Here is a 128,487-nt window from a genome sequence, read left to right on the forward strand (position 1 = left end):
CCAGTTTGGCCAGTGGCTGGAGCCACAGGGTTGTGTCGGCAGCACTGTGGTGGCGGTGGGGGCAGGGGCAGGATCAGGGTGGGGGCAGGACTGTGACGGTGACATGACCATGGCAGCAGGACCATGGCAGTGATGGCAGTGGCAGGACCATGGTGGCAGTGGCAGGACTGTGGTGGTGGTGGCAGTGGCAGGACTGTGGTGGTGGTGGCAGGACCGTGGTGGTGGTGGCAGGACCATGGTGGTGGTGGCAGGACCGTGGTGGCAGTGGCAGGACCCCACAGATATTTTGCAAGCAGAAAGTCTCCGAGCTGGAAATGGTGAAATCTCTCAACACCGGCAGCAGGGTGGTCAGGGGTTCCCACACCTTTGGGTGCCTCAGTCCCCCAAGGGCTCTGGGCATATCCATGGAAAAAGTGGGAATAAGGCTGGGGGGCAAATGGAAGCACAACCAGCACTTGGTGGGGATCCCAGCCTTGCTGGGCACCCCCAGCCCTCCCAGGACCCCGAGAACCCCCAGTACTGGCACTCCAGGATTCTCCAGCCCTACAGGGATCCCCCAGTTTCCAGCTGGGACCCCGGGGACCCCCAGCCCTCCCAGGGCTCCGGGGACCCCCCAGCCCTACCAGGACCCCGAGAACCCCCAGTACTGGCACCCCAGGATTCTCCAGCCCTACAGGGATCCCCCAGTTTCCTAGTGGGACCCCGGGGACCCCCAGCCCTCCCAGGGCTCCGGGGACCCCCCAGCCCCGCCGGGACCCCCCCGCCGCCCCCCTGCAGTGCCGGCGGGGCCCAGGGGAGGGCGCTGTGCCCGGTTCGGGCCGCGCCGGGCGGCGGGAGCTGCGCCGCGTCCGCACGGGCCACGCCTGGGGCTGGGAACGGGAACGGCACCGGGACCCGCGGGCCACGCCTGGGGCCGCGAACCGGGAACGGGACCCCCGGGCCACCCCTGGGGCTGGGAACCGGCACCGGGAACGGGACCTCCGAGCCACGCCTGGGGCCGCGAACCGGGAACGGGAACGGGACAGGGATCCCCGGGCCACGCCTGGGGCTTCGAGCGGGGCACCGGCACCGGGATCGGCACCGGGACCCCCGGGACCCCCGGGACACGCCCTGGGGCAGCTGCGAGCCGGACAGCGGGGCCGGGACAGGTAATGGGGCCGCCACCGGGACGGGACGGGGGTGCGACCCCGCGGAAGGGCCCCCGAAAGCGCCGTGGGAAGGCGGGGAGCGGCACCGGAACGGGAGGGGGGGCGGCAGGACCACCCCCCTTTGCAGCCCGCTGGTGGACCAGGGAGTCCTGCCGGGACCCCCAGGACCACCGAGACCCCAGCGCTGCCAGGATCCCCCAGCCCCACCAGGACCCCCCAGTACCACCAGGACACCGCGGTCCCAAGCCCCTGCCGGGACCCCCCCAGCTTTGCCGGGACCTCTGGGTCCCCAGACCCACCAGGACTCCGTGGGGTCTCAAGCCTTGCTGGGACTCCTGAACCCCATCAAGACCCCTCCAGCCCTATCAGGACCCCCCCAGCCCTACCAGGACCCCCCCAGCCCTACCAAGACCCCCGGGATCTCAGCCCTTCTAGGGCCGGGGTCGCAGCCACGACCATCCCACTCTAAGGAGGTTCACCCCCCCCTTTGCCGCCCCATCCCGGGGGTCCGAGCCCGCAGCCGGGGCACCCCAGGACTCTCACCCAGCGTGTCCCCCGTGTCCCTTCCGAGCTTCAGGACCCCCAGCAGGAGCACCCTTGGAGCGGGTGACCCCCAGTGCTGGGGGGCTCTCGCAGTGGCCCCCCCCCCTTCCCCAGACCCCGGCGGTGACGCAGAGCCCAGCGGTGGTTTCCCAACCGGGAAGTCATTTTGTGAGTGCCGGCACAGGCCGGGCCTGAGCCGCCCTCGCCGGGGCCACCCCGCGCCCAGCTGGGCTGAGGACCGGACACAGCTCATCGCAGGGGTGGGCTGAGGGCGTGGGGGGGGGCGTGGGACCCCCCCCAGAGCGGGGAATTGGGGCGGCCTGCAGCCCGTGGGACCCGCCGGCAGAACCGCCCGGAGCTGGGAGAGCGGCCGGAGCCGGGAGAGCGGCCGGAGCCAGTGGCCGGAGCCAGTGGCCGGAGCCAGTGGCCACCGTCGCCCTTCGCTGGGCACGAGGACGTGAGGCCCCGGTGGGTGCCGGGAGGGGGTCCGGGCTCACAGGGGTCCGAGCAGGGGGGTTGTGGCGATGGGAAACCCCTGGAGGGCTCCGCGGGGGATCTCTGGTGGCTCCTACGAGGCTGAGCCCACTCTCGGGGGTCCCCACGGAGCCTCCTTCCAGCGCCCCCAGGGCTGGTTGCGGTGGCGAATTTGGGGGGGACCCCCAGCCAGGCCTTTCCGCCGCGCTGCCGGATCCGGGGCTGTGGCGGGGCCGGCCCCGGCAGCCTTGTTTCCTAAGGAAATCAGGCTGGGAAGAAAAGGCAGCCCCCTCTTCCCCTGCCCCACAGCCGGGGGGAGAGGCCGGGGGGGTGCCGGGCCGCAGCCCCAGATGTGTCACAACCTGCCCGTTCTCAGCAGCAGCACTCGGGGATGGGGTGCTGGGAACGGGGCCCTGGGTGAGGGGCACCGGGAGCTCCTTCAGTCCTCCTGGCTGGGACACAGGGCCGGGCTGGCACCGGGGGGAGCGGGCACAGCGGGCACCCACCCCCCCCGAGTGCCCCAGGGCCACGGGGACGGGCCCGTGGGTGCTGTTCCGTGGGGTCCTTGGGGCCGGATCCTGCCCACTGGCCCTGGCCAGGCTGCGGGTGGGACAGTGCCGAGGCTGGGCTCGGAGCCCCCCCGTTCACCCCAGGGGGGTTAGCCCCATTTTGGTGGGTTAGCCCCCATTTTGGGGGGTCATCCCCCGTGCTGGGGGGCTGCCCCTGCTGCCACAGCCCCTCTCCTCCCTGCCAGGAGCAGGAAGCGCGGCCCGGCAGCCGCGGACTTTGGCCCATCCGGCGCCGCCGGCGCAGGGGCAGAGGAAGGAACTCTTCCTGTTTGCCCGTGCCTTGGGTCCGGCACCCACGGGCCCAGCTCTGGCCCAGCCGGGCCTCTCCCACTCCCACGGGGCTGTGCCCGGGCCCTTCCCGGGCGGGTGAGTTCCGGGTGCTTTCGCAGCACAGGAGCTGCGCTGCCTCCTTGGCATGAAGGGAACCCCCGTTCTGGGGCTGAACCCCCCTTCCCACACCCCCTGGCCTACCCCGGGCAGGGCTGTGGGGCTCTGGGGTAAAACCCCACCGGCCCCTGTTTGTTTTCCCCCCCGTCTGCTCTCGGAGCTGCAGCGGAAGAGCTCAACCTCCGGCCCCTTTTCGGAAGGGCCGGGATATTTATAGCTCCCGGCTCAGGGAGTTGGGATTTGCCACGGCCGCCTCCATCCCCCCCATCCTGCCGCAGCATCCTTCGCCTGTGTCCTGCCCTCAGCCAGCCCTGGCCATGGGGAGCCCTTCTGGGGGTCTCTGTGGGATGGCCAGAGTGCCTGGAGGGGGTCTCTGTGTGATCCCAGGGGTTTTTGGGGGGGTCTCTGTGTGATCCCTGGTGGTCTCTGTGTCATCCCAGGGGTCTCTATGTGATCCCTGATGGTCTCCATGTGATCCTGGGGGTCTCTGTGTGATCTCTGGTGGTCTCCGTGTGATTCCTGGGGGTCTCTGTGGAATGCTCAGTGTCCCCTGGGGGTCTGTTTGTGATGCTGGGGACCCCTGAGGGTCTCTTTGCAATGCCAGGTGTCCCTTGGGTGTCTGCATGTGATCACAGGGGTCTCCTGGGGGTCTCTATGTGGTCCCAGGGGTCCCCTGGGGGTCTCCATGCAGTGCCAGAGGTCTCCTGGGGGTCTCTGTGTGATCCCAGGGGTCTCTCAGGGGGTCTCCATGCAGTGCCAGGGGTCTCCTGGGGGTCTCTGTGTGATCCCAAGGTTCTCCTGGGGGTCTCTCTGTGATCCCAGGGGTCTCCTGGGGGTCTCCAGGCAGTGCCAGGGGTCTTGTAGGGGGTCTCTGTGTGATCCTGGGGTTCTCCTGGGGGGTCTCCATGCAGTGCCAGGGGTCTCCTGGGGGTCTCTGTGTGATCCCAAGGTTCTCCTGGGGGTCTCTCTGTGATCCCAGGGGTCCCCTGGGGGTCTCCAAGCAGTGCCAGGGGTCTCGTAGGGGGTCTCTGTGTGATCCTGGGGTTCTCCTGGGGGGTCTCTGTGTGATCCCAGGGGTCCCTTGGGGGTCTCCATGCAGTGCCAGGGGTTTCTTGGGGATCTCTGTGTGGTCCCAGGGGGTCTCTCGGGGGGTCTCCATCTCTGTTTGGTGGCTGGGAGGTCGGTTTGGCATCGCTTTGGGGGGTCAGGACCGCAGACATCCCCCCTCCCTTCCCAGTGCCCGCCGGCCGCTCCTGCCCACGCCGTGCCAGCCCCAGCGGGTGCCCCGAGGTGTCCCCATGGAGTGACCCCGCGGGGGTCTCGGCACCGGGGGGACCCTGGCTCCCACCACCAGCATGAGCGACTTCTGGCACAAGCTGGGCTGCTGCGTCGTGGAGAAGCCCCAGCCCGTGAGTACCACGGGCTCGGGGGGGTTTGGGGAGGGGTCTGGGGGGTCAGCGGGGGGCTCACGGCCTTCATCCCCCCCCGCAGAAGAAGAGGAGGAGGCGGATCGACCGCTCCATGATCGGGGAGCCCATGAACTTCGTGCACCTGACACACATCGGCTCCGGGGACATGGCTGCGGGAGAGGGGCTGCCCATGGTACCCCCGGGGCAGGGCCGGGGGGGGGGCAGTGATGGGGGGTGGGCGTTGCTTTTGGGGGGCTGGGTGTTGCTTTTGGGGGGCTGGGTCTCGTAGTCGGGCGGTGGGTGTCAGTGTTGGGGTGATGATTTTCATGGTTGGGTGGTGGGTCTTGCTTTTGGGGTGCTTGGTCTCAGCAGTTGGGTGGTGGGTGTCCCTTGCAGGGTGCTGGGTGTCCTGGTTGGGTCCTGGGTGTCCCTTGCAGGGTGCTGGGTGTCCTGGGTGGGTACAGGGTGTCCCTTTCGGGGTACTAGGTGTCCTGGGTGGGTGTCCCTTTTGGGAGCTGGGTGTCCTAGTTGGGTCCTGGGTGTCCCTTGCGGGGTGCTGGGTGTCCTCGGTGGGAGTCTCTTTCAGGGTGCTGGGTGTCCTGGGTGGGTGGTGGGTGTCCCTTTTGGGAACTGGGTGTCCTAGTTGGGTACTGGGTGTCCCTTGCGGGGTGCTGGGTGTCCTGGTTAGGTACTGGCTGTCCCTTTTGGGGTGCTGGGTGTCCTGGTTAGGTATTGGGCGTCCCTTTTGGGGTGCTGGGTGTCCTGGGTGGGTGGTGGGTGTCCCTTGCAGGGTGTTGAGTGTCCTGGTTGGGTCCTGGGTGTCCCTTTTGGGGTGCTGGGTGTCCTGGGTGGGTCCTGGGTGTCCCTTTCAGGGTGCTGGGTGTCCTGGGTGGGTCCTGGGTGTCCCTTTTGGGGTGCTGGGTGTCCTGGGTGGGTGACAGGGTGGCACAGGGGGTGACAGGCCCTCCCTGCAGACCGGAGCCGTGCAGGAGATGCGATCCAAGGGCGGCCGGGAGCGACAGTGGAGCAACTCCCGGGTGTTGTAGCGTGTGAGTCCACGGCCCCCCAGCACCCTCTGCCCCCTCGGAGGCACCAGCACCGAGTGGCACCCAAAGGAGCCCCCTCTCCTGCGCTCCCCTAACCCAACCTCTGGGATTTCACAGATTCCTGGCGTTTTCAGCCCAAACTTGAACTGCCCCCCCCCGCCGGAGGAGAGGCCGCCCTGGAGCGCTGGAGCCCCGCGGGGTTTATGCAGCACCAGCCTCGCCCAGCTCCCGCTGACTCCTGGTCCTCATCCCCCCGGAAAATCCCTCCTTCCCGGGGGCATCGGGCCGGTGACACGGGGAGGGGGCGGGGACAGCAGCCCCCTCCTCCTGCCCCCCTGGAAAGGACCGTGCCAGGAGCTGCCAGGAGCTGCCAGGAGCTGCCAGGCTGCCAGGCTGCCAGGAGCTGCCAGGCACTGCCAGGCGCAGCCCACGCCTGCCAAACCTCCCCGGCATTCCCTCTGTCCGCTCCGGCGTGGCCTGGGGGCTGCCTGGCGGTGCCTCAGTTTCCCCAGGGAGAGGGTGCAGAGGTGGCTTTGGTGCCTCCTGGAACGGCACAGAGGAGCAAAACCGGGATCAACCCACAACGTTCCGGTGCCAAAGCGGGGTCCACCCCGAGATGTTCTGGTGCAGACCCAGGATATGGCGTAAAACGGGGATCGAACCCCGGGGCTTCAGTGCAGAGCAGGGACTAAACCCCAGTGCTTTGGAGCAAAACCAGGATTAAACCCCGACGCTTTGGGATCAAACCCCGATGCTTTGGTGCCAAACCAGGATCAAACCCCGACGCTCCGGTGTCTCACCATCACCGAGCCCGCAGTGCCTCCCCCCGGCGTTCCCACCACTGCCAAACTCCCCCCTTTTTTTAGGATATGTTCTTTTTTTTAAGCTCCAAAACCCACCTGAGCAGCCTCTGGCGGGGCAGGGCCGTGGTGGGGTCCCCTCCACCCAGGACTGTCACCTGCAGAGGCAGGACAGGGCCCGACCCCAGGAGGCTCCCGAATTCAGGCGCGGGTGTACATAGTTTAATTAGCGCCATTTAATTAGGATTAAATGTTAAAACAGCCTGTGCTGGGTGGCAGAGCCTTTCCCCTTCCTGGGCTCCACTGGGATGCTCCAGGCAGAGCTGGGCTTGTCTAGTCCTGCTTCGTGTTTGCAGGGGGGGATTGCAGCCCAGGGGAAGAGGGGCTTCACCCCCTGGAGCGGGTGGGGGGCACCCCTGGCATGAGTGGGGCAGCACCAGACCCGGCCCAGAATAAAAGCCAAGAGCCCAAAGTGGAAGAAAAGGGAAATTTAATCCTTGGAAAACGTGGGTGACAATGCTGGGCTGGCTGCGTGTCCGGACCCGGCATCCAGGGCCCCCTCACAGCCCCCCAGGGGAGGGAAGGACATCAAGAACTCGTTAAAAACCAACCCCCCCCCAGTGCCCTCATTAAGTGTGTGCAACTGCTGCCCCCAAAAACCCACCCTGGGGGCCCGTGGGGAGCCCGCCGGGGGCACAACTCACACCGAGGACCAGGAGCTGAGCTCTAACCAAGGTGGCTGCAACCCCCCCCATGCCCGGGCACCCCCCAGGGCCCGCTCAGGGACCCCCAAGTTCTCCTCCAGCCCTCCGGAGCCGCGGGGTGCCCCGGTTATTTGGGGGAGCCGGGGGGCTGCCCCGTGGCGATGCGGCTGACCCGCTCCAGGACGTCCTGGGGGCACAGCGGGGGCACGGCCTGGGCCAGGGGACACTCCTCCACCAGGCTGTTCATGGGGGTGGGCGGGGGCACCACCTCCTCCTCGGGACCCCCGGCGGCCCCCGCGCCGCCCAGCGCTGCCCGCAGGATGGGCAGCACCTTCTTCCTGGAGGCCAAGGCGTTGCCCTGGGCGAAGGCGCCCACGCAGGGCCAGGGGCTGGGCAGGGGCTGCAAGTGCAGGGACGGCGTCGTCGCCTCCTCCAGCGCCCGGCACAGCTGCGGGGGAGCGCCAAAATCAGGAGGGTTTGGGGCAAACCAGGGCCGGGGGAGTGCCAAAATCAGGAGGGTTTGGGGCAAACCAGGGCTGGGGGAGCGCCAAAATCAGGAGGGTTTGGGGCAAACCAGGGCCGAGGGCACCCGGCCCCCCCAGCTCACCGTGCCGCGGAGGGTCTCGCACCGGCTGTACACGGCCAGCTTGCGGGTGGGCTCGTGGCGCTCGTTGAAGGAGACGGTCATGGCCACCAGCCCCGCGTAGCCACGGGCCTGGCAGAAGGCGTCCAGGTCCTGCAGCAAGCCGGGCCGGAGCAGGAAGGTCTGGAGACAAGGGAAGAGGCTCTTCGGTGTCACCGCCGCGTCCCCGGCGTGCCGCTCCCCGCCCCGGTTCCCTCCCCGCCGAGCCTCACCTCCAGGTCCACGTAGACGCCGCTGATGGCGAGGACCAGCTCGTCGCCGGAGATCACCTTGAGGTCCTTGCGCAGCATCTGCTCCGTCGTCAGCCCTGGGAGGGGACGGGGCGGGCGTGAGCCCCCGGCACGTGCTGCTGTCCCCGGGGAGATGGGATGGGGGGTCCACGGGGCATCACCGCACCTGAGACGTCAAACTTGGCCGCCTGCAGGGCCCCGAAGACGCTGTCGCGGGGCGGCAGCTCGGGGAACCTCTCCTCGAGCAGGGCCACGCACGCCACGTCCCGCGGCGTCACCTTGCCGGCGGCCGGGCTCAGGTTGATGCAGTCCAGGAGGATGGTGCCTGCGGGGGACACGGGAGGGATGCATTGGCACCGTCCCCTCGGCCGGGGCTGGGCCGGGTCCCCCCGTCCTCACCGTGCAGCAGCGCGGCCGTGGTTCTGTCCAGCAGCCCCGGGGGGCCCTGGGCGATGCGCTCGGTCACCAGCGTGGCACAGGAGCCCACCGGCTCCACCGTCACCCGGCACGGCGGGCCGCGCTCCCGCTCCAGCGGCCGGTGGTCCAGCACCTCCACCACGGCCTCCTCCAGGGCTGCGTCGGCACTGCCGGGCAACACGGGGAGGGTCACCCCCGGCAGAGCCCAGGAGCCCCCTGCGTTCCTCTCCTTCCCTAAAAACACCCCGCAAAGGGATAAATCCGAGCCGTGCCGTGCCAGGCGAGGAAAGCGCAGGGCTCCGGGTGGGTGGGCGTCCCCGTGTCACCCCCCGGCTCACCCGGGCAGGACGTGGTGATCCACCAGCGTCAGGGAGAGCAGCCCGGCGTGGTGCAGCCCCCCCAGGTCGATCTCGTCCCGAAAGATGAGGGAGGCGGCCGGGACGCCCCGGTCCCGCAGCAGGAACGTCGTCTCCGTCCGCAGCGCGAAGTCGGCGCGGGGGATGTTCAGCACCGGCACGAAGGCGGCTTTGGGAGCCGGGGAGCTCTGCGGCAGGGGGGGGTGACACCCCGTGAGGCGTCCCCCGGGCCACCCTGTCCCCGAGGCAGCGGGAGGGACCCACCTGGGCCAGGAAATAGGCCAGGGCCAGCGCCGAGACCGTGGAGTCCAGGTCACAGGCCTCGTTGCCCATCACCACGTGGACCTCCCGGTGATGCTGGATGTGATCCTGCCGGGATGGGACACGTCAGGCGTGGCAACAACACGTCTCCGTCCTCCAAAAACCCCCCAGACTCTCCCCTTCCCCTTCAGGGGGTCACCCCAGCGTCCCTGGAGCCACTCATCACCCATGTCACCCACAGATTCCACCCCCAGGCGGGCTCCTGGTGACCCTTGGACGGGCCTGGGATCCACTTCTGGCACTAAACCCTCAGGTTTTAGGGTATGTGTGTGAAATGGGGCTCCGGGGAGAACAGGAAAACCCACCTCAGCCCACCGTGGGGACAGGGACCATCCCAGCCCCGCAGCCTGGGAGCATTTAGTATTTTAACCCGTTTTTCCCAGAAACGGTGAGTTTGGGGTTGGTTGTCCCCCCCAAAACATGATGTTTCACCCCTTTTTTTCTTGTCTGCAGCAGCAAGAAAAACATGTCACTCCCCCCAGTGCCTGTCACGCTCCAGGGAGCCGCCCCAGCCCCAGGCTGTTTTTTGGGGACAATCTCTCCTGCCATGACCCAGATTCACTCGTTGCTTCCATGGGAGCCCAGGAAATAAAGCCCCGGGAGCAGCAGGTCGGGGGACCCACGCCCCGTGTGCTGCAGGGGGTGGGGAGGGGGTGCTGGGGAGCCCCCGGCCAGGAAAAGGGTTTGGGGTGTCCCTGGTGTGGCTGTGGAAGGAGCAGCTCCTTTCCCCAGGGGAGATGGGTGCACCCCTCTTGGGGGTATTGGTGCTCTGGGCACCCACACCCCCTGCACCCCACTCCCCTGGGCATGGAGACCCCCTGCACCCCTGGGCATACAGACCCCCTGTACCCCATCCCCCTGGACATGCACACCCCCTGTACCCCATTTCCCTGGTCATACAGATCCCCTGCACCCCACTCCCCTGGTCATACAGAGCCCCTGCACCCACTTTCCTGGTCATACAGACCCCCTGCACCCCACTCCCCTGGCACCCCTGGGCATGCAGACCCCCTGCACCCCATCCCCCTGGTCATACAGACCCCCTGCATCCCACTCCCCTGGGCATGCAGACCCCCTGCACCCCATCCCCCTGGTCATACAGATCCCCTGCACCCCACTCCCCTGGCACCCCTGGGCATGCAGACCCCCTGCATCCCACTCCCCGGCACCCCTGGTCATACAGACCCCCTGCACCCTTGGTCATGCAGACCCCCTGCACCCCACTCCCCTGGCACCCTTGGCCATGCAGACCTCCTGTACCCCACTTCCCTGGGCACCCCTGCCCCCCACGGCACCCCCTGCACCCCAATTCCCACTTTGCCCTGCCCCCCACTCCCCTGAAGCATCGCTCCCCCCAAAACCCCAGACCCCCGAACCCCCTGAGTGCTCAGACCCCCGAACCCCCAGACCCCCGAACCCCCTGAGCGCTCAGACCCCCGCACCCCCAGTCCCCCGAGACCCCCGAACCCCCAGACCCCCGAACCCCCTGAGCGCTCAGACCCCCGCACCCCCAGTCCCCCGAGCCCCCCGAACCCCCAGACCCCTCGTGCCCCCCTGATCCCCCCCGAGCCCCCCGTACCTGCAGAGCCGCCCGGTTGCCCCGCACGAACCGCTCCATCCCGGCGCCGGCCCGCGCGGCCCCTCCCAGTACAGCCCAGTACAGCCCAGTATTACCCACTATAGCCCAGTACAGCCCAGTATTACCCACTATAACCCAGTACAGCCCAGTATTACCCACTATAACCCAGTATAGCCCATTAGAGCCTAGTGTAACCCACTATAGCCCAGTAGAGCCCAACATAATACGCTATAGCCCAGTACAGCCCAGTATAACCCACTATAACCCAGTACAGCCCAGTCCAGCCCAGTATAACCCACTATAACCCAGTACAGCCCCGTATAACACACTACAGCCCGGTACAGCCCAGTACAACCCAATATGACCCACTATAGCCCAGTACAACCCCCTATAGCCCAGTCCAGCCCAGTATAGCCCAGTACAACCCACTACAGCCCAGTCCAGCCCAGTATAGCCCAGTACAACCCACTACAGCCCAGTCCAGCCCAGTATAGCCCAGTACAACCCACTACAGCCCAGTCCAGCCCAGTATAGCCCAGTACAACCCACTACAGCCCAGTCCAGCCCAGTATAGCCCAGTACAACCCACTACAGCCCAGTCCAGCCCAGTATAGCCCAGTACAACCCACTACAGCCCAGTCCAGCCCACCACAACCCGGCGCATCCAACCCCCCCCGCCCCGCGCCGCGGGGGCTGCCGGGAAGGGGCGTGGCCCGAAGGGGCGTGGCCCTTCCCGGCATCCCCCGCGCCTGGGGGGGCCTAGGGGGGACCCCCCAAAATCTTCCGGATACCCCCAAACTCTCCCGTAACCCCCCGACTCCCTTTACAGCCCCCAAATCCACCCCCGCCCAGACCCCTCGGACCCCCCAAAACTCTCTGGGACCCCCAAACCCTCCCCCCCCCTCCCCAACCCCTCCCTCCCAAGGACCTCCCCCCCCCCAAACCCCGCACAGGTGCGACCCCCCCAAAGTTTCTGACACCCCCAAAATTACACCTTTAATCCTCTTCCTCCTCCTCCTCCTTCTCCTCCCCCCGCCCTAAATCCGCCTTCCCAGGAAAAACCGGGGCGGGCGGCTGGAGGTGGAAAAACAGGCCCCTGTGGAGCCGGGAAAAGTGGGAAAAAGAAGAAAAAAGAGGGGGAAAAAAAAAGAGAAAGAGATAAGGAAAAAATAAGGGGGAACGGCAAAAAAAAGAAAAAAGGGAAAAGGAGGAAAAGAGAAGGAAACGAGGAGCGCAAAGGAGGATTAAAGAGGAAAAGAGAAGGGGAAACGGAAGGAAAAGCAGGAGAAAAAAAGAAGAAGGAAGAGAAAGAAGGAAAAAAGAATAAAGGAGGAGAAAGGAGGAGTAAAAGAGGAAAAAGGTAAAAAGGATTTAAAAAGGTGGAGTAAAGTGGGGGGGGAAAAACAAGGGGAAAAGGAGGGAAAAGGAGGGAAAAAAAGAAGGGAAAAGGAGGATAAACAAGGAATAAAGAAGAAAAAAGGGAAGAAAACCAAGGAATAAGGAAGGAAAAAGGAGTAAAAAGCAGGAAAAGAAGGTGGGAGCGGGATCGCGAGCGCCGGGAGGGGCTGGGGGGGTGGGAGGGGCTGGGAGGGGGCTGGGGGGTCCTGGGGTGACCCCGACCGGGGACTCTGAGGCGGGGCCACAGCCCGAGACCCCCCCCCGGCCACACTCCGAGACCCCCCGGCCACACCCCGAGACCCCCCCGGCCACACCCCGAGACCCCCCCGGCCACACCCCGAGACCCCCCGGACACGCCCCGAGACCCCCCGGACACGCCCCGAGACCCCCCGGACACACCCCGAGTCCCCCCGGCCACACCCCGAGACCCCCCGGTCACACCCCGAGCCCCCCCGGCCACGCCCCTGAGACCCCCCCGGCCACACCCCAGACCTCCGGCCACGCCCCGGCCACGCCCCGAGCCCCCCGGCCCGGCCGGTCCGTCCGGCCCCGGCCCGGGCGGGGCAGCGCCGGGAAACTCATCCCATGGAAATCCAACCCCACCGCCTTCCCTGGGGTTGGTTACATTCCATTCCATTTTATTATTTTATTTTATTTATTTTATTTTATTTTATTTTATTTTATTTTATTTTTTATTCTATTCCACTTTATTCTATTTTATTTTAGTCTATTTTATTTGATCCTATTTTATTCTATTTTACTTCATTTCATTTTACTTCGTTTCATTTTATTTTTCTTTATTTTATGTCACTTCGTCGTTACATATTTTAGTTTACATCATTTTATATTTTATTTAGCTGGTTTGTTTCTCATTTTAATTCCAGCGACTTACAAAGAACATTTCTACATGGCTATTTACTTAATTATTAACCCTCTTTATTTTATCCATTTGCTTACCCCTCAAAACATTTTCCTCTCATTTATTTGATTAATAATACTCTTTATTTATCAGCTCACCTCTCTATGTGTTCATCTGCCAGGACTATTTATTTACATATCTATAACATTTCATTTATATTATTGTATTTATTTGCTTGATATATTAATTATTCATATTATATTTTACATATATTCATATATGATATTATATATAAATAAAATAAATATTATACATTATATTATTATTACTTATTATTACTTATATTATTATTTATATTATTATTATTTATATTATTTATGTTATATTATTATTTATATTATCATTTAATCATGTTATGTATATTATATTATTATTTATATTATTACTTATTATTTATATCATATTATTATTCATATTATTTTTTATATTATTACTTATATTATTATTTATATTATTTTGCCATATAATATCTTATATTACTACATTAATTATATTGATTAATTATATTAATATGTATTTATTATATCTCTATTATATCTATATTTATTTTATTTTCCCGAAATCCCCAATTTTTCCTCTCTAAGGTTGACATTTGGGATGTGGCTGTTCCCAGGAGCCTGAGCCGGCCCCGCTCGAGGGGAGGGTCTCCCATGGAGCAGGACGGGACCCCCCCCGGCCCCTCCCGGCGGGGAGGGGACCCCCCAGGTCCCGGAGGAGGAAACGATTCCCGCCGCGGGCCGGGAGAGCCCGGCCCCGACCCGCGGAGATTCCCGGGATGCGGAGCCGGGAGACGCCCCCCCCGCAGCCCCCTGCCAGGAGGAGCCTCGGGGGGGGGCCCCGGAGGGAGGGGGGTCCCCCCCCAGTCCAGGAGATGCCCCCCCCGCAGCCCCCTGCCAGGAGGAGCCTCGGGGGGGGGGCCCCGGAGGGAGGGGGGTCCCCCCCCAGCCCGGGAGATGCCCCCCCCGCAGCCCCCTGCCAGGAGGAGCCTCGGGGGGGGGGCCCGGAGGGAGGGGGGTCCTCCCCCAGCCCGGGAGATGCCCCCCCCGCAGCCCCCTGCCAGGAGGAGCCTCGGGGGGGGGCCCCGGAGGGAGGGGGGTCCCCCCCCCAGCCCGGCCGAGTTTTACTGCGTCAAATGGATCCGCTGGAAGGGGGAGCGAACGCCCGTGGTCACCCAGAGCCAGAACGGGCCCTGCCCGCTCCTCGCCATCATCAACGTCCTCCTGCTCCGCTGGAAGGCAAGAGGGGGGGCCCGGGGGGGGCCCGGGGCGGGGGGGGCTCGGCCCCGGCGGGAAGGGGCTCATCCTGCCCCCGTTCCAGGTGAAGCTGCCCCCGCAGAAGGAGGTGATCACGGCCGAGGAGCTGATGGCACATCTGGGTGAGGGGGGGCTCCTGAACCACCACTGGGATGGGGATGGGGGGGCTCCCCTGGGACCCCACACTCCTGAACCACCACTGGGATGGGGATGGGTGAGGGGGGGCTCCCCTGAGACCCCACACTCCTGAACCACCCCTGGGATGGGGATGGGGGAGCAGGGGCTCTCCTGGGACCCCACACTCCTGAACCACCACTGGGATGGGGATGGGGCAGCAGGGGCTCTCCTGGGACCCCACATTCCTGCCCTGATGCTGGGAAAGGGTTGGGGGCTCTCTGGGACCCCCACATTCCTGCCCTCCTGATGCTGGGATGGGGATGGGGGAGCAGAGGCTTCCCCAGGACCCCCACATTCCTGCCCCAATCCTGGGATGGGGATGGAGGAGCGGGGGCTCCCCTTGGACCCCCCACCCCTGCCCTGCTGGGGGTGTGCCAGGGGTGACCCCACTGCCTTCCAGGGGATTGCATCCTGGCCACCCAACCCCGGGAGACATCGGAGGGGCTCCAGCTCAACTTCCAGCAGGTGAGGAGCAACACCCCAGGTGACCCAACCCCACCACTGACCCCCTCCCCGTCCTCTTGGGGGGCACGGTCAGCTCCAGGACCTGGGGGTTCCCCCTTCAGGAGCAAACCCCCCTGGTTCCTCCTCCCTCCCAGAACATCAGTGACACCATGACGGTCCTCCCGAAGCTCTCGACGGGGCTGGACGTCAACGTGAGGTTCACGGGGGTCTCGGATTTCGAGTACACCCCCGAGTGCATCGTCTTCGACCTCCTCAACATCCCCCTCTACCACGGCTGGCTGGTGGACCCCCAGGTGAGGACCCCCCCTGGGCTGGGGGCTTCCATGGGGCCAAGGGAACGATCCAAGGGCTGCAGCAGCTCTGCTCTGAGGGGTCGGGGTCAATCCTGGACAAGGCCACCAAGCTGGGGGTGGATTCCCCACCCCTGGAAGTGTCCAAGGCCAGGTCGGACAGGGCTTGGAGCAACCTGGGCTGTGGAAGGTGTCCCTGCCCATGGCAGGGGGGTTCTGGATGATCCTAGAAAGTCCTCTCCTGACCCAAACCCCTCTGTGATGTTTTGGACGGGGCTTTAAACCTGAGCTAACGGACGATTAATGGGAGGAAGTTGGACCAGGTGATCCCTCCCATCCCAAACCCTTCTGTGATGGTGGAAACCATCAGGAATGTCCCTGTGATGGGGAAACCATCAGGAATGTCCCTGTGATGGGGAAACCAAACTGAGCCACCCCTGGGCTGCCACAGGTCGGAAGCCAGGAGCTCACCCCCCTCCCCTGCCCTCCCTGCAGAGCCCGGAGATGGTCCAGGCCGTGGGCAAGCTCAGCTACAACCAACTGGTGGAGAAGATCATCACCTGCAAACAGGCCACCGACTCCAGCCTGGTGAGCGAAGGTAACGGCCCCTCCCCGGGGTCCCTGGGGGCAGAGCTGGACCCCCCCAGCCCCGCTGCCCTGCCCTCGATGTCCCCCACAGGGCTGGTGGCCGAGCAGTTCCTGGAGGCCACGGCGTCGCAGCTGAGCTACCACGGGCTGTGCGAGCTCACGGCCGCGGCCCCCGAGGGCGAGCTGGGCGTCTTCTTCCGCAACAACCACTTCAGCACCATGACCAAGCACAAGGTGGGCCCCTGCACAACCCCCCGTGCCCCCCGAACCACGGACCCACGCTGACCGTGCCCTGTCCCCCTGCCCAGGGCCACCTCTACCTGCTGGTGACGGACCAGGGCTTCCTGCGGGAGGAGGGGGTGGTGTGGGAGAGCCTGCACACGGTGGACGGGGACAGCTGCTTCTGTGACACCGACTTCCACCTCAGCCACGCCCCGGGCAAGGGGGGGGACCCCCGCGGCCCCCCCGGACCACCAGCTGCAGCAGAGACAAGTGGACCAGGTAGGGGACAAGCGGTGGTGGGGTTGGGGACACACACAGACACCCCTGAGTCTGGTCCCAGCCCAGCTGCAGGGTCTGGGCTCGCCGTGCTGACCCCCCCTCTGTTTGTGTTCCTGTCCCCCCCCCCAGGATTACATGGTGGCCCTGTCCCTGCAGCAGGGGCAGGACCCCCCCTCGGTGCTCAGTGACCTGGAGCTGGCGCGGCAGCTGCAGCACGAGGAGTATCAGCAGCACCATCCTCCTCCTCCTCCTCCTCAGCAGCAGCAGCAGCTTCCAGGGCAGGTAATCAGGGCCCCCTCACCCCTCCTCTGCCCCTCTGGGGGGCGTGGGGGGGTCTCTGCAGGTCCCTTCAATCCCCAGCACCCCCCCTGACCCTGCTGGCTGGTGGTGGTGGTGGCCCTGAGGGGGTCCCTGCAGGTGGGTGGTGGCCCTGGGGGAGTCCCTGCAGGTCCCCCCACACCCCCATGTCCCTGTAGGTGGGTGGTGGCCCTGGGGGGGGTCCCTGCAGGTCCCCCCACACCCCCATGTCCCTGTAGGTGGGCGGTGGCCCTGGGGGGGTCCCTGCAGGTGGGTGGTGGCCCTGGGGGGGTCCCTGCAGGTGGGTGGTGGCCCTGGGGGGTCCCTGCAGGTCCCCTCACACCCCCCCTTGTCCCTGTAGGTGGGTGGTGGCCCTGGGGGGGGTCCCTGCAGGTCCCCCCACACCCCCCATGTCCCTGTAAGTGGGTGGTGGCCCTGGGGGGGTCCCTGCAGGTCCCCCCACACCCCCTTGTCCCCACAGGCGGGTGGTGGCCCTGGGGGGGTCCCTGCAGGTCCCCCCCACACCCCTTGTCCCCACAGGCGGGGTCACGTCCGGCCGGAGAGCGGAGGCAGCGGCAGAGGCCGGATTTGGACTGTACCCTCCTGTAGCCCCCCCCGGGGGGGTCCCCCACACCCAGAGCCCCCCGACTCCCACTCTGTGTCCTCCAGGGAGATCCCACGGGGGTCTCTGGGGGGCTGCAGAGGAGACACAGACACAGGAGGGGTGAGGGTCCGAGCCCAGCGCTGGGACCACCCCGATCCTTCCAGTGGCCTTATGAACACGGGGGTCCCACTCAGAGGGTCCCACTCAGGGGGTCCCATCAGGGGGGTCCCACTCAGGGAGTCCCATCGGGGGATCCCATACCTCAGTCCATGCTCCTGGACACGTTTCTAGGGGGAAAACCCTGCACCCCCCTGTTCCAAACGTTGCCTTAGCCCTTGGCAAGTAAAGGACTTGTCCCCCTGCACACGGGTCTGGCTCTGACACCCCCGGGCACCCACGGGGGGCTTTGGGGTGATGGGACCCTCCACGCCCCTCGGACACGGGGGTCGGGGGTCGGGTCTGGGGGGGTCTGGGGGCCCATCCGGGGGGTGCAGTGACGCGGCACGGCCCGCAGGGGGCGATAGGGGGGAGTGGGGTCTATGGGGGGGACATATAGGGCGGGTATGGGGGGCCCTGTGTGTATGGGGGGGATTGGGGTGAGCGAAGGGTACTCGGGGGTCTGTATAGGGCCATGTGGGGGGGATATAGGAGGGCATAGGGTCTGCACAGGGGTGTGTATAGGGGACATATGGGGGGGCATATAGGGGGGCACAGGGCACACACAGGGCTGTAGATATGGGGTGTATATGGGGCACACACTGATGTATACGAAGTATATAGGGGGTGTATATGGGGTGTGTAGGGCACACATAGGGGATGTCTGTAGGGTCTGTCCATGGGGTGTATTGGGGTGTCTATAGCGTCTGTCCATGGGGTGTATTGGGGTGTCTGTAGGGTCTGTCTATGGGGTGTATCTGGGGTGTCCATAGGGGCTGTCCATGGGGTGTATATGGGGTGTGTAGTGCACAGAGGGGGGTGTCTATGGGGTGTTTATAGGGTCTGTCCATGGGGTGTATCTGGGGTGTCTATAGGGTCTGTCCATGGGGTGTATCTGAGGTGTCTACAGGGTCTGTCCATGAGGTGTATCTGAGGTGTCTATAGGGGTTGTCTATGGGGTATCTATAGGGTCTGTCCATGGGGTGTATCTGAGGTGTCTATGGGCTGTACAGGGCATGTCTAAGGGGTGTCTGTAGGGTCTGTCCATGGGGTGTATCTGAGGTGTCTATAGGGGTTGTCTATGGGGTGTCTATAGGGTCTGTCCATGGGGTGTATCTGGGGTGTCTGTAGGGACTGTCCATGGGGTGTATCTGAGGTGTCTGTAGGGACTGTCCATGGGGTGTATCTGAGGTGTCTATAGGGGTTGTCTATGGGGTATCTATAGGGTCTGTCCATGGGGTGTATCTGAGGTGTCTACAGGGTCTGTCCCTGGGGTGCACACGGGGTGTTCTCAGCCCCCCCCCGCTCCGCTCCCCATCTCGGCGGTCGATTGCTCAGGCCTGGCCCCGCCCCCGCGGCGGGGGCCGCGCTCCCCGCGGCGTAGCGGTGACGTCACTCGCGGCGTAGCGGTGACGTCACGGCCGCCGCTGCCTGGCGCGGGACGGGGGGGGCGAGCGGCGGCTCCGGGCGGCGGCTCTGCGGGACCGGGCGGGTGAGCGCGGGGGCGACACGGCCGGGGGGACACACGGGGGGCGGGGGGGACACGGGCCGGTCCCGCCGCCCCCCCGGCACGGCCGGGCCGGGCCCTGGGCGGGCGTTGGGCGCGCACCGAACCCCCCCGCGGGGCCCCCCCCGGGGCGGCGGGGCCGCGATCGGGGCCCGGCGGGGCCGCTCGGGCGGGGCCGGGCCCTCGGCGGGGCCTCCCCGGGGCCGCTGGAACGGCCTCGCACCCCCCCGGCCCGGGGGGGACACACGCAGCGCTCGGTGCCGGGTCCCACCCGCGTCCCTTTCCCAGCGCTGCTCCCAGCCCCGGGTTTATCTCCCAGGCCTGGGAATTCCGGGCTGTTCCCCCTTTCCAGCTCCTGAAAGCCCCCCGGGGGGGAGGGTCCGGCCTGGCCGTGCCCCCCTCCCGCGGGTGAACCCCCCCCGCCGCCGCCCGGGGCCTCTCCCCGCCCGCCCCCGCCGCTCCCGTTACCTGCCCGGGAGCGCCGGGAATTGCGGGGATCGGGAATTGCGGCACCTCCCGGCCCGCCCCGCCTTGCGAAACCGCCCGCAGGGGTTCCTCTTCCTCCCCACGGGGAGCCGAACCGCCCCGTCCCGCTCCCAAATCCCTGCTCCGCCTTGGGGCGTTCGGGGTTGACCCCGTCCCGACCCCTCGGAGCGCCCCAAAAAGGGCCGGGATGTGCCAACCCCCCCCCCCCCGGCCCGGGGGAGCTCCCCCAGCGCCCCTCCCGGGGCCCGTCCGAGCCTTCCCCAGACACAAAGGTGCTCATTGTGCCGCCGGCAAATCCCTAATCCCGCGCTGGGCCCGCGCCTGGCCTCGCTGTCCCACCGGGAATTGCGTTGGGATCGGCCGCGGGATGCGGACACGGCGCTCGGGAGGGGAACGGTGCGGAGGGGCTTCTCCCCGCGCCCCCCGGGGCTGTGCCCGTCCCGGGGCGGGGGGTCCGGGGCCTGGAGCCCGGAGCTCTCTCGGGCTGTCCCAGGAATCCGGGCTGGTCATCGGGATCGGGAGCAGGGCCTGAGTTAATGTTCACCCACTGACCTCTGACTGCAGGAGCAAAGTCCGGAGCTCGGCAGCTCCGGGGGGATTTCAGCGGCCCGGGGGGCTCGGCCGGGGGCTCCCTGGGAGCTGAGGTGGAAATCGGGGGGCCGGGGGTGTTGGTGGGATCCCCCCGGGGTGGGATCAGGACCCCGCGGGGGTGCCGGTGCCCCCCTCACCTCCCCCTTTCTCTCCCTCCCCCCAGCATGTTTCAGACCTTGTACAGCTATTTCTGGTGGGAACGGCTCTGGCTCCCGGCAAACCTCACCTGGGCCGACCTGGAGGACCGGGATGGGCGAGTCTACGCCAAAGCCTCCGACCTGTACATCACCCTCCCCCTGGCCTTCCTCTTCCTCATCGTCCGGCACCTCTTTGAGACGTGAGTCCCTGCCCCGAGCCCCTGTGCCCCCGAGCCCCTGGCTGTGTCACCTGGCCCTCAGCCTGGCTGGGGGGTGCCCGTGGCACCCCGGGGGTCCCATCGACCCCCTCCCCAAACCACGTGCCCCCCACACAGACGGGGCTTTGTGCAGCCCCCGCCGCCCTTATCGGGCCCAGGCGGCGTTTAAGGAGCGATTTGTTGGGCAAACAATGGGAACAGACCCGGCTTTGTTGGGATGGTGGGAGAAGGGAGAAGGGGGGGCCCTTCAGCGGGGCAGGGACGGCCCTGTCCCCCACCCTGGGGTGACACAGGGACCTGGGGTGGAGGGTCCCCTGTGGCAAAACCCACCTCGCAGAGGGCACGGTGGGACGGGGAAACTGAGGCACTGAGGGGTTGTGAGTCACCCTGGGGTGGCTTTGGGGGGGGCCAAACCCCGCAGGTGACAGAGGTGGGGACAAATGTCCCCCTGCTCCTTCCCCAGGTACGTGGCCACCCCCCTGGCCGGGCTCCTGAACGTCAAGGAGAAGATCAGGTTAAAAGCCACCCCCAACGCTGTGCTGGAGAAGTTCTACGCCTCCACCTCCAAACACCCCAAGCAGGTGAGGGGCGGGGGGTGGCCGGGGGTGGGGAGGGGGAGGTGAGCAGCAGGGCCAGGGCCCCGTGGTGACGTGGAGCTGTCCCCAGGCCGATGTGGAGCTGCTGTCCAAGAGGAGCGGCTGCTCCGTGCGGCAGGTCGAGCGCTGGTTCCGCCGCCGCCGCAACCAGGACCGGCCCAGCCTGCTCAAGAAGTTCCGGGAGGCCAGGTGAGACCCCTGCCCGGTGTCACCGTCCCCCCCACGGCGGGGAGGGGGCTGGGGGGGCACCCTTTTGGCCGGGAGCCACGGCGGGAGGGTGGGCCGGGTGGGATATGGGGCCGGTGGGTCCGTCCTCCTCCCTCCCTGCCCCCCGTGCCCATCTGAGGACCGTCTGCTTCCTTTTTCCAGTTGGAGATTCACCTTTTACCTTATTGCTTTCATTGCTGGCATGGCTGTCATAGTGGATGTAAGTATTGCCCCCCCACCCCAGCAGTGCCTCGCCCCCCTGGGCCCCCTCCCCTCTAACACCCCTGTGTGTCTCCCCCTCCCCATCCCACAGAAACCCTGGTTCTACGACCTCCGGGAGGTGTGGAAGGGATACCCCATCCAGGTGAGCTCCCGATCCCACCCCCGGGATCAGGGTCACATTTGGGAACTGGGGGTGCAGGGGGGTCTCTCTGGGGGCACTCAGTGTCCCTGGCACCCGTGGGGGTTTGGGTGGGGCAGGTTTGCTGAGGGGGGCAGAGGGTCCCCAGGACTCTGTGCCCATGGAAGGGGATCAAACCCCTCTGGGGGACCCAGAGCATCCCCCCAAGCTGCCCCTTGCCCTCCAGAGCATGCTGCCCTCCCAGTACTGGTACTACATGATCGAGCTCTCCTTCTACTGGTCCCTGCTCTTCAGCATCGCCTCCGACGTCAAGCGCAAGGTGGGCTGGGGGTGGGGGGTCTGGGAGGGGGGTGCACACACTGGGACTGGGGGTGAGGGACCAGCTGGGAGGATCCGGGGACATGGAGGGGACGTGGGATGGCAGAGTGCTGTGGGTGGGATCCAGGCTGAAAGCCCCAACTCCCCCATCCCTGGGCTGCTGAGACCCCCAACTCCCACATCCCTGGGCTGCTGAGACCCCCAACTCCCCCATCCCTGGGCTCCTGTGACCCCCAACTCCCCCTTCTTTTGGGCACAGGACTTCAAAGAGCAGATCATCCACCACGTCGCCACCATCATCCTCATCAGCTTCTCCTGGTTCGCCAACTACATCCGTGCCGGGACGCTCATCATGGCCCTGCACGACTCCTCGGATTACCTGCTGGAGGTACGGCCCCCCCAGCCCCCCCAGCTCCCTCCCATGTCCCCTGTCCCCCCCAAACTCACCCCCCCTGTGCCCCTTTCCCCCCCCAGTCTGCCAAGATGTTCAACTACGCCGGGTGGAGAAACACCTGCAACAACATCTTCATCGTCTTCGCCGCCGTCTTCATCATCACCCGCCTGGTCATCCTGCCCTTCTGGTGAGCTCCGGTGGGAATGGGGGCAACTGAGGCACGAAGTGGGGGCCCACGGGGGGTCTGGGGCTGGTTTGTGCCCTTAACAGGAGTGGCTTTTCCCGGCAGGATCATGCACTGCACGGTGGTTTATCCGCTCGATCTCTACCCCGCCTTCTTCGGCTACTACTTCTTCAACTTCATGATGGTGGTGCTGCAGTCGCTGCACATCTTCTGGGCCTACCTCATCATCCGCATGGCCCAGAAGTTCATAACTGGAAAGGTGAGGGGGGGCTCAGGGACGCTGCCCTGGGGTGAAGGGCCCACTTGGGGTGGATGGAGACCCCCAGATCCCAAATCCCGGAGAGCCCTCGGTGGGGAGAACCCACCGTGGTTGTGCGGGGGAAACTGAGGCACGGCAGGAAAACGGGGGAGCTGCTGCCTGAAGCTCCTTCCCTGTCCCCGCAGGTGGTGGAGGACGAGAGGAGTGACCGCGAGGAGACGGACAACTCGGAGGAGGAGGAGGAGGCGGCGAAGAACGGGCCCCTGTCCAACGGCCACCCCGTCCTCAACAACAACCACCGCAAGACCGACTGAGCGCCCCCGACCCAGAGCTGCCACCTCCCGCCGGGACCCCGGAGCGCCCGCCTGGGCCCCGATTCCCCCCGGAGCAGATTCCCCCGGAGCGGGGCCGCGGCGCCGGGGCGGCCGTTTGTCCAGCTCACGCTCACCGGCGGTGCCCTTCCTGCCTCTCACCTGCTGCCTTAATCCACTGTGGTCCCCGGGACAGGCGGGGATCCCACCGGGAGGGCTCCATCCCACCGGGAGGGCTCCATCCCACCGGGAGGGCTCCTTCCCTCCCACAGCCCCTGGGATCGATGGGCTCTGCACGAAGAGCTCGGCCCCGGCCCCTCGCTGGGCTGCAGCCTTGTGTTATTCCCCCTTTCCCAAGCATTCCTTCACCGGGGAGGGGGAAAAGCCCTTTCCCTGCCCCAAGCCGGGCTCACTCCCTGCTCCACCGCACCGGGAGGGAGGAGCAGGGGATTCCTGGGTGTTTTAGTGCCTAAATGATGGGATGACACTTGGGGGAAGGAAGCTGCGGGCTTGAGTCACTCTTGGTGTCTCACGGAGTTTAATCCCCTCATTTCTCTTCTGTAAATGGATTTGGAGTCTCTCCCTCTCCGTGGCCTCTCCCAGTCCCTTCCCCAGCTGTAACAGGACAAACTTCCAAGTGATTTTCCTTATTTTTTTTTTTCCTTTCTTTTTTTTTTTCTATTTATTTGGAAGACAGAAGGAGCCGGGCTTGGCTCCGTCTCCCGCATCCGCCCGGGATGCTGCGAGAGCCCAGCGTGGAGGGGTGGGGGGGGAACAAGGACCATTAACCAATGTCAGACCAAAACGTGTTTTGTTGTTCTCTCGTTTTTTAAAAAAAAAAAAGGAATAAATAAAAGGTTAAATATATTAAAAGTTAAAAAAAAAAAAAACTAATAAACTTGGGTAAAAAAAAAACATAAAAAAGCCGCCCAGGACTGGGGCACGTTCTGTGGGTGGCACCACGGGGCAGAGAGGTTATTTTGGCACAGAGCTAAAAACGGGCAGCATTGAGGGGTTTGGTGGTTTTGATGTTGTTTTTTTTCCCCTCCTCAAAGCTCTCCAAGTGTCCAGGCCAGGCTGGAGCGTGGGTTTGGGTTCCCGAGGAGCCGCCGGGATGACAAAGCCTCCATTCAGGTGGACGCTCGGGATGGAACTGGAGCTCCAGGAGGCCCCAGAAAGGTTTTATTTTACAAAAAAAAAAAGGGTTATTTTGCAGGAAAACAACAAACCTCCCTTGTGCAGAGCTGTGTGAGCTGGGGCTGCTGTTGGGATGGGGGTGGGGGCGGGATGGAATCTGCTCCAGGACCCCCCAGATGGGGGTTTTCCGTGTCAATAATGGGAGGTTTGATCCCAGTTTGCTAAAATTTGCCTCTTTTAACCAGTTTTCAAGGTGGTTTATCGAACTTTTTGGAGCTGCCCTGGTGTCCTACCACACCCCCCCCAAAACAAAAAAAACCCAAACCCTTGGAATTGTGTGTTGTTGCCAAATCCAGTGATTTTCCGTGTGGATTCGTGTCCAGCAGCCAGACTGGGCTGGGCTGCCCCACCCACCCTCCCCAGGTGCCTAAATCGAGTTTAAGGCTGTCCCAGTGGCCTCTTCAGTGCAGGACTTTAAGCTCAACTCAGTGTTTCCAGCCTACAGGGACATTCTGGGAAGACTGGAGATGGGAAGCAGCCTTGGATCTGCCTCCTTGAGAAAATTCCAGCCAGTTTCTGTTTAATTTTTCCAAGTGAAGGGTTTAAGGAGTGTTTGTTTTGAGGAAAGGTGAGGGAAAGGTGAGAATGTGGGAGCTCCTTATCCCTGTTCCCGGGGCCTCTGGCGTTTTTCCTGCAAACCCCATGGAAAAGAGGATGGTGGGAAGTGGTTCAGTGCTGCTCTTCCAGGGCTCTTCACTGTGTCTGAAGGCCACAGCAGATGATTTTTAGTAGAAAAAACATTTAAGTTTATTGCTTTTTTTTAAACAACCAAAAGTACAAAAGATTCTTTACATCATCATCTCACAGATGATTCTCGTCACAGAAATCCAGATTGGTCCCATCTTGCTGGGATTTCACCATCCTCTTTCCCTCCCACTTCCCAGGCCTCAATCCCAACCATGAAGTTGGGACTCTTGGGGAAGTGCTTCCTGCTGGAAAAGAAGGGGCTTGTGCCTCAAGTTTGGCGGAGAGCTGGAAGGGAACAGGAAAAACTCCCTTTCCTGAGGGAGGTCGTCGTGGTAACTGGAGCCTCTGGAAGGTGGGAGAAGCCCAGGGCTTGGGAATCCCCCGGATTCCCTTCCTGCCCTGCGTCCATCCGTGACTTTCCAAGCGAACAGGAGAACACAGAAGCTCTTGAGAACCTTTTCCCTCCCCGAGGGAAGCACCAGGAGCGTGGGGAGCGGGGCGGGCTCAGAGCAGGCGGCCCCTGCAGTCGATGGCCCCGCAGCAGCACAGCAGCTCTTTGCCCTCCACACTCCCCACCTCGTAGTTGTAATCCCAGGTCAGCTCCGTGCCCGCCCGGATCCTCCTGGGAAGTGGAAACACACGGGATGGGTGAAGAGGCAACGCCAGGAAAGAGGAAAAGTGGATGATGGAAGGGAGCCACGCTCCCTGTGACCTCTCTGGACAGTCCAGCTGCCCCTGGGACAAGGGTGGAGCAGCTGGAGAGCAAAGGGACAAAGTTCCTGATGAATCATTCCCGTAGGGATTCACGGAGGAGCCGAGAGGAGCGTGGCAGGGATTCACCACAGCTCAACCAAGCCGGGAATTTGGCTGCTCTGTGCTTCCCTCTGCCCTTTGGGGAGGTCTAAAACTGAGGGAAATCACAGCAGGATCTCCAGCACAGGAGAGGGGATCTCATCTGCCCTCCCCTCCAAGGTTTTCTCTGCTCAGGATGGGGTGAAACTGGGAATGGGGTAACCAGGAGTAGGGAACACCCAGCCCTGGCCACGGAGCCGGGTCCCAGCAAGCCCCAGGAAGCCTCAGCCCTCCCCAGGGCTCCAGGACTCACTTGCTGGCGAAGAAGGCGACCCAGGGGAAGCGAAGGTCGTGGGTGTCCACGAAGACGTTCTGCACGAAGAGGTTCGGGGAGCAGCTGTGCTGTAAGGGCAACAGGGACGGGCTGAGCCGCTGCCAGGGAGGGAGGCAGAGCAGCCAGCCCTGCACAGCCTTCCCAAACAAGCAGCATTCCTGCTGTGCCCGCCGCGTCCAGCGGGATCCTGCTGGAACAGGCCGAGTCACACGACCCACCCTCACAGGTAAGGGGGCTGGAGCAGCTCTGCTCTGCTCAGGGGGGTGGATCAGCCTCCTCCCCCTGCCCTTTCCCTGTTCTTTGCTGCTCCGGGGCGGGCACAGCCCCGCTGAGGCCCCTGTCCCCCCTTGCCCGTGCCCAGCTCACGTTGAGGTAGCGGCCCAGGTTGCCCTCGAGCTTGGCATCGATGATGTAGCAGTTCTCCTCGCCGTCGTAGAACTGCCGGGTGCTCCTGCGCACGGGCCCCGCGCTCTCGCCCTTGTCCCCCGCGGCCAGCGGGGTGGATTTGATGGCGATGCCGTGGGTGGATTTCAGGGCGAAGCCTCGGGTGGATTTCACAGCCACCTGCCTCTTCACGGGACCTGCCACCACACGGCAGCTGCCAGAGGAGGAACCCCCAGCCCTGCTCATCCCCCCCTTCCCTCACATCCCAAACACCCCCCCGGGACGGCTCCTGGAATCCGCCCAGCCCAGCCTCACACCCACCAGGAGCCTCACAGTTGCTTTTTCTCACTATCCCCCAAAAATACCTGGGTTTGAGGGGGAGATTTTGCAGGTTTGTCTCTAAAACCCCGTGGGGAAGGTCCAGCCCTGGCCCGGCAGGTGCGGCAGGAGCAGACGCGCCGCGCTCGGCGCTGCCGTGGCCTCACGAGCCCTTCCTGGTGCTCTCCAGCCAAAACCCCCCATCCTCAGCCCTCATCTTCCCCCTCACCTGACCCAGAGGAAAGGTTTTTCTTGTCCTCGCCCTCCTCCTCCTCGGAGCCCGAGGAGATGGTCTGGATGTCGTCGCTGTCGTTGGCAGCGCCCGGGACCTGCCCCGCTGGGACCTGCCCGTTCTCAACGTCACTGTCGGTGCTGCTCGACAGTGTCAGCACGTCCTGGGGGCAGGAACAGCTCCTGAGCCACATCCAAGCCTCCCTTTTCCCCAGGAACACTGAGCTCTCTACCCAGCACACACCCCCTGTGCTCCAGGACACCCTTTGGAAGGGGATCCCGCCCGTGGACACCGCGATGGGAATACAGCGGGACAGACACCCCATCCCACAGAGGGACAGACACCCCATCCCACAGGTCAGTGTTTGGAACAGCTGTGGGATTTCGGGGGGCTGGGGAGTTCTGCAGCACCCAAAATGCCAGAGCTTGGGATTCTGGAGCATTCAGTGCTTTGGGATTTGAAAAAAAGGGAGAAGACCCCAGAAAACAAGGATTGTCCCCAGATGGCTCTGCCAGGTGTGCAAACCAAGGTGCGACATCCCACTGGAACACGGCCCAAATTCCACACTCTCCTGTTTTTTGGGGGCTTTTCAGATCCAAGAAACACTCCCCACAATCCAAAGGAAACCAACTGCCCCCCAGGAAATCACAGGGACAACCACAAAGCCAGGAACAGAAACAGCAGAAAACCACCCAAACTGAGGTTCGGGGTCGTCACGGAGCTGGTTCTGGGGGGAAGGGGCAGAGCCAGGACCCCCTCCCAGCCCGGGGGTCCCCCTCCCAGCCCGAGGGTTCCTCTCCCGGCCCGGGGGTCCCTCTCCCAGTCTGGGGGTCCCTCTCCCAGCCCGGGGGTCCCTCTCCCAGCCCAGGGGTCCCTCTCCCGGCCCGGGGGTCCCTCTCCCGGCCCGGGGGTCCCTCTCCCAGCCCAGGGGTCCCTCTCCCAGTCTGGGGGTCCCTCTGCCAGTCTGGGGGTCCCTCTCCCAGCCCGGGGGTCCCTCTCCCAGCCCGGGGGTCCCTCTCCCAGCCCAGGGGTCCCTCTGCCAGTCTGGGGGTCCCTCTGCCAGTCTGGGGGTCCCTCTCCCAGCCCGGGGGTCCCTCTCCCAGCCCGGGGGTCCCCCTTACCTCGCTGGAGGCCTGCAGGGAGAGGGAGCGGCGCCGGCTCTGCAGCAGCGCCGTGCGGCTCAGGGGCCGCCGGATCCCCTCCAGCTTTGGGGGGCAGGGGTTGTATCCGTACCTCCTGCCTGGGATGCTCAGCCTGCAGGGCCAGGACAACAGGGGTCACGCCTGGGCTTCCAGGGGGAGTGTCCACAGGCCAGGCAGGGACAGGAGAACACTGTTTCAGGAATCTTACCCCGTAATTTTGGTTGGCTCTTCAGGTTCCTGCAGGGGGGAGGAGCAGAGAAGATTAAAATCTCTCCCTTTTTGAGTTCTCTCCTGCCTTTCTATGGAACTGCTCCCCAAAATGCCAGCCTGGGAGTGAGACACCCCCTGTCTCCACGCTCACGGTGACTCCCAGGCAGGATCTCCCATTCCCACATCTCTGTCTCCTCATCCAGGCCTCCCAGGATCTCCCATTCCCACACCTCTGTTTCTCCTCATCCAGGTCTCCCAGGCAGGATCTCCCATTCCCACATCTCTGTCTCCTCATCCAGGCCTCCCAGGATCTCCCATTCCCACATCTCTCCCTTCCATCATTCCTCAGTGCCCTTTGACTCTCTCACTCCCACATCCCTCCCTCACCTCCTTCTTGGCTGCCTTCATCTCTCTGTTCATCTCTCCTGGGGTGGGAACACATCCCTTCTCCCTCTCCCCGGGGTTTTCCACTTTCACAGGCTTGGTGTCTCCCGCCTCGCCCAGGCGGAAGGAGGAGCTGCTGTCGCCGTCCTGGAAGCCCTCGGACATGCTGTTGGAGCTCAGCCACGAGGCCACCTTGTTCTTGGAGCTCTCCTCCGACACGGGCAGCTTGCAGGGGCCCGCCAGGGCCTCGTCGTGGCCGAGGGGCCGGGTGAGCCCCGAGTCCTTGGAGGCGGTTTCCGAGAGGCCGCCGTCCCTCTGGCCGCGCGTCTGCCGGCGCGTGGCGTAGCTGCGCAGCACCGAGCTCGCGTGGAAGTTCTCGTCCTTGCCGAAGTTGTCGTCGGAACTGTCCTCGTTGGACTCCTCGGGCTCCTCCGTGCCCGTGTTCTCGTCGTCGTCGTCGTCCCTCAGGTCCACGCCGCTGTTGTCCGAGGAGCACTTGGCGTCGCTCTCGTAGCCCTCCTTGAAGTTCTCCACGCTCTCGATGTGGTCCAGGTTGGCAAAGTACTCGTCGCCCATCTCCAGCCCCTCCTTGTCGGCGAAGTCGTCAGTGAGGATCTTCCCTAAGGGCAACAGGAAAGTCAGGGGGAGTTCTCCCGGGATGGCATTCCCTGGGAGTTTGTCTTATCCTCTCCAAAGCTCACTGAGGAGAGAACAGGAATGACGCCACCTCACTCCAAAGCTGGGTTAGGAAAGGACAATGTATCCCTGATACCCGACGGGACAAAAGCCTGAGGCATGTGGCTGACCTAAAATCAAGGTTTTCACCCCAGAAATCTCTACAGAGCAGCTACAGTGGAGGCTTGGAAGGGCTGGAGGGGCTGGTGGAGCAGAGAGGGAACTCCACAGCCATGGAATCAGGGCAGCAGCAGCTCCAGCCGTGCCCGTGGGCGGCTTCGTTTCAGAGCCAACACCAACCCTGTGCAACTTCTGCATTTCAGGGGCTCTGCTGGGAGGAGGAAGAAGGGCTGGGCCGGGGCTGGGTCACCCCAGGGACAGCTCAGGGGCCCAGCGTGTCTTGTGACACCGGCACTGCCACCCCGAGGGCTCTGCAGTGTCCTGTGCCAGCGCTGGGCAAGTTCACCTGCTCAGCTTTCACCTTCCTGCCCCTGAAACGGGCACAGCAAGAGCTTCACAGCCCTTCTGCTGGGCTTTGGAATCGTGCAGGTTGGAAAAGCCTCCAAGATCGAGCCAACCATCCCCCCAGCACTGCCAAGGCCACCAGTGAACCACGTCCCCACGTGCCACGTCCACACGGCTCTGACCACTTCCAGGGACAGGGACTCCACCACCTCACTGGGCAGCCTGGGCCAGGGCCTGCCCACCCTTTCCATGAAGAAACTTTCCTGAATATCCAACCTGACCCTCCCCTGGCACAACTTGAGACCGTTTTCTCTCATCTTGTCCCTTGTTCCCTGGGAGAAGATCTCGACCCCCTCCAGCTCCCCCCTCCTGGCAGGGAGGTGCAGAGAGCCAGAAGGGCACCCCGAGCCTCCTTTTCTGCAGGCTGAGCCCTCCCAACTCCCTCAGGAGTTCTCCAGCCCCCTCTCCCGCTGCTCCAGCCCCTTCCCCAGCTCTGACCACACCCTTTCCCAAGGGAAGAGGTTCCCACGTGCCAGGTGAGTTCCCACCTGCATAGATGCAGACGAAGGAGCCCTTGGCGATGTCATCGAGGCAGCGGATGCCCCACCCTTTGTTCTGGGTCTTGAAGAGCTGCAGCCGGACCTGGAGGCCGTGCTGGACCAGGCGGTTGGTGCACATGTTCACGTTGCACTTGCACCTCTTGTTGCACTCGTAAACGCTGGAAGAAAGGAGAAGGGTGACAAATTCCAGGGTAAAGGAACATCCCAGAGACTGGTGAGGTTGGCAGTGCTGGGGTCATGCACAGAGAGCCCAGAGGACCAGGCTTGGAGCAACCTGATCTAGTGGAAGGTGTCTCTGCTCATGGTCTCAATGATCTTTAAGGTCCCTTTCAACCCAAACCATTCCATGACCAGCACAAGAACCAAGACCAGAGGCAGGTTGTCACATCTGTGCTGATCTCTGGGATAAATTCCCTCTCTGATGGCATCTGGAGTTGGCACCTGGGCGGGCAGGAGGCCCCGGCTCTGCTCACCCCGTGGGCAGACACTCCTCCAGCCGCTTGTACTGGTAGCCCGAGTTGGGGTTGATCTGCCCCCCGGGGGTGCAGCCGCTCGCCTGGATCGTCAGCTGCTGACAGGCACACTTGGACCTGCAGGGAGACACGGCAGAAACCACAAGTCACAGCTTCCACATCACTTCTGGAGACAGGGAAAGAAATCCCATCTTTAGGTACAGATGAGCACGGCAGGGCTCGACCTGGAATCAAACCAAGACAAGCTGTGGATTCCTCATCCTGGGAAGTGGTCAAGGCCAGGTTGGATGGGGCTTGGAGCAACCCGGGGTAGTGGAAGGTGTCCCTGCCCGTGACAGGGGATGGGACTGGATGATCTTTAATGTTTCTCCCAACCCAAACCATTCCATGATTCCACGAAACCTGAGCTGCACGGATTTAACCCCCAGAGCAGATCCACCTCGGGGCGCTCCCGGGCAGGTCCCAGAGTCCCAGCACACCCCTCAGCCACGAGCAGTCACCTACTTGTCCCTGCAGCCGTCCCTGCAGTCGCAGCCCACGAGGAACTCCCAGCTGGTGTTGATGAAGACCCCCTTGCCGGGGATCCTCTCCTTGCTGTAGGCCACCTGCGGGGGCGGCGTGTTGTCGATCTCGTTGACGCAGGACAGCGGCACGTCCTCCCTGCCCTTGGTGATGTCGGCGATGTAGTAGTAGGGCTTGTAGGGCTGGAACTTGCGGTCCACCAGCACGTAGGGGTCGAGGCAGAACATCTCCAGGAACAGGAAGTCGCAGTCGGTCTCGAAGAGGTAGCGCTCGATCTCCTGCATGGAGCGCAGGCACAGCCCGCAGGGCGTCTTGTAGAGCACGTGGAAGCCCATCTTGCGGTTGACGCGGCGCCGCGCCGTCATGCGGCGGAAGTCGTAGAGCAGCGGGATGAGCAGCGGGTTGCGGCTGCGGTACTGGTCGGTGCGGATGGGCCGCACGCGGGACAGGCAGGCGTAGCTGCACACGTGGGGCAGGAAGAAGAGCTTCTCCAGAGGGGCCCGGTAGGATGGCTCGCTGGGGACGCGGTCCAGCATCCCGTGGAAGGGCTGCACGGCGCCGGCGGGGACGCTGAGCGGGGAAGGGGAGAGGGGTTAGGGGAGAGCGGGGTGGGGGGCACGAGTATGGTGTGCTCAGAAGGGATGGGGAGAGGGGTTAGGGGAGAGCAGGGTGGGGGACACGAGTACAGTGTGCTCAGAAGGGATGGACAGCAGGGTTAGGGGAGAGCGGGGTGGGGGACATGAGTATGGTGTGCTCAGAAGGGATGGGGAGAGGGGTTAGGGGAGAGCGGGGTGGGGGACATGAGTATGGTGTGCCCAGAAGGGATGAGAGCAGGGTGGGGGACACGAGTATGGTGTGCTCAGAAGAGATGGGGAGAGGGGTTAGGGGAGAGCAGGGTGGGGGACACGAGTATGGTGTGCCCAGAAGGGATGAGAGCAGGGTGGGGGACAGGAGCACAGTGTGCCCAGAAGGGATGGGGAGAGGGGTTAGGGGAGAGCAGGGTGGGGGACAGGAGCCCAGTGTGCCCAGCTGGACATCAGCACCTGGCTTGGACCAGCCACAGCATGACCAGGGAACTGCCCAGCCCTGTGCTGGCACTGCTGGGGCACCTCCAGGGGTGGTTTTGAGGCCCTCACAACAAGATGGACATTGAGGGGCTGGAGCATGTCCAGAGATGGGAATGGAAATGGAGAAGAGGCTGGAGAGCTCCTGAGGGAGCTGGGGGGGCTCAGCCTGCAGAAAAGGAGGCTCAGGGGGGACCTCTGTGCTCTCTGCACCTCCTTGACAGGAGGGGGGAGCCAGGTGGGGGTCGGTCTCTGCTCCCAGGGAACAAGGGACAGCACAAAAGGAAACAGCCTCAAGTTTCCAGAGGAAACCACAGGAGGTTCAAGCTGGATATTCAGGAAAGTTTCTTCATGGAAAGGGTGGTCAGGCCCTGGCACAGGCTGCCCAGGGCAGTGGTGGAGTCCCCATCCCTGCAAGTGTGGACGTGGCACTTGGGGACATGGGTCAGGGGTGGCCTTGGCAGTGCTGGACTCGAGGGGCTTTTCCCCCCTGCAGGATTCCATGACTCCGTGATTCCACCTGCCGAGCCCCAGCAGACACCCCCCAGCACACACAAGCCCCCGAATGTGTCCCAACATCCCAAACCCAGGAGCACCCATGGATTTGTCCCCCCCACCCCGAGCTCTGCTCACCGGTGCTGCGGGGCCGCGCTGGCCCTTCCCGGAGCCGGAGCGTCGCCGAGGACGGGGGAGGAAGGGGACGAGTGGCCGGAGCCCACCGAGCCAGGACGGAAGGAAGTGCTTTTCTTGGCCACCTGCTTCCTGGACTGGGCCAACTGGCTGTCAGAGCACCTGCAGGAGGCAAGGAGGAGGAGATTTGGAAGGTGGAAAAGCGACCGGTGGGAATCAAAGCAACGCTCCCCCCACGGAACTGAGAAATCCAGGAGAATCCCAGCAGGTGGGTTTTTTTCCTAGTAAGTGTGAAAATCAGCCCATCTCTGACTATTTCTGCCACAGCAATCCCACAACCACCCCAAATTCCAGGACTCAGCAACAGTTAACAGGAACTTGTGACTGGCAAGTAAGGCAAGGGTAACAACGATGCCCAAGGTCTTCATCCCACGCAGCTCGACAAACCAGGCCATGAAGAAATCCCTGGAATAGCAGAAACCAGAGTTTCCAGAGGCTCAACTAATCAGGAGTGGGAGGAACTAATCCAGAGGACCCTTTTGGCAAGACTGAGGAACAATCCATGGTTGTGCAAGGGAATGTAGTAACACCCCTGATGAAAGAGCTACATGGGGCTCCCAAAAAAGAGGTTTTCAACCTATTTCATGGATTTTCCATCAATTCCAGTAGGTTTTCAATCCATTCCAGAAGGTTTTCAACCCCTTTACACCAATTAAACAGAAAACCACCCCAAACCAGCCACTGAAATGGAAGAACACTGAAGTTATCAGGGAAAAAGGGAGGAGACATGGAAAGCAGGAAGAGGTGAGGGTTTCTGCTAAGAGCTGCCTGAAAGCAAAGTGTTCAAACACATCTCAAAGAGCAAGAGGAAAAATCGGCCGAGAACAGTCAGAACTGGTTTGACAGTGCCAAGAAGAACCTGAAAGTGAGACCAGAGGGGGAAGAGACCCAGGCCTTCCTCAGAGGAAACAAAACACCAGAGTGGAGAGACTGTTCTTGGTTTTAATGAGCTAAAATCCAAGGATCCCTGGGCACAGCAGGGACAGGGACACGGCCCCGGGGCACCGCTCACACCAGCTGGGTTTGAGGGCAGGGAAGCGGCTGCAGCGTCTGCCTGGATGGAAACCAGATCCTAAAGCCAAACCCTCCGTGGGGAGAGGGAAAGAACTCCTTGTAACCACTGCAAGGAGGAAGTGGGGAAGGATTTGGCACGATGGGGCTGCAGGTCCAACTTGGTGGTGTTCATGTCGTGACAGTGCCCACGGTCCCGACGCCCTCCCAGCCCGGAGTGTCCCGGTGTCAGGCACAGCCCGGCCCTTCCCTGCACACAGGGGGGTTTGGGACCTCCTCCAGCATCCAGCCTCTCTTCTGGGTTATGGAAAAGGTGAGGAACAACATTCTTGTGGCTTCAATCCCCAAATCCTGGTCAGAGCGGCACAGGGGGAGCGTTTCCAGGGGTAAATTGGGTCATAGTGCACTGCTTGGAGAGGAACCCCCACGAGACCCCACCCCAGCCGGGGTCTGAGCTGCTGCTACACCTGGAGAGCCTCGGGGGAGTAAAGATTGACTTCCTGCACAGGCTCCTCACAGCTGGGACACCTCCCTCCCCCCTCGTGCCCCACCAGCAGGGCACAGTCACAGCAGAAGACGTGCTGGCACGGGGCCAGGCGGCCGCAAATCCGGATGGGGAATCCACAGCGGGGACAGAACTGACCCGGGAGAGCAGCTCCCTCCCCTAAAGAGTCCCAGAGCACATTCCCGGGCTCCCTGGTGTCCTCCAACACGCTCCCTTCGTCACCGAGCCGAGCTCCTCCTCCATCCAGGCCTCCTCCAGCCTGCGGCTCCGGGGACGTCCCCCTCGGGCCCCGGGCAGCGGCTCGGCCGGGGTTTGCTCCGTGCCCACCGGGACCCACCACTGAGCCCGAATTCCCTCGGAAGCCAGCGAGGTCAGTCCAGGTGCAGGGACACGAGGCAGCCGGGGGCCAGCGCCTGGATCGTGACACGAGGGAGCAATTCAGGTTTGGGGAACACGAGGAGCAGAGGCCCCCTTTGGAAAGACAAGTGCAAAGCTTTAGCCCTGAGGAGGAATTTCTGGCTCGGGGGGAAGGTGTTGGCTCCCACCCCCAATTGTTCATCCTGCAGCTTTAGCCAAGAGTGTTCCCCCAAAATCACGACATAATCCAAGCCTAGCCACGGAGGGAACCTGCACCTGAGGATTCCTCTGCAGAGAGGAGGTGATGCCTGAGCGAGCTGAGTGCTGGAGAGGGAAAGGAAAGGAGGTGGAAGTGCTGGAGAGGGAAAGCAAAGGAAGTGGAAGTGTTGGAAGTGGCTCCCAGTACTTACTCCATCTCTGCAGGCTGAGGGGACACAGAGGAAGCAGCCGGGAGCTGCTCCGGGGGCTTGTACTGGGGACCAGCTCCCGCTAAATCCTGGGTGTACTGGACCACAGGGCCTTTGCTCCTCACAGCACCTGGGGGGGAAGGTGAAAAACCAGACAGTCAACAGGAAAAATCTCCAGCATTATCCCAGGTTGGCTGTACCAGCCCCAAAAAACTGACTTGGTGCCTGCAAGGAATGAAAACCGAGGGATTTGGGATTAACTGGGGCACGGCCAAGCTCTGGGGCACAGCAACTCCCCCCAAAAATTCTGGTCACTTCCCCCAAATGCAGTTCGGTTTGGTGGTGTAATTCCAGGAGAAAAACTCCACTGGAAATCTGACAGCTGTGCCAGGAGGACAAAGCACTGGAAACCCAAAATCTCCAGGAGTTCTGCTACAAAATTCCACTGGAAACCTGAAACCTCACAAGCCGGGGGGCAAAAATCCCAGAAAGCTGAAACCTCCAGAGCTCTGCTAAAAACCCAGCACACCCAACCCACCCCCCAGCTAAACCCCAGGATATGAATGAAAGCAGGAGGTGCCACCAACCAACATTGGGACGAGTCCTGGTTTGCCCACTTTGCTTCTTTTCCTGGGTGGAAGCCGTGGAGGTTTTCATGCTGAACATGGGCTCGAGGCGTGTGGAGCCACGGTAAATCCACTCACAGCGTTTGTCCTCCTGCAGGAGGGAGTAGGACACGCTCCCACTTCCATGGGAAGAGGTTCCTGGGGGGAAGACACAAGAGAGCACAGTGAGCCTTGACAAACAGCACAATCATGGGGGTTTTTTAGGTTGGAATCCTTGATTGGGTATTAGGGAAAATTTCTCCAGGTGTTCAGGCACAGGTTGCCCAGAGTGGAGTCCCCCACCCCTGGAATTGTCCAAAACCCCTGTGGATGTGGCACTTGGGCACAGGATTCAGTGGGGGCCTTGCACTCCAAAATCTCAGAGGTTCTTCCAGCCTTAATGATTTCATGATTAGTAACAAAAATGCAGCTGAGCCAGCCCCCCAGACTCAAATTTAATCCAATTTTCCTAACAGGAGAAGGGAAATTCCTACCAGGAAAAGGATTTTGACCAGACTTCCATCCACTTCTTCCACCCTGGATTTCCACCAGGTCCCTTCCCACTCGGTTTTGATGAGCTGCCCGTTCTTCAGCAGCACCATGGGCCGGTTGGGGTAGGCAGTGATGTATTCCTCGATGAAATCCCGACAGGAAACATCCTCAATGTCTTCCCAGCTTTTTTCCACTGCATGGAAAGAGATGGGTGAGAAAAAGGGAAGTGGATAAAACAGAGAGAACCTTTAATTCTTTTCTTTTAGGAGATCCCTGGTGGATTTTTACCCATGGTCAATCAAGGGGTGATGCCGAGGGGCTGGAATTTCGGTGGTGGGGCACATCCTGAACCCACCCTGGCAATAACTCAGGATTTCAGACGTCCCCAGGCACAGCACCGGAGGGGACACACCCTCTGTCCCCTGGTTTTTGAGCCCAAACCTCCCCAGGTGGGATGGGATCACTCACGTGGCCGACAGACGGGGTACAGCTCCCACTCCTTCACGTACGACGCGTAGCCGTCGTCGAAGAAGATCAGGAACCTGGAAAACAGGCGGGAATTAGGAAGGGAGCTGAACAGAAAACAGCTCCACGTCGCAGAAGGGAAGTGGAGAACCTCTCCTGTTCCTCCTGGACACATCCCAACCCTGGGGGAGCCCTGAACTCTGGGTAAGGCACCCACTTAGTGCCACGTGTCTCGGAGTAACGGCTCCAGGCGCTGGAGTTGTACAAAAGGGGCAGGGAGAGGCATCAGCACCACGACCAGGAGGAAATCTCCAAGGTGAGTAATAAATGCAGCTCATTTCCCGTTATTAAACGTGGATCAGGTGCAGCTCAGCACAGTTCATGGCAGATCCAGAGTCATTAAACCCTTCATCAGCCCCTTCAGGGAAACCACAAGCCGTGATTTTAACAGACCGGAGCAGCCCTGCCCCTTATTCCCATAAAAGCTGCTCCAAACCTGCTCCTTCTCCTCACAAAGTGCTTTGACAGCACTGCTGGCACTAAACCCTTCCAGGGCTCCCATTTCCTCCCACTGTTTCACACCTCAGGCAGCCCAGACTGCACATCTGGGTGATAATTTGAATAAATTAGCAGATCTCATTCCTGTCTCAGGGCCCCGAGCAAGAGACTGGAAGCTCCACCCTGAGGTTTCAGAGATAAGATTAAAGAAAGACTCAAAACTCCTTCCTGGGGAGGGCAGAATTCAGCACCCAAAGGATACTCAAATAAGCTTTTTTTGCCTCAAACAAAAAAACAACAAAAAAATAGAGCTGGAAGTTCATGACCCTGGGAAATAAGGAATACCTGTCTTTATTCTTGACGTTGGGGGTCTCAGCCACGATGCCAGCATAGAGCCACATCTGATTGCCATCCTTGTACCTGGCCACCACCCTGCTGCCCACGTGGTGCCTCTCAGGACACGGGTGGTAGTCGTGGGCAATGTGGTTGCCCGAGAGCAAACTCTTCCCTTTGTTATCAAATTTCACTTTGTATTTCTTGCCAGCACCTGGGAGGACGTTTTTGAAGAGAAACAGAAAACAAACGAAAGGGAAACTGAACAGAAGCCGAGCGGTTTCATCCCAGAGAGGCAACGCCCTGGGTCATTCTGAGCCTGTTTATTCACAATTAACTCAGAGTTTGTTTAAAATCTGCCCAGAATTCATCTGGAGGGTGAAACAGTGGAGCTGCGTCGCTCCCACTGTCCCTTCCAGGTTTGACACCAGGTGCTCTGACACCTTTTAATCCACGGCTCCCCCCAGATCCCAGGGAAAGCCCAGCACCCACCGACTGGTTTGATGGCAATCAAGGTCCCTTTGTGCCACGTTTTGGTTCTTTTCTTGCCCAAAATCCTCATTCCCACTTTGAGATCCCCGTCAGTGTTGAGATCATCCCCAGGGGCCGGGGGGACAACGGGCTGGGCAGTGCCAGGACATGCTGGGGGGGGCTGTGCCTCTGCCAAGGAACAACAATCAGTTATAAATCCCCCAGAGCTCCCTTTTCTGCTGGAATTACAGCTGGAATCACATCCCTTCGAGCTGCAGCAGGAGGAATTCCTCCTTTCCTTCCCCTCAGGCAGCCCAAGTGCCTCCGTTTTACTGCATGGAAAGGACTTAAAGAAAAACAGGAGTTTGGAATCAATATACCCCAAATTAAAGGAAAACAGGAATCTGGAGTCAATAAATCCTAACAGAGCTCCCCAGCAAGGAAAGTGGATCGTTGTTTGCCTTTTTGGGGAAGCAAAGGCCCAGGGCCAGGGCACACCAGGGGGTCTGTTGGCCCCTGGAAGGTCCCACACCTTTTTGTGCTTCCTGGGAGCTTGTTTTCCTGTTCACAGCATCCATGAATTTCGCAACATCCCGGGCTGATCTCCTCATGGCAGCCATTGCTTCCTGCAGCTGGAAGGGAAAAAAGACAGGGGAATTATGGAGAAACTCTTTTTTTTGCACCAAACACAAACACTGTGTCCCAGGAAAACCCCCACTTGAAGAATCATCTGTAGTCATGACCTTTTCACTCACCAGACTCTGATCTTTGGAGATTCTGGAGCTGCTGGTGCCTGTGAGTGAAGAGGAAAAAGTGGTTTAAAACATTTTTTGGGGAAAAAAAATCCATCCTCATTAAACCACAGGAAAAAGAGGGGACAGGAAAAAGCATCCACCCCAAACCTCTGTCAGGAAATCCACTGAAATAAGGCTTTTCCTCATTCATCTTTTTTAATGTGAGGCAGGGGACAACAGTCAGGGACGTTGGGAAAGGGTGAAATCCCAGTTTGGGGCTCCAGGAATCATGGAACGTTAACAGGACGTGGCAGCTGCTCCTCATGAGCAAAGAGCAGTCCCTTATCCCACTGCCCCTGCTGTCCTGGGCACACTGGGATTTACTGAACTGTGCTTCCAGCCCGAGTCCACGCTCATGACGTCGTCGTCCTCCTCGTCCGGGATCTCGATCACTTCCGTGGCCGCCGGGGCCTCGTCCTCGGAGCTGCTCTCCCGGTACTGGAGGCCCATCATGGAGTACAACTCCTTGGCCAACGTCTCGCACTTGTCAATGGCTCTGGAGGAGAGGGAGGGAACCCAGCTGTACATCCTGGAATACCACAGGGACAACCAGGAACGGGCAGCTGGGCAGCTCCCAGTTACACCTCCTGGAATACCACAGGGACGACCAGGAACGGGCAGCTGGGCACCTCCCAGTTACACCTGAGGGAAGCGTCCGCACCAAGGATTTAAAGCCTTGGGGGGCTGTCACTGTCCCTCATTAACCACACCCAAACTAAGTGACCTCGATCTGCTCTGAAGGGAATGAGATCACCCCCCACAGCCCCCTCCTCGGAATTCCGGCCCATTCCAGATCCACTCACCTCGTGGCGTTGTCAATGAGCTGGTCAACGTGAGCCGCCTCCTCCTCCTTGTGCCTCACACACTTCTCCAGCTCCTCCAGCTGCTGCTTTCGCTGCCTCACCCACTCGCAGTTCTCCACCTCCTTGTCGATGATCTCCTGCAGCTCCCGCAGGGAGATTCCCAGCTCCTCCACCACCTCCTGCTGCAGCTCTTCAATGTCCTGGGTGTCCATCTCTGCTGCCCTCAGAGCAGAACAGGTGAGGGAGATCAGGGGAGGGAGAGGGAGGGCAGGCACGACCCCCCCTCCATCCCAATGTCCCCCAACCGCCACCCCTGTCCCCTCACAGTCCCTCCGTACCCCACCTCCCTCCCCATCCCCTCAGAGCTCCCCCACTCCCCTCATGAGTCCCCGATCCCCCCCCGGTCCCCACAGTCCCCTCGATACCCTCATGAGCCTCCCGGTCCCCTCAGAGCCCTCCGATCCCCCCACGATCCCCCCCGACCACCTCAGAACCCCCCGTCCCTTCAGAGCCTCCCTGGTTCCCCGAGAGTCCCCCGCGTTCCTCAGTATCTCCCGATCCCTCGTGGTTCCCTCAGAGTTCCCTCATTCCCCCCGGTCCCCTCAGAGCCCCCCCGGTCCCCTCAGACTCTCCCGATCCCCCCCGGTCCCTTCAGAGCCCGCCGGTGCCGCCCCATCCCCTCAGAGCCCCCCGGTCCCCTCAGACTCTCCCGATCCCCTCCGGTCCCCTCAGAGCTCCCCAGTCTCCTCCAGTCCCCACAGAACCCCCCATTCCCCCGAGCCTTCCACCCCCCCCAATCGCCGCCGGTCCCCCCCTTTCCCCCCCGTCCCCCCCGAGCCCCGTTTCCCCCCAGAGCCCCCCGTTCCCCCCGTTCCCCCCTCACTCACCGCCGGTGCCGTTGAGCGGGCGAGTGCCGGCGGCGCTCCCGGCGGAACCCGCCTGTCGTCACCTCCGCCGCCCGCGGCCCGCGGTGCTGCCGCCTGGCGAGGGCGGCCGGGATAAGCCTGGGACAAACCGGGAATAAGGTGGGAATAAAGGGGGAATAAACCGGGGGTAAACCCCGGAACGCTCGGGATCGGGCCTTATCGCGGCCAGACCGCGGGGGGGGGGGGGGGGGGGTGCCCCTATTACTGGCCAAGACTTACAGATCCCCTCACAGGGTGGGACTTCAGGCGCCCGCGGAGATCCCGACTTGTTACTTTAGGTGGCCCCGGAGCCCCTAAACTGCGTTGGGCCCCCTTGACTCGCTACTTTAGGCGGCCCCAAAGCCCAACTTGTTACTTTGGGCGGCCCAAGAGCCCCTAAACTGGGTTGGGCCGCCTTAATGTGGTACTTGAGGCGGCCCCAGAGCCCCTGAGCTGGGCCGGGCCTCCCTGGCTTGTTACTGAGCCTTCAGCGTCCCACCGACTGTTCCAGAACCTTCCATGAACCGCCACCTCTGTGGGATTTGGGGTTTGCAACACGACGGGGGGCTCTGAGGGCCCAGAGGGGCCCCAGGAAGATGGGGGGGTGATGGGGGCACTGGTGGCTCTGGGGTGAGGGGTCTGGGGGTTCCTGGGGGGCTCTGAGGGTCCTGGGTGTGATGCCAATAAGTGCCCCCAAGAAGGCGCAGAGAACTGCTCAGAGACGAGATTTAGTCTTTAAGCGGCGAGATGTGTCTATGAGGCAACGTTGGAGAGCAGCTGGACAAACTGCTCTGTCTCTCCAGTGAAATTACAGGATTTTATACAATTTCTACGAGTGATTGCAACATATCTACATACATATTCATATAATTGCAACATCTAATTATAATATTCATAATAGGCGGGGTCTAGGCGGAGTCTGGGGCGTGGTCTTCAATTTGGGGAGAATCTGGGAGGGTTGTTCCTGTTCTTCATCCTTATCAGCCCCTGGCCCAGGCTCCATCATCTTCATGAACTTTTCAACTTTCTTGGTTTTGGCCGACTTCATGGTGAATTTTGCAAGATTCTTGGACTCAAGCCCCATGTCACCCCTTATCTTACTTAGGTTAGGTGTGTGTGCATTCTTTTAGTGTACGGTGCCACCTAATCTCTATCTCTAGGTTCTGGCAGTACATCCTTTGTGCTCTCGTTTATGCCTATATTCTGACCTGCCTGTATTCTGATTTTAACTCTCTACCTGCTTTCTAGGCCTTGTCTGGCTTCGGGTGGCCTTGGGATGGCAGGGGGTCCTGTGGGGCTGGGGGTTGTTGGAGCACCATGTGGGGAGGGGGTGCTGTGGAGTTTGGGGGTCCCAGGGGGTTTGGGGGGGTCAATTGATGGGCTTCCCCTTCCAGGTAGAGGTGGGGATGGAGTTGGGGGTCCCAGGGGGTTTAAGGAGGGTCAGTTGATGGGCTCCTCCTCCCAGGCAGGGCTAGGGATGGGTTTGGGGGTCTGGGGGTGGTGTCAGTTGATGGGCTCCCCCTTCCAAGTGGAGGTAAGGATGGGGTTGGGGGTCCCAGGGGGTTTAAGGAGGGTCAGTTGATGGGCTCCTCCTCTCAGGTGGGGCTGGGGTTGGGGGTCCTGGGGGGGTCAGTTGATGGGCTCCTCCTCCCAGGTGGGGCTGGGGCTGGGGTTGGGGGTCCCAGGGGGTTGGGGGGGGTCAGTTGATGGGCTCCCCCTTCCAAGTGGAGGTAAGGATGGGGTTGGGGGTCCCAGGGGGTTGGGGGGGGTCAGTTGATGGGCTCCTCCTCCCAGGTGGAGGTGGGGCTGGGGTTGGGGGTCCTGGGGGGGTCAGTTGATGGGCTCCTCCTCCCAGGTGGAGGTGGGGATGGGGTTGGGGGTCCCAGGGGTTTGGGGGGGGTCAGTTGATGGGCTCCTCCTCCCAGGTGGGGCTGGGGTTGGGGGTCCTAGGGGGGTCAGTTGATGGGCTCCTCCTCTCAGGTGGAGGTGAGGATGGGGTTGGGGGTCCCAGGGGGTTGGGGGGGTCAGTTGATGGGCTCCTCCTCCCAGGTGGAGGTGGGGATGGCGCTGTAGGGATCCACCACGAGCCGGGCACAGCGCACGGTCATGGCGAGGAGGAAGAGCCCCAGGAGCACCACGAAGGCCGTGGCCACGGCCTTGTCCACGTCCAGGGCGGGTGGCACCGGGGGGCTCTCCATGCAGGGATCCTCAGGTGGGGGGGTCCTGGCTGGAAGGGACCCCCAGGGGTGTCCCAGGAACCCTCAGATGCGTTCCAGGAATCTGGATAAATAAATATGGATATCTATTTAAATATTTATTAAAACTGCTGTTGATATAATAATTTAATATTATAATATTCAATATTATTTAATATTTATATAATTGCTATATTATGAATCAATAGAGTCTATATATTATTACATATAATGTATTCTAGTGTATCATACATATTTTAATGCTTTATATATAATATATGTATATTATATATATATAATACAATGCAATCGTATTTTAAGATATTACATATATTATTACTAATGCATTATTTGGTATTATAATTTAATTTTACAATAAGCCAATAATTAAAATATTTATCATAAATATTTGTGTTTATTTAAATGCATATGTTCAGTTAAATAAACACAGATATTTATTTCATTTATTAACGTGTTTGTGAAGCCAAAACGTGTGCCAGGAGCAGCCCTGGGTGCACCAAGGATGGCAAACAAATCCACGGGCCTAAATTATGGGATTGTGGAATTGCTGAGGTGGGAAAAGACCCCTCTGATCATCCAGCCCAGCGCTGCTGGAAAATCCCACCCTTTTCACAGAGGAATTTTCCCAAGTATCCAACCTAATCCTCGCCTGGAGCAGCTAGAGAGCTTTTCCTCTCATCCTGTTGTTCCCTGGGAGCAGATCCTGAGCCCACCTGGCCCCAACCTCTTTCCAGGGGGTCTCAGGGAGGGGGAAGTCCCTGGATCCGACCCCCATCCCACGGAACAGCTCCGTCCTTACCTCCCCAGGGTCCCTGTCCCGGCCCCTCCGGCTCCGGGATGGCTCCAGAGCCTCATGAATTCCTCCCCAGGGTCCCTGTCCCGGCCCCTCCGGCTCCGGGATGGCTCCAGAGCCTCATGAATTCTGCAGGAATGCGCCGGCATCACCTTTCAGACGCTCCCAGTCCCCGGGAGACGCAACCAGAGGATTGAATTCCCACCCCCCACCCACTTCTCCCATCAGGATAAAGCTCCAGGGGCCATTTCAGGTCTTCCTTGGGGCACGGGGTGGTTTGGGAAGTGCTGAGGAGGATTTATCCCAAAATACAGCAAGAACCAGGGCTTCCCAGCCTGGGAGAGGATTTTGAGCTGGCTCTTGTCTTACTTTGGAATAAACTGGGAAAAACTCTTGGAAAATGCCTTGAACTGAGCTGCCTGTTTGGTTCTTGCAAAACAGTCTCGTGACAAGACCCAAAACACCCAAATTACCCGAAAATGTCCCTTGAGTTTCTCTATTTTCCCCCTCCAAGAGGAAAAATGGTCACTTTGGGAAGATGGTGACATTTTGTTGCCCAATGAGCATCCCCAGGTTGGGCGGGGGGGCTTTCCAGAGATTTTTCAGCAAAGGATGAGTTTTGGGGTCCTGTTGATGCCCCCCAAATCCCAGTCCTGACCCAGCATCCTGTTCCAGTCCCCATCCCAGTTCCAATCGAAACTCCATGTCATCTGAATCCTCACTCCCTGCCCCACCCCAACCTAATTCCAATCTAAACCCTAAACTCCAGTCTCAATTCCAACCTTAATCCCCATCCCAAACTGAACCTGAACTCCAGTCCCAACCCTAATCCCAGTCCCAGTTCCCACCACACCCTAATCCCAGTCTAAACACTAATTCCCACCCCAGTCCCAACCCCATTCCCAATCCCAGGCCCAACCCTAATTCCAGTCCCAATCCCAGGCCCAACCCTAATTCCAGTCCCAATTCCAGTCCCAATCCCAGTCCCCATCACGTGACGTCACCGAGATAAGCCCCGCCCTTCACAGTAACCACGCCCCAAAGGACCCGCCCTCCGTAAACCCCGCCCCCACTGGGGCGGGCTCCTGTCTCCCTCGCCCCGCCCCGCTGCCTGCGCTGTCCCTTTCGCCCCGCCCCCAGCCCGACATTCAGACCAATAGCAGCGCCGCGTCCCTCCTTCGCCACGCCCTCAACCCCTTGCTGGACCAATAGAAGCGCCGCGCGGCGCCGGCCCCGCCCCCGGGGTGGTGGGGCTGCGAGGCCGGCGGAGGTTTTCCTGCGCCGCCATCTTGGTTCGGCGGAGCGGAGCGAGGAGGGGGCGGTCCGAGACCCCCGCCATGGCCGCCACCGCCGCCGGTGCCGGTGAGCACGACCGGGGGGACCGCGGGGGCCGTGAGCGGCCGGGGGTGGCTGAGGGGCGAAGGGGAGATGAAGGGGGGCTGAGGGGGTGCGTGGGGGGCTGAGGGGGGGCCATGGAGGTCTGAGGGGCGAGGGGAAGCTGAGGGGTCGCGTGGGGGGTCTCAAGGGTTGCGCGGCGCTTTCAGGAGGTCTGAAGGGTGAGCGGGAGGTGAGGAGGGCTCTGGGGGGCGAGGGGCAGCTGAGGAAGTGCGTGGGGGTCTGAGTGGTGGGAGGGAGGTGAGGAGGGATCTGAGGGGCAGCTGAGGAAGTGCGTGGGGTTCTCAGGGGGTCTCCAGGGCTGCACGGGGGTCTCGGGGGGTCTGAGCCGTGAGAGGGGGCTGCGAGGGGCAGCTGAGGGGGTGCGTGGGGGTCTCAGGAGGTCTGAGAAGGCCCTGGAGCCCTGAGGGGGATCCTGAGGGGTTGGGGACGGGGTGGGGGGGTCCTGAGGGGACCCTAAGAAGGACCCTCGGGGGTCCTGGAGGGCTGGGGGACCCTGGGGGGGGCGTGGGGGGCCCAGACAGGGGCCTGAGGCAGCTTTGGGAGGGCTGAGGGATTTGGGGCCACTGAAGCTCCCTGGATTTGGGGTCCCTGGCGCTGGAGGTCCCTGGATTTGGGATCCCCGGATTTGAGGCTGATCCCCAGATCAGTCCTCGGGTTCATCCCCATAACTCCCTGTGTGCAGGAAGCTGCTCACCTCTGATTTTTGCCAAATAAAGCCCAGAATGTGTGGTTTTTGTCACCTTTTTGGCTAAATCGTTCTGAAATGGGTTTGCCTCCAGGATGGTACAGCATCTGTGAAGTTGTACAGGATTTACAACGTGGTGGCCAAGATCAGAATTCAAGTTTATTTGTGTTTTCTGGGGGTTTTGATCTTCTGTCTTGTGCTTTGTGGCTCATGGGACACGCTCATGTTTGTCCAGGAGCGTTCCATGACCCTGCTGAACGATTATGGGGTTTTATTTTAACATTATGAGAAGTTTTTGTGGCTTTAAACGTGGAGAAAACACGTTGGGTCACTCGTGTGTGAGGATTCTGAGAATCCAGGGAGGGAGGAAGAGACCTGTGGCTTTAAACTGTGTTTCCAGGCATTTGTGGAAGTGGTGCTTTCAGAGTTTCGTGATTTGTTGCGTAATAAAAAAGTTTTAAACAAATTCTCAAGGAAAACAGAAAGAACTTTCAACATCTGCGTTTAATATTTATAACCCTGGGCAGAGCGACCAGAGTTTGCTCAACCCTTTTACACACTAAACATGGGGATTATTAGGAAAATAAACTCTGAAGGAGGATCCTCACAAATAATCTGGGTCTTCTTTCCCATGATGTTAAAAACCAGACTTCAGGGCTCCAGTGAATGCTGGATAATGCCCCAAAATGCCCGGAATGTCTTCCCAGCCCAGCTGGGCTGTGGGGAAGGATGGGAAAAGGAACCACAGAAAGAAGTTGGAAGTTATTTGGGTGCTCAAAAAGTTATTGGAAAAATAACTTGGGACTTATTTCTGTGCTCAAAGTTGTCGGAAAAGGCAGTTTAATTGTGTTTTTGAACTAAAGGTCACTTGAGTTGTAAAGAGTGGAGGGTTTGAAAGCTTTTGGTTTTGTCAATTTGATCAAGTTTTTTGGTGTTTAAATCTCCTGGTTGGGAGTGAACAGCAAAGAGCCTCCACTGACAGGGGGAGGCATGAAAAATACAACTACTTGCCTTAGTTGCTTTATTTGACAGGTTTTAATATTAATTTGCATTATTAGGAGGTGTTTAGTGCTGGCTGGGTGAACACAGGAACATTTGGTTTTACAGAAGCTCGATTTCAGCCACTCAGCAATGGAAGAAACGTTCTTTTCCAGGTTTTTTACCTAATTTCTGTATTTCTTCTCGGAGGAGGTTCCCTTGGGGATGAAAGTGCTGAGCTGGCCTCGCCTGGGAAGCTCAAACAACCCAAAAAACCTCCTACTTCCTTAAAAAAAAACAGTTTAATGTACCCGAGGCACAGAAATTGAGATGTTTTGTAAGCAAAAAGCCATAAAAGCAGAAATATCAGAACCTTGTAGTTGTGAGTGAAATGCTGAGTAGTTTTAATGTGCTTTATCTGCTCCCAGACCTGCTCCTGACTCTTTGGGGACTTCACAAATGGTTGAATTTAAAGCAAATCTTGTTGTGTGTGTTCCCCCCCCCCCGGCTTCTGCAGCAAAAGGCCCCAGTTTTGGTGTGTTTTGTACAATAAAAATGCATTTCCAAGCTGCTGCAGCCCCTCTGGTAAATCCCAGCTGGGAGGATTTGCTGTAAATTCATTTTGGAGGGTTTTTTTTTTCCCCTGTGGAGATTCCAGTGGTTGCAGCAGAGCCTTTCCCAGGAGAGCTGGGCCAGGAGCCTGGAGGGCTTTGGGATTTACAAACCTTTCCCTTCTGGCCTTAATTAGATTGAAAACGTGGGGAAGGGAAACAGGGATTGGTTCTGGGAAGGGCTGGGACGTTGGAAAAAACCCACCTGGGGCTTCCTGGGACTCTCAGCACTGCTTGTTCCCAAGGATTGTGTCCTTTTGGACACCTCCAGGAACGGTGGCTCCACCTTTTCCATTCCAGTGCCTGACCACCCTTTCCAGGAAGGAATTTTCCCTGATTTCCAACCTGACCCTCCCCAGGTACAACTCGAGGCCCGTTTCCTCTCACCCTGTTGTTCCCCTGGGAGAAGATCCCGACCCCCTCCTGTCTCCACCCTCTCCCAGGGAGTTGTGAGGAGTGAGGAGCTCCACCAGCTGCTCCAGGAATTCCCTCTGAGCTCACTGGGACAGAGCTGGTGTTGGGATTGGGGAGAAAACAAGGCTTTGGGAGGAATCTCGGTGTTTCTATGCATATCCCAGGAATTCCAAAGGGTGAAAAAGCCAGAGCTCTTCCCGTGCCATCTCCCTGCCCGTGTTCTCCCTGGTTTTGGGGGGATGGAGCCACACTGATGGCAAAACAGGGGCAGCTCCTGCTGCCAAATCTCAGGGTCTTTCCCAGTTTTCCCCTTGTGCCGGAGAGGGGAATGTCTCCCAGTGGGAAGCTGAAGGCCGAGGTGAAGGGGGTTCCTCTGGGGTGCTGATCCAGGCACTGGGCTCCTTGGAAGTGCCAAAGGCTCTAAAAGCAAACAGCAATTCCTTGGGAGTTGGGATCAGAGGAACAACCCGGTGTCGCTTCCTTCCCCTGCCCAGGGCGGAAATTCCTTCCCCTCCATAAAGGGATTTTCCACCCTGCTCCAGGAGCTCCATTTGTGTTGAACAGGGCTGAGGAGAATAACCCTCCCGACCTGCTTTATTCCCACTTGAAACTCTGTTTGGTTGAACAAAATCCTGGGATATCACCTTGGCACTTCACTTGGGAACACGGGCTGGGGCACAGGGGGGTCCAAGCAACCCAAAATCGAGCGCAGAGGAGACAGGGAAGGGTTTTCCCCCCTGGTTCTTTGTTCTCCAGTTGTATTTAGGAATTCCAGCGGATCCTGGTGTTCCATTGCTGGAGTTGGTGTTGGATGGGGTGTGCTGGCTCCTGCTGTTCCTTGGGATTGTTGTTGTTGGCTCCTCCAGCTGCCAAGTGTTGAGCTGGATGCTTATCCCATACCGTAGCCACCCCTGGGAAATCCTATGGATTGGCAAGGAAAAAACTCCCTCATCAAACCAGCTGCTTGGAGGGAAACAAATGGGGCAGGCAGAGGGGCTGGGAATGGGGTAAAACCCAGCTGATTTGGGAAGAAACAGCAGGAATTTGGGAGCGTGTTTGCTGCGAGGCCCAGCCACACTTGTGCCGCTCCACTTCCAGCTGCAAATCATCCCGCTCTGGAAGCGAAATTAAACCCGTGTTGGGCTCAAATCTGGCTCTGGGAGCTGGAGAAAAACTTGGGAAACTCAGCTTAACCCCCAGTGTTTTCCTGAGTTCTTTAAACCCGACCTCAGGCGTTCAGTTTGTCCCCCCAGCTGTGGCCGGTCCCTGCCCGAGCTGCCCCCGGTGCCGCTCGCTGGGGTTTGGGAGCCCAGCCCTGGGGTTTGGGAGCCCAGCCCTGGGGTTTGGGAGCCCAGCCCTGGGGTTTTGGGGGTGTTGGGGTGGGTTTGGGGCCTCTCTGCTTTGGTAAAGCACAAGTGGTTTTGCTTCAGGCTCCGCTTGAAAGGTTGTGGTGGAGATTTTCGGGCTGGAGCGACCGTTTTGGGGCAGTTCAGCAGCAGATTCATGACCATTAAAACAAACACAGAGCTGACTTATTTCAGAAATGGGGGGAAATGGTTTATAGTGGATTTAAAAACTCCTTCTGTGGTGCAGAACAATCTGATTTAGTGCAGGGGGACGTGGGTTGCAGCTCTTGTGATGTGGTTTCAGCATAAACCAGGCTGAGAAATGGCTCCAGAGCCCGAACAGATCCTGAACAATCAGGGTCAGGGAAAAAGAGGAAAATGAAATCATGGAACCTCAGACTGGTTTAGGGTGGAAGGGACCTTAGAGATCCCCTGGACCACGGCTGGGACACCTCCCACCAATCCAGGGTGCTCCCAGCAGCTGTGGAAGAGCAGAGGCAGACGGGTGATGGTGCCACTGGTGCCCACTGGTCTGTACTGGTGCAGACCAGAAGGGATCAGCTGAACCAGGGCGGGTTTGAGGCACTTTTGGAGCGTTTTGGGTGATTCTTTGTCTGGGATTGGAAAATAAACCCTCTGTAGGTTGGTGTCAGGAGGGAAACTCGCGGCTCAGCTCTTCCCCTGCTTCGTGCTCGTGCAGCCAGGGATGAGAAGGGGCTCCCAGCAGGCTCCTCCTCTCTCCAAAAAAGATTCCACATCTTTTAGCTTGGCAGCCTCGGCGTTCCAGCCCAGGGAAGCAGCAGCGTGTGCTCCGCGCCCGGAGCGGCCCCTCGGAGCAGCACACGAAGGGACACGGGCACACCTCGCCCCAAATCAGCCCCTGCACATGCTGACACACCACTGCTTCTAGTGGGGAGGGTATTCCCCTGAGCCAGAGGGGCTTGGACAAAATCCTGGTTGATTTTCCTGTTTGTTTGTTGTTTTTTTCCCCCTCCTGTTCAGAAATGGCATCGGACGTTTCCTCGCTGGGCGCAGCCGTCGGCTCCGGGACCCCCGGATCGGGAGCCCAGCCCGGAGGGGCCGTGGCTCAGAGGGGCAGCAAGAGGAGACCTGGGTGAGTGTGTGCTCAGGGCTGTGCTTTTGGGGGAAAAGGGACTTTTTGGAGAAGCTTTGGGCTGGGAAGAGCCGTCAGCCCTGGGAGGGGGAGATGTGGCTGGTCCTGAGAATTCTCCTGGCTCCTCCAAGGGTGGGATTTATCCAGCCCTTTCCTTCGTGGTGATATCTTTGGGCCAGATACACCCCTTAAAGAGGAGGTTAAATTCCATCTCAAACAGGCATTGAAAGCTGAGTTGCACCTTGGAGGAGGAGCAAACACACACCAGGGATTGAGAGCGAAACAGCAGCAACAGCAGCTGCTGCAGGATGTGGAGGAACAGGGAATCTGGATTTTGGGGCCTTCCTCCAACCTTTGCAGCTGTGCCGGCCCTGGGAGGGGTGTGGGGAAGCCACAATGTGCTTGTGGGAGGCTTTTTGTTTGCTGAAAATGCCTTTGCAGATTCAAAGGGGCTGGAGTGGCTGTTCCCAGATTCCTGGCACGAGAAATGGCCTCGTAATTTTTAAGCAAACTAAAATCTGTTCCTGGCCCTTCCCAGTCACTCAAACTCTTTCCTTCAGCCCCATTTGCTGGTGCTCCCAGTCCCCTGCAGCTCCTCCCACCCTCCCTGCTCCCCTGCATTCCTGGTTTTCCATCCCAGAAGGAAAGGTGGGAAATCCTTCCTGCTTGTCAGAACTGGGGGTTTGGCCCTGTGTGAGCAAACAGGCACCAACTGAACTTTAACTCTGGGAAAGTTTTACCCTCTTCTCTTTTTTTTTTTATTTTAAGTGCACCCAATGCAGGCTTTTGAGCTGGGAACACTCTCTTGAGCAGCCTGGCTGGCTCCCAGGAGATCCAGAGCTTTTGGAACAGGAGGCTGGGATGCAGTGGGTGCTCCAAGCGACTTTTCTTCCTTTGGAACTGGTTTTCCTTGCTCTGTTTCTGATAGACACCTGAAGGAAGCCCCTTTCCAGACTTTGTAGGTTGTTTCACATTAAGATCACTTAATTATTTTGGGAGTACTTAATTCTTCCTTTCAGGAATCATCTGCATCCATAAGGACAGACAGAGAAGCAACTTAAAGGAGACACCACTGGGTTAATAATGTTCTTCTTCCTTTTGTTTTTCAGGCTGGACTTTGATGATGATGGAGAAGGGAACAGTAAATTCCTCAGGTGAGGGAGAACTTGGCATCCAGAAGTTTCTGTCTTATGGTCTTGGGGGTGTCTGTGTGTTTTCCCTGGAGCAGGATCTTGTTGCTCCTGTGGCTTTTCCTCCCTGGAAGCAGCGGGAAGTGGCTCCACTTCCTTCAACTCTTCCCTTTCTCCCAGTCAGCAGAAATCCCCCATCTCTGCAGCTTTTGTTGCTGCCTCAGCCACGTGTTAATTCACCCTCATCTGTTGTAAGGATGCTTCAGTTCCAGAGGCATCCTTGTTCCCAGGGAGCTGGCAGGGCTGCAAGGATCTCCTCGTGATCCATATGGAACACAGAAGAGCTGGAATGTCTTGGGTCGTTTATTTGTAGCCTCATTAAGTGGTTTAGGATTGAATGATGAGACTGGAACTCCACGGGTTCCAGTGCTTTAAGGAGGGCTGTGGGATGGCTCCAGGATGAATGTAGGATTTACCTATGGAAACCCCTGGGATGAAGGTCTTGATCTGGGTGACCTTTATCCTGCAAGTGCAGTTTAATATATTCCTTTTTATGGGATTGGATTGAGTGTGATCCCCCCCATCCCTGATAGGAATGTGGGGTGGAAAACCCCATGGAGGGGATGCCCAGAGCTCAGCCACAGGGTTTGGAGGAGACAACTGAACACTGTCCACTCACAGCCAAGTTTTTAACACCAGGCCCTCTTTGTTTGATTTATTAAACCTTGATTATTTCATGGTTTTTTTGAGAAAGAAGGAATTGTAAACCCTTTACCCTCTCCCCTTCTCCTAGATGTGACGATGACCCGATGCCAAACGATAAAGAGAGATTTGCCAGGTAAGGACTTGCTGGTTTGGAAGCTTTTTGTGCCAAAACCCCTTAACTCAGGAGAGATCCTGCAGCACCTTTCTCACTGGCCATTGGATCATCTCCCCCTGAGGGTGCTCCAGAGGATCCACACGTTTTCCTTGGTGCTTCTGGACAGTTCATGGAGTGTGATGAAGTGACATTGCTCTTTTGCACCCTTCCTTTCAGCTCTGGCTTTGGACTCTCCCCCTTTTCTCCTGCTCCAGGAACTTGCAGAGACACAAGTTTCCTGCTTGGTTACAAGTTGTCCTCGAACAGGGTTTCCTGGGGTTGTGTGTTTTGTGGGGAACTGGGCAGAAGCTTTACAAATTGGGAGTTTCCCTGGAGATTGTAGGGAATGTTTTGGCTCTTGATTCCTTTTTGGTGTCTGACAGTAGCTCTGACATCCAACCTAAACCTCCCCTGGCACAACCTGAGACCGTTTCCTCTCGTCCTGTTTTTATCTGGGAGAAGATCCCGAACCACCTCCGGCTCCAACCTCCTCCCAGGGAGTTGCAGAGTGAGAAGGTCCCTCCTGAGCCTCCTTTTCTCCAGGCTGAGCTCCCTCAGGAGTTCTCCAGACCCTTCTCCTGGTGCTCCAGCCCCTTCCCCAGCTCTGTTCCCTTCTCTGGACACGCTCCAGCCCCTCGGTGTCTGTCTTGCCCTGAGCTGCCCCCAGCACTGGAGGTGCCCCAGCAGTGCCTAAATTGGGGGTCACTGCCCTGCTGTTCCCTGCAAAGGGCCACAGGGAATTCCAAGCTGGGATTCTCCAGCTTTTTAAGTGGTTTGAGTCATTCTGAAGTCAAGCAAGTTAGAAATATGTTAGAGAGAGTAGAATATTTCTAATATTAGAAACTGGTGAGCAAATTAGAACTCAGTAAATGTCTTAAAACTCCAACACACATCAGGCACCAATTAAATGTGGAGTATTGCAAACTAATGACTGTTTTATTTTATGGAACTGCTCCTCTGCAAAACAGACCTGTCCCTAGGCTGGGTTTCCTAGTCCATCTTTCCATTTTTATTTTTCCATTTCTTTCAACTTTTTTTCCATTTTTAGCTTAGCTGGCTGATTTTATTTTTAGGTCTGATGATGAGCAGAGTTCAGCGGATAAGGAGAGACTTGCCAGGTAGGAGAATGGAGATTTCCAGCATGGACAAGCAGAGTTTTCCTTTCCTTAATGTCTCTCTAGGCATCCCTTCTCTTTTTTTTCCCCCCCCTTCTTCCCTCATCTGCTGCAGAGGACTTAACAGACTCCTGGAAACTGCTGTGGAATTGAAATTAGGAGGGGAAAGGCATTTAGGAAAGGCACATCTCATCCTTGGGAGAGTGTTTTTAGGGAATGCACAGAAGGATCTGTTTGCCAAAGGCCCCAGGGTTGGGCTCTTGCTTTCACACCTGTGCTAAACAGCTTCCCTTGTCCTGCATCGAGGGCTCACCTGGGAAAGGTTTTGTGTCCCAGGAAAGCTGTTGGACTCAGGGAACAGGCACAACAAGGGGTGTTAGTTCAGGGACCTGTCGCTCTTTAAGGCTGTTCCACCCCAGACTTGTTCTGAAGCAAAGCCCAGGACTAAAAAGCCCATCCTGGGTGCTGAGAATGCCCCAGTTTTGGGCAGTTTGTTGCCCTCTGGCTGTGTTTGAACCCAAACCTGCCCCCCCAGTCAGCCTCTGGTGGCTGCAGTGTGCCTTGGGAGATCAGCAAGCCATGGAGGTGAGGCCTGGGAATCCAGGGAAGCAGCAAAGCTTGCCAAGGGATTGTTCCCAGGAGCCTCTCCTGAAGGATATCTCACAGAGCCATGGAATGGTTTGGGTTGGAAGGGACCTTAAAGCTCCTGGCAGGGACACCTCAAAGGTGAGGTCACTGAATGAATTAGAGGGGAGGTCACTGAGTGTTTGCACACACCTGGTAGTGAGAAACACTCCATTTTTGTATTTATCCTCTTTATTCACCTGCCTGTCCTTGTTCCTTCCAACACCTCCATCTCATTTCACTTCCCACCGTGTGCCTCCTTGCACCCAGTCCATCCTCCTGTACAGGAAACCTGGCTCTTGAGCTCTGTTTTGGAACACCCACCTTAGGAACCCAGTTAATTGACGTGTTCTGGGTAAAAAGAAGCAGGTTCTGCTCTGTGGGGTTGATGGGGGCTGTGCCCTGTGAGCCAAAGGGGTGCCAAGAACCTCTTTGAGGGGGCAGGAATCGCCGTGGTGTCTCTTTAGAGGTTGGTGTTGCCTGGCCCGTGGGCTGCCCGGGTTGATCTGTGCAGAAATCAGGTGTGACCTGCTCTCAGATTTCCCTCCTGGGATTCTGTGAAAGGCTCTCGGTGTAACAGGGAAGTGTCTTCCCCAAAGCACCACGAGATGAGACTCAGCTGATTGAGGTTCCTCAGAATCCTGGAATGGTTTGGGTTGGAAGGGGCCTTAAAGCTCCTCCAGCCCCACCCCCTGCCATGGTCTGGGACACCTCCCGCTAGCCCAGGTTGCCCAGAAGAGCAGTTGCCCCAGTTTTAGCTGCAGCCGAGCTCTGGGTGTGCGAGGGGTGATGGTGGAGGGGATCTCAGGGATCTCCTCCATCCTGGGATGGACAGTGGGGCTCAGTCCCCCTCACCTGCACTGCTGAGAGCAGAGGAGGAATCCCTTTGGCTTCCTGCACGCTGTGGAGAGGAGGGGGAAGCCAAACCAGCTCCTGCTGGTCCCAGGGAGCCGCTGTGACTCCGAGCAAGGTCCTCAGCCCAGAAGGTCCAGGTGTAGCCTCTCCCCTCGCCCTCGTCCCCGCTCCCTGTGCACGCCCAGCATGTGAGCCTTCCTTCCTGCTAACCCGGCGGTGCATCTCCGTGTGTGGCACCCGTGCCAGCCTTCCCACGGCGACTTCATCCTCCTCCTCCTCCTCTTGTGTCCCCCCCCCGGGGCTCCTGCAGGGAGAACCACAGCGAGATCGAGCGCAGGAGGAGGAACAAGATGACCGCCTACATCACGGAGCTGTCGGACATGGTGCCCACGTGCAGCGCCCTGGCCCGCAAGCCGGACAAGCTGACCATCCTGCGCATGGCCGTGTCCCACATGAAGTCCCTGCGCGGCACCGGCAACACCTCCACGGACGGCACCTACAAACCCTCCTTCCTCACCGACCAGGTCAGGGCTGGGCACGGAGCCGTGGAAGGGGCGGGTTGGGAGGGACCTCAGAGCCCGTCCGGTGCCACGGGGACACCTCCCACTGCACCAGGTTGCTCCAAGCTGGCCCTGAACACTTCCAGGGGTGAGGGAGCTTCTCTGGGTAACCTGTGCCAGGGCCTCGCCACCCTCACAGGGAAGAATTCCTTCCCGAAATCCCACCTAACCCTGCCCTCTGGCAGCGTACAAACCATCGCCCCCTTAAGGTCCTGGAAGGCCACAGTGAGGCCTCCCTGAAGCCTTCTTGGCTCGATGCTGGGAAATACAGCAGTCAGAGGGGAAAGTGAAACTATGGCGGGGTGGGAACGGGCGAAACCCAGGGCGGGGGTTTGACCGTGGAGCTGAGGGGTGTCCGTGTGTCCACAGGAGCTCAAACACCTGATCCTGGAGGCGGCCGACGGCTTCCTGTTCATCGTGTCCTGCGAGACGGGGCGGGTGGTCTACGTGTCCGACTCCGTGACCCCCGTCCTGAACCAGCCGCAGTCCGAGTGGTTCGGCAGCACCTTGTACGACCAGGTGCACCCCGACGACGTGGGCAAGCTGAGGGAGCAGCTCTCCACCTCCGAGAACGCCCTCACAGGTACAGCCCCCCGGGGGCGGCGCAGGGCTGGGAGCGGGCAGAGCCCGGGAGGACTCGGATTAAACCCTTCCCTTTGTAGAAGGAACCAAACCCTGGTGCCTTTCTACCAAGGATGCCGCAGCCCCCCCCGAGAATGCATCTAAAGGTACCACACGGTGACACTCGTGCCCTGCCAGCCTCCCAGTTCGATTCCTGGAGCCACACCTGTGCTGGGGGAAGGACTCCCAGTGCAGCAGCATCTCCTTGTTCCTCCCTTTCCCAGGTCGGATCCTGGACCTGAAGACGGGCACCGTGAAGAAGGAGGGCCAGCAGTCCATGAGGATGTGCATGGGCTCACGGAGATCCTTCATCTGCCGCATGAGGTGGGAAGGAATTCCCCGGGGGAATCTCTGAGCCTCCAGCTGAACTTGCTCCCTGGCCCCTCCACGCTTTCATTTCAGCTTTTTTTGGCTGGTTTTGATGTAAAATGATAGAACGTGGCTGGACTTCCCATACAGCCAAGTTCTTGAGGTATTTCTTTGCCCTGTTGTGCAAGATCCAGTTTAAAGTAATAATTAGTTTTGGCCCCACGTGTCACCTCCCTTGAATTCTTCAGCATGAGGGCTTTGTGTGATGGAAATTCAGGCGTTCTTCCCCCTTTGTAGGGGATGAACCTTCCTCTTCTTCAAGATACCCAAGATTATTTGCGTGTTGCCCATGAAAGATAAATCCTTTGCCCTCCCTTTTTCTACCCCAGGTGTGGCAACAGCTCCGTGGATCCAGTGGCTGTGAATCGTCTCAGCTTCATGAGGAATCGCTGCAGGTAAATAATACCTGTAGTACAAATAATAGATTTATATAAATAACACAAACATAAGTAATACAAAAACCCCTGCTTTTGCTTCACCTTCCCCCACTTGAACCTGCAGCACAACCTGTTTGTCTCTCCCAAGGAATGGCTTAGGTGCAGCAAAGGATGGAGAACCTCACTACGTCGTGGTGCACTGCACTGGCTACATCAAAGCCTGGCCCCCAGCAGGTGAGGACTCACCTCAGGTGTTCGGGGGGGCTGCTTTTAAAAGCACTGAAGTGGCCCAAAGTTGCCAATTCCAGGAGCTGAACGTGTCAGGGAACGTTTTGCAAACGTTATCTGTCACTTTTGTTTGAAGATTGAAGTGATTTTTGCGAGTGCAGCATCACAGATCTCTGTCTGTAGAGGGTGGAAATAATATTAAACTGTCTGAAATTCAGAGATTTTGAACCCTTCTGGTGATAAGAGGGAGGGGGAGGCACCTTAATGTTCCAAGTCCCTTGGTGGGGAAGGATACTGAGTTACAAACAGGGGTGGAGAGGTGTCTTGAGGTCTGTTTCCTGTGAAACGAGCAGTTCTTCCTGCATTAACCCTGCTGGAATTTTTGGCCCCCCCTTCCCAGGTGTTTCCCTGCCTGACGACGACCCCGACGCCGGCCAGGGCAGCAAGTTTTGCCTGGTGGCCATTGGCAGGCTCCAGGTGAGTGTCCCCTTCACCTCCTCCAGCATCTCCTTGTCCTGGAAGCCCCCAGATTGAGACTGTTCCGTGTGAAAACATTCCCTAGTGGCCACAGAGCCCCAGCATGGGGCTGGCATTGCCAACTCTGCCCGTGTCCCCTGCCAGGTGACCAGCTCTCCCAACTGCACAGACATGAACAACGTGTGCCAGCCCACAGAGTTCATCTCCAGGCACAACACCGAGGGCATCTTCACCTTCATCGACCACCGGTGCGTGGCCACCGTTGGCTACCAGCCCCAGGTGAGCGCCCTGAGGGGCTCTGGGACCCAGAACTGCTCCTCAGACTTTCTTCTCCTTCCACATCTCAGCTCTGCTTTCACACAGAGCTGCTCAGCCACACCCAGGGCTTAACCCAGGCGTGTTTCTTCTCCCCCAGTTGCTTTGCCATGTGTTTTTCCAAGCCCTTTGATCGTGGGAAGGCTGGGTGGCTCTGGATTATGTCAAATGTCAATTAAAGCCTTTTTTGCCTTAAATTGAGTTAAAGATCAAACATTAATCAACAGCTGTCGGGCTTCTCTTCAAGAAACAGCACGCCAGGCCCTGTGCTTGGGTTGTGTAATGGGGATCTGGGGGGAAGGAGCAGGAACTACCTGTCCAAAGCAGGATTAATTGTGGAATCTGCCTGCCAGATGAACTGACTCGATCTCTCTCACGATTCCTTGAAAATCAGGAACTTTTGGGGAAAGACATTGTGGATTTCTGCCATCCAGAAGACCAACAGCTTTTACGGGACAGCTTTCAGCAGGTAAAAAACATTGGAGCTACCCTTTGCATGCAGGGTGGGACTCAGGTTGGAATTCAGATTGGGACTGAGGCTGGAATTCAGACTGGGACTGAGACTGGAATTCAGACTGGGACTGAGGCTGGAATTCAGATTGGGACTGAGGCTGGAATTCAGATTGGGACTGAGGCTGGAATTCAGATTGGGACTGAGGCTGGAATTCAGATTGGGACTGAGGCTGGAATTCAGACTGGGACTGAGGCTGGAATTCAGACTGGGACTGAGGCTGGAATTCAGACTGGAATGCCTCGGTGCTTGCAAAATGGCGAAAAATTAATTGGAAAACCCAGAGGAAAAATAAACCTTAGGTGATTCTCCTTTGCAAACAGATCAAGTCATGTAGTTAAATACAGAACAAACCAGAAGCATCTGATGTCTTAACTCCTGAATCCCTGCTCTGGCTGCTGGTCCAGGCTGCCTTTAGGGCCAGGGATGTGGCTCCCAAGGGCCTGCTTGACTTGCTGTGCTCCTGTGGCTGAAACCCTGGTTCATCTCTAGGGCCCAGCCCAGTGCTGCAGAACCCGAAATGGAGGTGGTTTTCTTGCCCTGTTATTTCTGAGGGCCTTGGACTGGTGGCAGGGCAGGTAAGGCTGCCCCTGTGCTTTCATGACTCCAAAAACCAGCTGCTCATATCCATTGCTCCAAACCGTTGGAATCGGAGGCGACAGCATGTGTTCCATTTCTTGGAGGCTTTTTCATACATCCCACCAGTGCAAAGGCATAGGAGGAGTGAAGCCAAAAAGGGGATTTTTAGATTCCCCTCCTGTATCCTTTGGGAATCAAGGTGTCCTGAGGGAATGGTGCCATTTAGTTTGGGAAGGCTGAGATGTGCCAGGTTTGAGGCAAAGGGCCATCGCAGGGGTTTCGGGGGGTGGCTCTTGCTCAGGTTGCTCCTCAACACCCTTGGTCAGGTGCTACTCCTGGAATTCCTGGGTTTTTTTCAGGTGGTGAAGTTAAAAGGCCAGGTTCTGTCAGTCATGTTCCGCTTCCGATCCAAAAACCGGGAATGGCTCTGGATGAGAACCAGCTCCTTCACCTTCCAGAACCCCTACTCGGACGAGATCGAGTACATCATCTGCACCAACACCAACGTCAAGTACGTGCATGGAAAGCTGACCTGCCTGGGGGGCTCCTGTCCCAGAATAACCATGGGAGCCTTGGCCTCTCCCCCTCTCCAAACTTCCCCCTGCTTTGCACAGCCCTGGAGAAGTTCCCAAGTCCCTCGAGCTCCCGTTTCCTGGGCTGTGCCAGGCACTGGAGGACCTAAAAAGTGCAGGAATTGAAGTGTCTTTGGCTGCCCTGTTGTGTGGCTTAACAAGCTGCCAAAATTCAGCTCCAGCAGTGCCTGAAGCCAGTGAGATCTGCCTCAGAATGTGGCTCTTGGTTTACTGTGACAGTCCAGGAGGTTACATATCCTTTGGGAATGGTGGGAGCTGCTCTCTCTTCCCGTGAGGGAGCTCCAGGCCTCTTACACAAGAGCAGCAGAGCCCCAGAATCTGTGCCTGTGTGTGTGATGTGGAGCTGCAGCCTTGGCAGGGGCAACCACTGGAGTCTCCAGCAGGCAAACAGGAGGCTGGATTGCTTGGGAAAGGGAAACCCAGGAATCTGCTGCAGGCCTCATGTCCTGCCCCATGTCAGAGCTACCCCTTTGAGCTCCTTCATTCCACACACAGCCATTCCCACATCCATAATGCACCTCCCAAAGTCCCTGTGGAGCAGCAGTGTCTGTGCCTGGTTGTGTTTGAGGGGTGTTTTGTTCAGGGGCAGCTCTCCAGGTTGCATGTGCTGCTTCATCTTCAAGGTCAGGGGCTGCTGAAGCAGCAGCTTCCAAAAGAGACCCAGAAAACGCTGGATTTTTGTTAATTTATGGTGGGATTTAAGCATTTCACTGGGTTCTCACAGTTCACAGAAGAGCATAAAGAACTTGCACCACGTTTTGGGCTTGAAACCTGAAACTACTGGTGGTCTCTGAGTGTCTGACAGAGCTAAACCTCAAGGTTTTGGAGGTTCCCGCAGCCTTTGCTTGTGCTTTAGGGATGCTGCAGGTCCAACCACGCTCCTGGTGCACGTTATTAATTGCACGTTATTAATTGCTCAGGGACTGAGCGTGGGAGGCACAGCCCCCACCTCTGGAGCATCCCATTGCATGGCACCTCCTTCCAGGGACCCCAGGTGGAAAGATCCTTCCCTCAGACAGGGGTTTACATCTTGCCCCAGGCAGCCACACCCAGACCCCAACTTTGCTTCCAGCTGGGATTTTTTTGAACCTTTTTTTTTCCTCCCTGTGTTTGCTTTGAAGGAACTCGAGCCAGGAGTCCCGGCCTGCCCTGGCAAACTCTCTGCCGAGGCCCCAGCTGGGGCAGAGCGTCAGCCTCCCCCTGGACATGGGCACAGCCCCACTGCCCTCAAGGTCAGGAGGTGCTCAGCTCCTTTTCCCATTTCTGCCCTGCTGTCACACCCCCCTCCATCCCCAAATCCCCCTCTGTGCAGCCGGGAACTCCAGGCTGATGAACCCCTGGCATAACCACACGGAGCTGATCCCTTGGGAATTCTCTCTGGCAGGCTGTGCTCTCCTGTTACAGACTCTTTCTATTTTAGGCAGCAGCAGCCCCCACAGGCAGAGCTGGAAGTGGGCCCAGGAAGGGAGAGCCTGGCTGGGTATGAGCACTCCCAGGTGAGTCCTCCCCAGAGGAGGGGTTTGTTGTCCTGCTCGTTGTCCTGCTCTTTTCCTGTCCTGTTCTGTTCTTTGGGGGTTTAAAGGTGCTGGCACAAGGTTCAGGTGGGTCTGAGGAGAGGGTGTTTCTGCCCTTGGGTGTTGCTGGATTTGCTGCTTGATCCCAATATTTATCATGTGGAGTTGTAGAGTCATGGGATGGGATGGGTTGGGAAGGACCTTAAATATCATCCAGTTCCACCTCCTGCTGTGGGCAGGGACACCTCCCTGGTTGCTCCAAGCCCTGTCCAACCTGGCCTTGAGCGTTTCCAGGGATGCACAGCTTCTCTGGGCAGCCTGTCCTGCTGTGCCAGCCCTGACTGGCCACGTTATCCCAATAAAACACCGGAATCCCGAGCGCAGCCCGGCCCTCAGCCCTTCTCCATGCTGATTCCCGCTGTGCTGAGGAGTGACAGGTCCCTGTCCCTGCTCCAGGTCCCTGTGCAGCCCGTGAGTGCTGCAGGCCCAGAGCACAGCAAGCCCCTGGAGAAGGCAGAGAGCCTGTTCAGCCAGGAGCGGGACCCACGCTTCGGGGAGATCTTCACCGGGATCAGCACAGGTGGGTGAGCAGGGCTCTCCTGGACTGCTCCTCCTGCCTGCCCTGGGCACGGCCTTCCTGCCTCTTCCCAGGCTGTACTGGATGCTCCAACCCCAGGGAACATTCGTGCAGGTTTATTAGAAAGTGGAGAGGAAATCAAATTAAACAGGGGTTAACAAAATCATCTGGAGTTGTGTCTGGAGAAGGAGCAAAGGAGTCCTTCTTCCCAGGGACACATCTCTTCCAGCTGGTTCCCTGTTGCCAGCCCCAGAATGTCTCGTGCTCTCTCTGCAGACCAGAGCAAGGCCCTCCCTGCCAGCACCGTGCCGGCCAACCCGCCCCTCTTCTCCCAGGGAAACACCTTCACTGCTGCACGGCCCCAGGAGAACTTCAGGTGAGGCTTCACCTTCCCACTTCCCACCTCCATTCCCTCTGTTGCATCCCTGTGCCTCCTGGGCGTGCCCAGGACCTGGGCTGGGTGAGGGCAGCCGTGCCCAGGACACCCAGCTCCACCCAGCAGCTCCTCCCAGTAGTGTCCCAGTATAGAATCATGGAATCATTTAGGGTGGAAAAGCCCTCTGAGATCATCCAGTCCAACTTTTACTGCCCAGTTCAGCACTAACCCCTGTCCCAGGTGCCGCATCCACACGTTCTTGGAACACTTCCACCCTTCCCAGAGTGGCCTGATGGGCAGAGTTACCCCCACTGCTGGGCTCATTTCCCTCCCCCAGTAACTCAGGCAGACAGGTTTAGTGCCTCTCCCTCCTGCAATGCTTTTCCCCGGGCTCAGACTCCTCTCCTCCCCCAGGAGCAGCAGCATGGTGCCTCCAGTGAACATCATCCAGCAGCAGCCGTCCCCCGCCGGCCGGATCTTATCCCAGATTTCCCGGCACTCCAGCCCAGCTCAGGTCAGCGGGACCACGTGGGCTGCAGGGACACGCCCGGTGTTCACACCCCAGGTAGCACAGCCCGAACCCTCAGCTGCAGGGTCCCCGCTGCCTTCAGACCCCGCTCTCCGGGGGGGATCATCCCACTCCCACTCCCGGCGCCGCGTGTCCGTGGGCTTCCTCCTCTGGGGCTACTCCGGCGACTCGCTGCCGAGCCGAGGGCCGGGGGAGATCCATCCCTCCTCCTCCTCCTCTCCCGTGTCCTTCCTCTCTCACAGCAAGTGGCGTCGCAGCCGGTGAAGACTCGGCCGCCCTCCTTCAGCATGGGGACATTCCAGGGCACCCCGTCCTCCTTCAGCTCCATGACGGCCCCGGGATCCACGGCCTCTCCCACCGCGGCGCCGTACCCGGCCCTGGCCGGCCGTGGCTCCGGCTTCAGTGAGTGTGGCTGAGGGAGCTGGGGGCACCCCGTGGGTACAGCTGGGCTGGGATGTGCTCTCCAGGGGGTTTGGGGGAGCTCCCAAATGTGGAGAGCAGAGCTGGATCCCTCCTTTGACTGGTCACCCTTAATCACCCTCCAACCACAGAGCTGGGCTCAGTGATCCTTGGGGATCCCTTCCAGCTCAGGAGGATCTGGGATCATCCCAGCAGATGAATTTTGAACCGTGTCAAGGCTGACTGGGAGGAAACAACCCCCCTCTGGGCATCCCTTTGTTCTGCCCCATGGCAACAAACCCACGACAGGAATTCCTGCAGGGTGACCCTCCCGGGGCACCACCCAGAGCTGTGCCCTTCCCAGTGCCACAGAAGCACTGGAGAAGCCCAGGAGTGTTGCCCTGACTGTGTTGTGTGTCCAGCAGGCACGGAGGCAGCGCAGACCCCGGCCCCGTTCCAGCCCCGCGCCGCCGACGCCGTGGGAATGTGGCCCCAGTGGCAAGGGCAGCACCACGGCCCGGGATCCGGGGAGCAGCACGTGCAGCAGCCCCAGCCCAGCCAGCCTGAGGTCTTCCCAGTAAGATGGGGCTTTTTAACCTCCCAAATCCGGTGGGGTCCACGGGGCTGAGGCGCCTGGAGCTTGTCCCTCTGGTTCAGATCAACTGGGGAGGTCCCAAACTTCGGGATAACCTGATGGAGGTGGAAGTGGAGAGGGCAGGACTTGGCTGTGTGTCTTGGTCTGTTGCAGGATCAGTGTGAAATTCCGGTTGGATTAACCCTTTTAGTTCTAATTAATAACAGAAGAAAAGCCCCAATCCAATAAAATTAAGATAATTCCTGAGAATTCCTTTCCCAGGAGTCGCCGATTATCCCTTTAATTTGCTGTTCCTTAAATTTGCCCTGGACACAGACCCTGTGTTCCCTTGGGAAAAGGACCATCTTGGTCCTCAGTACCTGCTCCAGCAAACCCACGAGTAAATTGCCAACAAGATCATGGAATCATGGAATTGTTGAGGTTGGAAAAGCCCCTGAGATCAAGTCCAACTGTTCCCCCAGCAGTGCCAAGGCTGTGTCCCCAAGTGCCACAGCCACATATTTTTGGACAATCCCAGGGGCAGCAACTCTCCCACATCCCTGGGCAGCCTGTTCCAGTGCCTGGCCATGCTTTCCATGGAGAAATTGTCCCGAATTTCCAATCCAAACCTCCCGGGCACCACTCGAGGCTTGGTTTGGTGCCTGATATTCCCTGATATTCCCGTGCAGATCCTGACTCTGTCCTTGTCTCCTCCTCTCAGGACATGCTGACCATGCTGGGAGACCAAGGGCCCAACTACAACAACGAAGAATTCCCAGAGTTGAACATATTCCCTTCTTTTTCCGAGTAAAACAAGCCTTAGGGGAGACCCCATAAAGCTCCACAGTATCCACGTGTAAAGGAAAACAGCCGAGTCTTTCTCTCCAAGAACTGTCCAAACTCTTCCCACCCTCTGGAAGGGGGGCTCCGAGGATGGGTGGCCGTGGAGGAGGAGGAGGATGGTGTGGTTTGGACACCTCCTCCCTGGGGGATTGTTCTGGAAGCTCCAGGACCTGAGTGCCACGAGACCGAAGGCCCCCGTGTTCCCGGAGCCGCTCCCAAGTGGATTTCCGTGGGAGGGATTCCTGGCTGGATCTCAGACAGCCCTTCCACGCTTCTTAAGGTGGCTGTGACTGGTTTGATTTCGTTCTCTGCCGTGACTTTTTTCTATCAGACACAAAACTCTTGAGATTTTTAAGTATTGGGAGAAGCTCTTCCAAGCGTTCTCCCTGTCAGTACAATCCTGGAGGATGCTTGAGTAAGAATCCCTGTCCTGAGCCGGTGTTTTCCTCCTTTTTGGAGGGATTTTGGCTGGTCTTGGAGGGTTGTTACCACGTCTCCAGCCCAGGGTGCTCCACGTGGAGATTCCCACGTTTGTTTGGAATCTTCCCTCTCCTGTGAACTGTGCAATGAAGTCAGTGTGACCCATAAACCCCCCTCCCCCCCGTTATCCCGGGATAATTAACGAGCCATAAAAATATTATCCATGTAGCTTTCTTCTGGATGCATCAATTTTCCAGCTGGTGGGTTTCTGTGCTGCCACAAATTGATGTTTCAACAGGTTTTTTGGGGAAGAAACCTGCCCCACGCTGTCCATGGAATTTTATCCCATAGAGGAGTTCCTTCTTGTCGTCTGACGTAGGAGAATCCCTGGATTTCATCAGGGAATTGCTGAGGAACTGTGTATTTTCACTACATTTGCTCACTCACCGTCTCCTTAAGGAAGAATTCCTGCCATGGGATGATCCTGTTGCCAAACCACAAACTGTAAGAGGAGAGCTGGGAAAGTAGGGAACAGAGTGATTTTTTTTTTTTATATATATATATAAATATATATAAAATTTTTAATTTTTAAACCTTGACTTGGAATCTTCTGGCTTTTTCTGTGGAAAAAAAAAAAAAAACAAAAAACAAACAAACCAACTTGTGACCAATCCTGCTCTCCTCAGGGGCTGGAAGAACAGTTTGATTCCCTCTTGCTTCTATTCCAGCAGGAAAATTCGTTGCTGAGTTGGACTTGGAAGGAAACTTGGCACAGCAGCAGCGCAGGGGAAGAATTCCAAGTTTTCCTGGAAGCCTGGTTTTGTTTTAAATGGAATGTGGGTGTCTCTCCCTTCTCCCTGCATGTTGGGGAGGGCTCTGGGGACCCCCAGGGTGGTTGTGAGTGTCCCCTCTCTGCTGGTTTGGGGCAGGGAAGGGGGAGATTCCACCCCCACAAGAGCTGATTCCAGAGCTGTAATTCCTGGATAACATCCACGTAGGGAAGTGTGAAACCTTTGTGTCACCAGCCCAGAGATTCCTCCTGTGAGTGGAGCAGGAAGCTTTGCTTTTCCCTCTCCTTTTGTTGGAAAAGTAAGATTTGAAAGCTTTAGGTTTATTTTTTTTGGTTTTGTTTTTCGGGTTTTTTTTATTCCAAATTTCTCTATGGAAAAGTGGGAACATCCCACTTGGAGCCATCCTGTGACCCACCCCTGTCCTGTGATCCAGGGACTTTTCTCCCAGCAAGATCCTCCTCCCCAGTCACATCCTGGGCCCTCCCCCTTGAGCTGCCAGAGGAGGAGGAGGAGGAGGAAAATTCCCATTTCCCAGAGCTTTTGTGGATGACTCGGGTGTAAACACCCCCCCCCTCCCCGGTTTTCCAACTCCTGGGAGAAGAAAAGCAGCTGGAGCAGCCCAAATCCCTTGGGAAGGAGGATGAGGACTGGGAGGGGCTGACAGGGGTGGGACACAGCTTTGGCCCTTCACCCCCTTTGGGAACTGCATTGTTTGTCCCTGGGGGGATTTTATTGAACAATCACTTGGGGGGGGCAGGATCCAAACCCCCCTCGGGATGTGTCCCAATCCTGAGTTCCTCATCCTGGGAATTCTGGGCAGCAGAGATTTTTACAACAAGAGATTTTTGTTTTTCCCTTTTTCAAAGCTTTGTCTCATTTCTGCCTCCCTCTGTCCCCCCCTCAGAGGACTGTGGCCCCCAAAACCCCTGTTCCCCCTGTTTAGCCCCCTAAGCCTCCATCCTCCCCCGCTTTGGCCCCCCCAAGCCCCCATTTGACTCCCCTGGATTTGCCCCCCCCCAAATCCTCATCCCCTCCTTTCTCCCTCTAAATCCCCATCCCCTTAATTTGACCCCCCTACACCCCCTGTGCCCCCCTTCTTTGGCCCCCCATAACTCCCATCCATCCCCCCATTTGTCCCCCCCAAACCCATGTCCCCCCATTTGTCCCCCAAACCCTGTCCCCTCTCCAAGTTTGCCCCCCCAAACTCTGTTTGTCCCCCCCATTTGCCCCCCTAAACCCCCTTCCACCCGTTTTTCCCCCTCAAACCCCCTTTTCCCCCCCATTTGCCCTGCCCCCGGTGCCCCCGGTGCCCCCAGTGCCCTCAGTCACACACGGCCACGTCAGGGCCTCGTGCTCGGGGCGATGATTCTGTGCTGGAGCCCCAGGGCTGACTCAGCCCCCCCGGGCCGGGTCACACGGGGGGTGACCCCTCTCTCGGGGACCCCCTGGGCAGGGGGTGACACGGGGGGTGTCGGGGGGGCTCCAGCCTGACCCCCTTCCCCCTTGGTGCTGCTCTGTCCCCTCTGCTCTGCCCTGTCCCAGCCTGGTCCCAGGAGGGTCCATCCCGGTGCCCGCGGCCGGAGGGTGACGGTGACAGCGGCGGTGACGGTGATGATGTCGATGTTCCCACGCCTGGCACAGGGCACTGGTGCCACCGGGACCTTCCGCCCTGTCCCGCAGGAGCCGCGTGACGGAGGGGACGGTCCGGGCAGAAAGCACCGTCTGGGCCCCCCCTTCCCCCTCGGGGGCCAGCCTGGGACCCCCAAACTGGGCACGCGGGGGGGGCCTGCCTGGGTTGGGGACACTGGGGACAGGGAGGGGCTCCTGTGCTCTGCTCCTGCTGTCACAGGATGCCCCCGATGCCCCCGAGCTGCCGTGTCCGGCCTCTCCTGGAGGCGGTGGGTGCTCAGCCCCCTCACCCCAGGGTGCTGGGGGGGATCGGGGGGCCCCAGGAGCACCAGTGCCCTGTCCTGCCCAGCTGGGGGGAGGACTCGGGGTCGAGGAGGTGTCCCCAGGGCAGGAGGTGTCCCCAAGGTGGGATGGTGGGGCAGGAGGACATCCCTGGGACCGGGATCCTTGGGGCAGGAGGGTGTCCTGGAGCAGGGTGGAGGGGTGGGACACCCCTGGGGCAGGAGGGTGTCCCTGGGACCGGGATCCTTGGGGCACGAGGGTGTCCTGGGGCAGGGTGGAGGGGTGGGACACCCCTGGGGCAGGAGGGTGTCCCCGGTGTGGGACAGTGGGGCAGGAGGGTGTCCCGGGGGCAGGAGAATGTCGCTGGGACGGGGATGTCGCCGGGACAGGGGTGTCCCCAGGACAGGACCCAGCGGCAGCAGCCCCGCGCCGGGGCTGACTCAGCCCGTCCCTGCAGCATCACGTGAAGCCGGGGCAGCCCCCCCGTCCCCCCTCCCCGTCCCCTCGATCCCTCCCCCTCCCCATCCAAACCCGACGCCTGCCCAAATTTTCCGGCTGCTTCCGAACTTCCTCAATCGATCCAGCGGGATAAAAGCGCAGCAGCCCCGGCCCGGCACTCCCAGTGCTCCCAGTGTTCCCAGTGCTCCCACCGACGGCTCCATGCTGGGGTAAGAGCCCTGAGGGGGAGGAGGGAAGGGGTCCCAGGGCTGGGCAGGAGACCCAGTGGGGCGGTGGGAGGCTTTTTCCCCAGGGAAACGGATCCCAGTGGGAATAGGAGGGAAGAGGGTCCCATGTGGGACCCTTAGGGGCACAAAGGGGGACACTGAGGCAACATCACGTCTGGGGGGCTGCGGGCTGGTGTCCCTGTCCCTGTCCCTGCTCCCCCACAGGGCTCTGGGTGCTGGGAGCCGATGGGTGAAGCCAGGGAGGGGCAGGAGGGCTGGGACCCCCCCGCCTGCTCCCCCTGCACCCCAAAGTTTGGTTCTCCCCGGTTGGGAGCTGCCGGAAAGACACGGACGCTGTAATGGGAACCAGCTGGGCCGGCTCATGTGACGCCGGCACCCGGCCAGCGCTGCCACGGGGGGGTCCTGGCCCCTTATCAGGGTGGGCGAGGGGTCTCAGACCCCCAAATCAAGCTGGGAAGGGTGTCCTGGACTCCAACTAGGCTTGCCAGGGGGGCCCAGCCCCAAATCAGGCTGGATAGGGGTTCCAGCCCCAAATTAGGGTGGGCAGGGTGTTCCAGACCCCAACCGGGGTGAGAAGAGGGGCCCAGTCCCCAGTTAGGGTGGCAGGGGGGGCCCAGCGCCCCAAACTAAGGTGGGAAGAGGATCCCAGCCCCAAGTGAGGGTGTGCAGGGGGCCGTGGCCCTAAGGCAGGGTGTGCAGGGGGGTCCTGGTCCCAAAGGAGGGTCAGCACAGGGGCCCAGCCCCCCATACCTGATATGGGGGTGGGCACAGAGTCCTGCCCTCCCCCAGCCCCCCGGCTCAGTGTCTGCCCCATTCCCAGTGCTCAGCTGGTCCCCAGGATGTGGTGGCTGCTGGCCCTGCTGGTCCCCGTGGCCCTGGCCCAGTTGCACCCAGAGCCAGAACTGGACGCGCAGTGGGAGCTGTGGAAGAAAACCCACCGCAAGCAGTACAACGGCCAGGTAGGGCAGGGACCCTGGGGAGGGGGGCTCTGCCAGCTGCAGACCCCCAGGATGGCCCCAGGGTGGGACACTGGGGCAGGAGGGTGTCCCCAGGGTGGGATACTGGGGCAAGAGGATGTCCCTGGTGCCAGAGGATGCCCCCAGGGTGGGGGGCACAGGCAGGACCCCCCTGCCCAGCTCCATCTCACCCCGTGGCACAGGCAGACGAGGTGACACGGAGGCTGATCTGGGAGAAGAACCTCAAGTACATCAACACCCACAACCTGGAGCACACGCTGGGCATCCACACCTTCGAGCTGGCCATGAACCATCTGGGGGACATGGTGGGTGTCACTGGGGACATGGAGGGTGTCACTGGGGGCATGGGGGGTGTCACTGGGGACATGGTGGGTGTCACTGGGGACATGGAGGGTGTCGCTGGGGGCATGGGGGGTGTCACTGGGGACATGGTGGGTGTCACTGGGGACATGGTGGGTGTCACTGGGGGACATGGGGGGTGTCACTGGGGCATGGGGGGTGTCATTGGGGACATGGTGGGTGTCACTGGGGACATGGTGGGTGTCACTGGGGGACATGGGGGGTGTCACTGAGGGCATGGTGGGTGTCATTGAGGGCATGGTGGGTGTCATTGGGGACATGGTGGGTGTCACTGGGGACATGATGGGTGTCACTGGGGGCATGGGGGGTGTCACTGGGGACATGGTGGGTGTCACTGGGGGCATGGGGGTGTCACTGGGGGCATGGTGGGTGTCACTGGGGACATGGGGGTGTCACTGGGGACATGGTGGGTGTCACTGGGGGACATGGGGGGTGTCACTGAGGGCATGGTGGGTGTCATTGAGGGCATGGTGGGTGTCATTGGGGACATGGTGGGTGTCACTGGGGACATGATGGGTGTCACTGGGGGCATGGGGGGTGTCACTGGGGACATGGTGGGTGTCACTGGGGACATGGTGGGTGTCACTGGGGGACATGGTGGGTGTCACTGGGGGCATGGGGGTGTCACTGGGGGCATGGTGGGTGTCACTGGGGACATGGTGGGTGTCACTGGGGGCATGGTGGGTGTCACTGGGGACATGGTGGGTGTCACTGGGGACATGGTGGGTGTCACTGGGGGCATGGGGGGTGTCACTGGGGGCATGGGGGGTGTCACTGGGGGCATGGGGGTGTCACTGGGGACATGGGGGGGCTGAGCACCCACGGGTGCTCCCACACCCCCTTCCCCCCAGACTCACCTGCCCTGGGCTCCTCCCCCAGACCAGCGAGGAGGTGGTGAGGACGATGACGGGGCTGAAGGTGCCCCGTGGCCACCAACGTCACAACGAGACTCTCTTTGTCCCCGACTGGACCGAGCGAGCCCCGGCTGCCATGGACTGGCGCAAGAAGGGCTACGTCACCCCTGTCAAGAACCAGGTGAGCCCGGCGCTGCCAGGGGTGCCCAGAGCATGGTGTCACCCTGGTGTCACCCCGGTGTCACCCACCGTGTCCCCACAGGGCCAGTGCGGCTCATGCTGGGCGTTCAGCTCGGTGGGCGCCCTGGAGGGGCAGCTGAAGAGGAAGACGGGGAAACTGCTGCCCCTGAGCCCCCAGAACCTGGTGGACTGCGTGGCCAACAACGACGGCTGCGGCGGCGGGTACATGACCAACGCCTTCGAGTACGTGCGGCAGAACCGCGGCATCGACTCCGAGGACGCCTACCCCTACATCGGCCAGGTGGGGTGGGGTGGGGGGACACGGGCCCCACACCTCCCTCCCTCCACCCCCATCACCCCCATCTCACCCCCCCCTTCCCGGCAGGACGAGAGCTGCATGTACAGCCCCACCGGGAAGGCGGCCAAGTGCCGCGGCTACCGCGAGATCCCCCCAGGCAACGAGAAGGCCTTGAAGAGGGCGGTGGCCCGGATCGGCCCCATCTCCGTGGGCATCGACGCCAGCCTGCCCTCCTTCCAGTTCTACAGCCGGGGTGAGGGGCTGGGGGGCACGCTGGGGCACTGGGGCTGCCTGGGGAAGCCGAGGTGGTGACGGCCCCGTGTCCCCAGGGGTTTACTACGACGAGAACTGCAACGCGGAGAACATCAACCACGCCGTGCTGGCCGTGGGCTACGGGGCACAGAAGGGCACCAAGCATTGGATCATCAAGAACAGGTACACCGGGGGTGGGATGGCGGGATGGCCGGTCACCGGCTCGGGAATTGCTCTTCCGGAGGCTCAGGCTCTGCTTTTCCACCCCTCAGCTGGGGCGAGGAGTGGGGCAACAAGGGCTACGTCCTCCTGGCCCGCAACATGGACAACGCCTGCGGCGTGGCCAACCTGGCCAGCTTCCCCAAGATGTGACACCCCGGCCCTTCCCTCCCCACTTCCCAGCCTTCCAGCTCGGGCTCTTCCGGTCTCCAAGGACAGCGCTCCCGGGGGGAATTCTATTTCCCCTGGGAAAGGGGAGGGAACCCCTCGCCCAGCTGCAGTGAATGGAGGGATGAGCTCCCCCCAGCTCTGTTTTCCTGGGAATTCTCTGCCGTGCTGGCTTCTGCCTTCCCATGAATCATGCTTGGCCAGATCCATGGAGGCCAATCCATCCAGAGATGCTTCAGGAAATGGGTCCCAGGCCAACCTCTGCCTCCAGGAATACTGGGGAACAGTGGAAGTGGAATATTCCCAACGGAGAGCACAGATCCCTATTGCTCCACCCTGTATCCCAGTGGAGGCTGCTGAGAATGATACAACTATTTTTCAAATAAAATTGGGAATAAAAGCTGGGACCAGTTTGCTCCGTGCTGGGAAGGGGTCACAGGGATGGGAAAAGTCCTTCCCTTTCCTAAGGGGGCAGGACCCCCGTGGTGGGGCGGAACTGGGAGAGAAGGTGCTGCTGGGGAATTTTTGGATGGACAGATGGACGGAGGATCTGGGCCTGGGGGAAGGACACGTGGAAGGACAGATGGATGGATGGATGAATCCACAGGAGTCCCCCAACCCCATCAGGGTCCACAAACACCTCCCCTGGGGACTGTCAGCCACAGCTGGGGGTCAATGTGGGGCTGTAGGGACACGGGGAGCCCCTGGGATCATGGCAATGGGGGGGGAATGCGGGTGACAGTGACACTGTGGGGCCACGAGAATCCAGGGGCTTTGGGGGGGAAAGAGACCCCCTGGGAACAAGAGGCCATGGGCACCCCATGTGGGCGAGGAGGTGGCCACAGCACACCCCAAAACCAAACACAGGTATCACACCAGGCCCGACACACCCTGACAGCACAAACACCCCAACACCCACCCACACCCCGGCACACCCCAGAATGGGGGCACGGGGGGGCCCCCAAAAAACAATGGGGACACTCACACACAGGGGTGGGGCCCCAAAACAGCGGAGACACTGAGACACAGTGTGGGGGGGACCCAAAACAATGACACAATGGCCCCCCCCAAACCCAAACAATGAGGACACTCAGAGGTGACAACACAGCATCTTTATTGCCTCACTCCTGCCGGGGGTGGGGGGGTTCACTCGTCCTGGCCGGGGGGTGGGGGGGCCACGGCGGCCCCCAGGGTCACCTGGTCCAGGTAGGCGTTGTCGAAGCAGCGGCGCCGCTCGGGCTCCTCCCACGAGCAGCAGCCCTGGGGGTCCCGCCAGGCGTCCTCGGGGGTGGCACAGAGCGTGGCGATGGCCTGGGACAGCTGGGGACAGCGGGGAAGGGGGGGGTCAGGGTGGCCGTGGGGGTCCCCCAGAGCCGCTGACAACCCCCCACACACCCCTCGGTCACTCACCTGCTCCCGGGCACAGACCCCGCGCTCCTCGGGGGCGAGGGGGCAACACGCGGCCGTCATGGCCCCAAAAAGCTCCGGCACGGGCCGCCTGCGGACACGGACAGGGCGTGTCACAGGGAGGGGGGGTCACCTCAAGGGGGGGAGCCTGGGAGAGGGGGTGCACTCCTGGGAACCCCCCTGAGAGGGGTCCCTGAGCACTGGATGGTCCCCGATGTCTGGGTCCGCTCTGGGATGGGGAGTCCCGGGTCCCCTCCAGCATCAGGGATTGTGGGGTGCCGGAGGGGGGGTGTGGGTGTTTTGGGGGTCACCTACCTCTGCGTGAAGAGGCGGGTGGGGCCGCAGAGCGAGCGCAGCAGGCCGGGGCCGGGCCGGACCAGGCTCACGTTGTGCAGCTCCCGGTCGTAGGCGGGGACGGGGGCGGCGGCGGCGAAGCAGCGGCCCCGGGCCCGGAGACCCCTGCGCTGGCAGCACCAGTGGTGCCTCGTCTTCACCGCCGACTCCTCCCGGCAGAACCGATTCATCCCCTTCAGCCACTGCGGGGCAAAGATGGGGGTCAGGGGGTCCCCCTCGGACCTCTGGGTCCCTCCCAGACACCTGAGTCCCCCCAAGCCCTGGGTCGTTTCCCGGACGCCTCCGCCCCTCCCCGTCTGGGTCCCTCCCTGAGAGGTTTGTCACCCCCGCAGACACCTGGGTGCCTCCCCCGCCTCTGGGTCACGCTCCGGGCACCTCGGTCATTGCCGGGGCACCCGGGGCCCCTCCCCGGATGGCGGGGGCCCTCCCAAATAAACGGGGCCCCTCCCCGGATACCTGAGGGCCAGCCCAAACACCTGGGTTTCTTTCCCAGACTCCTGGGTCCCTTTCCCGGATTCCTGGGTCCTTCTCCCAGACTCCTGGGTACCTCTCCCAGACTCCTGGGTTCCCCCTCCCAAATGCCTGGGTCCTCCCAGTCCTTCAACACCCGAGACCCTCCCAAACACCTGGATCCATTTCCCAGACTTCTGGATCCCTTTGCCAGTCACTTGTGTCCCTTTCCCGGATTCCTGGATCCCCCCAGTCCTTCGACACCCGAGTGCCCCTCATCCTCTGACTCCGGGACCCTCCCCGCCCCCGTGTCCCCCCGTGTCCCCCCCTCTGCCGCACTCACGGCGCTGTGGGCGCAGCTCAGGCTCTCGTTGCGGCAGCACCGCCCGTACTCTCGCTCCAGGCGGACCCGCAGCTCGATGCGGGGCCCGGAGGGGGCGTCGGGCGGGGGGGGGCCGGGGCGCAGCTCCCGCAGCCCGCAGATGTTGCCCAAGTTGGCGGCCGTGGGCTCCCCGGGCGGGAAGGGGGGCTCGGTGAGCAGGTCCCAGGCGGTGTTGGGCTCCCAGGTGGTGTTGGGGTCCCAGGTGGGGGTCGGGGTCTCCTGGGCGAAGCAGCGGCGCCGCGCGGCCCCGCGCCGGCGGCAGCAGTGGAACTGCCGCGTCTTCACCGCGAACTCATCGGTGCAGAACCCGTCCAGCACGTCCGTCCACTGCGGAGCCCCCTCGGGGTCACCCCGGCCCCGCGGCGGCCCCGCGTCCTTCCCTCCACCGCGTCCCCGCGCGCCCCCTCCCCGCGTTGTCCCCACGTTCCCCCCGCCCCGGTGTTTCCTCTGCCCCCATGTCCCCCCCTCCAAGTGTCCCCATGCCCCACGGTGTCCCCACATCCCACCTCCCCGCGGTGTCCCCACATCCCACCTCCCGCGGTGTCCCCACTCCCTGCAGTGTCTCTACATCCCCCCTCCCAGTGATGTCCCCCGTCCCCGCAGTGTCCCCCCCTCCCCGCGGTGGTCACCCCTGTCCCTGCGGAGTCCCCCTGTCCCTGCGGAGTCCCCCTGTCCCCGCGGTGTCCCCCCCGTGTCCCCCCGTGTCCCGCACTCACGGCTCGGCGGGCGCAGGGCAGCGGGCTGTGCTGCCGGCAGCAGTCGCTCATGCGGGGCCGCAGCGCGGCCAGCGCGGCCGCCTGACGGTGCAGGTGGGCGAAGGCGTTGGGGGGCAGCATCGGGGGCGGGGGCACCGTGGGGGGGTCGCGGCAGTGCCGGGTCACGGCGGCGGCCACGGGCCAGGCCGGGGGGAACCCGTCCAGGGCGCTGCCCCAGGTCGGGGGGCGGCCCGAGACGGTCGTGGCCCTCCCTAACAGGATGTCGGGGGGCAGAACGGGGTCCACCTCCTCCTGCAGCACTGAAAAAGGGGGGGTGGAGGGTGGGGACACGGCGGGTGATGTCCCCCCTGCACTGTCCCCAGGTGACACTTGTCCCCATGTGCCCCCCTCTCCTCATTTGTTCCCCGTCCCAGTGTCCGTGTCTCACATTGGGGTGTCCCCCCACCCCATCCCCAACCCGCACTGTCCCCAAGTCATTCCCACCCCATGTCCCCCCATCCATGTCTCCCCTGGTCGCCCACCCATGTCCCTCCACCCCCAACCTTGTCTCCTTCCTCCCCGTCCCCACCCGTGAGCATCTCCCTCTCCCCCGTCCTGAGTGTCCCCTCGTGTCTGTCCCCGTCTGTCCCCGCCTGTCCCCTCACCTTGCCCGATGTTGATGGGCTGCAGGTCCAGGCTCTCCTGTAGCACCTGCTCGACCTTCCCCGAGGCCGCCGCTGTCACCGGTGGGGGACACAGGGGGTCAGCGGGGTCACCCCCTCCATCCCCACGCCCATGGGGCAACGAGCAGAGACCCTCCCAAACCTGCGGGCCCAATGGAGCCCCATCCCGGGGAGGGGGCCCAGGAGGTCGGGAAGTGGCCGCAGGAGTTTGGGACAGGGACCCCCGGGCACTCGGGAGGGCTCCAGGTGTGTGGGCAGGGACCGGCACATCCGGGGCGGGGAGCCCAGGGGCGAGGGTGGGACATCCTGGAGGTGTCCCAAATACCGGGGAGGAACTCAGGTGTCCCAGGTGGGACCCGGGAGCTCGGGAAGGGGACGCGGGTGGCCGGGAAAGAGACCCGGAGTTTCGGGAAGGGGCCCCAGGTGTCTGTGGGGAACCTCAGGTGCCCGGGGAAGGGATCCAAGTGTCCGGGAAGGGATCCAGGTGCCCGGGAAGAGATCCAGGAGTTCGGGAAAGGGATCCAGGAGCTCGGGAAGGGCAGCCAGCTGTGCGGGAAGGGGACGGGGGTGTCCAGGAAGAGGATGAGGGTGTCCGGGGGGGGCCCAGCCGTGCAGGGGGACCGTGGCTCGGGGCCGCGGGACTCACCGGCGGCGCTGAGGAGGAGGAGGAGGCCGAAGGCCGCCATGGCGTCGGGCGCTGTGGGGCTACCGCCGGCTCCGCCGCCTTATGAAGGGCCGGGGCGGGCGCGGGGCCACATCCTGCGGGCTGAGTCACGGCCTGACGTCGGGGCAGGGCCGGGGGGGGGACCCCGGGAGGGGCCGGGGGGCTGCTCCATGTCCCGCACCCCCAGACAGGGTCAGGGTCGTGACCCCCACCCCAGACAGGCTGGGGACCCTGTCCCCACCCTGGTGGTCCCGTCCTCACCCTGGTGGTCCTGTCCCCACCTTGGTAGCCCCGGACCCCCCTCTGGTGGCCCCAGCCCCCCCCCCCCCAGACCCTGGCGTCACAGCAGGGGGAAGTGGTCGGACCGCATTTTTGTGGGTTTTGCCCCGTTTCGGGGCCACCGCCCGCTGAGTCACCCCCGGCGCTGGGAGGGGGGCTCAGGGGCCACCCACGGAGGGACCCCCGGAGGGGGAGGGGCTCAGCTCGTGTCCCCAACCCTGGGGACACCCCAGTGCGGGGCAGCAGGGCCGGAGGGTCCCGGCTTGGCCACCTCCCTTCGCCCCAGGACAGGGGGGTCCCGGAGGGGGGGCAAATCCTGCCTGGGGCTGAGCCCGAACGCCCGAGCAGGTGCCAGCCCCGTGTCCCCCTCCTCGATTGCCCAACCGGGTCTGCGGCGACGTGACTCGGGGTTTGCGCAACCCCCCCACTTTCCCCCATGTGTGGGCGGGGGGAAATCCCGGCGGGAAGGACCCAGAAGTGCGGGAAGGTTGGGAGGAGAACGCACCCGGGAATGGGAATGCGGGAATGGGAACCTGGGAATCTGGGATAGGGACACCCCCCCCCCCCCCAAGTGTTGCGGTGGGGGAGCCCGGGTGTACAGGTGTGGGGGGCACTCAGGTGTTGGGGTGTGGGGGATCCTCCCGGTGTCCCGCCCCTCCCTCCCCGCTCCGCTCCGGTCTCCGCTCCCGCCACATCCAGCGCGTTTTCCAGCGGTTTATTGAGTAGGGGGGGTCCCGGGGGACCCCCGGGGCGGGGGTGGGGGGGTCAGAAGCGCTGCTCGGCGTCGGGGACGCGGCCGTCCCGCAGCTCCCGCAGCCGCCGCAGCACCCGCGGCAGCTCCAGCTCCCCCAGCTGCCGGTTGTCCCGGGTCCGGACGCTGACGGTGCCGCGCTCCCGCTCCCGCCGACCCACCACTGCCGGGGCATCGCCGTCGGGAGGGGGGCTCGGGGGGCTCCGCACCCCCTCTTACCCTGCACACCCCCCCCCTACACACACAGCACCCACCAACCTGCGGGGTCAGGGGCACTGGGGGGAGTCCCAAGGGATGGGGGGGCTCAGGAGGGTCCCGGGGGGGTTGCCCAGAATAGTCCTGGGGGGGAGCTCTAGGGGGGGATCCCAAAGGAGGAGAGGGGCTCAGGAGGGTCTCAGGGCAGGGGGGTCCTAGAACAGTCTCAGGGGGTCCTGGGGGGTCCCTAAAACAGTCCTGGGGAGCTCCTGAGAGGATCTCGGGGGGGTGGTCCTAGAACAGTCCCAGGGGTGCCCAAAAGGGGTGGGGGTCTCAGGGGGTCCTGGGGAGTTCCCAAGAGGATTTCAGGAGAGTCCCAAGCAGGGGGTGTCAGTGAATTCCCAAAGAAGGAGGAAGCTGCTGGGATCCCAGAGAGGTCTCCCAGAGGGATCCCAGGGAATTCCCAAGGTGGGGGTCCCAGCGCCTCCCCCTACAAGCAGCACCCAGGGTGTGGAGGGGGGTGGGTGACTCAGCACAGCCAGTCCCGGGGGGCTCCCTGGAGGGGTCCTGGGGGGGTTCCCGGGGGTCTGTGGGCCGCGTGCCCCCCCTTACCCAGCTGGAAGTTGTAGTGGGCGAGCTGGGCCCGGCGGATCTTGCGGGCCAGGGTGGCCCCCGGGTCCCCGTCCAGGTCGGCCAGGAGGCCCCCCCTCCTCAGCACTGCCTGCACCTGCCCCCCCCCAGCATCAGTGGGGGCGTGGGGGGCACGGGAGGGCAACAAGGGGTGGGGGGACATGGAAGGATGGGATGGGAGGATATGGGGAGACACTGAAGGAGTTACAGGGGGATGGGGGAGACGTGCCAGGGGTCCCAGGAGGGCATGGAGGGGTCACACACTCACCTCCCGGGCGTAATCCTCGACCTCAGGGGTCTGTGGGATGACCATGGCCTGCAGTGGGGACAGCCAGAGCGGCCTGGGGGGCACCAGGGGTCATGGGGGGTCCTCGGGGCACAGGTGCCCCCAGGCTGGGGGTGTCCCAAGGATTGGGATGTCCCAGGGATTAGGGGAGTGTCCTGGGGATTGAGTGTCCCCAAAATTGGAGTGTGCCTGTCCCAAGTGGGGCACCCTGGGACAGGGGTGATGCTGAACATGAGGGAGCCCTGAGGACTGGGGGGGTGTCTCCAGGACGGGGGTCTCCCAGGGATTGGGGGTGCCCTTAGGATTAAGTGTGTGCCAGGGGTCGGGGGCTGTCCCGGGGATTGGGGGCTGTCCCAGGGGTTGGGGGGTGCGGCAGGAGGTGTTTTTGGGGCTCCCCTCACCATTTCCCCCCGCAGCTCTCGGCCAGCACAGCCACCATCCGCTCCACGGAGCCCAGCACGGCCCGATGGATCAGCACCGGCCGCGCCGGACCCCCGCTCGGGCTGGGGGGAACAGGGGGTCAGAGGGGCAGGGGGGCCCCACCACCACCCCCCAGCCCAATCCTGACACACCCCCACCCCATTTCTGCCCCATCCAGCCTCAGTCTTGCCCCACCACCCAAATCCTGACCCTCCCCGGCCCCAATCCCCACCCCCCTTAATCCCCCATTCTCCCCTTCCTATCCCAATCCTGACACTCCTCAGCCCCAATCCTGCTCCCCTCCCAATCCTGATCTGCTCCAAATCCACAGTTCTTCCCTCTCCATCCCAATCCTGACACTCCTCAGCCCCAGTCCTGCTCCCCCCATCAATCCTGATCCCCCCATCAATCCTGATCCCCCATCAATCCTGATCCCCCCCCAATCCTGATCCACTCCAAATCCGCAATTCTTCCCTCTCCATCCCAATTCAGACACTTCTCAGCCCCGATCCTGCTTCCCCAGCCCCAATCCTGATCCCCACACCTCAACCCTGACCCCCCCCCAAGCCCAACCCTGATCCCCCCCACCTCAATCCTGAACCCAGCCCAATCCTGCCCCCTCCAAACCCCCAGTTCTGCCCTCCCAGCCCAATCCTGCCCCCCCTCCCCACTCCAATACCTGGCATATTCCAGCTCGAATCTCTCTGGCATCTGGAAATCCAGCTGGATGGTGCCACACTGATGGTGCCTCCCCAGCGCATCCCGGATCCGGATATCGATCTGTCGGGAATAAGAGGGGTGGGAGGTTCCCAAAGGATCCCGTCTGCCTCCTTTGGGGACCCCCCCCCCCCCCAAAATCCCTCACCTTGGGCCCATAAAAGGCGCCGTCTCCCGGACTCAGCTCCCAAGGCTGCCCGAAATTCCGCAGGCTCCGCTCCAGCTGCTGCAGGGAGGGATTGGGGGGGTCAGGAGGGGACAGTGCAGGGGGGACACGACACAGGGGGCATCATCCCACCTGCTCAGCGCGATCCCAAGTGTCGGGGTCCCCCAGGAACCCCTCGGGACGCGTTGCCAGGGCCAGGCGGAAGGAGAAGCCCAGGACGGCGTAGACGGTCCAGATGAAATCCAGGGAGGAATCGATCTCGCTCTCCAGCTGGGAAAGGGGTGTCAGGGGGGGTGGGTGATGCATTTTAGGGGTCAGGGAGGGGCCGGGGAGGACACACCCACCTGCTCCAGGGTGCAGAAAATGTGGGCATCGTCCTGCTGGAAGCGCCGGACCCGCGTGAGCCCCGTCAGGGTCCCGGGGGGCTCGTTGCGGTGCAGGACCCCGAAATCCGCCAGGCGCAGGGGCAGCTCCCGCCAGGAGCGCGGCCGGTGGGCGAACATCAGGCTGGGGACGGACAGACAGACGGGCAGAGCCCCCAGGACCCACCCTGGGGCGCCCCAGGGCCCCCCCCACTCACCAGTGGGCCGGGCAGTTCATGGGTTTGAGGGAGAGGGTCTCGGGGGCGGCGGGGACGGAGAAGATGTGGGGGCTGTAGTGCTGCCAGTGCCCCGAGAGCTCCCAGAGCCGGGGGCTGAACAGGTTGGGGGTCACCACCTCGCTGAAGCCCCTCGCCTGGTACTCGCTCTGCGGGGACAGGGACAGAGGGGGATGGAGGGGAAATGTCAGCTCAGCCCCCCGGCATCGGTCGGGGGGGCTGCAGCCACAGGGGCACAGCAGGGAACTGGGGGGCAATTGTGGGTGAGGGACGGGGAGCAGAGGGGGGCTGTGGGGTCTGGGTGGGAGGGAATGGGGGGCAGTGGGGTCTGGGTGAAGTGGGGGGCACAGGCAGGGTCTGGGTGGGAGGGGATGGGGGGCAGTGGGGTCTGGTTGATGTGGGGGGATCAGGCAGGGTCTGGGTGGGAGGGGATGGGGGGCAATGGGGGCTGGGTGATGTGGGGGGCACAGGCAGGGTCTGGGTGGGAGGGGAGCAGTGGGGTCTGGGTGATGTGGGGACGGGGAGATGATGGGGGTTGGGGGGCTTGAGGGGGGTCCACACCCGGATAAACTCCACCAGGGCGTTGTAGACGTGGGCGCCGCGGGGCAGGAAGAAGCAGCTGCCGGGGCTGAACTTGTGGAAGAAGAAGAGCTCCTGCTCCTGTGTGTGCAGGGGTGGGGGGGGTGTTACCAGGGGGTTCCTGGCACTGTGAGCGACCCCCCGGCCCCCACCCCCCCGGGGCTCACCCTCCCGATCCGCCGGTGGTCCCGCAGAGCCGCCTCCTCCTGGGCCCGCTCCCAGCGCTCCAGGGCCTCGGGGGTGGGGAAGGCGACGGCGGCCACGCGCTGGAGGGACCGGCCCCCCAACCCCCCCCACAGTGCAGCCGAACTCTGTGGGCACGGGGGGGGTCAGGGGGGCCGGGTGACAGGGACCCCCCACCCCAACATGGTGGGGGGACATCAGCGGGGCCGGCACTGGGGTGTCCCCCCCTCCCCACCCCGACACCCACCGTGAGGACACGCAGGGCTCCGATGAGCCCCGTGTGCCGGAGCAGGGGCCCACGGCAGAGCTGGAGCAGGGGGCCACACCTGTGGGACAGATGGACGGACGTGGGGACAGTCATGGGGACCCCCCGGCCCCTCCCCAGTGTCCCCCCTGCTCACCTATAGACCGTGGCCGTGGGGGACGTCACCTCCTCCTCGAGCTGCTGCAGCTGGAAGCTGTTGTGCTGAGAGGGGACAACAACGGGGTGACAGGGGCACAGGTGACATTCCAGGGGGTGACACCGAGGGGGAAGTGACACCACCCTTGGAGGGGAAAGGACCAAGGTGGTGACGGTGGCACAGGTGGCACCACGGGGGGCGAGACTGGTCCCCACGAGCATCACCCTGGTCGAAAACCCCAACCAGGAGAATCCCAATGTCCCCAAGCTCATCCTGGGATGGGGAGGGGACAGTCTGGGCTGTCACCTTGAGGAGCTCAGCCAGCTGCTGGCGCGTGGCCTCGAGGCGCTCGAAGCGGTGCCGGGCGCGAGCGAACGCGGCACAGGCCTCCTCCAGTGCCGGCAGCTCTGTGCTCTGCACCGTCCTGCAGGGCAGGGGACAGGCTGGGGACACCCCAGGGACATCCCAGGGACCCCTGGCACCGTGTCTTCCCCTGCCCTACCTGTCCCCCATGTGCACGTCGCAGTAGAATCCGTCCTCGGTGGCCCGGGCACTGCAGAGCGTCCCCCCGAAAAACTGCTCGGCCACTGCCCCCAGGACACAGGCACTGGAGTGCCAGAAAGCCTGGGGGCACACAGGGACACGGGGGGGACACACGGGGGAACACAGGCTGTGAGGGGAGCACGGGGTGGGTCTGGGATCCCCCCAAGCCCCCCCCAAAACTCACCTCCCGCCCCTCCGGCGAGGAGAAGTCGAGCAGCTCCAGGTCACTGTCGTGCTCCAGGGGCCGGTCCAGGTCCTGCAGGACCCCGTTCACCCGGGCCACCAGCGCTGCCTCTGCCAGGCCACCCCTGCGGGGACACCAGGGACCCGTGGGGACCCTGGGAGGATCGTGGGGACCCCACAGACTCTGTGGGGATCATGGGGACCATGGGGACACTGTGGGAACCTTGAGGGGACACTCTGGGAATGCTCTGGGGATCCTGGGGACACTATGGAGACCATGGGGACATTGTGGGGACCCCATGAACCTTGTAGGGGTCTATCTGGGGACCCTGGGGACACTGTGGGAACCATAAGGACACTATAGGGACATTGAGAACACAGTGTGGACCCTGTAGACCTTGTGGGGACCCTGTGAGGACACCATGAGGGGCCCGGGACCCTTGTCAGGACACCGTGGGGGACACCCTGGGGGACCCCATAGCCCTTGTGGGGACCCCGGGCCGTACCCGAGCTGCGCGGCCACCTGGAACGGGGTGGTCTGCAGGGCTCGGCCGTCCAGGCGGTGCCCCCCGGGCAGCGCGATGCGGATGGGGGTCCCCGGGGGGAGGCGGCCGCCCCCGGTGCCACCGCCCGCCCCATCCCCATCCCCGGGCCCGTCCCGCCGCTCCGCCGCCGCCGCCCGCAGCCGCTGGAAGAGCCGGAGACGCTCGGGGTCCGGCCCGGACACCTGGGGACGGGGGGACATCGGGGGGTCACCGGGGGCGGTGGTGGTGGGGGGGGGGGGGGGTCACTCCGGTGTCACGTGGCCACCGGGGGATCAGGGACCGGGGGGGTTGTGGGGGAGGAAAGAGGTCCCAGGGGGTCCCCACGGGGCGGGGGGTCCGGGGTGATGCGGGGGGGGGGGGGGTCCCGAGCGCACCCGGTGTCGCCGCGGGGGTCCCGCGAGCAGCAGCCGCGACCCGGCACGCGCGGACATGGCCGAGGCTCCGCCCGTTCCGCCGGAACCGGGACAACCCCCGGGGGCGGCACCGGCACCAGTTCTCCCCCCCCCCGCGCAGGCCGCAATGGACTCGTCCGCCCGGGCGGGAGCGCCGCGGGCAGGACGGAACCACCGAGAGTGCGGGGGGGGGGGGGGGGCGCGGGACGGGACACACAGGGAGCGGGGGGCTCAGCACCCGGGGGGGAGCCCCAAAGGCCGGGGGGGCCCCAGACCCCCCTGCCCTGAGCGCACGCGAGAAAGAACGGACCCGCCAGCGGCTCGTTTGGTACTTTTTATGCAGATCCTGAAGCCCACACCGGTATCAAACAGGTTCGATGGAGGCAACTAAAAACCAACAAAAAATAATTAAAATAAATCAAGTAAAATCCCGACTTCATATATAAAAGCCGCGGGGGCGGCCCTGGGTGGGGGGGGACGACCCCTCCCCCGAGCCCCCCACGGGCTCCGGCTGCTCGTGATGAACGATTCCAGAGGGAATTAGAAAGTGATTGTTGTTATATACACACACAGGTAGAAAGTCAACAGTGATCCTGGGGGGGAGAAAAACCAAAAAAAGCAAAAAAAAACCAAACCAAAAGATCCCCAAATTAACCCAAACCCAACTGACAAAGTCTTCCCGAGGGGGGTCAGGCTGGGGAGTCCCACACCCACAGAGCTCGGCCTAAGGTGGGTTTGAGGGGTTCCTTGACCCTTTTTGCCTTGTTTCGGTGGTTTTGGCAGCCAGAGGGGAACAGGGGGGGTCTCCCCTCCCTGCAGCAGCGATTTGGGGATCGGCTGAAAACCAACACCCCGACAGCCCTCAGTGCTCCTCCCGAGGCTTGCAGAGTTGTCTTTCCTTTTTTAATGTTTTTTCTTTCTTTTTAACTTTTTCAACTACTACTGAAGTTTTTATTTAACAGCAATGCGGCTTCTTCTCGTTAAAACATTGGTTTGTGTCTGTTTTCTTGTCTCGCCCAACTTGATGGGGGGGGGAGGGTGGGCTGGGGGGGGAAGAACCAACCGAAAAGTACAGAACATTTAATTTAGGAAAAGGTTACTGGGGGAGGGTCTCGAGGGGAAGAAAATAAAAGGGGGGGCAGGGAAAGGGAGAGGAAAAAAGGATAAAACCAAGTGAAAGGGCAGCCCTGGGAGCTGGGCGGCTGCTTCAGTACCGGGGGGGGAAGAAGGGGCGCTTGGGGGTGAAGAAGGGGGCCCCCCCCCTGCCGAAGGGCGGCCGGGGCCGTTTGAGGCTCTGGAAGGGGTCCCTGGCGCCGAAGGGCTCCCGCGGGCGGAACTCGGCGCGGGGGGTGCGGAGCAGGACGGAGCCGCGGCCCCCGGGGTCCCGGTGCGCGGGGGGGGCCCAGCCCGCGCCCCGCCCCCAGCTGCTCGCGGGGCAGGGGGCTCGGCCCCGCGGGGTCGCGCGAGCGGGGCAGGGGGTCCCGCGGCTGCGCCCCCCCGAAGTGCTCCTTCAGCGTCCCTGGCAGCGTACCGTGCTCCTTGGGGAAGGCGCCGGCGCCGTGCTCCAGGGGGGGCGGCGCGGGGAACGGGACCCCGCCGTGCTCCCCGGCCGGCGGCGGCTGCGCGGGGAAGGGCACCCCGGAGTGCTCCCCGGGCACGGGGGGCGGCGGGGGTGTGGGGAACGGGACCCCCGCGTGCTCCACCGAGGGGGGCGGGGGGACGCCGTGGGGCAGCGGCAGCGGGGCGGGGGTCTCCTTGGAGAAGGGGTTGGCGTGATCCACCGACGGCAGGCGCGGGGGCACCGCGTGATCCCGCGGGAAGAGGCTGCCGTGGTCCTTGGGGGGGGCGGGCGGGGGCACGGCGGGCGGCCCCACGGGGTCCCGCGGGAAGGGGGTCCCGTGCTCCAGGGGCGGCGGCGCGAGGGGCGGCGGCGGCAGGTGGTGCTCGAAGGCGGGGCTGAAGTTGTTCGTTCGGAAGTTGTTGACGCTCTCCGGGAAGGGCGGCACGTGCTCCTTGTAGGGCGCCGGGAAGCCGCCCATGCCGGGCAGCTCCGAGGAGCCCGAGGGGCCGTTGTCGAAGGCGCTCCCGCCGCTGCTCAGCTCGAACCAGCCCGCCCGGCTCCCCTCGCGCCCGTGGCCCCGGCTGCCCTTGCCCAGCACCCGGATGGACTCCACGGTCTGGATGGGCTCCCCCGACATGCCCCGGCTCGAGGCATTGTGGTAGCCCAGCGTCTCGATGGGGGCCCCCTTCTCCTCGGTGCTGTCGGGCAGGTCCAGGCAGGAGGAGGACACGCGGGTCTCGATGCGATAGTGCTCCTCGGGAGGCTGCGGGTCCTTGGCGGCCCCGGACAAGCTCCCGCCCTCGCCGGAGCTGCTTTTGGGAATCTGCCCAAAGTGCTTCTCCTCGGAGGGCTTCCGGGAGGCGTTTTTGAGCATGTTCTTGAACTCGATGGTGGAGGTGGTGGAGATGGAAGAGCCCATGGGTTTGTCCCCGCCTGCTGCAGGCGCTCGGCCGGCAGGGCTGGGGAGGGTGTTCTGGGAGGAGAAGAGCGAGCGGTGGGGAAGCGCGTGGGGCGAGTCCGGGTATTGCTTCTGCGGGAGCCCGGGCTTGGGCAGGGTGTTGTGGTTGGAGTCCGGCGTGAAGAACACGTCGTTCTTGCTGGGCGACGGGGACCCGTCCGAGGCCGAGTCCTTCCCCCGGCGGCCGTAGCTCCCGAACATCCCCGGGGACGAGGCCAGCGGGTCGCAGCCCTCGCTCTGATCCAGGATAGACCTCATGGAGGGGGGGAAGGACGGCTTCACGCCGAACTCCTGCGACCTCTGGCCGTAGCTGGACAGCACCGGCTGGTACTCCGCTGACTCCGGGAGTTTGCTCGATTTTAGGATAGACTTGACGGGCTTCTTCTCCAGGTTCAGCATGGCCGAGGGCGGCGGCCCGGAGTAGTCGAAGTCACGGTAATCCTCGTCTTCTTGGAAAGACGTGTCTGGGTAAAACTTCTCCTGGGAGGAGTCCATCAAAGAGGAGGGAATCTCCCTGCTGTCCGCAGGCGGCTTGTACAGCCCGGCCGGAGACTCTCTGCCGAGGCCGAAGGGCCGGTAGCCGTGCACGGAACTGGGAAGTTCTTGGGAATATCCATCATCCCGGCCCTGCAGAGGCGACCTCGTGCTGCTGGGAGTAGAAGAACCAGGGCTCATGATTTTTGACAGCAGGGAGATCGTGTCCACGTTGCTCGATGTCGGCTTATCCATCATCTCGTCCTGGGTGGGTGTCCCGCTCCGCTCATCCCGCACCGGCGTCCCGTCCACATTGTCCATGGAAGTGCTGGTGGGACCACGCTGGAAGTCAGAGGTGTGACTCTCCGCTGCCATGCTGGACCCCAAGCTGCTGAGGATGGGAATATTCAAGTTCAGGCCACTGAAGCCAGGGTTTCCCTTCAGGAAATTGTGTATCTTCATCTCCAGGCTGGGAGAAGGGGGTTCTGATTCCAGCTTGGCTTTTGAAATTTCGGAGGACTGACCCAGTGGGGTTTCTGTTGGCAAAAGGGAAGAAGGACTGGTAGGGTGGGAACTGGAAAATCCCAGGGAATTGGTTGGTGGTTTAAAACTGGAGCTTGACAGTGCTGGGGTGTGTCCAATGGGAGCCTTATTGACCGAAGTGGAGGAAACCTCTGCGGTGGATGAGTTTGGAGAATAACCGAAACTTTTGGATATAAAGGACTGTGGATTGGAAGGAACATTCCTCCCCTTCATGCTGGGCACAGTTGTGTTGGCTGGTGATGCCGAAGTGCTCTGGGAGGTGGGTTCGCCCGACTGGACGGTGTTTCCAGCCACACTCTGCAGCAGGGATGACAAACCTGGAAGACAGAACTGCATCAGGAACTCTGGAGAGGCAAATCTCCCCGAGCCGCTTCCAAGGGAAAGGCTCCCCTGTTTCCACTGTGGATGGCGTTCCCTAACACCTCCCCCACGCTCCAGCCAGGAAAAGGACTGGATTGTGCTGTGTTGACATTAGCACCCAGCGAGGTGCAACCTCCTGCCAGAGGCTCAGATTGATCTACAAATATAAATTACTCCATCGGGTCAGTTGGGCAAGAACCTGTCCTGGTCTGCAGCCAGGTGTGTGAAACCTGCCCTGCTGGCCAGGTGACCCATGCAAGGTGCCAGATCAGGAGCAGAACCTCTGGGAGCTTTGTGCACACGGAAAACACAGAGACCTCTTGGTCTCCTGTCCCGTTCAGGGGCCTCACATGGAGTGTTCTGGGTACGTGCACTTCGGTCACAGCACAAGTAGGAGGAAGCACAGAGAAGTGACAGAACTCACTGGTCCATGACACGTGTGCTACCTGAGAAAGACCATCTGCACGTGCCACAGGTGTAAAACATTCCAAGGGAAGTTTTTCTCCCTCTGTTTTCACTTCAGGACAGGCAGAACAGCACGTTTCAGCCCGGCACCTTTGAACCCACCAGCCCTTGCCCAACACCCATGCCAGTACCTTGCAGTGCCGGTGCCGTCTGGGTCTGGGTTTTGGAGAGAGCCGACAAAATGCTTTCCGGAGTTATCTCCACTTTGGAGAGAATGTTTGCTAACGGATTCGAAGGAGCAGATGGAGTCCCCAGGACAGGAGTCTTCAGGCCACTGGTGAGAGCTGTGGGGCTGGTTGGGGTCCCTGGAGAGGGTCTGGAGGCAGGGCTCACACCTGGGACGGGAGCACACACCACTCACCTGAGCTGCCCCGCTAACCCAAGCGCTTCTGGCTCAGGTTTTCCACACACACCACTGAGCTCAGGAAGCCGACAGCGTGTGCCAGAGACCGAGCCAGAGCTCAGACAGCAGGAACTCACTCGTGTTTATTTTGAGACAATTAAAGCTCTAAACAATCACCCCGGTGTGCCAGTGCCGGTGCCCAAGGCCCGGCTCAGGACTCACCTGTGCTCTTCATCACCGACGTCAAACTGCTCAGGATGGAGCTGATCTTGGCCAGGTCCACGTTGGCCAGGTTGGGCAGGGCCAGCGCCGGTGCCGGCGGGACGGGCACCGCACTCGCCGCCTTCGGAGCCGGAGGGGTTGGGGCCGGCGTTGTCACTGTCCCCGAGGCGGTGGCGGCCGCGGTGGCCACTGGGACTGCTTTGGGGACGCTCTCAGTCTTGGCAGGTGCCGGGGCTGGAGCAGCCTGTTTGTCCTTCCTCTCCTCCACTGCAGCACAGAAGGGGGAACAAGAGCAGAACTGTCACTCCTGGAATGACTTGGGGCACATCAGCTCCAATTCCCACTGATGTCAAAACACCTTGGATGGGTAGTTTGGGAGATGGGAACAATCACAGCGGGACTGGGACTTCCCTGCTTGTGTCAAACCCAACAGCCCCATCCCACAGCCCAGCACGGGGTCTGTGCCTCCTCCACATCCCAAATGAGGCTGGGAAGGGCTGGTTTGTCCCGGAATTCCCACACGACAACCCCTGCTGCTCCCACAGGACTTACCAATGATTTTGGACGTATCGTCCTCCACGTCAGAGAGCTCCATGTCCTCCACATCCCGATTATCTGTCGCAGGCTCTGGAGTCACCATCTTGCGGCCTCCAGCTGCCGGGGACCGGGTGTTGTTCTCCTCCCCCATCCCCTGGAAAGGGGACTCAGAGCCCGTCGGAGACGGGGCATCCATGCTGGGAGAAGGGACAGGAGACTCCTCGGGATCGGGAAGTGTTGCTTTCAGCTGGTCCAGCTTTTTCTTCAGATTGCTCACTCGATTAGCAAATGTTTTATAGGCCTAAGGAAGGAAGGACATCAGACTGGGGATCATTCATGCCTCAATCACTTCCCTAAGGAAGCAGCACACACCTCAAGAAAATCACTTCCAATTCCCTGGACCCTGCAGCGGTGAGAACTCGGCTTGTCCATGTGACAGAGAAACAACCCCAAAAAAAGCAGATAAAACCTTTTTCCAGTGACTTGGAAGAACTTTCATAAACCCCCAAGTTTCTAACAAACACGCTCTGCCTGTCTAGGGGGGGGTTCCAGGAGGGTCTGGGGGGGATTTGGTCATTTTTCCAACTCTCTACTGAATTCTTCATTTCTTTGCTCATCTAGTCCCCATGTGTATTGCAAGCTTCCAGAGTTCAGGATTTGTCACACTAACCGTAATTTTGCCCTGCTTATGAATCCAGGGGGGGCTCAAAATTCCAGCAACACACACGAATCGAGCATCCAACTACTGGATTTTTGGAGCATCTCCTTGCCTTCCCTGACACCTCAACTCTGCTCTCTTTGGAAACCACTTGTACAACAGTCCCACAAACTTTTTAACTTGGGAATAGAGAGGTGAGGCATTTTCCAGCCTCTGAGGGGCTAAGTGAACACAGGAAGACGCCGTTCCACCTGCAGAGGGTCAAGGAAAGGTTCACTTACATTTGCTACCACCTTGACTTCCTTGTACTGCGCCTCGTAGAAGATCCCGGCGTTCTCCAGCGCCTCGGTGAGCGAGGGGCCGTTCTTCACCTGCTTGTCCAGGCCATTCACAAACTCCTCCAGCTTTGAACTCGCTTCCTCAAACTCCTTGGAGAACTTCTTCCCTCCTGTTTTATCTGCAGGGAGACGGACACCACGGGAATGAGCTGCCAGCTGCCAAACCAGACCTCAAGGGCAGCAGCTGGGACAGCAGATCCACACCCTCCCAGACCACCCCAGTGACCCACTGGGACCAAGGAGGAGGCCTTCTCTAGCACTGCATGTTGGTTTTCAGCTAGTCATTAGCTCTGTCTGAGCTCGGGATCTGCAGGTTTCCACAAAAACTCGAACTAACCAAGTTTTGGCTCAAGATTGGTGGTTCTTAACCCCGCTCCGAAATTCTGGCATTTTTCCAGCCCTGCTCTGATTTCTGGCCTAGGGCTCAACAGAAGTGAGGAGCTCCCAGGACTCCCTCGGGGCTTTACCTTTCAAGCACTTGAGTGTCTCAGTGCTGCAAACATCCACCCTCATGGTGGAAAGCTGCTTCTCCTTCAGCTCTATCTGGTCTTCCGAGCGCTTGTACAACAGCAGCTCATCAATGAGGGACTGGGGCTGGGAAAAAAAAATCAAACAGGAAAAGCATCCTCATCACATTCCAGGCAAGAGAAGCCCTGAACAGCACAGCCCTGCCTCCGCTCTGGCTCCAGGCCACTTCCAAGTGAGAGCTAACACAGGAACCATGTGGATCTCTGGGTTTTTGACTGCAAATCTCACAGATCAGCAAAGCTGGGTTCAGGCAGGGGCTGCAGTTTCCCAAGTCTCCTGGCTGTTATGGTTAAGAGCAGGGACAGGCCTGTTTTATTTATTCCCTTTTTTCACTCCACAGGGGTCTGTGCATTTCATCAACAGGCCCTGCTCTGTCAGGGGATCAAATTTTGCTGAATTTCTTGCCACCACCTCCCCAGCCACCTCAAACTCCCCTTCACAAGGACGACCTGAGCATGACCAGCCCTCCCTGTGGGTGTCACTCAGCCCCTCAGGCACAGGCAGCTCTCGGGCTTGAGGTCACCCTACAAACCCCCAGGGTGGGGGTCAGTGCCCGTAGGTCACTTCCACTCGCAGACTTACTCGGAATTCGGCGACAATCTTGGACTTCAGAGCAGCTTTCGGGTTGGTGGACGCTGCGGGGACAAAGGAAAAACGTGAAGAAATGAAGGATCCACGTCCTGATGGAAAGTCAGTCCCAAAAGGCACTCAGTCTAGTGAGAGATACTCTGAGGTAACTCAGGACAGACGTGCAGGTGGCAGTCACCCACCACATCCTCCCCTCCATGCAGGGGTCCCTCCTCACTCCGGGTTCCCCCGGCAGCTCGCGGGGACACGGACACGCGCAGCCGGGTCGGGACCGAGGCCAACAAGTGACAACTGCTGCTCTTGGGTTTTGGTTTTTAACATGCTCTCAACACTTCCCGGGCACAGGTTTTCCTCAGGAAGACAAGTCTCTGCAAGGGTCCATCTAACGGCCTTATCCGAGGATTTACAGCTCTCTACAAGGAAGGGAATGTTATTCCCTCAGTGCCACACCTGGAGCTGACACGGAGCCCTGGTTTCCTGTGGGCAGGGTCTCCCTTGGGTACTTCCCAGGTCTGACCATGCTCAGAGCCTTAACAACTGTCACCTCTCTGTGCTGACACCCAGTTACAGAGTGGGGGGACGAGTCCCGCTGGCAAGAGACACCAAATCCATCAGATTCTGGACCAAACAGGAGAAACAGCTGATGAGAAGCAAAGTGCTAAACCCTCCATCCACGCTGGACACAGCCCAGTTCTGTCTGGGAATGCAGCTTGTGGTGTTCAGTAATAAACACTTCCAAACTCTGGTGACCTTGCTGATGTGCCACACGTCACACCTGATGTGCCACCACCTCGCCGTGGGGACCGCTCAGGGCTCTGGTGCACGGTGAGATCACTAAGGTCAGTTTATTAGAAATTCTCTCCTGGGCAGTTGGACTCCCACGTCCTGTCCCTGCACTCCCAGCTCCGAGTTCCTGGCTCCCAGCCCAGCCTGCTGGGACAGGTGTGTTCCTGAGCACGAGGGGAATGTCCACCTTCTGCTTCTCTCTGTCTTCTCTCCAGCTCTGACCAGTCTAACACCACTTTCCAGGAGGTTCCACCAGCTCCTTCCTCTCCTGTCTGCAACCTCTGCTCTCCTATCTTGTTTTTGTCTCACTTCTTTCCTTTACAAAGTGGTTTTGTGCCAACACCTCCTCGGTGTGCACATCTCAGGGCCTTCCTTAGCCCAGGTGCTCTGCCCTCAGCCTTCCTTCTGCTCCTCAAGCAGCCAATTTCTATATTAGTGCACAGAGTTCACAGTGGTTCCTTACTTTGTGATTTCTTCCACGGCTTATTCGGTTTGTTCAGAGACTCTTTCAGCTGCTTCTGAGTTTTGAAAGTGGTACCTGGAAAAACATTTCATTTTTGGCAGTCTGGCATTACGGGATCCCTGTCAGAATCTGGTTTTTGGTGCCGTATGGTTGCACGGTGGAAGAGTGAACAGAAATTTGTTTTAAAATACCTCGACCAACTTCCTTAGAGGAGCTGCTGGATGCCCAAGAGAACCTCAGTTTACTCAGGAATGCAGCAACCTGGGGGTGGTCTGCCATTTTTAAATCAAGTTTCTGTTTGCCCTTGCGCTACAGACAGTTCAAAAATCACAATAAAAAGGAAAAACACAAGCAATCTGAAAATCAAACTCTTTAGGGGAGGCTGTAATGGAATCAACATTCAACAGGCAAGGGGTGCACGTTGGCAGAACAGCCACAATACCTGATTTACCTGGAACCTCAAATACTTTTGTTTTCAAGTTACAGAAATTGGAGATTTCAGACCATATGCACAAACTTCACTTCTCAGCATGCAACATCCAGCTGGAGCCTTTCCTCACGCCACAGCCTGACCAGAGACCCCACCTTCCTCCTGCTGTGACCTCAGACCTCGCCTGAGGGTCTCCTGAGCACCTTTAGCTCTCAATGATGTGAGTAAAGACGAAACCTGGACTAATTTCCTTCAAGTACTTGAGTACTGGCTAATTCCTGGGTTTAACTGGCTCTTTTCTAAGGGCTCGAGGACTCTTCACCCTCCAGCTTTGCTTCTGCCTCTTGCTGCCCCACAAATACTTAAGTGAAAACAACCTATTGCTGAACAGGACTCAGAGGCAGAGCCAGGGCACCCTGGTCAGGACGTGCAGGAGCACTCCAGCCTCATGCCCTGTTTGCTCCCAGCTGGAGCAGTTCCAGCCCATGTGGAAGGATTCACAGCTGCCTTTAGACAGGTACAGACAAGGTGAAGCAGGAGAACCCAGCACTGCTCACGTACCACACCTGGCTGCGTTCCAGCCTGTGCCAGGCACAAATGCCCCTCATCCTCCTCAGTGACCCCAGACTGTTTCCACAACCTCAGCGAGCTCACGTGTCGGTTTGGAAGGTGAGAAATACAAAGGGTAAGTGACTTACTCAGAGCTTCTTTCAGTGCCAGAATGGTTTCCTCGGGGTACACGTTTCTGTCCTCCCAGATTTTGAAGATTCTTTCGATGGATTTGGAAACGGATGGATCCCTGGAAGGCAAGAGCACAGTGGGCTCTCTCTGCACGTGGGTGTTGGTGCAAGGCTTCCCTCACACCCCTTCATGTGACAGTTTGACCCACACCAGCCCCCTGTGCAGACCAAAGCCCAGCTCACTCCCAGCCCACTGCGGGAGAGAAGCGCAAACACAGAGTTGTTCAAACAAAATCCCTGAAGTTCTGCTGACGTTTCTAGAGAGTCTCAGATGTCAGAAGAAAGATCCCCACTTTCTGAGCCCTTCAGCCTTCCCACACCCTGACAGTTCGTCACTCACTTCACTAACGAGGCGGCCTCGGGGAGCACCTCCGCGAAGGTGTCCCGGAAGACAATGGCATTTTTCCTCTTGCAGTTCTGTATGACATCATTGGCCAAGTAAAAAAGGTTCAGCCGATGAGGAAAGGCAGCTGAGGATAAAAGAAAACTCAGATTCAGCATCATCAGCCAGAAGTATCCCATCAGCTCTGCTTTGATCCCCACATTTCAGTGCTGCTTTTGGGACTGTTTCAGCGTTCCCAAGGTCCAACAGGCAAAACAGGAGGTTAGAGAGGAAACCTTCCATTTACAAATAATTTCCAGATCTTCCCCAAAACCTCATGGCTCTCTTGGTTGCCAGGATTCCTGTCAGGAAGCTTAGCAACCTCCCTGGTCCAGAGCCCTGGATGTGAGCTCATCCCTCACTCACAACCTGAAAAACCCCAAACCAGCCATGGCAGCAACTCGGCCTCTGGCATCCAGAGCCAACCAGGAAGGAACCCAGGGTTCCCACAAACCCCATTCTTGCCTTAGGAAAAGCCACTCCAAAAGGATTTTCCAGCCAGCAGTCAGCTCATGCACTTTGACTGAAGGCTGACAGTTAAATATCACTGTCCTTTCTGCTGCAGTGCCCACCGAGCCCACTCGAGCAGCATCGTGGCCCCCAAGCCCATCCAAGCAGGGCTCCCACCAGGAACATTCCAACCATGTGGGCTCTGTGTTGCCCTCCTGACACCAGGGAGAATTTACACGTGGTTTGTTCAAAAGGAAGATCCCCACAGGAGATCCTCCTCTGCAGGGAAGCGGAGCTGAGGACTCAGCAAAGGCTTAGCTCGGGTGGATCCTCAAATCCCCACGGGTCGATGTCCTTAAGCCTCCCCAAGCTCCTGCCAGGGGCACCGATGCTCCTGGCCCTGCTGAGCGTCCCCACAAACCCAGGGGGGAGCAGGAAGCACCATCCAGCCCTGAACCTGGGACAGGCAGCCCTAGGGAAGTCCCTGCCCACACGGGAAGGGTGTGAGAGCTGAGCCAGGAGTCACCAACCACTGCCCCCACCAGCTGCTCCCCCCCAGCCCCTGCTCCCACATCCCAGAAGGAGCTTTTCCAGCACAAACACAGCGGCCCAAGGACTCGTCCCCAGAAGCTGTTCCTCACAACCTGTGCCCCGAACGTGCTGACACGGCAGGTCGAGGTGGGTTTGCTGGAGCGAGGAATGCTCCGCTCTGCCCCGAGGGCTGGGAATCCAACCGGAGCTGGGCTGCGCTCGCCTGGCTTCCCAAAACAGTCTGGAGCCAGCTTCCCCCAAAACACCAGCCTGGATAATCTCCCAGCAAATCAGCCCATTGGAATGGGGTTTCTGGGATTTAGTCAAACCAGTGCTCTGGTGTCACCGGATGCTCCCTCCATCCCAGAGATGCTCCACCAGCAGAGAGCGAGGATTCCAGAGCTTAATAACATGAAACAGATTTCAAAGAACTACAAACCTTTGATTCAAATGATCCAACATTTACACAGCAGGGAGGAACCTGGAGTGGAGCTCACGGAGCCCCACTCGCCCCATGGCCCAGCACCAAAGGCAGCCCCTGCCAGGGCAGAGCTGAGTCGGAGCCAAGAGTTATAAACCAAGGTACACCCAGAGCACCCAGGAGGAGAAATCCACGCTGGGCCCAGAGGGAGCCTGTGGAAAAGATCCACAGAGAAAATTGAGCACTGATAGGTCCAAGACACAACAGGCTGTATCCAACAGGTCCTTCGTTACTCCAAGACTCCTCTAGGATTAAACCAGCAAGGAAACACGGACAACAAACAGGGATCTGCAGAGCTGAGCCCAGCCCAGCCACCTCCTCCAGGCTGGGCCTTTGGGTTTCACAGCCTGTGGGTGGGTCCCGTTCAACTCACACCTACATGGCTCCCACCAGACCCTCCTCAGCACAAACACTGATTCCTGTCAGGAACTTCCCTATGGCAGCAACCCCTTGCAGGAACATTCCCGCTGGGAAGCTCCGGCTCGCTCGCAGGACAAGCCTTGGCTCTGAAGGGGGACGCCCAAGCCAAGAGCAACGTGTGAAATAGCAGCACTCCTGTTTTTCCTGGAAGGACCAAATTCTGTGTCCCAGGAGCCATGTCCCTCCAGGTTCACCTGCACTTGCTGTGACACCATCACTGAACTCATCTGGCTGGGACAATGATGAAAACATGGAGAGGCTCTGGAGTTCCTGGGGCAGAGGACCATGAAGGGAAGAGCAGGAAAAAAACCATGGAAGCAGGAAGGAACCAAATAATCAAGGGTCAGGGCACAGCAGCATCACAGCCACTGCCAAGGTTTGTCTTAGTGGGATAAGATGGTTAAAGAGGGACCTGGCTAAACAGGAGGGGTGGGGAGGTGAGATCCTTGTGAGGGCTGTGAGGGGAAATCTTGAAGGAATCCCACAAAATCCAACAGGAATTCCAGGCTGGTGCCAAGGGCTCAGGGCAGGAGCTGCCAGCCCAGCAGTTGACGGGAGCCAGGGCAGGATCAGGGCATGAAGGACCTGCAGGTGGGAACAGTTCAATGGCTTGGGAAGGGGGGAAGGAGTGATGGAAGAGAGGAGCCAGGATGGAGCTGTGACAAGGGACACCATGTCCAGAGGAATCAGCACAGCCCAAGGGGAGACAGGTTGGGTTTTGTTTGGAGTCTGTGAGTTCAGAGCGAGAGGGGGAAGAGCACCAAGGAATGTGTCCCAGGGACAAAGATTTCCAGGACAGGTGGCAGGGCCAGTAGGGCAGGAGAGTCCAGGGCCAGTGGGCTCCTGGGATCTCACCTTCCTCTCCTTAATCCCAGAGTATACCAACAAGAAAACAACCCGAAATCCAGGGGGAGGAGGGTTCTGTGCATTCTGCTGCAGGGCCTTGACAGAAAAACCTGACTATCCAAACTCTCCAAGAGGTTCAGCACACACCACATCGATGCTTTGGGATGGGAATGTTCTCTTTGTGTTCCCACTGAGCAAAGCTTCCCTGAACTCCCATGACAACAGCCAAACCTTCCCATGGCAGCAGAGACAAGGCTGCTGTGCTGAGCCTCCTGCCAACACCAACCTTCCCCCTCCAGGGCACAAACCCCAGCCCTGGCACCCAAACCCTGCCCACGCCAGGCTGCTCTGGCCGGGCAGGGGACAGTGACAGGCCCTGGCCCATGACCCAAAGGCAGCATCCCCCAACTCCCAAAGCAGAGCTTTTGGAGATCATGGACTCAGGAGGACGAAGGTGCCACCACTGAGGTGCAGACAGGTACTTTGTGTCCTTCCAAGTGTGACGAGGTGATGCTGATGGGACAAGGGGGGACGTTTTCAAAGTACAAGAGGAGAGATTTACACTAGATGTCAGGAAGGAATTCTCCCCTGTGATGGTGGGGAGGCCCCGGCACAGGTTGCCCAGAGAAGCTGTGGCTGCCTCATCCCCGGAAGCCTCCAAGACTAGTTTGGAGCAACCTGGACTAGTGGAAGGTGTCTCTGCCCATGGCAGGGGGTGGGACTGGATGGGGTTTAAGGTCCCTTCCCACCCCAGCTTTTCTGCAGCGCTGAGCACGACCCTGCTCAGCACCCACCGACCCCGGCGGCTCCTGAGCGCTCACAGAGCCCCCCCGGCACGGCCGCGTTCGCCCCCTCTCCCATCCGCCCCGCGACCCCCGTCCCCGCACTCACAGCGGCGCAGCCACTTCATCCAGTGGTACACGATGGTGCTGTGGTGCCGCTTGTTCTCCAGGCACCACGAGGAGAGGCCCTGGATGGACTCCATCGTGTTGGTCACCGCCTGCAGCTTCCTGTCGAGCGAGGCCTCGAGCGCGCCGGCCGCGGACGAGGCGGCGGCGGCCGAGGAGGAGGAGGAGGAGGCCCGGCCGCCGCCTCCGCCGCCCGCCGCCATCTTCCCGCGCTGCTCACGGCCGGGCCGCGCGCGGGGGGCGGCGGGGCGGCGCTCCCGCTCCGGCCGGAGGGGCCTCGGGGCGCGGCGGCGCCTCACGGGGGCCCGGCGGGGCCCGTGGGGAGCGCGGTGCCGGAGGCGGTGCCGGCCCGGAGGAAGAGGGGGGGTGGTGGCGGTGGTGAGGGGGGATCGCTGGGCCCGGCGGGGCGCGGGCGGTGGTTGGAGGCGGCGGGAGGCGGTGCCGGCGCGGGGGTTCGCGGTGCCCCCCGGGGGGCAGGGGGGGTTGCCCGGGCGGTACCGGAGGCGGTGCCGGGGCCCGAGGCGGTTCACGGCCCGGCCCCCCCCGCGCGCGCCGCCCGCCCCCCCGCCGCCATTTTGTGGCTCCCGCACACGGGCGGGGGCGCGCACGCGCACGCGCCGCCCCTCCTGCCCCCCCCTCCCGCGCCTGCGCGCCTGCGCGCGCCCCGCCCCGCCCGGCAAGATGGCGGCCGCCCCTCTTCCCCCCGCCCTCAGAGCCCTCCCGCCTTCCCCGGCCGTGACGCGGGTGGAGAGCGCGGGCACCGCGCGGTTTCGAAAGCGCTGTTTATGGTGTGAAGCACAGAATGAATTGGGGGGGGAAAGGCCTCCGCGATCAGCGAGTCCAAACCGTCACCGATCCTCACCTTGTTCCCCAGCCCAGAGCACTGAGGGCCACGTCCAGTCGTCCCTTGGGAACCTCCAGGGGTGGGGACTCCACCACCTCCCTAGGTAGCCCCTTCCAAGGCCTGACCACCCTTGCCAGGAGGAAATTCCTCATGTCCACTCTGACGCTCCCTTCACACAGCTTAAAACCATGTCCTTATCACAGAAGAGAAGCAAAATCTGCCCCCTTGTCCCCTCAGAGACACCCCTCAGAGCCCCCCTGTTCCCTCACAAGCCCCCCGACAGATCCCTCATCCCTTCCCTCAGCAAAGGGAAAGGGCAGGGGCGATGATGCTCTTTTCCTCCTTTACCCTGAAACACCGCCACGGCGATTTGTTTTAAAAAATATGTCTTTAATGGGTGTGCTGAGGAGAGCGAGGGCGGGGATCTGTCTGGCTCAGGGGGGCTGTGGGGCAGGAAGGGCCGCGGGGCCCTGCAGGGCTCAGTCCGTGGACTCGAGCACGGACTCGCTGAGCGCCAGGTCCCAGTAATGCTCGGCGCTGTGCTTCTTGAAGTGCTCCCGCGCCATGTTCTCCGTGGGGCACTGCTTGAACTTCATCTCGCCGAAGCTGCGCTCCTTCGCCGTGCCCTGGCGCGAGAGAAGGGGTGACATCCCACCCAGGTCCCCACCCGCCGTGGTGGGGGACACGGCAACACACGTTTTGTCCGGCTACGGCTCAAGGAGAGTCGGAGCAGCGGGTCTGTCCCAGCCCCTGGATGGAACCACCCCCAGGACTCACCTCCCAAACCAGAGAGCATTTGTTTGTTTTCTTAACGGACTCCTCATCAGACTCATCATCATCTGGGAAAAAAACCACCAACAGAGCCCATTTAGCCCCAAAAGTGGAGGCAGAGTGGGACCCCCACACACAACCCCCCCACACTATCACTCACCCTCTCCCTTCGTGTTTGACGTCTGCTCGTCCCACTTTATTCGATGGAGCATAAGACGTTTGAATTTCTTCTGTGCTTTCGGGCCTGGGGAAGAATTGAGACTCAAAGTTCACCAAAAATCCCTTAACCTGCAGTTCACAGAGGTTCCCTTCCACATGGAGTGGATTACTGCACCCTGCAGCCAGCGCTAACCCCGTAATTAAGGGAGTTTCTAATAGCCTCCTCATTTCCTTGTCCTTCCCTAACCCTCCATCACCAATTTCCACAGTAATTCCTGCTGGAGGCAAGCTCTGGAATGACCCCTCACCTCCTTCTACCACCACCACGTTGACATCTTTGTGCAGGACCACCACGCCTGTGAGGTAAAGCTGCCCCGCGTTCGCCTCGATTTTGAATTTTTTTGCTGGATTGCTCAAGTTTCGGACCCTGAGGAAAAGATTAAGAAAAAAAAAAAATCAAATATTTGTGGAAACCCAGAATTATTATCCCAGCCCTGAGAGCTCCTCCTCTGCCTCATCCAGACCCAGAGACAGAGCTCAGCTGAACACAGCTCCCTGAGCTCACCCACCTGTAGACAGCTATGTGAACCCCCTGGGAAACATCTTCCTTGAGCTTTTTCACCTTCTTGGCTTTCCGCTGCTCCGCCGTGAGCTTCCTCGCCGCGTTTGCCTCCTCGTGAGCTCTGCAAGGGAAGGGGCAGCACTGAGGGAAAGGCAGCCCAGGGCATCCCAACGTGGATCCTTCTCTTCCCAAGCAATCCCTGGTATTATTGTCTGGAGAAACTGTGGCTGCCACATCCCTGAAGTGCTCAAGGCCAGGTTGGATGGGGCTTGGAGCAGCCTGGTCTAGTGGGAGGTGTCCCTGCCCATGGCAGGGGGTGGGACTGGATGGGCTTTAAGGTCCCTCCCATTCCAAACCATTCCATGATCCACAGATCCCAAAATCCACAGATCACAAAGCAGCTGCAACTCTCTGCCTGAATGAGAGGCTTTTTTAATCCAGTCACTAGTCCAAGTCATCCTTGGGCTCTTCCCTGGAAACATTCCTTAGTAACAACTGCAATGGGAATCATCATTGTGGGAAAACTCATTGACTTCAGGGCCTGGGACCCCACTTCCCTGGAAGGGCTGATCCCTGGGATCCAGTTCCCTCTGGACCGGGTGGGGTCCTAAACACAACACCAACACTAAATCCATCCAAAAATGTCCCAAAACCCAGTACAAGGTGCCACCTACTTCTGTCTCTTGGCCATCTGTGCTCGGACGTGAGCTTCCACCTTCGTCGGGTCCTGGACGGCTTCCGTGCCCAGCACCCGCATCAGGTTGGAAATCCTCACTGCAAGGGAATGGGAGAGCTCCCATTGGACATAGGAATGGAAGAGGGGCTGGGAGAGCTCCCATCAGACACAGGAATGGAAGAGGGGCTGGGAGAGCTCCCAACAGACGTAGGAAAGGGGCTGGGAGGGCTCCCATCAGACACAGGAATAGAAGAGGGGCTGGGAGAGGCTCCGTTTGGAGAAAGGAACAGAAGAGGGGCCATGAGAGTCTCCTGTCGGGACACCAGAACAGGAGAGGGGCTGGGAAGGCTCCCACTAGACACAAGAATGGGAGAGGAGCCAGGAGAGGCTCCCGTGGGACACAGGAATGGGAGAGGAGCCGGGAGAGGCTCCTGTGGGACACAGGAATGGGAGAGGAGCTGGGAGAGGCTCCTGTGGGACACAGGAATGGGAGAGGAGCTGGGAGAGGCTCCTGTGGGACACAGGAATGGGAGAGGAGCTGGGAGAGGCTCCTGTGGGACACAGGAATGGGAGAGGAGCCAGGAGAGGCTCCTGTGGGCCACAGGAATGGGAGAGGAGCCAGGAGAGGTTCCCATGGGACACAGGAATGGGAGATGAGCCGGGAGATGCTCCTGTGGGACACAGGAATGGGAGAGGAACCGGGAGAGGCTCCTGTGGGACACAGGAATGGGAGAGGAGCCAGGAGAGGCTCCTGTGGGACACAGGAATGGGAGAAGAGCCGGGAGAGGCTCCCATTGGACACCTTTCTGCTCACAAACCCATGCCCAGGCGGGTCTCCCATCCCTCCAGCACACAGCTCCGTGCAATCCCTGTGCTGCGGTGGTGCTCCTGCAGCATTCCCAACACATCCCTGCCTGGCCAGGGCCAGTGGCTGCCGCTCACCTTTGGGCTCTGGTGGTGGCATCAGGCCCAGCCTGACCTTCTCCTGCAGCTCCTTCTGGGCCTCTCGCCGCGTCTGGCGCCGTAGTTTCTTCTGCTCCTTCTTTGTTAAATACACGCCCAGGGTCACAGGGGTGTCACTGTCCACTGCATGGAAATGGGATCGTCAGGAATGTGCTCCGGGGGAGCCAAGGGGACACTGGCAGTGCCATGCAGGGGCTGTCCTGGGCTCCCCCTGCCAGAGGTTGGGTCTGGTTTAACAGCCAAACCTCCCAAGCCGAGGCTGTACCGGGGGGGTTGAGCTGGGCCGGGTGCTCCACCAGGTTTGTGATGCCAAAGTACTCGTCTCTCTTGGAGGACGTCCCGCCTTTTCTAGAAAGGAGAGAGTTGGGTGTCACAGCAGAATTCCCAGCCTGAATTCCTGCACAAATCCTGACCCAGAGCCCGATGGGCTGAAGGAGACCCTCAGTGTGAACGTGCACGTGTCTCCCCAGCGGGACATCCACCCACATTTCAGGGTCTGGAGACAGGTCCCCACATCTACCGTGGACAGGACTTGCACGGAATGGTCGTGAAACAAAACCAAACCTCAGCTTTGGGCCACAAAATCCCTCCAACCCCATGGCAGCTCCCTACAACAGCCCCCTAAGAGACTCTGGGAGCAAACCCAGTGCCCACCTGGATCTTGGAGATGAGAGCTGGGATTCAATGCTCAAGCAGGAGCCTCTGGCCCAATTTCCCACAGCCCCACCGTGTTTCCCCTGAGCAGCTCCCAGAGCTCCTCCTGCAGCAGAACCACCAACCCCTGGGAATACTCACAAATCCAGGCCGTTGGGGATGATGTAGGAATCCCACCACTCGATCTCCGGGATCTCCCCCTCCTTCAGCTCCTTCTTAGGGGTGATCAGAGCCAACTTGGTGGAGGTGTGAATCCCAGTTTTCCTGGCAGCCTGGGAGATCTCTGCCTGCAGCTTTTCTAGCTGAGCCTGAGAACAAGGAGGAGGAAAATGGCACAAGAAGGTCATTCCAGAACAGCAGAACCTTCAGGAACAGCTCAACATGGATCATGTACTGATTTATTTGGGTTTTTAAACAATCTGACAGAGACTGCAAGAGAAACCACACAGCACCTGATGGGGAAGGGAAGCTCCCAAACCTGCCAAAAGTCTGGTCTTATTCCTGAGCCTTTCAGGAGCATGGAACAATCCCAAAGGAAAGGGGTCATACCCCTGGACTTTTCTAATGAACCTCTTCTCTCTTCTTCTCCCCAAGAACTTGGGCATTTTACCAAAATTCCTTTAAATCTCCACCTCTCAGCCAGAGAAGGATCTGTTCTCTTGGCAACTTTAAATCTTTTGACAAAAACAGAGATTTTTGTCTTTCACCGGGTGAAGACAGCAGTGAGAAAACCCTTTGCACATGCCTGTGCTCACTTGGGCACCCACCATTCCAAAAATGGGGTTTTTAAGGGAAAAGCTTCAGGTGACTTCACTTGAAAACTCCTAAGCCAAAAGCCACCCCAGCTCCCTCCCCACCCCAGGAGAGGAGAACCCCTCTCTTGCCCATGCAGGGTGAGACCTCCAATACCTTCGTTCGCAATCTCTGGGCAATCTTCTCAAATTTGCCTTTTTCATGGAACTTGAAGGTGCGTTTCTGCCGCTGGGCCGGGGTTATGGAGACCCGGGGGTCAAAGTACGTGTTGGACTCCATGTCCTCCGAGGGCTTTTCCTTGAGCTGCTGTTTGAACTGCTCCCTCTTCACAGCCCGGATGTTGGCTTTGAGGGTGGGCATGCGGTGGGTCAGCTCGATCTCCTTCCCGGTCGCGTCCACCGTCCGGCCCTGCTCGTCCAGGATCAGCGGCGTGGGCTTCGTCTGGTCCTTCAGCTCCACCTTCCTGTGGGCAGGATGAGACACACTGTGTTAAAAGGTGAACACAGCATTAATTCAAAGGAAATCTCAGTTTATTTCCACGGCTTCCGTATTTTTACACCTCATCCGTGCCGCCCCAAGTGACTCCAACCTCGTGTGCACAGGTTGGGAGTGTTGCCCAAGGAGGAGGAACCTCCATTTCACCTCTTTAATACAAAATTTATCCCTTCAGCAGCCATTAAGGCCATTGTTGGGGAACCAACAGCACTGGAGAAACCTTTGGCCACCCCTGCCCGGCGCTGGGTACTCACGGCGGTGCGATGCCCATGGCGTGCAGGTTGGCCAAGCCCACCATGTTGGCGTTGCCAATGAGCCCTGGTTTCAGGGCCAGCTGGGCCTGGATCCGGGCCTGCAGCTCTGCAGCTTTCCGGGCCTTCTCGATGGCATCGTTCATGAACGTGGCTGCCTGCGAGGGCTGGATCGTGTTGCCGATGGGGAGACGTTCCGACTGCGACGAGGAGGAAATTTTTGGCTGTTGGCAGAGAAGGGAGTTTTGCTCTGAGCCTGTTCCAGCACACCCGGGCCAACAGGCTGCAGCTGGAACAGGGACCACGGGCCATGTGGGCTTTGCCCCTTGCTCCCAGGAGGTACCTGTGGTGTGGGAGGACTGATGAAACTCAGCTGCTTTTTCCTCTCCTCGATCTGCCGGGTGGCTGCCTCCATCATCTGCTTGATCTGGGGAGGAAAAACACACACAGTGAGTCTTTCTTTGCTGTTGGCAAAGGGATATGAGTTAGGACAAAGACTGAACCACGCTGGCATTCGGGATCTCTGGCACAGGCAGAGGGCAGGTGCCATGGCCCAGCTGGACTGACCTGCAGCTTGGTCAGCATCCCCGGGCTCTCCGACGGCGGGCCTGGGATGACCTCAGGCTCATCCTCAACCTCCTCGAACCGCGGTATCCGCCGCTTCTTGACACCAGAGGATTCCTTGGATACCTCAGAGTCATCACCAAACACATCCTAATGTAAAGACAAAGGAGAAAAGTGTGGTTAGAACGGAGTGTTCTCCTCACAGGCTGGGATTTGAGGTGAGAAACCAGCACGTGGCTCAGCTCCGGCTCCGAGGGGCAGAACTCCAGGGTGGCACTGCAGGCTGAGCCCACGCTGAGCCCCTGCCCTGGGCCCCCAGCAGAGAAACAGCAATGACGTCCATGCAAGAGCAGGAGGGACAGGAGGCATCGCAGGGACCCGCCTGTGTGACAGCCACCACCTTCCCTCGCGTGCTCAGAGGTGGCTTTTGGCACTGAGCACATTTAAGGTCTCAGCAACACTGAAAGATGGAAAAAGCCTGCCCAGAGCTGACCTGACTGGGATAAAAAACATTTCCACGTCTTCCACCAACTTGAGAGGGTTTGGTAAAGGCATCTGAGCTGTCCTACCATGTCCTCCCCAACAGGAGGATGCTGCCCCGGACCCAGGGAGGGTTGGGACACCTGCATTGTTCCCTCAGGCTCCGAGCCAGGCCACTCCAGCTCGGATCCAAGGCTGGAGCTGCTCCAGAAAAGCAGAGCTCAGAGAGCACACGGAGCAGTGACCCCACTGAAGGGCTCCCAGCAGTGTGAGCTCCCAAAACAAAAGGCACGGCACGTTTTCCGTGCCAGTTTTCCGGCCAGGCCCAGCCCAGCTCCTGAGGCTGTGGCCATGGATTCCATCATCAGTGACTGGTTTGTGTGTGCAAACCTGGATCTGTCCGTGCCCTGGGCTACTGTAGTGTGTGTGTCAGGGTGTTATTTGAAAAGAAAATATACACACCGGTTGTAAGCGTTAGTTGCAATCCCTTCTTCACTACAACGGTTCGTATCCTACAAGGACACTTCCTCAGCCACACAGGTACTTCTTGGAAAACCTACAAGTTCAAGAGAAAGGACTTGCCCATAGTATAAAGTGTGGAAACCGTTCCGTTCAGTTCCTGACCTTCCCAAGCAATGACCTACCCCAGAGCGGCCCACGGGGCGGGAAGCGGCCGAAGGCACCGGGAATGAATCCACTGCCCCACGCCACGGGATCCAGGTGTGCCAGGACAAATCCCTCTCCACAGCCTGTGCCGGGGCAGGGGGAGTCAGTCTGGGAGTGCCACCATGGCCTGACCACCTCAGGGACCATCTCTGTTCCACAGGGTCAGGACAGACCCAGGGTGTGATGGAAGAGCTCCAAGAAATGTGATTCCAGAGACAGGGGTGAGGATTTGGCAGAAGGGACACCTGTCCCTATGCCAGGAGCCAAGAGAAGAAGGATCAGTCTGTGCTGTCACTGCCCAGCCCGACTTCTGGCTCAGCTGGGAGCCAGAAACACCACCAGGGCTCTGGCCACACACCCCCACTGGGGAGGGGTCTCTGGCTGCACCCCCAGCCCAGCCCTGCTCCTGCTGCCAGCACCAGATCCCTCTGCCAGATCCCCTCTGCCAGCAGCAAATTCCTCTGCCAGTGCCAGATCCCCTGACAGATCCCTCTGCCAACACCAGATCCCTCTACCAGCACCAGATCTGTCTGCCAGTGCCAGGTCCATCTGCCAGATCCCCTTTGCCAGATCCCTCTGCCAGCACCAGATCTGTCTGCCAGTGCCAAATCCCCTCTGTCAGATCCCTCTGCCAACACCAGATCCCCTCTGCCAGCATCAGATGCTGTTTGCCAGCACCTGCTCTCGTGCCACCCGAGGCTGTCCCTGCTCTCCTGCCACCCCCAGGTGATGGCACTGCCAATGTCTCCATCTCTCCTGTCTCCCTGCAAGGGTCAGGGGAGCCCCTGGACCCCCATCCCTGCTTGACTCTTGCACTCCCACGGCCTTGGGGACCAGCCCAGCACCCCCTGCCATGGCTGGGGGAAGAACAGCAAGTTCCTAATGAAGACCAGGGAGGGGAGGAAGTTCCTAATGGAGACCAGGGAGGGGAGGAAGTTCCTAATGGAGACCAGGGAGGGGAGGCTTCTCCCAACGCTCCAAAGAGATGCAGATCCTGAGCAGGATTGCTCTGCCCCACCGAGGTCCAGTGCTGACTGACAGTGCCAGGGAAACATGGGCTGCCATAACACAGGAACCTCGGGAAGAATGAAAGGAAAATCACCTTGAGTGGGAGCAGCACGAAATGGGAATGTCACACTGGGCAGAGTGATGGGAAATGCAATTCCAGAAGCTGGTGGGAAAAGTCCTCAAGAGAAGAAAGGAAGTGAAAAGAGGTTTGGATGCACGAGCCTTCCACCATCCCTGACAAGGGGGAACCACCAGAGCTATGGAATCCCAGCTGGAATTAACCCTGTGCTAGGACAGGGGTTGTCAAAACCCACCTACTGTTGATTCTGGGTGGAAAAAGGGAAGGAAAACCCACCAGATCATCCAGCACAGAGCCCCACGTGGCACATCCGGGGACGGGAGAGCGACGGGAAGTCACTGGGAGCAGCTCTCCCAGGCTCCCATTGGAAACACAACCGTGAGGAGCACGGAGCACAAGGGAGAGGGATCCCTGGGGATTCCCTCCCCTGCACCAGCCTAACAGAGACCCTCCAGGAAAGCCAAAGCCAGGCTTCCACCTCGGCTTTGGGAAAGAGAACCGCAGGGTAAAGGCTCACACACTTCAACATGGAGAGGAGTCGTTTCTCTTGAACGTTCCGAGCTGTACCTCTCTGGAAGAGGAGAGTGTGCCAGAGCACCAGTGCTGCCTCCAGGCCACCCAACCACAGGAAAAACCAATCCACAGTCAATAATCAATAACTGATAATCAATAATCGATAATCACCTTGAGCTCCCGCTTGCGGTTCCGGTCGCTGTTGGATTTGGAGTGCCGGGAGCTCCGTCCCTCCTCCACAGCCTCGAAGAGCTTGTCCACAAATCGCAGGGTGGAGTCATCCAGGAAGGGTTTGAGGTGGTCTGGAAAAGAGGGAAACCCCGTCAGGGCAGAACTCCCAGCTCGGGGTGAGCAGGAGGATGGAGAATCCACAGAGGTTCCTCAGGGGGATGGAGAATCCAGAGGTTCCTGGGAGGCTGTAAAACACTCCAGTGGAAGGGTGGGTTCGACCCTACAAACCCAGCGGGGCCTGTGGGGCTCCAGAAGCCTCTGGGATCTGCAGGTCCTGTTGTCAGGAGCTTTTAAACTGAGGGATTGAGGGACTCCAGGAAAAAAACTGGGGCTGTAACGGGCTAAAAAAGCACCCCAGGTCAAATCACCACTTCCAGGAATTAGATTCCACTTCCTCAGGTTTTTGTAACGCGTTCCAAGGATTCCCATGGTATCCCACCGCACGGATTTGCCTGGAGGGAGCCCAGGAGGATTCCTGGAGGCCCAATTGCCCTACGCCCACCCTGGGGAGGGCTGGGCTGTGCCCCCAGCGGCCCCCCCGGGACGTACCGGCCGCTTTCTTCTTGTCCATGCCCTTCCCGACGCAGTTGAGGGCGGCCGTGACCACGGTGGGCTCCGAGAAGCCCAGCACCCTCTTCACCGTCTTCTCGATCCATGGCTTCAGCTCGTCCAGCTCCCGCTTGGACAGGGCCATCCCTGATCCCTGGCGGGAATCCCACCTGGGGAGGAATGTGGAGAATCAAACAGGGTCCCCACCACCACCACTGGGGTGGATCCCCCGGGATCAGCCCCAGGAAAAGCTCTCAGAGATGACTTTCACTGCCTTGATTTTGATCCTGGGGCTAAAAACCCCCTGAGGGTCCCTGGAGCTCCTGCATCCCACCTGTTCCCTCAGGGATAACAGGTGGACACCTCGCTCCTCTCCCACAAATGAGATGGGAATGTTTGCTCTCGAGATGTTTCTGAGCAACCCCCCAGTCCAGTGCCCAAGTCCTCTGAGCCCCCCAAATCCCAGCTCCATGGTTTTGGAACTGCTCCCACATTGTCCCTTTCCGTGAGGGCAGGAGCCCCTCTGAGCCTCTTCCCCCACATTCCCTGCCCAGCTCCAAATCCAGAATGTTTCTCGACCCCAAATCCGGGATGTTTCCCGGCAGCCATGTCCTCCCCACCCCTGTGAGCTGTAAGTGGCTCCAGGACCTAAATGGATCTGGGAAGAGCAGGGAAAATCTCCTTAGGGATGAGCTGGAGCACAGAGTTCCCTCCCCATGGCAGCCCTGTGGAGCCAACAGGAACACTGGGGCTGTGGGAACGCACACCCGGCCTGGAAATGGGAATGAGGAGCCCAGGAGGTCAGTTATCCCTCCTGGAACTGGGAATGGGGAGCCCAGGGGGTCAGTTATCCCTCCTGACACTGGGAATGGGGTCCCCAGGGGGTCAGTTATCCCTCCTGGAACTGGGAATGGGGAGCCCAGGGGGTCAGTTCCAGCCCCCTTGGATTTCGGATTCTAGGACGTGACTCCAGCGGTTCCCGGGTTCTCCCCAGAGCCCAAAACCTCCGAGCACGTCCCTAATTAACCACAAGATTCGGGTAATTAGTGAATTAGAGCCGCTCCAGCCTCCGCGTCCCACCCGAGCCCCAGGGGCAGCACCACCTCCGGGGGTGTTTTCCCGGCAGGGCAGAGCCGCGGCCGCAGCCTCGAGGCCCAACAACCCCCAGATAAACGCGGCTCCGGCGGCGCAGACAGAATGACAGGGGCAGACAGAGCCGGGAGGCTCCGCGCGGGCCGGGCCCGGCGCCGCCTCCGCCGCGGCCTCCCCGTGCCCCGCCGCCCTCAGCCGCTCCCGTCCCTGCCGGCAGCGCGCCCGCTGCCCCCGCTCCCTCACCGCGCTCCTGTGCACTCCCCCCGTGCGCCTCCCGTTCCCGTTTCCGCCCCCCATCCCCGCTTCCCCCCACCCCGTCCCCTCACCCCGCTCTCGGTCCCGGGCCCGGCCCGGCGGCCCCTGACGGTGACGGCGCGTCGGGGCGGAAGCGGAAACGGCGGCGCGGCGCGTGCGCGGCGCGCGCGCAGGGGACGCCGGGAAGGAGGAGGAGTGGGAGGGGGACCCTTTCAGGCTCCGCCCCGCCCGCGTCACGTGACCGCCGGGCAAAAACACGCTCCCCCATGTGGGCGGAGCTTTGCCCCGCGATGCTCCGCCCCCTCCTCGCGGGCTCCGCCCCGTCATTAAACCAAGTCAATTAACGGGTTTTTATTGGGGGTTTATTGGGTTTTATGGGGTTTATTGGGTTTTATGGGGTCAGCAGCCCAGCCACGGGTCCTGCCGGCTGGTCCGCGCCAAGAAGGCGATCTTGCGGGCCATCTCGGCGCAGTACACCCGCCGGCACGCCTCGTACGCCCGGCGCCGCCGCTGCCGGGTCGGCTTCTCGTAGTACCGGGAGCGCCGCACGGCATCGGCGATCCCGTCCTGCGCCAGGATCCTGCGGGATGGGAGAGACGCAGGGGTCAGGAGGTCACTTGGCATCGGCCACCCCCTCCTCCGCCAGGATCCTGCGGGGCAGGGATGGGATGTGCGAGGAGGGAGGAGAAGGAACAGCCCCCCCTGCACCGCAAGCACCGGGAACAGCTCGCTGTGTTCCAGGAGTGGCCGGGCCGGCGGACCCCCGGCTCCCACAGGGATGCCCCGGCACTCACAGGGACCCCTCGGCTCCTTCTCGCCGTCCGTCCAGTGGAGCCCGAGGAGGGGAAGGAATCACCCCCTACGGGAGCTCCATTAAAGTCGGGACGAAGGGAGGTGGGAGCGGGAGTGCCCTCCCCATCCTCGGGAACGCCCCTGTCCGTTCCCTGCCCGAGCTGCTCCTTTATTTCCCTTCAATCCCACCCCCATCGGAGGGCGCAGCGGGACAGCGGAGCCGATGGGAAAACCCCGGCCCGACCCTCCCGCCCCCTCCTGCCCCAGAAATTCAGCGCTGAGCCCGATCCACGAAGGAATTGGGGCACTTTCCGCGGTTTTCAGCGTGATGAAGGCACTTGAAGGCACGAGACCCCCCCCGGGGTGATCACAACGGGAGCCTTCTGCCCTCGGGGGCTGCAGCTCAACGGGGCCTCCGGAGCCCAAACCTCGCCTGGCGCCCCCCAAAACCTCCCCCAGCCCCCCCGTTTGCCCCCCCCGTAACCTGTTGAGGACTCCGTAGGCCGCCTCCACGTTGCCGTTCTGCACCATCACCGTGCGGGCCACGAACCGCGCGTGGTTCGCCATGGCTGCGGCGGGACCGGGGGGTGGCACCGGGACCGGGAGAGAACGGGCCCTCCTGTCCCACTCCCCGGGAGGGTACAGGGCAGGGACTCCCTCCCCGGGGACACGGATGGGCCGATCCTTCTCGAGGGTCCTGCCCGGGACCTCCCCCCGCCCCCGGCTGGCTTCGGTCAGGCCACCCCCGGTATGGTCCCGGCGTCCCCCGGAGGATCCCGGTGCCAGTGCCTGTCCCCGTTCAGGTCCCGGTGTCTTTCCAGCCCTGTCCCGGCCCTTTTTCCCGTTCCCAGCCCGTTCCTGATCGCGACCCCGATCCCATTCCCAACTCTGTCCCGTCCCTGTCCCCGTTCCCAGCCTGTTCCCGACCCCGATCCCATTCCCAACTCTGTCCCGTTCCCAGCCCTGTCCCCGTTCTCAGCCCGTTCCTGATCCCGTTCCCAACCCTGTACCGGCCCCAGTGCCCGTTCTCAGCCCTGTCCCGGCTCCTATCCCCGTTCCCACCCCGATCCGGTCCCGTTCCGAACTGACCCCGGCCCTGCCGCGGCCGCTCCGACCCCGCGCCCCGACCGGAAGTCTTTGAGGAGCGGAACTTCCTGTGGACGGAACTTCCGGCGGGGCCGGGCCGGGCGCGGAACCGGGATTTTGGGATTTGGGGCACCGGGACGGAGTCGGAGCCCGAGGGCAGAGCTCAGGGGTCACGGCTGGGAGCGGGGACACACAGGGCCCGCTGAGGTCCCGGGGCTCGCCCTTCCCCCGGCTCTGCCTCACAAGGGGCACCGGGGGGGGCACTCGGGGGTCCTGGTGGGATGGGACAAGGCGGCCCTGGGGGGCAGATCGGACCCCCCTAAGGACAAGAAAGCCTTCCCCGCGGGGGCAGGACGGCAGCCAGGGGATAAGACACCCCCCCTACCCCGTGGGACCCCCCTCCCCCAGGGGACACGACTCCCCCCGGGGAACAAGAGGACACGACACCGGATGGCCCCGGCCGCTCCCGCGGCGTTTATTGCTTCCAGCAGGGCCGGCTGGGGGGGGCAGCCCCGCTCGGGGGGGCCACACCCCCCCCAAAGCCCCCCAGGCACATTTTGGGGGGGGCCACAAACCCCCCAGGCACACTCGGGGGGGGTCACACTGTCCCCTGACACCCCCCTCCACCCCTCGGGTGGGGGGTTACACACGCCCCCAGCCCCCCCCCCCCACCCCTCAGGGGGTTCACATTGTCCCCAGACCCCCCCCCCACACCCCTCGGAGGGGATCCCACACGCCCCCAGGCCCCCCCACGTCACGGGGGAAGGCACGAGCCAAGGGGGTCCTGGCCCCGCCCCAGGGTTGGGGCTCTGGGGGGGGGAGGGTGGTCGCGGGCCCCCCCCCGCCGCCCCCGGTCAGTGGCCCCCGCCCGCGGGGTCTCCCTGACCGCTGGTACAAAACAATCCAAAAAAAGGCAAAGCCCAGAAATGCAGCCGAGACCCCCCCCGAGCCGGGGGGGGCGTCACTCGTCCGGCGCCGGGGGAGGGTCCTGGGGGGTCCCGGGCTGGCAGGGGGGAGTCCCCGCGGGCTGTGACGGCCCCGCCGCCCCCTCGGGGCTGGCGACGGGGGGCTCTCCGGGCGGGCGGCGGCAGCGGGGGGCACCGGGGGGGCCGGCGGGGGGGCGGCGGCGAGGGGGGGTCGCGGAGGGGGGGGGCGGCGGCGTCCGGTGAGGCTTTGGAGGCCACGTGGGGGAACCAGAGGCGCAGCATCACCTCCACCTGCAGCAGCGTGCCCAGGTACCGCGCCCTGCGGGGGGGGAGAGACCCCCGGAGACCCCCGTCAGTGCCAGGCATGGGGGCACCACGGCCGTGTCACTGCACCCCCCCAGGGAGGCTGGGGGACACCCCCCCATTCTGGGGGACAGCCCCCCCATTCCCGGGGACACTGCCCCCAATTCTGGGGACACAACCGATTTTTGGAGATACTCAACCCATTTTTGGGGACATTCCCCCCATTTTTTGGGAACACTCCCCCCATCCCCGGGGAACACTCTCCCCATTCCTGAAGGACACCCCATTCCCAGGGGCCGCTCCCCCCATTTTTGCAGACACTCAACGCATTTTTGGGGACACTCAACCCATTTTTGGGGACACTTCCCCCACTTTGGGGACACTCACCCCATCTCTGGGTTCTGCAGCACCCCGATGATCCGCTGGAGCCGGTCCATGGCCACGCTCTGCTGGAAACTGCTCAGCCCTGGGGGACCCCAAAACCCCTGAGTCCTCAAGGGAGGGGGAAAGGGGGGCATGGGGGGACAGGGGGTGCAGGGAGTGCGGGTTTGGGGTAGGGGGTGTAGGGTGTGGGGGGACAGGGGAGCGGGTTTGGGGGACAGGGGATGTCAGGCATGGGGGAGGGGAGGTTGGGGGAGTTGGGGTGCAGGGGGGCAGGTTTTGAGGGGAGGGGGGGTGGGTGTGGGGGGCTTGGGGTGCAGGGGGGACGGGTTTGGGAGGACCCACCTCTGTCGTAGCGGCCCCGCCGCAGCCCCTCCAGCAGCTCCGCCAGCGGGCGGATGAAGCCCCGGAGCTCCCGGCACTGCGAGAAGGGGAGAAGGAGGAGGAGGAGGGTGATTGGGCTGGACCCAGACTGTGGAGGGGGCGTCGTGCCCCCCCAAGACCCCCTTATTTGCCCCTCACCCCTCCAAACCCCCTTTATCCCCCTCCGAGCCCCCCAGTCTGAGGGGAAACTGAGGCAGCCCCAGATGCCTTTTTAGGGCACCACCCCCCCCCCAGCTTTGGGGGTGCCTCTTATTTTGCTGCCAAACACTCACTTTTTGGGCAAACAGGCGATCGCCGTCGCTGGGGGGGGCGTCTCCCCCCTCCCCCTTCCGCGGCCGCTTCCCCCCCTGGTGGGGCGACGGCGGCGACTCGGGGGGGGGTCGGTCGGGCCCCCCCGGCCTCTTGCGGCTGCGCTCGGGTCCGCGGGAGCCCCGGGGGGACCCCTCGGCCTCGCTGTCGGAGGAGGGGGAGCCACAGAAGCAGGCGCGGGCTGGGGGCTCCATGGTGGGGGGCACGGGGGGGGGCCCCCCAAGGGAGCCTCTCCCCGGGTTCAGCTCTGTCGGGGCTGCCCAGCCGAGCCCGCCTGGGGAAGGGAGGAAAACAGAGAGGAAAAAAGGGGGATATTGGGCAAAAGTGGAAAGCAGAAGAACTGCCACGTTCTCCCACGGGAGTGTCGCCCCCCCCACGCCCCCTCAGTGACACCTCCCGCGCCCCGGGGGGGCAGATCCGGCACCTCCCGGTCCTTTCACCCCATCACCTGCCCCCAGCCCCCCCCAGCACCGAAACACCACCGGGCAGGAGCCCCAGCATGATGAGGACACCTCCCCTCCCCCTGCACCGGGACCCCTCCCTGCCCGGTCACGCCGGGTCCCACCTGCTCCCGGCTGCGGCGCTGCCGGTGTCCCCGTGCTTGTGTCGCTGTCCCCGTGCCGGTGTCGCTGTCCCAGTATCACCGTCCCCGTTCCTGTCCGGTATCAGTGTCCCGGTGCCGGTGTCACTGTCTCTGTGTCGCTGTCCCCGCTCACGGTGCCGGTGTCACTGTCTCGGTACCGGTGTCGCTGTCCCTGGCCCCGTGCTGGTGCCAGTGTCCCCGTTCCCGTGCCGGTGTCCCTGTCCCCGTGCCAGTGTCCCTGTCCCGGTGCCGGTGTCCCTGTCCCGGTGTCCCTGTCCCAGTGTCGCTCTCCCGGTGTCGCTATCCCGGTGTCGCTATCCCGGTGCCGGTGTCACTACCCTGGTGTCCCTGTCCCGGTGTGGCTGTCCCGGTGCCGGTGTCCTGGTCTCTGTGTCCCCGTTCCGTTCCCGGTGTCTCTGTCCCTGTGTCCCGGTCTCTGTGTTCCCGTTCTCGTGCCGGTCACACTGTCCCGGTGCCGGTGCCAGTGTTCCTGTCCCGATCTCTGTGTCCCCGTCCCGTCCCGTTCCGTACCCGGTCCGCCCTGCCCGCGGCGGCCCCACGCGGACACGTGCGCGCCCGCACGTGCCTCGGCCCGGGCCCCGCCCCGCCGCGCCCCCATTGGCCGCCGCGCCCCGGCAGGGGACGTGGTCTCCCCGCGCCCGCCCCGCCTCCTCGCTCTGATTGGTCCGCGCCGCCGTCCGGCGCTGATTGGCCGGAGGGCGGGGCCGTGGTCACGCCCCTCCGCGCGCCGATTCGGGGTCCCGCGTGAAAGGGCCCTTGGCCACGCCCCCAAATCGGCGGCCACACCCCCTCAACCACCCGCCAATGGGCGGCGGCCTCGGCGGCGCGTCCCGGCCAATGGGCGGGGCGGCCCCGCCCCCGCGACGTTACATAACCGGGGCAGGGCGGCGCGTGCGGACCCACGTGGGGGCGGGGCGCCCAAGTGACGTCACCGCCCGCTCGTGGGAACAGGGCGCGGCTTCCCGAGACAGGGGGCGGAGCCTTGGATAGGGGGCGGAGCTTCCCTGGGAGCGCGTGCAGGGGTTTCCCCGGGGCCCCCCCCGCCCATGGCCCCCCCCATCCCCACCTCCCCCATCCTCACACCCCCCGAAACCTCCCGAGGCCAAGAGCCCCCAACCCAGGTTCCCCCATGAGGCTCAAAGTCATCCCCCAGACCCCCAAGCCCCCACCCCACGACCCTCCACGACGCCCAAGGCGCCCCCCGAGACCCCCCCAAACCCACAGTCCCCCCCCGAGCCCCCCAAACCCCCACTCCACAAGCCCGGAGTTTGCAGCCCCACAGGCCCCCCAAGCCCCCACGGCCTCATCTCCCCCCTCCTCACGCCCCGGGCATGGCCACTCCAGCCCTCCCCGTCCCCCCGGGGGGGCCCGTCCCCCCGGGTGGGTATTTAGGGCCGGGCTGGCAGCACCCGGCCCCCCGTGCCCCCCGCCATGCTGAATGTGCTGCTGCTGCTGGGGGGCCTGGCCCCTGCCCTGCCCGCCGGTAAGTCCCCTGGGGTCCCCCTGGGTCCCTCCCGCGAGTCCTGCTCTGGGGTGCAGCCCCAGCCCCCCCCCGGGGTGCCCCCAGACCGGGTGAGGGGGGCTCAGCTGAGCCCCCACCCCAACATGTCTGCTCTCCCCTGCAGGTCCCCACTGGGAATATGAGGGTGAGTGGGGGCCCCACCCCCCCAGGGACCCCCCACCCCCCAAACCCACTCCCCAGTTCCCCCGGAGCCAAGGGGCTCACCTGGGTCCTCCCAGACAGGGGAGGGAGGTGGGTGGGTGACACCCTCCCGACACCCAGGTCCCCCCAAATGGGAAGGACATGGGTGGGTGAGGGTGGGTGACAGCCCCCCCAGACACCTGGGGGGCCCCAAGGCAGGAGGGGAGTGGATGGTGCAGCCCCCCATGCTCCTCGTAGTCACCTGGATCCCCCCAAATGGGCAGGAGGTGGGTGGGTGACACCCTACAGCGCCCCTGCCCACACGCCTGGGTGCCCTAAGTCGGGTGGGGGGTGAATGGGTGCAGCCCCCCATGTCCCCCCTCTGCCCTCTCCGGGTCCCCCTCGCTCCAATGGTCCCTTTGTGCTCCTTTACATAAGGCTCTGGTGCCAAATCCAATTAGGATCCGGCCTCGGCCAAATCCCGCTAAGCCCCGTCCCGCGGGCCCAGGGGACCCATGGGTGCCCCCCCGGCCCCGCTTTGTCCCCGCTCCCCCGGCCGGAACAAATGCCCCCAGCAGATTAACGAGGCCCCGGGCATTGTCACCCGTGTCCCTGCCCGGGGGTCACGGGGCCCTGCTGGCTGAGGCTGGGGGGGGCCCACCCGCACTCTGGGGGACACTCTGGTGTCCCCCAGGCCCCCACGGGCAGCAGCACTGGCCCGAGGGGCACCCGGCGTGTGGGGGCCGGGCACAGTCGCCCATCGACATCGCCACGGGACGGGCACGGCTGGACCCGGCGCTGCCGCCGCTGCAGCCCCAGGGCTACGACCACCCCGAGACCCCCCGGTTCACCCTTGCCAACAACGGCCACACCGGTGAGTGCTGGGGGTGGGGGGTCCGCGGGGGGCCCGGTGTCTCAGCCCCCCTGAACCCCCCACCCTGCCCCTTGTCCCACAGCCGTGCTGGCCCTGCCGCCCTCCCTGCGGCTCCAGGGGCTCCCCGGGGCCTTCGCTGCCGCCCAGCTCCACTTCCACTGGGGCCGGCCCGGCCACGCCGCCGGCGCTGAGCACCTGCTGGATGGGCACCAGGCACCTGCCGAGGTACCGGGGGCACGGGGGGACTGAGGGGAGAGGGCACGGGGAGGGAAATGGCTCAGGAAATGGGTCTGGGGGTGGGAAACGGCATGGGAATGGGGTGGGAAAAGGGTCTGGGGGTGGAAGAAGGAGGATGGGAAGAGGGGTGGGTGAGGGAAATGGCGTGGGAGTTGTGTGGGAAATGGCTCTGGAGGTGGGAAATGGTTGTGGGAAGGGGTCTCGGCGGGGGAAAGGGCACAGGGACTGTGTGGTGCAGGGGTCTGCACGCAGGGATGTGGTGCAGGGAATGGAAGCGGGGTCCCGGTGCGGGAATGGGCAAGGAAATGGATCCAGGGATGGGAAATGAGTGCAGGGAGGGGACGGGGTGCAGGAAGGACAAACGGGTGGGAAACGGGAACTGCTCTGGGCACAGGCAGTGGGTCTGGGCACTGTGGGAGGTGCAGCAGTGTGGGATCAGGGGGGTCAGTGGGGGTGTTGGGATCGGGGCTGTCGGGGGTCCCGCAGATGCACGTGGTGCACTTCGACGCGGAGCGTTTCTCCGACGCGGGCGAGGCTCAGCACCACGCGGGCGGGCTGGCCGTGCTCGGCGTCCTGCTGGAGGTACGGACCCCAAACCCACCCCCCCTGAGCCCCCAGACCCACACTGACACCCCCCTCCCTCGCTCCCCCAGGTGGGTGCCGACCCCCACCCTGCCTACGACAACATCCTGAGGCACCTCGGCAGCATCCGCTACGCAGGTGAGGGGGGCGAGGGGGGAAACGGCGGGGAGGGACCCCAAATCCCCCCTCCCTGCGCCCCTCAACTGCTCCCACCCCGCCCCCCAGGACAGTCGACGTCCATCCCCTCCTTCAACGTCCAGGACCTGCTGCCCCCACGCCTCGACCGCTACTACCGGTACAACGGGTCCCTGACCACCCCCCCCTGCTTCCAGAGCGTCCTCTGGACCCTCTTCCCGGAGCCTGTCCACATCAGCCGGGACCAGGTAGGACCAGCTTTGGGGGGGGACACACTCCCGGGTTTGGGGGACACTCCTCAGTGCTCTTCCATCCCCGTTCCAGCTGGAGCAGCTCCAGGGAAGCCTTTACTCCACGGAGGAGGCCGAGGCAGAGCCGCAGCTCCTGGTGGACAATTTCCGGGCCCCGCAGGAGCTGAACCAGCGGCCGGTGCTCGTGTCCTTCCCCAGGGGTGAGCTGGGGGGTGAGGGGTGGGAAGGGTCCCCCCAAACACCCCTCGACGGCTCCTGGAGCCCTGGCCGGGCACGAGGTGCCAGCTCTGACCCTGCCCTTCCCTTGCAGAGCCCGAGGGATATTCCACAGGTACGGCCGGCCCGGGGGGCTGGGATGGGGAGTGTAGGGGGGTCTCCCCGGGCCCCCCTGAACCCCCCGTGTGGCACAGGTGAAGTCATTGCCATCATCTTCGGCGCCGTCGCCGGCTGCGTCGGCCTCTTCCTCGCCGTGCACTTCGGGGCCAAGCGGATGCGGTGAGACCCCCCCACAGCCCCTGCCCCTCAGAGGGACCCTCCCCTGGCTGCAGGGGAGCCTGGACCCCCGAGGCTGGACCCCCAGAGCCCCAAGGAGGGTCCCCCTCACCCGTCTCTCCCCCGAGCAGCTCGAGGCGGGCGCAGGCACAGGACGTCGTGTTCAAGGCCTCCTCCCGCCGCTCCCCCGGGGACAGCGGCATCTCCCGCTGACCCCTGCACGAGGACCCCCCTGAGAGACCCCTCACCACCTCCAGCCCCCCTAAGGACCCGGTGGGGATCTCAAATAAAGCCCCTTTTCCCCCCATTCCAGTGCTGGTGACTCTTTGTGGGCTGGGAATGGGACCTTCAAGGGGCTTCGGGACTGGATCCTGTCACACCCCTTCCAGGAACCAGGACCCCCCGGTGCCCCCGGGGGTGGGAGCAGAGCAAGATGGGAGTGACCCTCTCCCCTCCTCCCCTTCCCCTCAGCAGCCACAGCGCTCTTAGAAAAGGGTTTTACTCTGAATCAAAAAAATAATTTACCCCCCACTGCACCCCAGAACCCCCTGGGAGCCAAACAGGGGTGAGGGGGGCACAGCACCCCTGGCCCAGAGCCCCCCACTCCCAGAGCATCACCCTGAGGGGGGCACAGCACCCCTGGCCCTGAGCCCCCCACCCCCAGAGCATCACCCCCAGAGCACCAGGGGCAAAGATCCCACCAGGGGAGCGAAACACAAGGGAAGAGGGGTTTCTGCCCTACCCTGAGCCCCCTCAAGCCTGGGTGCCCCCCGGGGTACTTGGCCTCCCCCTCTGCCTTCCCCACAGCCACAACCTGAGGGAAAAGTGTAACAGAATCTGGGAACAAAGGGAATGGGGCCATGGTCAGACCCCAAACACCCTGGGAGCACTGGTCAGACCCCAAACCCCCCAGTAGCACTGGTCAGACACCAAATCCCCGGGAGCACTGGTCAGAGCCCAAACTCCCCAGGAGAACCAGTCAGACCCCAAACCTGGGGCAGAAGGGGGTGAAGGCAGTGGTGGAATGTCCAGCTGTGGGGCCAAGGCTCTGCTCACTCCTCAGGAGGCAGCTGCAGCGCTGAGTAGAGCATGACCCGGCCCTCGGGCTCCTGCTTACCTGGGGGGGTAAAGGGGGCGAGTGTGGGGGGAGTTCTGGGGGTGGGGGTGGTTTGGGGGTTCATGGAAGCCCCCAGGAACGCAGCCCCAGTTCAATGAGACTCATCCACCCCCATCTCCAGCGACTCTGGGCCCCCCAACCCCCAGAAGGGGTCAGAGCCCATCCCAAAGTACCCCCCACTCCCCCAGACCCCCCTTACAGGAGAGGCACTTGAGGATGTTGTGGAAGGAGCCGCCGGCGGTGCCAAAGGCCCAGAGGCCGGTGCAGAGTGTGAGGATGAGGATGGGCCCCAGGCTGGCCTCGTACCAGGGGTTCAGGAAGGTCTGGGGGATGCAGAGAGACGGGTCACACCCCCCACCAGCTCACCTGGCCCCCCCGAACAGCCACAGCAAGGAATGGGGTGCCAGGTCCTGCAGAAACCCAGCCTGGATCCCTGCTGAGCCACATCCCCCCCCCAGCCCCCCCAGAGTCCAGCAGATCATCCCCTGTGTGTGCCCCTAAATCCTGCACCAACCTCCTCCCCCCAGGGGCTGGGGGTGCTCGGGGGGGTGTAACTCACCCCACAGCCCCAGCAGGGAGTGAGGGGGTCCCGGTGCCCCCTCCAGAGGACTCACCAGCCCCGAGACGAGCAGGTGGCCGCCCACCACCAGCCCCAGGCCCCCAGCGCGGCGCCGCTCGCAGGCGTCGAAGAAGATGATGCCCCAGAAGGTGTGGAGCAGCACCAGGGCCATGGTGAGGAAGGCTGTGGGGAGAACCACGGGGCCTCAGACCCACAGCCTTCCTCCTCCTCCTCCTCCTCCTGGTGCCCCGGGCTCACCAGAGGTGATGAAGTAGTACGGGGAGTCCCCGTGGATCCCCACCGTGCCCGGCCCCGCTGAGTCCACCAGGGTGTTGACGATGGAGAAGACGCCGCTGATGATGCCGAAGGAGAGCCCGGACACTGCGGGGGGAGCCGGGGGTCAGAGGAGCCCGCCCCTGCTCTCCACAGCCCCCGGGGAGAGCTGGGAAAGCCGTGTCAGCTCCGCCCCGGAGCCCGCAGGGCCGCTCACCGTAGGCCATTTGCCGCAGGGAGATCGGGGACCGCCCATCCTCGCTCAGCGTCGCCAGCCCCTCATCCGCCTTCCTGCCCCGCCGGGAGAGAGCGTGAGCCCCATCCCACGGGGCAGGGAGAGCAAACACAGCCCCTTCCCAGAAAGAGACTCTGCGGGGCTCCCCTGGACACAGAGCCCCAAACCCAGCACCTGGTTTGGCTCCCCCGGCCCCCCTGGGACCCCAGGAGAGCTCCCCCGGCCCCCGGGAGGGCTCTCACTTGAGCAGTTTGAAGCAGGCGAAGCGGCAGAGCTCCTGCAGCAGGACGGCGGCGGCGGCCCCGGGCAGCAGCAGCGCCGCGTCCTCCCGCCCGCTGAGCTGCACCGACACGGCCCAGAGCAGCGAGGCGGCGAGCAGCGACAGCAGCCAGAAAAACGCCCTGGGGGAAGGGGGGGGACAAGGGACGCGGGCACCGGGATCAGGCGGAGCTGCCCTCGGTACAGCCGGGCTGGGACAACCCCCCCCCAGCTGCACAGAAATGAGACCTCGGCGCTCTCCGAGCCCTCAAATTGCCCCCGAACTGCCTCCTCACCGTCCCTCTCAGTGCTCCCTCACAGCCACCCCTCAACCGCCCGCCCGGCGCCACCAGCACCCCAATGTCCCCTCAGACCCCCCCAAAGGCTTCCCCGCCCCTCCCAACGCCCCTCAACCCCCCCCCAAGACCCTCAGACCCCCCAAAGGCTCCTCAGCCCCTCCCAACGCCCCTCAGGATCCGCCAATGGCCCTCGAGACCCCTCAACGGCCCCTCAGGCCCCGCCAAGACCCTCACACCCCCCAAAGGCTCCTCAGCAACCCCCCCAAGCCCCTCAGCATCCCTCCAACGGCCCTCGAGGCCCCTCAGACCTCCCCCCAAAGCCCTCCATATCCCCTCTCCGGCCCCTCCACAGCGTCCCCCAAGCCCCCCTCGGCCCCCCTCCGCTCACCCCGCCACCAGGACGATGACCCGCAGCGGCTCGGCCACCACCGTGAGCAGCACGAGCGCGGCCGCGGGGCCGAACGCGATGGCGGCGCACCCGAAGAACACGGCGGCGCCCATGGCGGCCGCGCCCACAGCGCCCCCTGCTGGCCCGGAGGACTCGGACGCACGCGCCCAAAGCGGGCCCGGAGGACGCAGTCACAGCGCCCCCTGCCGGCCCGGAGGCCGCATGCGATGGGGGCGGTGGTGGGGGGGGTAGGACCAGTCCCTGGGGACAGGGGACACTCGGGACAGGGGACACTCGGGACAGGGGACACTTGGAACAGGGGACACTCAGGACAGGGGACACTCAGGACAGGGGACACTCGGAACAGGGGACACTCGGGACAGGGGACACTCAGGACAGGGGACACTCGGGACAGCGGACACTCGGGACAGGGGACACTCAAGACAGGGGACACTCGGGACAGGGGACACTCGGGACAGGGGACACTCGGGACAGAGGACACTCGGGACAGAGGACACTCAGGACAGAGGACACTCAAGACAGGGGACACTCGGGACAGGGGACACTCGGAACAGGGGACACTCGGGACAGGGGACACTCGGGACAGGGAACACTTGGAACAGGGGACACTCGGGACAGAGGACACTCGGGACAGAGGACACTCAGGACAGGGGACACTCGGAACAGGGGACACTTGGGACAGAGGCTGCGCTGAGAGACACCTGACACAGCCTGTGCTCAGCATCACCCGTCTGCAGTGTCACCTGACCCCAGTATCACCCATCCCCAGTGTCATCCATCTCCAGCACTATTCTATTCTATTCTATTCTATTCTATTCTATTCTATTCTATTCTATTCTATTCTATTCTATTCTATTCTATTCTATTCTATTCTATTCTATTCTATTCTATTCTATTCTATTCTATTCCAATTCCATTCCATTCCATTCCACCCTATCCTATCCTCAAGGAATTCCTGTCTAAACCAGCCTTTTTCTCTATTCCAAGGCCCTCACGTCTCCCATTCCGATTCCACACCCTCCCCTTGCCCCCCCCCGCTGGCGCAGCTGTTTACAGAGGAGCTGGGAAGGGCAGGAAAACTTTATTTAGACTAAAAAATCCCCTCGGGGGGGGGGGGTAGTGGGGAGGTGAGAACAGCCCGGCCCCAGAGCCCCTCCGCGTCCCCCCCGTGGGATGGGCAGCTCACCCCACCCACCTCCGAGCCACCGGTGCCACGAGGGGTCGGGTTTTGGGGGTTTCCTTCATCCATCTCCACGATCTCCACGTCTCCTGCAGGGAAAACTCCAAACAATGCCCCCCCCCCACCCTCCAGGCGCTTCCGCAGGGATCCTGCAGATGCCACCTCCTGGGCACGGGGCATTGTTCGGGGCATTGTTCGGGGCAGTGCGGGAGCCGCCGGCTGCCGTGGATTAACTTCCCTTCTGGTTTCGCTTCCGCCTATTAAAGCTGGGAAATGACACAGCCCTGACTTCATCCCACCTTCCTCCTCCGAGTGAAACCCCTGGAGCTTTTCCAGGGGTTTCCAGGATCCACCGTGAGGGATGCCCGGAGCATCCCTGGGATGCAGCTCCCTGGGCACAGCAAGGACCAGCAGCCTCCTTCTTCTTCCTTGTATTTGCCTCCTTTTCCTTCCTTTCCCCCTCCTTTTCCTTCCTTTTCCCCTTCTTTTCCTTCTTTCCCCCCTCCTTTCCCTCTCCTTTCCCTTCCTTTCCCCCCCCTTTTCCTTCCTTTTCCCCTCCCATTTGAGTTTTCCCCCAGGAAAGGCATTGCTCCCTTACTGCTCCATCGCTGTGGCAGCTTTTACTGTTGGATTTTGGCAGAAAAGCTTTAATATTAATATAGAAAAAACAAGGCAATAAAGTAGACTGAGCAACGCAGGGATCTGGGGAATAGGAAACAAGGTTTTGGGATGGGAGGTGGAAAAGCTGTTGGGTTGGCTCCTTGCTGCGGCTGAGATGGGTTTGCTCTGTGTTGCCACACGTGAAAAATGAGTAAGAAAAAAAGGTAAAAAGGGAAAAAAAAACCCCATGAACAAAAATAGAGTGTTTTCCTTTTCCAGACAGAAACAGACCCACACCTGGGATGCAGGATGCAGCTGGGATGTGCCAGCTGGTCCCAGCCAGGGAAGAACAACCGTTTCCTGCTTCTACCACCTTATGGCACATTTTATCCAGGTCCCTTAGTTTATTCTCCAAGTTTTCCCAGTTTTTGCAAGTCTTACATGATCACTCCCAGCCCTGAGGAGCCGTTCCCAGTGCTGAGCCAGCAGATCCTGCTGAACTCTGACTCCCAGCTCCCACGCCGAGGGGTTTGTCCCTCCAACCCCATCCACTCATCCATCCCTGTCCTCATGGACCTTCCTCGCCCCTTCCCTCCCCATCCCTTTAATCCCAGGATATTTTAACCCTTCCCTGCCCCCCCAGCAGCTCCAGCCCTGGCAGGATTCATCCCAACGAGGTCAGATTTCTGCTTGGGTTGGGATTTTTGAGATTTGATGTTATTTCTGTGGGTTGAGAGGAGGGTTTGGAGAGATTCACTTCCTGCTCAACATTCCTTGGCACTTAACCCTTTGTTGAGCATCTCCCTACAGATGGGAGAAGCCCCTTTGGCAAAGCAAGGAGAGCCCTGGGAGGTTGGGAATTGGGTTTGGGATGGCAAAGTTCTTCAGCTGGGTCCACTCTTGATTGGAAAAAAGTCTACTTTGAGGAATTTTTGGCTTAAAATCATTTAGTATCCTTGTCATAAAATCTACGGGAATTCTTGGTTTAAAAATCAATTGGAATTCCTGGCATAGCATCAACAGAAATCCTCATCTTAAAATGGATAGGAATTCTGGGCTTAAAATCCATAGGAACTCTTGGCTTAACATCAACAGGAGTCCTTGGACTAAAATCAACAGCCCGAGGTGAAATGCACCACCCACTGTGACTCTGCCAGTGGTCGCCCCGGGAGTCTCCACACCCATCCAGGTGGTTTTCCCTCCCCTCCTGCAGCCCTTTCCCTCTGGTCCCACCTGGCCCAGCCCAGCTGTTGCTGTTAAACCCCTTCCATCCACGGAAAACCTGCTCCCCCTTTCTAATCTTGAGGAGGAAACTTCTGCTCCTGCTCCCATGAGCACCCACAGGGAGGGAAAAGGGACCCAGCCGGGGGTTCATGAGGAGGAGCATCATCCTCCTGCTGTTTTCCTGAAGAGATTGGAAATATAGGGCTGGGAAAAGATTTTACAATGGGGAGAATGTGCCTTGAGGGATGGTGGATAAAGACAAGGGGAGAGGATGGGCTGCACCTCCTCCTGGGGTTGTCCCATGTCTGACCACCCTCCGTCTGGGAATGGTTCTCTTTCCAGGTGAATTTTCCCAGTTATAAATTTCTTCTTGTCCCTGGAAGTGTCCAAGGCCAGGTGGGACGGGGATTGGAGCAACCTCATCTGGTGGAAGGTGTCCCTGCCCAAATCAGGGGCGTGGGACGAGATGAGCTTTAAGGTCCCTCCCAACCCAAACCATCCCATGATTCCATGATTCCACACCTCAAAACAGAGCTCCTCCCGTACTATCCAAGACTCATCTTGCTCTTTGCTGATTTTCTAACCTCCACATCTGAAAGTTGCCAAAATACTGGTTTTACACCACCTGATTCATCTCTGTCTCCTTCACTTCCCCTTTTCCTTCCCCCTTGAGGTTCTCATCAGCTCTCCCCCACATCCCACCGGCTCCTGGCAGGAGCCCCTCACTGTCAGCTACTCCCCACAAAGCAGAAGTGCTGGGTCTCCTTTTCCTCCCTGTTTTCCCTCCAAGAAATGTTCTTCCTATTTGGCTTCTATATTCGGAGAAGGAGGAGAACCAGCAGCTGATCCAATACGGGCCAAGGAGCCGACCGGGAACACCGAGCACGGCTCTGGAATCATCCCAGCCCAGGGTGTTTTTATCCACTACAAAATAAATACATGACTGTTCGTGTTTCTTCTTCATGATTAAGAAACCGAGGCACGGGAAGGGGAAATGAAGCCAAGACAAAAAAAATCCCCCAAGATTTCATGGGAAGTCAGGGCTGACTCTGCCTCCCAGTCCGCGTCCCTGCCTTCGCCTCTCTCCCAGAAGGATTCGCTATTTATAGCTCCGCTCCGCTCCGTTAGAACATAATCAAAACCATCCTCCCTCCATCCCGGAGTTCATCCAGCGGCACTAACCCTCCCTGGGGGGAAAAACTTCCCAAGATCTGCAGCTCAGCCTCTGCCACGGGCAGCTCTGCCCGTGCCGGAGCGGCGTCGCGGGCAGCGCGCAGGACACGCTCCTGCCCGGCCTCGCCCGCCGGGCACGACCCGGGCGCTGCTCGGAGCTACCAAGGACATCGAACCGCTCAGCCCAGCTCAGCCCAGCCCCCCCCGAGTCATTTCCTGCCTCCGTGGGGACGGGCTCGAGAAAGTCCCGCGGAGCAGCGACCGGCGGCAGACGACACCCAAGGCAGGAGGATGAACTTCTTCATCGCCGCGCTCCTGGTTCTGCAGTTCGTGCCAGGTAAAGCCGTTCCCCGGCTTCTCCCGGGGGTTCTCCGGGGGCACTTTGATTTTATCTCGCTGCTCGACGATTCCCACGCTCCTGAGATGCCGCGGGGCACCTGGGGGGGAGGGATCTGGGAGGCTGAGAGGTCTTGGGGTGTTGGCTTGGAGAAGGGGGGCTGCGGGGCAAAGAAAATAAGGGGAAAGCACGGTGTAATTACTGGAAGTTCCATAAAGTCCGTGCTTGGAGAACAGTGGGATAATGAATGTTTCCCACATTGAGTTCAAATCATTTGTAGATTCCAGCTGGGAGCTATTAGAGACACAGACACGGAGGGAAAAAAATCCAACAGGATTTCCTGGAGAATTAGGTGGGCAGTGCGGAGCCAGGGGAGAGCGGATGGGGGTGTTGAGGGAGGAAACCCCCACTTGGAGCTGCTTAGGGATGAGCACAATGTTCCCACCTCTCTGGGAAGGTGGGATACGGAGCAGCACCGGCTGAGGAGCTGGAAACTGTGGCTCTGCCACACCAAGAGCCTTCAGCCTCCTCTTCCTCCTCCTCACTGAAGGTGAGGTGTTAAAAGTGGGAGGATTCCCAGCTGGGAGCTTTTTTTGCTTTTTTTTGGGGATATTATTCTTAGCGTGGCTCCAGTGCAAACACAACAGCTGACTGGAAATAACTTCCTGGGAAAGCATGGGATAATGTGCCCCAGAGCTGGAGTTCGTGCCACTGGAGCATTTTCAAAGGATGAGTGTGGGAAGGAGCGGGGGTGGGAGGGCAGGTCCCCATTTCAGTTCAAATTTCCCCAAAAGCTCGGGTTGGGGGTGGAACAGACTGAGGTGCTGACACAGCATCGTGTCCCCGAACCCCACCCCGGAATCTCCAGGCTGAGTCAGTGTTTTCAGAGAATTCTCTAATGAGAATTTCGGGATCTGGGCTTCTTGCTCAGCCACTGCTGGCACTGAGAAAGTCAGGGATATGATGGGAAGCAGTGGGAAGGTTTGGAGAGGGACCTGGATCTCCAGCCAGCCCTGGACACAACTGAGGGCATCATTCCAGCTGCTAATAGTGTAACTTACAGTAATACTCTAACTATCTTACTTATGACTATAAATGAGTACCAAACTATAAAAATATCATATTATTCCATGAGTATCTTCTATGCCCATGAATATCTTATGTTAGTGCCGGAGTCTGTGAGAATGAGAATATTAGTATTCCCAATTAATTTGCTTCATAAGATCCTGACAGAACAAGAAAAGGGTTGGACTTGATGATCTTGGAGGCTCCATTCCGAGCCCTCAGCAGCTCCACGGCCAAAGGCAGGAGGGCACTGGAGCAGCCGGGGTGCTGGATGAGCAGCAGCTCATTCCAAAGGCAGATCCATCCCAACAGAACTCTGGCTCTGGCTCCATCCCCACCGCTGCATCTCCCCCTTCCGGCACATCCACACCCAAAAATGAAGGAAAACCCCGGCTCTGCTCCGATCTCCCACCCCTTCTGTTGGGAAGCCTTGGACCCAGCTATGGGGCAGATGGTGAATCCATGACTCCCACAGGGAAGGGGTTTTTCCCAAAGCTGGGGCTCGACCCGAGGCTCTGCTGGCGGTGCCGGGTGATGATCCGTGTGCTGTCTGTTTGTTTTTAGGGAATGCAGAGGTAGAAGACGACGAGGAGGAGATCACACAGTTTTTATTCGACTACGCAGCTCGTTACAGTGAGAAAAGCACTTTTTAAGGCATTTTCACCACTTCCCGGGAGCTGCAGGAGTGAGCTGGGATAAGCAGAGCTGGGAGGGCTGTAGGAGCCTCCCTCCAGCCTCCTCCAGGCAGGGAGATGAGGCTTTGCCCATGGAAAGGCACCACTGAATGGAGTCCTCTGCAATGACAGCTGCTCAGTTACTTCATGGAATCATGGAATGGTTTGGGTGGGAGGGATCCTTAAAGATCCACCCTTAAAATCCTGGCCATGGGCAGGGACACCTTCCACTAGTCCAGGTTGCTCCAAGCCCCATCCAACCCGGCCTTGAGCACTGCCAGGGATTTATCCCAGCTCTCCAGATTAATCTGAGTTACACTGGTGTCAGAGGGGGAAAGCCATGCAATAACAACCCCTGATGGGGGGGTGGGACTCGTGTCACCCCACACAGGACAGGGCACAGTGTCCCAACCCCCTCTGTGCCCCCTCACCCGGAGCCGTTTCCATTCCAGGTGATTACCTCTATTCCACGGGAGACTATTACTACGACAACACCACGGGAATGCCCACCCCCTACACGTTTGAGATGGATTCCTACGAGGTGAGTTGGGTTTCTCTTGGCATTCCCCCCCCCCCCAAAAAAAAAACAGGGGCTTCCTCGCCCAAACCGCTGCCACAAGGAGAAAGAAATGGGTTAAAACAGCTGGTTTTTAGATCACAGAACAACTGAAACGAGTTTGAGCAGAACGTGCGTGAAGTACAATCACGGAATGCTTTGAGTTGGGATTTATTGTGACAGTTTGCACAGAGACTGAGAAATCCCTTGTTTTCTCAATTAAATGCTAGCAAACCTGTCCCAAAGAGGGATCCCTCAGGAGTTAATCCTGTGCTGTGACATCCCAGGTTATTTCTTTTCCTCCACACCCAGACAAACACCATCGGGGATTTTGGGCAGTGGTTTCCACAAGAGGATGCCACCACCAAGATTTCAGGGATACCAGACACGGATGCTCCAGGGGATTCCAGGAATGCCAAGGACAGTCAGGTACTTTTCAGGATGTGAGCTCTGCCACAGGCTTTTAGCACATTAAAACATGGGAGTTTTTGACTGATTTATTTTCCTTGGCTCCACAGGATTTCTGGGACTCAGCAGGATCACCCCTCCAGAGCCACCTCCCCCTCGTCACCCTCCTCAGTCTCCGGGGTCTCCTGCTATGACCCCCCCATGTTCCTCCTCTGAAGGTATTCCGGATTTCAACACTTGCTCAAAGTGTGTCCTTCAACCCTGGAAAATCCAATTCTCTCTGAAGCAGCAACTTTCCAAAACATTGGAAAGATAACAAACCCTCCCAGGCTGCGATACCAGGGGAACCCCCAGCAGCTCCAGTGGCCACTGATGGCCTGGAGAGGCTTTTCAGGGCGTTTTCCCAATGACCTCCTGGCTTTCAGTGGGAGCTTCCACGGAGTGAGCACCCGTTTGGCCCACGCTGGGTCTCAGCCCCAGGTACCTCCTGCTGCTCATCCACCCAAACCCTTGTTCCATAAAATCCTGGAATGGTTTGTGTTGGGATGAACCTTGAAGACCACCCCCTTCCATGGGCAGAGACACCTCCCACCAACCCGTGTCGCTCCAAGCCCTGTCCCACCTGACCAACCTTTTCCCGTGGCTGGAGCTCTCCAGTGTCCCAGGAACACCCCGACCCCATCCTGCCACACGCAGGGCCGTGAACTTCCTCACCTTCTCCCCTTGTT

The 128,487-nt window shown here is 60.9% G+C and overlaps 16 protein-coding genes across 40 annotated transcripts in view; 6 read left to right on the plus strand and 10 right to left on the minus strand.

Annotated features, from left to right (window-relative positions):
* Positions 1–6,640, plus strand: part of CDC42SE1 (CDC42 small effector 1) — a 119,565-nt gene extending 112,925 nt beyond the window's left edge. For 2 of the 4 annotated variants that reach the window (XM_064638279.1, XM_064638280.1), the window contains exons 2-6: positions 4,456–4,530; positions 4,613–4,723; positions 5,505–5,579; positions 5,694–5,960; positions 5,997–6,640. In XM_064638279.1, the coding sequence (XP_064494349.1) occupies positions 4,477–4,530; positions 4,613–4,723; positions 5,505–5,576 (237 nt within the window). In that variant the 5' untranslated portion in view covers positions 4,456–4,476 and the 3' untranslated portion in view covers positions 5,577–5,579; positions 5,694–5,960; positions 5,997–6,640. Of the gene's footprint in view, positions 1–1,798; positions 2,160–2,829; positions 3,101–4,358; positions 4,531–4,612; positions 4,724–5,504; positions 5,580–5,693; positions 5,961–5,996 lie in introns of those variants that run through there. The other 2 variants (XM_064638277.1, XM_064638278.1) reach the window with 2 other exon arrangements.
* Positions 6,641–6,849: 209 nt separating this feature from the next.
* On the minus strand, positions 6,850–11,340 carry PRUNE1 (prune exopolyphosphatase 1). Of its 2 annotated transcripts, XM_064638257.1 has the most exons (9): positions 10,627–11,340; positions 9,353–9,494; positions 8,991–9,095; positions 8,709–8,914; positions 8,353–8,537; positions 8,120–8,278; positions 7,936–8,030; positions 7,688–7,846; positions 6,850–7,528 (listed from the first exon to the last, which is right to left on the minus strand). In XM_064638257.1, exons 3-9 carry the CDS (start codon positions 9,057–9,059, stop codon positions 7,208–7,210), a joined length of 1,194 nt encoding a protein of 397 aa, XP_064494327.1. In that variant the 5' UTR covers positions 9,060–9,095; positions 9,353–9,494; positions 10,627–11,340; the 3' UTR covers positions 6,850–7,207. The 2 variants fall into 2 exon arrangements, with proteins under 2 accessions (XP_064494327.1, XP_064494326.1); XM_064638256.1 differs by lacking the exon at positions 9,353–9,494.
* A 1,156-nt stretch (positions 11,341–12,496) lies between these two features.
* MINDY1 (MINDY lysine 48 deubiquitinase 1) lies at positions 12,497–17,482 on the plus strand. The gene is given in 11 exon segments (XM_064638255.1): positions 12,497–12,640; positions 13,528–14,178; positions 14,261–14,318; positions 14,774–14,838; positions 14,973–15,131; positions 15,624–15,726; positions 15,808–15,950; positions 16,025–16,198; positions 16,200–16,217; positions 16,347–16,487; positions 17,040–17,482. Coding segments are annotated over 10 exon segments (1,530 nt in total). The 5' UTR covers positions 12,497–12,640; positions 13,528–13,593; the 3' UTR covers positions 17,124–17,482.
* Positions 17,483–18,659: 1,177 nt separating this feature from the next.
* On the plus strand, positions 18,660–24,280 carry CERS2 (ceramide synthase 2). 2 transcript variants are annotated; one of them, XM_064638261.1, is made up of 11 exons: positions 18,660–18,766; positions 20,022–20,195; positions 20,677–20,794; positions 20,880–20,998; positions 21,179–21,236; positions 21,330–21,380; positions 21,604–21,696; positions 21,955–22,083; positions 22,170–22,276; positions 22,379–22,532; positions 22,718–24,280. In XM_064638261.1, the coding sequence occupies exons 2-11, from the start codon at positions 20,023–20,025 to the stop codon at positions 22,844–22,846; spliced, it is 1,131 nt and encodes a 376-aa protein (XP_064494331.1). In that variant the 5' UTR covers positions 18,660–18,766; position 20,022; the 3' UTR covers positions 22,847–24,280. The 2 variants fall into 2 exon arrangements, with proteins under 2 accessions (XP_064494331.1, XP_064494333.1); XM_064638263.1 differs by lacking the exon at positions 18,660–18,766 and adding an exon at positions 19,764–19,911.
* On the minus strand, positions 23,485–41,082 carry SETDB1 (SET domain bifurcated histone lysine methyltransferase 1). 6 transcript variants are annotated; one of them, XM_064638218.1, is made up of 23 exons: positions 40,859–41,082; positions 40,601–40,717; positions 39,714–39,927; positions 39,240–39,406; positions 38,860–38,909; positions 38,649–38,748; positions 38,138–38,305; positions 37,658–37,859; positions 36,818–36,891; positions 36,332–36,542; positions 35,840–35,997; positions 35,256–35,382; positions 32,916–33,074; positions 31,201–31,788; positions 30,697–30,813; positions 30,212–30,381; positions 28,527–29,143; positions 28,138–28,166; positions 27,909–28,041; positions 26,785–26,950; positions 26,220–26,434; positions 25,833–25,921; positions 23,485–25,349 (listed from the first exon to the last, which is right to left on the minus strand). In XM_064638218.1, the coding sequence occupies exons 3-23, from the start codon at positions 39,923–39,925 to the stop codon at positions 25,232–25,234; spliced, it is 3,870 nt and encodes a 1,289-aa protein (XP_064494288.1). In that variant the 5' UTR covers positions 39,926–39,927; positions 40,601–40,717; positions 40,859–41,082; the 3' UTR covers positions 23,485–25,231. The 6 variants fall into 6 exon arrangements, 5 of the variants coding, with proteins under 5 accessions (XP_064494288.1, XP_064494290.1, XP_064494291.1 ...); XM_064638220.1 differs by lacking the exon at positions 40,859–41,082 and having other exon boundaries at positions 39,714–39,930; positions 40,601–40,712; XM_064638221.1 differs by lacking the exon at positions 40,859–41,082 and having other exon boundaries at positions 38,872–38,909; positions 40,601–40,706.
* Positions 41,083–41,331: 249 nt separating this feature from the next.
* CTXND2 (cortexin domain containing 2) lies at positions 41,332–42,883 on the minus strand. The gene has a single exon (XM_064638281.1). It carries the CDS (start codon positions 42,814–42,816, stop codon positions 42,643–42,645), a length of 174 nt encoding a protein of 57 aa, XP_064494351.1. The 5' UTR covers positions 42,817–42,883; the 3' UTR covers positions 41,332–42,642.
* Positions 42,884–44,867: 1,984 nt separating this feature from the next.
* ARNT (aryl hydrocarbon receptor nuclear translocator) lies at positions 44,868–65,217 on the plus strand. Of its 9 annotated transcripts, none has more exons than XM_064638224.1 (23): positions 44,868–44,989; positions 50,062–50,173; positions 51,283–51,327; positions 52,097–52,141; positions 53,236–53,280; positions 55,067–55,280; positions 55,686–55,899; positions 55,979–56,044; positions 56,162–56,261; positions 56,636–56,701; positions 56,832–56,917; positions 57,312–57,388; positions 57,533–57,667; positions 58,098–58,172; positions 59,153–59,304; positions 60,508–60,618; positions 60,807–60,882; positions 61,357–61,480; positions 61,754–61,853; positions 62,268–62,418; positions 62,625–62,784; positions 63,204–63,358; positions 64,077–65,217. In XM_064638224.1, exons 1-23 carry the CDS (start codon positions 44,965–44,967, stop codon positions 64,164–64,166), a joined length of 2,424 nt encoding a protein of 807 aa, XP_064494294.1. In that variant the 5' UTR covers positions 44,868–44,964; the 3' UTR covers positions 64,167–65,217. The 9 variants fall into 9 exon arrangements, with proteins under 9 accessions (XP_064494294.1, XP_064494295.1, XP_064494298.1 ...); XM_064638225.1 differs by having other exon boundaries at positions 63,207–63,358; XM_064638228.1 differs by having other exon boundaries at positions 62,268–62,367.
* Position 65,218: 1 nt separating this feature from the next.
* On the plus strand, positions 65,219–71,714 carry CTSK (cathepsin K). Of its 4 annotated transcripts, none has more exons than XM_064638241.1 (8): positions 65,219–65,454; positions 66,952–67,988; positions 68,827–68,965; positions 69,166–69,288; positions 70,223–70,378; positions 70,460–70,928; positions 71,005–71,110; positions 71,200–71,714. In XM_064638241.1, exons 2-8 carry the CDS (start codon positions 67,021–67,023, stop codon positions 71,297–71,299), a joined length of 2,061 nt encoding a protein of 686 aa, XP_064494311.1. In that variant the 5' UTR covers positions 65,219–65,454; positions 66,952–67,020; the 3' UTR covers positions 71,300–71,714. The 4 variants fall into 4 exon arrangements, with proteins under 4 accessions (XP_064494311.1, XP_064494310.1, XP_064494308.1 ...); XM_064638240.1 differs by having other exon boundaries at positions 65,327–67,988; positions 70,460–70,678; positions 70,763–70,928; XM_064638238.1 differs by having other exon boundaries at positions 65,327–65,707.
* Positions 71,715–72,411: 697 nt separating this feature from the next.
* On the minus strand, positions 72,412–76,826 carry ECM1 (extracellular matrix protein 1). Its single transcript, XM_064638258.1, has 7 exons — positions 75,932–76,826; positions 75,268–75,339; positions 74,624–74,922; positions 73,869–74,234; positions 73,037–73,257; positions 72,725–72,812; positions 72,412–72,634 (listed from the first exon to the last, which is right to left on the minus strand). The coding sequence occupies exons 1-7, from the start codon at positions 75,969–75,971 to the stop codon at positions 72,461–72,463; spliced, it is 1,260 nt and encodes a 419-aa protein (XP_064494328.1). The 5' UTR covers positions 75,972–76,826; the 3' UTR covers positions 72,412–72,460.
* A 101-nt stretch (positions 76,827–76,927) lies between these two features.
* TARS2 (threonyl-tRNA synthetase 2, mitochondrial) lies at positions 76,928–82,898 on the minus strand. Its single transcript, XM_064638237.1, has 18 exons — positions 82,800–82,898; positions 82,387–82,607; positions 81,882–82,005; positions 81,657–81,778; positions 81,461–81,578; positions 81,155–81,219; positions 81,001–81,079; positions 80,738–80,881; positions 80,553–80,651; positions 79,974–80,140; positions 79,738–79,900; positions 79,526–79,663; positions 79,376–79,453; positions 79,190–79,290; positions 78,492–78,593; positions 78,073–78,145; positions 77,787–77,901; positions 76,928–77,142 (listed from the first exon to the last, which is right to left on the minus strand). The coding sequence occupies exons 1-18, from the start codon at positions 82,854–82,856 to the stop codon at positions 76,994–76,996; spliced, it is 2,115 nt and encodes a 704-aa protein (XP_064494307.1). The 5' UTR covers positions 82,857–82,898; the 3' UTR covers positions 76,928–76,993.
* A 922-nt stretch (positions 82,899–83,820) lies between these two features.
* RPRD2 (regulation of nuclear pre-mRNA domain containing 2) lies at positions 83,821–97,391 on the minus strand. The gene is given in 12 exon segments (XM_064638216.1): positions 83,821–84,214; positions 84,216–86,670; positions 87,310–87,513; positions 87,744–88,010; positions 88,296–88,581; positions 89,220–89,395; positions 89,744–89,870; positions 90,387–90,439; positions 91,642–91,716; positions 92,770–92,870; positions 93,152–93,281; positions 96,813–97,391. Coding segments are annotated over 12 exon segments (4,284 nt in total). The 5' UTR covers positions 97,033–97,391; the 3' UTR covers positions 83,821–84,024.
* Positions 97,392–98,042: 651 nt separating this feature from the next.
* On the minus strand, positions 98,043–108,571 carry PRPF3 (pre-mRNA processing factor 3). Its single transcript, XM_064638236.1, has 16 exons — positions 108,466–108,571; positions 107,048–107,217; positions 106,439–106,569; positions 103,525–103,671; positions 103,301–103,384; positions 102,961–103,181; positions 102,368–102,674; positions 101,600–101,766; positions 101,070–101,152; positions 100,784–100,927; positions 99,840–99,939; positions 99,173–99,286; positions 98,912–99,030; positions 98,605–98,688; positions 98,451–98,512; positions 98,043–98,299 (listed from the first exon to the last, which is right to left on the minus strand). The coding sequence occupies exons 2-16, from the start codon at positions 107,190–107,192 to the stop codon at positions 98,153–98,155; spliced, it is 2,055 nt and encodes a 684-aa protein (XP_064494306.1). The 5' UTR covers positions 107,193–107,217; positions 108,466–108,571; the 3' UTR covers positions 98,043–98,152.
* Positions 108,572–108,734: 163 nt separating this feature from the next.
* On the minus strand, positions 108,735–110,362 carry MRPS21 (mitochondrial ribosomal protein S21). 2 transcript variants are annotated; one of them, XM_064638274.1, is made up of 3 exons: positions 110,276–110,362; positions 109,671–109,755; positions 108,735–108,974 (listed from the first exon to the last, which is right to left on the minus strand). In XM_064638274.1, exons 2-3 carry the CDS (start codon positions 109,751–109,753, stop codon positions 108,794–108,796), a joined length of 264 nt encoding a protein of 87 aa, XP_064494344.1. In that variant the 5' UTR covers positions 109,754–109,755; positions 110,276–110,362; the 3' UTR covers positions 108,735–108,793. The 2 variants fall into 2 exon arrangements, with proteins under 2 accessions (XP_064494344.1, XP_064494345.1); XM_064638275.1 differs by having other exon boundaries at positions 110,287–110,311.
* A 361-nt stretch (positions 110,363–110,723) lies between these two features.
* On the minus strand, positions 110,724–113,716 carry CIART (circadian associated repressor of transcription). Of its 2 annotated transcripts, XR_010425512.1 has the most exons (6): positions 113,141–113,716; positions 112,539–112,849; positions 112,228–112,303; positions 111,889–111,967; positions 110,919–111,517; positions 110,724–110,875 (listed from the first exon to the last, which is right to left on the minus strand). XR_010425512.1 is itself a non-coding variant. In XM_064638271.1 (5 exons), the coding sequence occupies exons 2-5, from the start codon at positions 112,767–112,769 to the stop codon at positions 111,127–111,129; spliced, it is 777 nt and encodes a 258-aa protein (XP_064494341.1). In that variant the 5' UTR covers positions 112,770–112,849; positions 113,141–113,716; the 3' UTR covers positions 110,724–111,126. The 2 variants fall into 2 exon arrangements, 1 of the variants encoding a protein (XP_064494341.1); XM_064638271.1 differs by having other exon boundaries at positions 110,724–111,517.
* A 164-nt stretch (positions 113,717–113,880) lies between these two features.
* CA14 (carbonic anhydrase 14) lies at positions 113,881–117,698 on the plus strand. Its single transcript, XM_064638264.1, has 11 exons — positions 113,881–114,662; positions 114,805–114,825; positions 115,516–115,695; positions 115,778–115,920; positions 116,419–116,514; positions 116,586–116,652; positions 116,740–116,897; positions 116,974–117,100; positions 117,211–117,231; positions 117,311–117,395; positions 117,524–117,698. The coding sequence occupies exons 1-11, from the start codon at positions 114,611–114,613 to the stop codon at positions 117,603–117,605; spliced, it is 1,032 nt and encodes a 343-aa protein (XP_064494334.1). The 5' UTR covers positions 113,881–114,610; the 3' UTR covers positions 117,606–117,698.
* Positions 117,699–117,875: 177 nt separating this feature from the next.
* APH1A (aph-1 homolog A, gamma-secretase subunit) lies at positions 117,876–120,649 on the minus strand. Of its 2 annotated transcripts, XM_064638269.1 has the most exons (7): positions 120,522–120,649; positions 119,819–119,977; positions 119,559–119,632; positions 119,327–119,449; positions 119,124–119,251; positions 118,709–118,832; positions 117,876–118,509 (listed from the first exon to the last, which is right to left on the minus strand). In XM_064638269.1, the coding sequence occupies exons 1-7, from the start codon at positions 120,632–120,634 to the stop codon at positions 118,445–118,447; spliced, it is 786 nt and encodes a 261-aa protein (XP_064494339.1). In that variant the 5' UTR covers positions 120,635–120,649; the 3' UTR covers positions 117,876–118,444. The 2 variants fall into 2 exon arrangements, with proteins under 2 accessions (XP_064494339.1, XP_064494340.1); XM_064638270.1 differs by lacking the exon at positions 119,819–119,977.
* Between the last annotated feature and the right edge of the window lie 7,838 nt (positions 120,650–128,487).

The sequence above is a fragment of the Pseudopipra pipra genome, chromosome 29, assembly GCF_036250125.1.
Source record: "Pseudopipra pipra isolate bDixPip1 chromosome 29, bDixPip1.hap1, whole genome shotgun sequence".
NCBI lineage: Eukaryota > Metazoa > Chordata > Aves > Passeriformes > Pipridae > Pseudopipra > Pseudopipra pipra.

What these genes read in the sequence shown, in the direction of transcription:
- ARNT (XM_064638224.1), top strand. Translation starts at nt 44,965, where the DNA reads ATGGCCGCCACCGCCGCCGGTGCCG. An exon ending in GGGAACAGTAAATTCCTCAG is followed by an intron (nt 51,328 to 52,096) that starts GTGAGGGAGAAC and finishes CCCTTCTCCTAG; the next exon opens with ATGTGACGATGACCCGATGC. An exon ending in CCCCGAGAATGCATCTAAAG is followed by an intron (nt 56,045 to 56,161) that starts GTACCACACGGT and finishes TCCCTTTCCCAG; the next exon opens with GTCGGATCCTGGACCTGAAG.
- TARS2 (XM_064638237.1), bottom strand. Translation starts at nt 82,856, where the DNA reads ATGTCCGCGCGTGCCGGGTCGCGGCTGCTGCTCGCGGGACCCCCGCGG. An exon ending in GACGTGCACATGGGGGACAG is followed by an intron (nt 81,579 to 81,656) that starts GTAGGGCAGGGG and finishes CCTGCCCTGCAG; the next exon opens with GACGGTGCAGAGCACAGAGC. An exon ending in ACCACCGGCGGATCGGGAGG is followed by an intron (nt 80,652 to 80,737) that starts GTGAGCCCCGGG and finishes CTGCACACACAG; the next exon opens with GAGCAGGAGCTCTTCTTCTT.
- CIART (XM_064638271.1), bottom strand. Translation starts at nt 112,769, where the DNA reads ATGGAGCCCCCAGCCCGCGCCTGCTTCTGTGGCTCCCCCTCCTCCGAC. An exon ending in ATCGCCTGTTTGCCCAAAAA is followed by an intron (nt 112,304 to 112,538) that starts GTGAGTGTTTGG and finishes CCCTTCTCGCAG; the next exon opens with TGCCGGGAGCTCCGGGGCTT. An exon ending in CTGCAGAACCCAGAGATGGG is followed by an intron (nt 111,518 to 111,888) that starts GTGAGTGTCCCC and finishes CCCCCCCCGCAG; the next exon opens with GGCGCGGTACCTGGGCACGC.
- CA14 (XM_064638264.1), top strand. Translation starts at nt 114,611, where the DNA reads ATGCTGAATGTGCTGCTGCTGCTGGGGGGCCTGGCCCCTGCCCTGCCC. An exon ending in TCCCCACTGGGAATATGAGG is followed by an intron (nt 114,826 to 115,515) that starts GTGAGTGGGGGC and finishes GGTGTCCCCCAG; the next exon opens with GCCCCCACGGGCAGCAGCAC. An exon ending in GCTCGTGTCCTTCCCCAGGG is followed by an intron (nt 117,101 to 117,210) that starts GTGAGCTGGGGG and finishes CTTCCCTTGCAG; the next exon opens with AGCCCGAGGGATATTCCACA.
- APH1A (XM_064638269.1), bottom strand. Translation starts at nt 120,634, where the DNA reads ATGGGCGCCGCCGTGTTCTTCGGGTGCGCCGCCATCGCGTTCGGCCCC. An exon ending in ACCTGCTCGTCTCGGGGCTG is followed by an intron (nt 118,833 to 119,123) that starts GTGAGTCCTCTG and finishes TGCATCCCCCAG; the next exon opens with ACCTTCCTGAACCCCTGGTA. An exon ending in CATCCTCAAGTGCCTCTCCT is followed by an intron (nt 118,510 to 118,708) that starts GTAAGGGGGGTC and finishes TTACCCCCCCAG; the next exon opens with GTAAGCAGGAGCCCGAGGGC.
- CTSK (XM_064638241.1), top strand. Translation starts at nt 67,021, where the DNA reads ATGATGTCGATGTTCCCACGCCTGGCACAGGGCACTGGTGCCACCGGG. An exon ending in GCAAGCAGTACAACGGCCAG is followed by an intron (nt 68,966 to 69,165) that starts GTAGGGCAGGGA and finishes CCCGTGGCACAG; the next exon opens with GCAGACGAGGTGACACGGAG. An exon ending in TGAACCATCTGGGGGACATG is followed by an intron (nt 69,289 to 70,222) that starts GTGGGTGTCACT and finishes CTCCTCCCCCAG; the next exon opens with ACCAGCGAGGAGGTGGTGAG.
- PRUNE1 (XM_064638256.1), bottom strand. Translation starts at nt 10,665, where the DNA reads ATGGAGCGGTTCGTGCGGGGCAACCGGGCGGCTCTGCAG. An exon ending in GATCACCACGTCCTGCCCGG is followed by an intron (nt 8,538 to 8,708) that starts GTGAGCCGGGGG and finishes GTTGCCCGGCAG; the next exon opens with TGCCGACGCAGCCCTGGAGG. An exon ending in GCGAGACCCTCCGCGGCACG is followed by an intron (nt 7,529 to 7,687) that starts GTGAGCTGGGGG and finishes GCTCCCCCGCAG; the next exon opens with CTGTGCCGGGCGCTGGAGGA.
- SETDB1 (XM_064638218.1), bottom strand. Translation starts at nt 39,925, where the DNA reads ATGGACACCCAGGACATTGAAGAGCTGCAGCAGGAGGTGGTGGAGGAG. An exon ending in GTACCCCGTCTGTCGGCCAC is followed by an intron (nt 36,543 to 36,817) that starts GTGAGTGATCCC and finishes CTTTCCATGCAG; the next exon opens with TGGAAAAAAGCTGGGAAGAC. An exon ending in TGAAGGCAGCCAAGAAGGAG is followed by an intron (nt 28,167 to 28,526) that starts GTGAGGGAGGGA and finishes TCCCCCCTGCAG; the next exon opens with GAACCTGAAGAGCCAACCAA.
- CERS2 (XM_064638261.1), top strand. Translation starts at nt 20,023, where the DNA reads ATGTTTCAGACCTTGTACAGCTATTTCTGGTGGGAACGGCTCTGGCTC. An exon ending in GTCCGGCACCTCTTTGAGAC is followed by an intron (nt 20,196 to 20,676) that starts GTGAGTCCCTGC and finishes CTCCTTCCCCAG; the next exon opens with GTACGTGGCCACCCCCCTGG. An exon ending in CCTCCGACGTCAAGCGCAAG is followed by an intron (nt 21,697 to 21,954) that starts GTGGGCTGGGGG and finishes TTTTGGGCACAG; the next exon opens with GACTTCAAAGAGCAGATCAT.
- ECM1 (XM_064638258.1), bottom strand. Translation starts at nt 75,971, where the DNA reads ATGGCGGCCTTCGGCCTCCTCCTCCTCCTCAGCGCCGCCG. An exon ending in GCCCATCAACATCGGGCAAG is followed by an intron (nt 74,923 to 75,267) that starts GTGAGGGGACAG and finishes CCCCTTTTTCAG; the next exon opens with TGCTGCAGGAGGAGGTGGAC. An exon ending in TGCCCTGCGCCCGCCGAGCC is followed by an intron (nt 74,235 to 74,623) that starts GTGAGTGCGGGA and finishes GGGGCTCCGCAG; the next exon opens with TGGACGGACGTGCTGGACGG.
- CTXND2 (XM_064638281.1), bottom strand. Translation starts at nt 42,816, where the DNA reads ATGGAGAGCCCCCCGGTGCCACCCGCCCTGGACGTGGACAAGGCCGTG.
- PRPF3 (XM_064638236.1), bottom strand. Translation starts at nt 107,192, where the DNA reads ATGGCCCTGTCCAAGCGGGAGCTGGACGAGCTGAAGCCATGGATCGAG. An exon ending in GCCATGGGCATCGCACCGCC is followed by an intron (nt 102,675 to 102,960) that starts GTGAGTACCCAG and finishes TCCTGCCCACAG; the next exon opens with GAAGGTGGAGCTGAAGGACC. An exon ending in GCCACCACCAGAGCCCAAAG is followed by an intron (nt 99,940 to 100,783) that starts GTGAGCGGCAGC and finishes ATTCCCTTGCAG; the next exon opens with TGAGGATTTCCAACCTGATG.
- MRPS21 (XM_064638274.1), bottom strand. Translation starts at nt 109,753, where the DNA reads ATGGCGAACCACGCGCGGTTCGTGGCCCGCACGGTGATGGTGCAGAAC. An exon ending in GCCTACGGAGTCCTCAACAG is followed by an intron (nt 108,975 to 109,670) that starts GTTACGGGGGGG and finishes CCCATCCCGCAG; the next exon opens with GATCCTGGCGCAGGACGGGA.